General features: G+C 39.9%; 2 protein-coding genes across 2 annotated transcripts; both read left to right on the forward strand.

Annotated features, from left to right (window-relative positions):
* Positions 1-17,931: 17,931 nt before the first annotated feature.
* Positions 17,932-48,261, forward strand: MAP3K2 (mitogen-activated protein kinase kinase kinase 2). Its single transcript, XM_065880913.1, has 16 exons — positions 17,932-17,956; positions 18,200-18,318; positions 18,993-19,033; positions 20,534-20,633; positions 25,939-26,052; positions 26,225-26,312; positions 29,589-29,719; positions 30,654-30,733; positions 32,021-32,088; positions 32,265-32,357; positions 33,065-33,271; positions 34,701-34,849; positions 35,228-35,359; positions 39,936-40,065; positions 44,534-44,711; positions 48,036-48,261. The coding sequence occupies exons 1-16, from the start codon at positions 17,932-17,934 to the stop codon at positions 48,259-48,261; spliced, it is 1,881 nt and encodes a 626-aa protein (XP_065736985.1).
* An 18,488-nt stretch (positions 48,262-66,749) lies between these two features.
* ERCC3 (ERCC excision repair 3, TFIIH core complex helicase subunit) lies at positions 66,750-104,885 on the forward strand. The gene is made up of 15 exons (XM_065880436.1): positions 66,750-66,803; positions 67,171-67,376; positions 68,053-68,289; positions 69,997-70,046; positions 70,476-70,611; positions 70,788-70,952; positions 71,418-71,622; positions 72,882-73,196; positions 78,276-78,460; positions 81,487-81,689; positions 94,092-94,188; positions 95,524-95,641; positions 100,385-100,503; positions 102,681-102,833; positions 104,403-104,885. Exons 1-15 carry the CDS (start codon positions 66,776-66,778, stop codon positions 104,532-104,534), a joined length of 2,349 nt encoding a protein of 782 aa, XP_065736508.1. The 5' UTR covers positions 66,750-66,775; the 3' UTR covers positions 104,535-104,885.
* The last annotated feature ends 39,294 nt before the right edge of the window (positions 104,886-144,179 follow it).

Genomic DNA, 144,179 nt, shown 5'->3' on the forward strand with positions numbered 1-144,179 from the left:
AGTGTATTTTGATTAGATCCTGGAATGAGAATGATTCCAGGACAAAGGATGTATTTTGGAAAATAAAGCCACATACAAGCAAAATTTTAAAAAACTTTTTTACATGATACATAGAATATAGGTCATCTTTGCTTCGACTGAATCTTAATAGGCTGAAATGTCATGAGATGCTCTCAGTTTACTGTCAGCTTCTCGTACACCACTTTCGTAGATCTCATTTAACTTGTAAGTTATTCGTATCAGGACAGTCTTCTAATCATTAGTTTCCTATAAACGTGAAAATCATTAAAATCTTGTTAGAACAGTTTAACAAATCTAGATTGAGTACCAGTTTTGACTGTCGTTTGTTAGTGAGGATAAAGAGTTACATAACATTTGGTTTGATCTCAGTGAATTCATGATCTGCTTGTGGATGAGGGTGTGCTTAACTATAATGAAATGCACCTTAAATAATTAGTTGTAGTACAGTATGGCAAAATACTGTCACACAGTTGGGCTTTTCTTACCTATATTTTAGTGACATATCTCTGTTAACATGCATGACACTACAGCAGTGTCTTTTCCTCTTTATTGGTCCATGGGCTTTTTGAGTGGCGTGCAAAACTGTCTTACTAATGTCTTGCTCATTTTCTTATAGTGTGAGTATTTGTGTAGACCTTTTTCCCCCTGTTCTTTTATTATTTTTTTCCCTGTTCTTTTAGATTTAGTTTTTTATCTTTGCAAGCTAACTTCTCTCTTCTCTTATCCCCCACCTCCCACTTTTTTGCTTTCTGTCTTTCATTCTAAAATACTCAGCGCCTTCTATGAGCCAGGCACTGTCCTGTGCATAGGAGAATCAGTAATCAACCATATCAATAAAGTCTCTGTTCTTAAGGCTCTTGGGGGTGGAGATACAATAAATAAGTAAATTAAATTAAAAGTATTTTTGTATCATGATAAGTTGTATAAAGAAGCAAAAATAGGATGATGTAAAAAAAATAATTGAGTGAGTGGGAGAAATGTCTTATATTGGATGGTCAGTAGACATGAGCAGCCATTTAAGGACTTGGGGAAAGACTCTTAGATGTAGAAAAAGCAAGTGCAGAGGCCCTAAGTTGGGTGTTGTGAATTGAACAAAGCCAAATTGTTTATGCACAATTATTGTGTTCTTTTAGGTAAATAAAAGTAGCTACCAGTCAATGAAGTTAAGTGAAGATCAGCTGCTTCCTTGTAATCTGTTGGCTTATAATGAAAGTAAACCTTAAACTAAATTCTGCCAAATATAATAGACTTTTGTTTCGCCAACATTTATTAGCAAGCAACTTCAAAAATAGTAAGTGCCATTTGCTTTGTAAACATGTTAACTTCCCAACTTTCTATCCTTAAGGTACTTCAGCCATACCTTGCATGAAAGATTCACTTGATATATAGATGCAACAAAATTGTAGAGGCAGCAGTTGGTTAATCTTATTGGTGACATCAAATAATCAGAATCCTCTAAATGAATGACTGACCTTGGCACTATCTTTAAGAATATAGGCTTTTACAGAAATAAACCAACACACCTACGGTCAGTTAATCTTCGACAAAGGAGGCAAGAATATACAGTGGGAAAAAGACAGTCTGTTCAGCAAGTGGTGTTGGGAAAACTGGACAGCCATATGTAAATCAATGAAGTTAGAACACACCCTCACACCACACACAAAAATAAACTCAAGATGGCTTAAAGACTTAAGTATAAGACATAACACAATGAAACTCCTGTAAGAGAACACAGGCAAAACATTGTCTGACATAAATCATACCAATGTTTAGGTCAGTCTCCCAAGGCAATAGAAATAAAAGCAAAAATAAACAAATGTGACCTAATCAAACTTATAAGCTTTTGCACAGCAAAGGAAACCATAAACAGAATGAAAAGACAACCTATGGACTGGGAGAAAATATTTGCAAATGATGTGACCTACCAGTGCTTAATTTCCAAACTATACAAACAGCTCATACAGCTCAATAACAAAAAAAGAAACAGCCCAATCAGAAAGTGGGCAGAAGACCTAAATAGACATTTCTCCAAAGAAGATGTACAGATGGCCAACAGGCACATAAAAAGATGCTCAAATTGCTAATTATTAGAGAAATGCAAATCAAAACTACAATGAGGTACCACCTCACACTGGTCAGAATGGCCATCGTTAAAAAGTCTACAAATAACAAATGCTAGAGAGGGTGTGGAGAAAAGGGAACCCTCCTACACTGTTGGTGGGAATGTAAATTGGTGCAGCCACTATGGAAAACAGTATGGAGTTCCTTAAAAAACTAAAAATAGAATTGCCATATGATCCAGCAATCCCATTCCTGGACATATATTGGGACAAAAAGATGCATGCACCCTAGTGTTCATAGCAGCACTACTTACAATAGCCAAGACATGGAAACAACCTAAATGTCCATTGACAGATGAATGGATAAAGAAGATGTGGTATATATACGCACTGGACTACTACTCAGCCATAAAAAAGTGAAATAACGCCATTTGCAGCAACATGGATGGACCTAGAGATGATCATATTAAGTGAAGTAAGTTAGGCAGAGAAAGACAAATATCATGTGATATTACTTATATGTGGAATCTAAAATATGACACAAACGAATGTACTTACGAAACAGAAACAGGCTCACAGTCATAGAAAACAAACTTGTGGTTACTAAAGGGGAAAGGGGGTGGGGAGGGATAAATTAGGAGTTTGGGATTAGCAGATTCAAGCTAATCTATATAAAATAGATTTTAAGAAAGGTTCTGTATAGCACAGGGAACCATAATAAACTATATTCAGTATCCTGTAATAAACCAAAAGAATATGAAAAAGAATATGTATATATATATGTGTAACTGAATCCCTTTGCTGTACACCAGAAACTAGCGTTGTAAATCAACTATCATTCAATAAAAACATTCTAAAAATTTTAGAGAGCAAAGAATATGGGCTCTTATACGTTGTTTATGCAAGAGTAGAGGAGTGTTTCTTTGGTATTTTAGCCGGCCTACTTATTTGAACCCCACCAATTTCATGAATGAAAACTCATTTCTAATATCTTTCATGCCAGTTAATAACCACCAAAACACACATGAGCATTTTTATCATTTACTATGCAAATAATAAAGGCTCTGATGTTGGGAATAAAAGGAAAAAGGATAGCAGAGACAGTAGTAACTGGAATGTAGCCTTTCTGAATAAATAGTAACTGTGCGTATTCCAATTTTGTCAGTTGACCTAATAATGGTCTTTATAGCACTGTTTCCCTCTAGTACAGGATCCGGTCTAGGGTCAGGATGGATGAAGTTGCCATGTCTCTTTACTCTCCTTAAATCTGCAACATTTCCATAGCCGTTCTTTGACTTCTATCTCACTGGCATTTCTGAGGAATGCAATCTCCCTTTTTGTTTAAATACAATGTTTATTATTTTTTATTTGTCTGAAGTTTCTTTATGAATTGTATTTAGGTTATACATTCTCAGAAAACTGCTTAATTTACGTTGTGTCCTTCTCAGAGTATCACATCTAGAGACACAGGATGTTCATCCATCCTTTATATGTGATGTTAATTTTGATCACCTCATCAAGGACTTGCCCAAATTCTCCACTGTATACTTACTGACTCCATTAAATTTGTTAGAGTGAAGATATCATAAACAGAGTGTAAGGAGAAGACACCGTAATGAACATATCCAACAAAATTCTTGTATCTAAAGTTTTAAAAGGTGCAAAATACGTAAGCAGTCATTTTACAAAAGAGGATATCAAAGTGGCCAGTAAACCAATGAAAATGGTACTCAACATCATTAATCATCAGATAAATGTAAATTAAAACTATAGTGAGATATTACATAACCACCAGAATGACTAATAGTGTTGCTGAGGATGTGGAAGAACTGGAACTCTCTTACATTGCTGGTGAGAGTATGTATATTTAACACAATCACTTTGAAGAAATGTTCGGCCATAACTGCTAAAGCTAACTATATGCATGTCTTAGAGATCTAGCAGTTCCCTCCTTGGGTATATATCCAACAGAAATATGTGTTTATGTTTACCAAAAAGCATGTTCAAAGAGGTTCATAGAAGTTTTATTTGTAATAGCCAGTAACTGGAAACAGCCTTCATGTCCATCAGTAGTAGAATGGGTAAATTAGTTGAGGTATAGGCTTATAATGGAATATTACACAGCAATGAAAGTGAACAAAATACTCATACAGATAATGTGGAAGAATTTCAGAGACATAAGATACTAAGTGAAAATAAATACAGGGAATTCCCTGGTGGCCCATAGGTTAGGACTCCATGCTTTCACTGCCAGGGTCATGGGTTCAGTCGCTGGTCGGGGTACTAAGATCCTGCAAGCTGCACAGTGTGGCCAAAAAAAAAAAAAAAAATACAAAGTTTGTCTTGTATGATTCAACTCACATGAAATTTTAAAAGGCAAAACTAATCTATGGCAATAAATGTCAAGATGATGGTTACCCTTGTGGGGAAAGGGTGACTGGGAATGGGTACAAAGGAGCCTTTATGGGTCCCGGAAATGTCTATATTTTTATCTGTTTGGTGGTTATGTGGGTAAATGCATATGTAAAATGTATATTTAAAATTTGTTCACTTTAGGTAAGTTCTGCATTCAAAAACTAAGGGTGGTAGGTAGAAAATGATGTTTATACCTCTGTTCCCTTCTAAGAGTTTTATAAATTTAGCTTTTCCATTTAGTCTTTGATCCATTTTGAATTAATTTTTACATATCATTTGAGGTAGGGGTCCAACTTCATGCTTTGGCATGTGGATATCCAGTTGTCCAGCACCTGTTATTGAAGACTGTTTTTTCCCCCATTGTCTTGGCACCCTTGTCAAAAATCATTTGACTGTAGATGTTTGGGTTTATTTCTGGACTCTCAATTCTATTCCACCAGTTTCTCTCCTTATGTCAGTACCCCCACTGTTTTGATTGCTATAATTTTGTAGTAATTTTTAAAATCAGGAAGTGTGAGTCCTCCAATTTTATTTTTCTTTTTCAATATTGTTTTGGCTCTTCAGGGTCTCTTGTAGCTCCATATGAATTTAAAGATCAGCTTTTCCATTTCTGCAAAGAAAGGCCATTGGAATTTTGATAGAGGATTTTGATAGAGATTGCATTGAATCTGTAGATCACTTTTTTTTAGAGTGTAATTGCTTTACAGTGGTGTGTTAGTTTCAGTTTTATAATGAGTCTGTAGATCACTTTGAGAGTTTTGTCACCTTAAAAATACTTTGTTCCAATCCATGAACATGGGATGTCTTTCCGTATATTTAGATCTGTTTCAGTTTCTTTCAATAATGTTTTATAGTTTCCAGTGTACAAAACTTTGTTATTCTTTTGATGCTGTTATAAATGGAATTTATTTCTAAATTTTATTTCTGTATTGTTCAGTGCTAATGTATAGAAATACAACTGATTTTTCAGTGTTGATCTTGTATCCTGCAACTGTGCTGAACTCATTCATTAGCTCTAATATTGTTTTTGTGAACTTCTTAGATTTTCTGTATACAAGATTGTCAACTGCAAATAGGGATAGTTTTGCTTCTTATCCAGTCTGGATTCCTTTGATTTCATTTTCTTGCCTCATATTCTGACTAGGACCTCCAGTACAATATTAAATATGAGTGGCAAGACTGGACCTCCTTGCTTGTCCCTGGTCTTAGGGGGCACATGTGCAGTTTTTCATCATTAAGTATGATGTTAGCTGTGGGTTTTTCATGGATCCCCTTTATCAGCTGGAGGAAATTTCCTTTCCTTCCTAGTCTTTTGAGTAGGCAGTTGGATCTTGGCACTTGCGTTTTCTTTGACTGTTGAGATGATCATGTATCTTTCTTTTATTCTATCAGTGTGGTTTATTACATTGATTTTTGTATGCTGAACCTACCTTGCTTTTGTGGGATATATCCTACATGTTCATGGTATAGAGTCTCCTTTTTTTTTTTTTTTTTTTGCGGTACGCGGGCCTCTCACTGTTGTGGCCTCTCCCGTTGTGGAGCATAGGCTCCAGACGCGCAGGCTCAGCAGCCATGGCTCACAGGCCTAGCCGTTACGCGGCATGTGGGATCTTCCCGGACCCGGGCACGAACACATGTCCCCTGCATCGGCAGGCGGACTCTCAACCACTGCACCTCCAGGGAAGCCCTAGAGTCCCCTTTTTTAACGTTCTGGATTGGGTTTGCTAGCATTTTGTTGAGGATTTATCTATATTCACAAAGTTATCAATCTGTAGTTTTCTCTTGTAACGTGTTTGTCTGGTTTGGTTATCAGAGTAATATTAGGTTCAGTTTTTTTTTTTTTTTTTTTAATAATTGGTGGTAATTCTTTCTTAAATGTTTGAAGCCATCTATCTGGCTTAGGACTTCTTATTTGTGAAAAGTTTTTAAATTTCTAATTCAATCTCTTTATTTCATCCAGGTGATCTAATCCATTGATATACAGTTCTTCATAGTATTCCCTTATCCTTTTTATTTCTGTAAGGTTGGTAGTAATTCTCCTTTAACTCCTGAGTTTAGATATTTGTATCTTCCCTCTTTTTTTCCTTGGTTAATCTAGCTAAAATTTTGTCAATTTTATTGATCTTTTCAAAGAACCATTGTTTCATTGATTCAAAAAATTTCTATTGTGTTTTAATTTTTTTGGCTTGTTTCCACTTCTAATCCTTATTGTTTCTTTCCTTCTACTTGCTTTGGGTTTAACATGCTCGTCCTTTTTTGGTGTTTTAAGGTAGAAGTTTAGTTTATTGATTTGAGATCTTTTTTTTTTAAATATAAACACTAACTGTTACAAATTTCTCTCTCTCTCTCTCTCTCTCTCTCTCTCTCCTTTTTTTGGAGGGGGCCATGCTGCATGGCTTGCAAGATCTTAGTTCCCCCACCAGGGATTGAACCCAGTCTACGGCAGTGAAAGTGCTTAGTCCTAACCACTGGACTGCCAGGGAGTTCCCAACAGTTATAAATTTATCTTTAAGTTGTACTTTAGGTGTATCCAATAATTTTCAGTATGTTTTGTTTTTAGTTTCATTCTTCTCAAAGCATTTTCTAATTTTCCATGTGACTTCTTTTTTGTTCCATTGGTTCTTTAGGAATGTGTTACGTAATTTTCACATATTTGTAAATTCCCCAAATTTCTTTCTATTATCAGTTTCTCATTTCATTGCATTGTTGTCAGGGAACATACATCATATTTCTTAAATCTATTTATACTTGCTGAGATAAGTTTTATTGCCTAACAAGTGGTCTGTCCTGGAAAATGTTGCACATGTATTTGAGAAAAATGTGTATTTTTCTGTTTTGGGGTTCAGTGTTCTAGATATAGTGCTCTATATCTATATAGCATTATTTTATCTGTATAGCATATTATAGCATTATTTAAGTCTTCACTTTTTCATTGATTTTCTGTTTACTTGTTTTATCCAGTATTGAAAATGAGGCATTGAAATCTCTGTTATATTTGAATTGTTTATTTCAAGTCTATCTTTTTTTTTCCCATGCATTTTGAGAGTCTGTTGTTAGGTGCATACATGTTCATAATTACTATATCTTGTTGATAAGTTGGCAGTTTTTTCACTATAAGTGTTCTACTTTGCCACTAATAATGATTTTGTAATATATTCTTTTTTATATTTAATAATTATTTATTATTTACAGTTATAGGAAACAAATTTTAAACAAATTTGCATACATGTTTTGTTGCTCTGATATATGAGACTGATCAATAAAAGACTGTCGAGCATAAAAATATCAATGTATAACATCAGGATAAAATTCTGTGGGGGAAGTGAAATGGAAATATAATTTCAAGGAGTGAAAGGAATGATGTAAAATGTCTGATTGTTAAAGAGCTTGTCTTGTACTTTTAAAATGGATGATGGTGGCTCTCACATCATAATGATGCTTTCTTTTTTTTCCCAACATCTTTATTGGAATATAATTGCTCTACAATGGTGTATTAGCTTCTGCTGTATAACAAAGTGAATCAGCCATACATATACACATACCACATATCCCCTTCCTCTTGTGTCTCCCTCCCACCGTCCCTATCCCACCTCTCTAGGTGGTGACAAAGCACCAAGCTGATCTCACTGCAGCTGCTTGCCACCAGCCATCCATTCTACATTTGGTAGTGTATGTATGTCCATGCCACTCTCTCACCTTGTCCCAGCTCACCCCTCCCCATCCCTGTGTCCTCAAGTCTACTCTCCACATCTGCGTCTTTATTCCTGTTCTGCCTGTAGGTTCTTCAGAACCATTTTTTTTTTAAGATTCCATATATATGTGTTAGCATACAGTATTTGTTTTTCCCTTTCTGACTTACTCGGTATGACAGACGCTAGGTCCATCTAACTCACTACAAATAACTCAATTTCGTTTCTTTTTATGGCTGAGTAATATTCCACTGTATATATGTGCCATATCTTCTTTATCCATTCATCTGTCGATGGACCCTTAGGTTGCTTCCATGTCCTGGCTATTGTAAATAGTGCTGCAGTGAATACTGTGGTACATGACTCTTTTTGAACTATGGTTTTCTCAGGGTATATGCCCAGTAGTGGGATTACTGGGTCATATGGTAGTTCTATTTTTAGTTTTTTAAGGAACCTCCATACTATTCTCCATAGTGGCTGTATCAATTTACATTCCCACCAACAGTGCAAGAGGGTTCCCTTTTCTCCACACCCTCTCCAGTATTTATTGTCTGTAGACTTTTTTTTTTTAATTTATTTTTGGCTGTGTTGGGTGTTCGTTTCTGTGCGAGGGCTTTCTGTAGTCGCGGCAAGTGGGGGCCACTCTTCTTCACAATCTGTGGGCCTCTCACTATCGCGGCCTCTCTTGTTGCGGAGCACAGGCTCCAGACGTGCAGGCTCAGTAGTTGTTGCTCAGGGCCCAGTTGCTCCGTGGCATGTGGGATCTTCCCAGACCAGGGCTCTACCCCATGTCCCCTGCATTGGCAGGCAGATTCTCAACCACTGTGCCACCAGGGAAGCCCCGTTTGTAGACTTTTTTTTTTTTTTTTTTTTTTTTTTGTGGTACGCGGGCCTCTCACTTTTGTGGCCTCTCCCGTTGCGGAGCACAGGCTCCAGACGCGCAGGCTCAGCAGCCATGGCTCACAGGCCCAGCTGCTCCGCGGCATGTGGGATCTTCCCGGACCGGGGCACGAACCCGTGTCCCCTGCATCGGCAGGCGGACTCTCAACCACTGCGCCACCAGGGAAGCCCTGTAGACTTTTTGATGATGGCCATTCTGATTGGTGTGAGATGAAACCTCATTGTAGTTCTGATTTGCATTTCTCTAATGATTAGTGATGTTGAGCATTCTTTCATGTATTTGTTGGCAATCTGTATATCTTCTTTGGAGAAATGTCTATTTAGGTCTTCTGCCCATTTTTGGATTGTTGTTCTTTTTTTTGATATTGAGCTGCATGAGCTGCTTGTATATTTTGGAGATTGATCCTTTGTCAGTTGCTTCATTTGCAAATATTTTCTCCCATTCTGAGGGTTGTCTTTTCATCTTGTTTATGGTTTCCTTTGCTGTGCAAAAGCTTTCAAGTTTCATTAGGTCCCATTTGTTTATTTTTGTTTTTATTTCCCTTTCTCTAGGAGGTGGGTCAAAAAGAATCTCGCTGTGATTTATGTCATAGAGTGTTCTTCCTATGTTTTCCTCTAAGAGTTTTATAGTGTCTGGCCTTACATTTAGGTCTTTAATCCATTTTGAGTTTATTTTTGTGTATGGTGTTAGGGAGTGTTCTAATTTCATTCTTTTACATGTAGCTGTCCAGTTTTCCCAGCACCACTTATTGAAGAGGCTGTCTTTTCTCCATTGTATATTCTTGCCTCCTTTATCAAAGATAAGGTGACCATATGTGTGTGGGTTTATCTCTGGGCTTTCTATCCTGTTCCATTGATGTATATTTCTGTTTTTGTGCCAGTACCATACTGTCTTGATTACTGTAGCTTTGTAGTATAGTCTGAAGTCAGGGAACCTGATTCCTCCAGCTCTGTTTTTCTTTCTCAGGATTGCTTTTGCTATTCAGGGTCTTTTGTGTTTCCATACAAATTGTGCAATTTTTTGTTCTAGTTCTGTGAAAAATGCCATTGATAGTTTGATAGGGATTGCACTGAATGTATAGATTGTTTTGAGAGGTATAGTCATTTTCACAATGTTGATTCTTCCAATCCAAGAACATGGTATATCTCTCCACCTGTTTTTTATCATCTTTAATTTCTTTTATCATTGTCTTACAGTTTTCTGCATACAGGTCTTTTGTCTCCTTAGGTAGGTTTATTCCTAGGTATTTTATTCTTTTTGTTGCAATGGTAAGTGGGAGTGTTTCCTTAATTTCTCTTTCAGATTTTTCGTCATTAGTGTATAGGAATGCCAGAGATTTCTGTGCATTAATTTTGTATCCTGCTACTTTACCAAATTCATTGATTAGCTCTAGTAGTTTTCTGGTAGCATCTTTAGGATTCCTTATGTATAGTATCATGTCATCTGCAAACAGTGACAGTTTTACTTCTTTTTCGATTTGGATTCCTTTTATTTCTTTTTCTCTCTGATTGCTGTGGCTAAAATTTCCAAGACTATGTTGAATAATAGTGGTGAGAGTGGGCAACCTTGTCTTGTTCCTGATCTTAGAGGAAATGGTTTCAGATTTTCACCCTTGAGAACAATATCGGCTGTGGGTTTGTCATATATGGCCTTTTTTATGTTGAGGTAAGTTTTCTCTATGCCTACTTTCTGGAGGGTTTTTATCATAAATGGGTGTTGAATTTTGTCAAAAGCTTTTTCTGTATCTATTTTGATGATCATATGGTTTTTCTCCTTCAGTTTGCTAATATGGTGTATCACATTGATTGATTTGCGTATATTGAAGAATCCTTGCCTTCCTGGGATAAACCCTACTTAATCAGGGTGTGTGATCCTTTTACTGTGCTGTTGGATTGTGTTTGCTAGTATTCTGTTGAGGATTTTTGCATCTGTATTTATCAGTCATATTGGCCTGTAGTTTCCTTTCTTTGTGACATCTCTGTCTGGTTTTGGTATCAGGGTGATGGTGGCTCTGTAGAATGAGGTTGGGAGTGTTCCTTCCTCTGCCAAATTTTCGAAGAGTTTGAGAAAGACAGGTGTTAGCTCTTCTCTAAATGTTTGATAGAATTTGCCTGTGAAGCCATTTGGTCCTGGGCTTTAGTTTGTTGGAAGATTTTTAGTCACAGTTTCATATTCAGTGCTCGTGTATAATATATTCTGTTTTGTCTGCTATTAGTATAGCTAGGTCTCCTTTGGCTACTGTTTGCATGGTATATCTTTTTACAGTCTTTAACTTTCAGCCTGTTTTGTGCCTGAATCTGTAATGTGTCTGATGTAGACAGCATATAGTTAGATCTTGTTTTTTAACCTAGTCTGCTAATCTCTGCCTTTTAACTGGTTTGTTCATTCCTCTTATATTTAATATAATTACACATAAGGTAAGATTACATCTGCCATTTTATTTTTGTGTTCTATGTGTTTTGTATCTTATTTGTTGTTCCTCATTCCTCCATTACTGCCTTCTTTGTGTTAAATAGATATTTTGTTGTGTGCTATTTTAATTCTCTCATTTCTTTTGCCATTTAAAAAAATGTATTCTTCAGTCATTGACCTGGGGATTAAAATTAACATCTCAACTTAAAACAATGTAGTTTGAGTTAATGCCACTTAACTTGAGTGGCATACAAAACTTTCCTTTTAACTCCATCCCTCCTCTTTCCTTTGTACTATACAAAGGGAAATTTGTGTATATTGTTGTACAAATTATATCTATATATTGTACACCCAACAACACGCTTATAATTATGGCTTTATGCAGTTTCTTTAAACTTGTCTATTAATTTCCTTCTGCTGTTTGTAGAAGAGAGTTCACAGAGCCTCACTGCTTATCTTTGGAATGAATTGCTTGTCATTGGCTGGCATCTGAGAACTTGGATTGCAGGAGAGTTCCCAGCTGCCTAACTGATAAGAATGGCTTGTTGTGCCTAAGCTGCTTGTACAGACAGTATAGTTTATGCTGAACACTGGCTTTTCATCTAGGAATCTGGAATTTTTGTATGTGTCTAGTTAGTCTGACATTTAGGCTTTCTCAGGGTCAGTTTCTGTTGATTGCTTTTTCTCTGTGTATGGACTAATATCTTTGTATGTCTCATTTTTTTCTTGAAAACTGGACATTTAAAATATTATAATGGGCCACGTCTGGAAATCAGATTCTTCTCCCTCCCCAGTGGTTTTTTTGTTTGTTTGTTTTTTGGCTGTGCCACACAGCATGCCAGATCTTAGTTCCCTGACCAGGGATTAAACCTACGTCCCCTGCATTGGGAACATGGAGTCTTAACCACTGGACCACCAGGGATGTCCCCTCCCCATTGTTTTTTGTTTATTCTTCTTATTTGTTTGTTTAGTGACATTTCAGAACTCACTTTTTAAAGTCTGCATTCTTTGTCATATATGGTCACTGAAGACTGCTCTTAGTTGAGCTGTCATCTAATGATTAGACAGAGATTTCCTTAGATACTTGGAACAGATAAGTCTCGAAGTCTGTTTTGAGTGGTTTTCTGTGTGTGTTGGGGCTGGCCTTTAACCTTCTCCCAGGCATTTACAACTCCACCTTATCCTTTACTTACTGCTACACAGAGCCTCAGAGTTAGCCAGAGGTGAAAGCCTTTCTTGAGTAAAGCAACAGCCTTGGGCATTTGTGTACCTTCTAGAGTCCCAGGAGTCTGTTGGAGCTTTTCAGAGTTCCCTGTTGACATCTCATTTCTCAGCTTTTCTAAAAAACTTTTTTCTTAACCTATTGTTTGCCCAACTATTTTCCCCTTCCTCAGACAGTTGACATATGTTGTCCCTGATTGATTTCAGCAAACACTCCAAGTTCTTTGCAATGGAAAAGCTTTGAGTCAGGTTAAATAAAGGCAGCCTTTCAAATGGGGTCTATCAGCCAACCATTAGATAGGTCAAATAATGACAGTTTTTTTGGAATCAGACTTTGAAGGCATTCCAGTTCCATTCTGCCCTTTCCAGTTGCTGCCAGGCTGCTCATTTTCATGGTGACTGTGGGCTGTTGGTTTAGATTGCTACTTTGGAGCTGGGAATAAGGGGCAGGAAGATAGGAATAGGGAAGGTCAGAATGCCACAAGCTTCTCTCTTTCTACTGTGACTCCTAAATGCTGTCCAGATTGCTGCAAACTTTTGGAATTTTTGTTGATTGTGATAATATTTTCTTTTATGGAGATTTGTAGGCCTTTACTATTTTGTTGATGGCTCTAAATATGACATTTGCACTCAGTCTTTATATCTGCCATTGCCCTGTGGGAACTTCAGTTTTGTTTTTTTGATACTTATTTATTTAGTTTTGGCTGCATCGGGTCTTAGTTGCGGTGCGCGAGCTTCTCTGTAGTTGTGATGCGTGGGCTCCAGAGCACGTGGGCTCAGTAGTTGTGGCATGCCAGCTTAGTTGCCCCGCTGCATGTGGCATCCTAGTTCCCCTACCAGGGATTAAACCCGCGTCCCCTGCATTGGAAGGTGGATTCTTATCCACTGGATCAACAGGGAAGTCCCGGAACTTGAGCTTATTAGATTATCTCTTAAGTTTTTTGACTCTCAAAAATCATTTTGTTTTGTTTTGCTTTAGCTTAGATAGATAGGAACCTGAAAAGTACTTAGGTAAATTTAATTTAAAATAATAATAATTTTCATTTCCTTCTCAATAATTGAATATCTGGAAAAAAGAAGGCACTTCTCCCCAGCAAAATGTGTAAAGTATTAATATTGTACATTCACATTAGTGTTATTTATACTGACTTTTTTCTTTTTGTGGCTACCTCTTCTCTTTCTTCGTCTTATTAACGTGTTCATCTTTTTATGTTCTTAGGCAATAGAGAATGCTGATGAGAGAACCATTTCCCTAATTTTCAAATAGTCAAGCTGGTTGCCATGATGGGTGAGTTCCAACTAAAAGCATTTCTCATCTATAATTAAAGGATAAAATGGGAGGGACAACTTTTTCTCTGTGTGTATGATAAGTTTTTATGAAGAAATTTTATGATTAAGTAGATTTATGTAATATTTTACATTTATTTACTTAATAGATTTTCAATTAAAGCACTTTTTGTGTTGACTTCTACAGTTTTGGGATAACCAGTTTATGCAGGACATAGTATGGACATTCAAAATAAACTGTTAAGATGGATCGTGATTTTCTTAGAACCTGATGGCCAGAGAGAATACTTGGTAAAGAAACCTGACTTTTAAAGATTGAATAAATGCTGAAGAATGAATTGTTATAATTACTCAACAGTGTAATAATATAGATAGGCTAAAGAAAATAGCTGCATAAAAATAATAAATCATGAAACTTTATAAAATAATAGAGCAGTAAATCATTGGTGCTTGAAGAGGATATGTTTTACAACTCTTGTGAATTTCCTATGGTGTCATAATGTTAATGGAAAGAGAGGCTAAAGTATGGGAATGGATTGTGGGTGTTCAGTTTCTATATCATTTTGTTTTCTTCTTTACTCTCTTTTCTTTCTTTTCTTCTCTTTTCTCCTTGGGGTTGAGCATTCCAATGTGAGGCAGGGATTGGACAGTGAAACGCTAGAAAGAAATGGAGCAACTGGTCTGTCCTATCTTAAATGGGGAAAAATGGACTGGGTAGTTGGAAGCTAAGGTTTTAAACTTAGACCAGTATCTTATAACGGTATCTTAATGCTGACATGTATTTGCCAATGTTTGTGTTTGTCACACTTTTCCTACCACTTGCTTAACAAATGTATCAATATTGGTCACTCTGATTTCCCTGGTTGGTGCAGTGGTTAAGAATCTGTCTGCTGGGGCTTCCCTGGTGGCGCAGTGGTTAAGAATCCACCTGCCAATGCAGGGGACATGGGTTCAAGCCCTGGGCCGGGAAGATCCCACATGCTGCAGAGCAACTAAGCCAGTGTGCCACAACTACTGAGCCTGTGAGCCACAACTCCTGAAGACCATGTGTTCTAGGCCCAGTGCTCTGCAACAAGAGAAGCCACTGCAATGAGAAGTCTGTGCACCACAACGAAGAGTAGCCCCCGCTCGCTGCAACTAGAGAAAGCCTGTGTGCAGCAACAAAGATGCAACGCAGCCAAAAATAAATAAATTAATTTAAAAAAATACATTAGTCACTTGTATATGTATATACATGGCATTTAGGCCAAGGAACTTTAATTTGTCTGTGTTCTTTAGTGGGAGGGCTAGCACACTTTCAGTGTGTCTACTCGTGGTAAGTGTGTAAAATAAACCTCCACCTTCCTACTTTCTAAATTTCTCTTCTACAGTCTCTTTTATTTATTTATTTATTTTTTTAAATTTTTGGCTGCGTTGGGTCTTCATTGCTGCACGCAGGCTTTCTCTAGTTGCAGCAAGTGGGGGCTACTCTTCGTTGTGGTGCGCAGGCTTCTCATTGTGGTGGCTTCTCTTGTGGAGCATGGGCTCTAGGCACGTGGGCTCAGTAGTTGTGACTCGCTGGCTCTAGAGCGCAGGCTCAGTAGTTGTGGCACGTGGGCTTAGTTGCTCCACAGCATGTGGGATCTTCCCAGACCAGGGCTCGAACCCGTGTCCCCTGCATTGGCAGGCAGATTCTTAACCACTGTGCCACCAGGGAAGCCCTACTTTCTCCTTTTTTAACCATGAGTGCAGTGCCATCATGTAGTCCAAATTCTCCACTTTTGTCACCTTTGCCTCCAATTCCAAATTGGATATCCTTTTACTGAATTCATACCAACTTTTCATTTTTGTTGCTCTCACTTGCAGTCTGAACTTTATATTAAATTTGAATTACACCATACTTCTCAAATGATACTTACAGTATGCAAAGAACAGTCATTGCTTAAAAACATGTACAAAGCTAGTCACAAGAAACTGTGAATATTTAAAAGTGTGTCACAGATATTTGAATTTTTGATTGAAGATTTTCTCCTGTAGTTTTAAAGTAAAATAAGAATATAAGCTATCAAATTAAACATTGCTGATAAATTTTTTATTTGAAATTATTTCCCAAGTATTTTCCGGTTTTCTGCTCAACTCACTGTCCTTTTAACGTTTGTCAGAAATACACTGCTTCTCCTGTGTGACTGTTGGTCAGGCTCTGGGATCCTTCAAGCATCCTCTCTGCCATTTGGATCAACTCGTGATCCTATGACGTTTATAACCTGTCTAATTTTCCTAGTACCTGTAACCACCATAGAGATTCTTAATAGAGTAAAACAGTCTAGGAATAGTTAGAACAGTGCTTGTAGTGTATGTTCACCACTTTGTTCGATCCTTTGGGAATTTGTTAGCTTACATCTTATCAAAAGTAAGTTACCTACTGGGTACTAATTTACCATCTGATTCTCCTTCATTCCAGAAAAAGAAGGAATTCAATTAAGTAACCCTTCAGTTGTATGGTATCTCCCTGAGAAGTTACTTTTATTCAAATGGCTCTCTTTACTTTTTTACATGTACTGTAGAAAACGGTATTCATTTTTTTAAACAAGGAAGTTAGTATATGTAAATGTGATAAGAGATTTAAGCCAAAGCCTTCCCAGGCATTTATTTATTTTGGTGTTATAATATTAAACATGTAATGTTAAACATTAAATATTGTGAAAATGCCTAAATTCAAGTGTTTAATGAAGAAAATAAAACATAGATATGTGTAAGAGTTTTCCTTTCCCCAGAATAGAATTAAGGGTCTTACTTTTCTTAAGAAGGTTACATCAGATAATTTTATTCCAGTTCAGATCATTTTCAACTTATTCTTTTTCTAAGGGAGGATTTATTTTTATCAATAAATGACATAATCTGGCTTGGACCCATATACAATACACCTGTTGTTATTACATTATACCCATCTGGCTCAGTTACTGTTTGGCTAAGCTAATATTATGTAGAAATTTTATTTTACAAAGAATACTTTGTGAAGGATTAAAATTTTCTCCAGACCTGGAATTTATTAACAAAACCTTTGGAGCCATTATTTTAATTTTAATATGCAAGTTTTTTTTACTGTAGAACAGAATACATTGAGTGTTATAAAAAATTAACATGTTAGAGAAGTCAGCTATTTGTGTGTTTGAAAGACTGATGAAGCCATTGACTTGCCACATTCTTTTTAATGATCTCCCTTTACAGGATAAAGCATGTTTTAACTACTGCTCTGGAACTTAAATTACTCTTCACGAAAATGGTTACATTTTAAAATGTAAGCTGTAAAGTCCCTCAGTTCCTTTATTTACCAATTGGTGATTATCATTAGTAGAGTTGATTTACTAGTGAAAATCAATTAAATTGTCTCTGAAGTTTTCCAGAGATCATATAGTTGACATTAGTAGGAGGCTCATGCTTATAGTCTTAGAAATCTCTGATGTGTTTGGAAGAGAGTAAAAGTTCATGGTTCATGATCCTTTCATTCAGTTTTATGGATCCATTACTTTTTTCTTGCATTGATACCTTTTAAGTTGTTAGTGGCTGAGACCATTAAATAGTTTGTCTGTTAAATGTAGTCTTGTTGAACCTTATGGTGAAGAAGTTAAAAAAAAAAACACTTCCAAGTATCAGTATAGGTCTTCATCCACTGATAAAGCATTTCTTTGTTTCTGACATGAAGTATTGATGAAAGAGAAAAACTCTAAAAGGCATTCCATACTTTGAACATAAATGTTAAATAATGATGGTATTTATAGAAAGTTGTTTATTTTTTCCCCACTTGTTTTAATTAAGATTTTGGATGTCTTGTTGATGTTTTGTTTAGGTGTCGTAGAAAAGAATTTGTCATAACAGGGCTGTTTTGACTCATGTGCTAGGATGTTACATCATTAGAAGCATCAGAATGACTTTACTTGCCTTATAAATGTCTCGTGTGAACACCTATGCGAGTAAGATGCAAGTGCTTGAGTCTAGTGCAGTTTTAATGTTACTTGTCTTCAGTTTTTAAATAACTAAATTTTTATTTCACCAAAATAGCAGGAATGTAGGCATTGAAAATGTTCTAGATGCATTTTTTGCATTAAATTAATGTATTTTTGCATTAAATTTTACTATAGATTTTTGTATTGGTGTCTATGATAAATACATATTGAAATTACAATTCTGTGTATATGTTATTTTAAAAATACCAGATGATCAGCAAGCTTTGAACTCAATCATGCAAGATTTGGCTGTTCTTCATAAGGCCAGTCGACCAGCATTATCTTTACAGGAAACCAGAAAAGCAAAATCCTTATCACCAAAAAAGCAGGTATTTGTCTCAATAATATTTTAATAAATATATATTGTTATGCTATGAATTACTTTCTTTGAATATCCTAATTGTATACAGGGTTTGTTTAAAGTGATTAGCTTTCACACTTTCGAATCAAGTATTTTGTTATTTGCATACATTTTTCCGTAGGGTGTCTGTTTTGTTTTGTTTTTTTAAATGGTAGTTTCATTTAATGTGGTAACTTCTCTCTAGAGTTGATATTTCATCCAATTCTTAAGGCATGTAACACGAGCAATAGTTTTTATTTAAAATAGTCTATTATTCTGTATATTTACAGATGAAGATCATTTTGATTCTTTTTTAATTAATTTTTATTGGAGTATCATATTAAATTTGTTTGGGATGTCTAACATAAAAAAGTGGAAATATAGTATTCTATATTGCCCTCTAACAGAATTAACAAATGTCGCAGACCCATGATGCCATCACTAATAGATCTTGGTGCTCTTTCCCTTTGAGCCCAGATTCAGCAACCTAATTCTCAGCTCAGCTCTTTGGTAGACACTATCGATTGATTGGAGTTGACACTGAAAATGAAACCTCCTTCCCCCTCTGCTCTATTTTAAATGAGTGACTAAGAAAAAAAAAAGTGATTTAGAAATTCTGGAAATTTTATCTGATCTCTGAAATGATTTATTATTTCGTTACAGAATGATGTCCGAGTCAAATTTGAACACAGAGGAGAAAAAAGGTGAGGAAGGAAACATTATATGTCGGTTTATTGATATAATCAAATGCATGTCCTAGTTAAGACCATTAGAGGTTGTTTTTAGATTTTAATGAAGGTTCATGGCTTACAAATTGAGAATGGAATAGTCCTTGGTAACTGTAATGTGTACTTGGACTTAAGATAGAACCTGTCAAAATTCAGGCTAAACATCAGAAATGATTAATGTTTTTACTTTGCAGTACTAGGAAATAAATAAGGTCATTGCATAATGCAGTTTTAAATATTACTATTTTTTAAAATTTTTACTCAGTGGAAATTAAATGTATTTCTCCTTATTATAATTGTATCGTCCCTTCAGATACTTTAGGTGTGTGGTCTTAAATTCACAATTTTGATTATTCTCAAGAGACTTTAATCATATGACCTGTATTTAATTAATAACATTGAGGAAAGTGAGTTGGAATGGTGACTACAAATTACTTAGCGGAGGTGGAAGCCTAGCCTTCAACTGGGTATCTGTATCTCAGTGGAATGGTGGAAGTCATAGTAGTGGTGGTTGACAACAGAATTGCTAAACAAGACCTAATAGGAGTTAGAGAAGATGGGATTTTATTTCTATTATTAGTGTCTCATTAAATTAATTTAATGAAAGATCTATCCATTTTAAGAAATTTTAGAAGGCTCATAAATCATACAAACTGAAGATGTAAAAATGATTTACACGGAGATGTTTAAAAAAAAGAGGGGGGGGACGTACTAGATATACCATACATATATTGTCCAATCTACTTTTTTCCTATTTACAATTCTTTATGGATATTTTCTCAGTTTTTTTTTTATTCATTGAGCACTATGTATTGAGTACTTACCATATGCTAGGCTATGAAGGGAATAAAGTAAGTGAAATAGACATGATCCCTCCTGTTACAAAACCTACGGTCTAGTAGAGTAGTCTCCAAGCTTAGGTTCATGGTCCCCAGGGGCAACACAAGTCAATCCTTTGTGAAATACGAAGAAAATTCTAAAATTAAAAAATTTTAACTCTTTAAAGATATTTATCTGGGGGAGATGTGCTTACACGATATATATATGTGCTCAGAAATGTTGAGTGGATAAGGGTATAGGAATCAAAATTTGGATCCCTGGAGAACAGCTTTATTCTTTTTAACAGTTTTGATGCATTTCATCGTATGGATGTCACATAATTAATCACTTTCCTCAATGAACATTTTACATTGCTCTTTTATGTTCGTATAACACTTGCAGCACAAATTATAAAGTGCAGAACATTTAGAGAATTTCCTTTTTATAATTTTTATTAAGATAGAACAAACTTCAGAGTTCTTGAACTTTGTGTTGAAATATTGGTGCACTTGATCAAAAATGCGCCATTGTAGTGTTTAAGTGAATGTTTACATTTTAACTTAATTTTATATTTCTCTGTCCAAGCGATAACTGTTGCAAGTAAGTTATTTAACTATGCCTAAGAAAATAAAATATATAAAAATTCTGTCTATATAGAATCCTTCAGTTTCCCAGACCAGTTAAACTGGAAGATCTGAGGTCTAAAGCTAAAATTGCCTTTGGACAGTCTATGGACCTACATTATACCAATAATGAGGTAAACATGTACAGTTTAACTTTCAATAGTTCTTGTTTTGGAAAGCAGTGTGTTTATTTAAGAGATTGTTTTAGGATGGTTGTGCTTTTATTTGGGGCTTGATTAAGGATATGGTATTTTAGAGAGGAATAAGATAACAGAAGTAAATTTTAACTTATTAAAATGAGTTTTTTCATTGTGGAGGATACTGAAAGGTGCTGCTGTGCAAATAATTGAGAATCTGTTAAAGGAGGAACTGTATGTATTACTTAGAGGTTTGCTGCTTATTTGTGTTTTATTTTTACTCTTTGTTCTTTATTGATGAACTCTTTTCTTTTCATACTGTATACTTGTCTACAGAGTCAACAGAGCTTTGGTAGTTGGACAGTTTAGTTAAAGCTTAAAGGACTACTTTCATGTTTGTAAGGACGTGATTAGATCATCATGTTTATGTTGGGGGTCAGTACGTGTAATCTTAAGGGCTCACTGTGGCATTCAGGAGCTCTGTGTTCTGGGGAACCCCTTTTGAACCTTCTGTAAAATGTGGATTGCAAATCTCTGAGATTTCTTTCAAGTCCTGTGATCTCAGATCAAGATCTTGAGATTTAAAAAATTTTAGGGACAGTTTAGTTAATTGGTTAATTTGTTATTGTTCCCTGTCGAAAAATACTGTTGAATTTGCCAGGCATGATGGCTGTGATTTATGAATTACAGCCCCTCATGGAGTTTATAGACTTGTGGTAGAAGCAGACAGTTAATAATTGATTTGTTTAAATATGTGAAGTTCTTCGAAGGAAATGCATAAAGTGTTATGATAAAGGATAAAGGCAAGGGCAGTAGGTGTCCTATTTAGGTAGTACTAAGGAAGAGCTGAATGAGGTCGTAATATTTAATTGTTGAGATTTGAAGTATGAAAAGCCAACCCTGCAAAGAGTTTGAGGGGAACAACATTCCTGACAGAGAGAGCAGCTTGAGAGCAGAGCACACAGAGATCCTAAGATGGAAAAGACTTGTGTGTCAGGAGTAGAAAAAGTGTCAGTGGGAATGGAGTGACAGTGGAAAGTTCAGTAAAAATTAATTTGAGAAAATGTGAAAGTACTTTGCAAATGTTAAAGCATTGTGCTAATAAAAATATTTGAAATATTAGGTTTTCAAATGAATTATTGTTATTTTAAAGCAAAAGAACATGCTAATGTAGCTTGTCTAAAGAAACCACTTATGCTGAAAGTGGAAAATATTTTGATAAAGTAAAAATCCATATCCAAATAATATTTCTGAACAAAGTGATGAGTATTATACTGTGGTAATACCTTAAAATGTTATTTTTCAAATACTTTTTTGGGTTTTCAGTTAGCCATGAACACCTCTTGTTGCCTGGCCCTATCATGATACTTATTTCTGTTTGTGTTGGCCTGATTTCCATCTGCCAGCCCCTGAGACTCTGAGGGCTTTTCAGAGGTATGGCTGTAGGGTGTAAGCTGAAGTACATATGGCGGTGGGGAATTGGGATTGGCGATATGAGGCTGAAGGATGTGGTGGGAGGTGGGGATGGATGGGCCTCACTTACCCACGGTGGTAACTAGCTGGATAGGATACCCTTTATGGGGCTCCTTCTCTTCCCTGTCTTCCCCATTCCCCGATCAGTGTGTCCTAGTATCTTTTATAAACATACTTGAATCTTTATCTCATGTTATGATTCTAAGGAACCCAGTTATATCTTTGTTTTGGTTTTGTTTGGTCTAAAATTGTATCATGGAAAACTTTCAAATGCCAAGATACATTGACTACAATATTGTCTTGATCTGTGAGCTTAGTAGTTCTGTCAAAAAAAATGAAGTTAGTTTGACATGATTTGTTCATAGTGTACCTGTCTGAGCTCCTAAAATTGCTGTTTCCTTTCTGAGTTCTCCCAATTTGTTTATAGGCATACCTTGGAGATACTGCAGGTTCAGTTCCAGACCACTACAATAAAGTGACTATTGCAATACAACTAGTCACATGAATTGTTTGGTTTCCCAGTGCATATAAAAGTTATGCTTACATTATAATATAGTCTCGTAAATGTGCAATAGCATTATGTCTAAAAAAAAATCTAACCTAATGATACTTTTATTGCTAAAAAATTCTAACCATCATCTTAGCCTTCAGCAAACTGTAATCTTTTTGTAATAGTAACATCAAAGATCACTGATCATAGATCACCATAACAATTATAATAATAATGAAAAAGTTTGAAATATTTGGAAGAATTACCAAAATGTGACACAGAGACATAAGGGGAGTAAATGCTGTTGGAGAAATGGTGCCAGTAGACTTGCGGCAGGGGTGCCACAGACCTTCAATTTGTAAAAAACACGGTATCTGAAGTGCAGTAAGGTGAAGCACACTAAAACAAGGGGTGCCTGCATATAATTTTTTCTAGGGTTTTCTTGAGGATTGACATCAAGCTAATTGATCTGTAGTTTTAGGAACCCTCTCCCATTGTCTAAAAATTGGAAAATGTCTCCATTTCAGTTTCTTTTTCTCATGCTTTCTAAAGGATTTCTGAGAGTGGTTTTGCCATTATGCTGGGTGGTCTCTTGGTAGAAATGTGGTGGAGGAGGCATTGGGGTAACATTACATTGTTTAAAATTGTCTTGCAACTCTTGAGTTTCTGTGAGAATCTGTGATTCTGTAAGTTAACCATGTCCTGATTCACATCATGACAAGCCCAGGGCATGTCCTTGGACATTGGGGGCACTAGGGAAAGACTTAACAAGGTGTATTAGTTTCGTGGACTTGTAGACAAGCTAAAAACTCATTTAGACTTCTTGTTTTTCCAGTTCCATAAATATTTTTTTCTCGTGTGATATAAAATCCTCTGTTCTAAAAGACTATAAACTTCTGGTTTGCCAGAATTGAAACAAGCAAATTTAAGCTGGGATTGGTTGGATCTGTGAGTTAGGCTACTCTTTATCTAATAAAGTGTCGGGTTTGTGTGTATTGTCACAGGAGATAAATGCAGGCAAAAGTAAGTGGGTTTTCTAAGACCTTTTCCATTTTAGATAGGTAGAGGAGGACAAGCCTTTTTATGGGCAGTTTTCATGTTTCACTATGTAAAGTTAGGAAGATAATTAACTTATTTCAAACTTAGGTTCTATTTAACGGGGTTTTGGACTTAATTTTTAGTTTCCTTTCCAGAAATGATTTTTATTAACATACAACTGGATTTATCAGTAATAAGCCAGAGGCAAATAGATTTCATGAATGAGGCCAAAATGAATTCACCAAGCAGGGAAATATTGGGTGACTTATTTAGTATAATTTAGGTAGGGTGGGACTTGTTCGTGACTTTTAGTCCTTGTTTTAAAATTTGTAATAAGTGATCTCAGCACATATGAGGGATTACATCAGCGATATAGACAGTAGTCCAGGCTGCCACTCCAGGTACTCCAGAATGTCCAGATTTCACTTTCATAAGCTAAAGAAGAGCGGAATCATTTATGTTCATACTATGTTACTGTGATTTAAATTAGTGTCTTTTCCTTCCAAAGCAGCAGTATCTTGGAGAAGTAAACAATCCAATTATAAATAATGTGTAGTTAAAGTAAACATTCAGGTTTTCCCCTAAATGAAAGGTTGGCAGAACAATCCTCTTCATTGCTTTAAAATGTTCTCTAGTGCTTAAAATATAATTTACAAACTATTAAAGATGGGAACAAGGTGTACCAATATGGTTCATGATTGATAGGAAAATGAAAGGAATTTAATTAAGTAGATCAGACTTGTTCTATGATACCAAACAGTTAATATTCTTTTTTTTATTAGAAAAAAATTCTCACAGAGAAAAAAAGGCCTGATAGTAGCTAAATTGTGACAGTATAAAACTAGCTATATGAACAGAAATTGGGAATATAATTTCAAGTACAGAGTAAGTAAATGTAAGCAGATTGTATGATGTAATTCACATTAGTTCTGCTTTGTATTTGTGTCTGGCAGCCTTTCTTAAAACAAGGAATAGTTTTCATAAAGAAATCTATAGAGAATGAATGCACACCATGTCAGCTAGTGGGTTTGGGTGCAGATGAAGCTTTTACCCTATGATATTTATTAAACAATATTTACCAAGTATTTGGTTTTTGATGTGCTCTGTGTTCATTGCTGGCTTAGGTGGGGAGTCCTTACCCGCAAGGTATTTGTACTGTAGAGGACCCTTAACTAACTAGGCCTTTACGTTTGATTGGCTTATATACTGTGTTAGTTGGTGCTGGCTCACAAGTATGGAATATGTTCACTTGTTTTTATTCTGTCCTTTCAATGAAACGGAATGTACTTTGAAGATTATTGACAAAGTCATCTTAAGCTACTAAGTTTACTTTTTTTTTTTTTTTTTTTTTTGTGGTATGCGGGCCTCTCACCGCTGCGGCCTCTTCCGTTGCGGGGCACAGGCTCCGGACGCGCAGGCCCAGCGGCCATGGCTCACGGGCCCAGCCGCTCCGCGGCACGTGGGATCCTCCCGGACTGGGGCACGAACCTGCGTCCCCTGCATCGGCAGGCGGACGCTCAACCACTACGCCACCAGGGAAGCCCCTAAGTTTACATGTTTAAAAAAAGAAGTATTTTGTTTAGTAGTATGAATCATGCTTTTTCCTCACAGGCTGTTCAGGTGCTTTTGTCCCTTATAACATCTGATCCATGAGAGGACTAATGAAAGCAAATTTCAACGTTCAGGGGTTACTGTAGGATGGCTCACCCATTTAGCTTACTTGTTTTAGACTGTAGTGGTCAAGTCAGAGATAAGCGTGCCAGGTAGGCTGTAGATTGCAGGTACATTACTGGTGGCACCCCTCCACGGCATCCGTCACTGATGCTCATTGTATTTTGTATGTTGGTAAGCATACCAGGTGAGGACGAGAATCTGTGGTTGCTATAAAAAAAGTAAAACTTTCATCAATGCAGATAAAAGAGAGTAATTTTATTTTACATAGTTTTTGTGTATGTTCCTTAATGCTGTTTTGAGGTGAAGATATTATAACTTAAGTTTAATAATAGTATGGAAATATCCTATAAAACTGATCTTTAATCTTTAAATGTGTTTTCTAGAAGAATTTAATGTTCAGTAAAGGAAAAAAATTTATTAATCCATATTCATTTTATGATTTTAGTGATGGTAGGATGGGAAGAGCAAAACAATCTAAATAACATGTATTCATTCAGAATTTCATTATACTGACAAATCGAAGAGCAAGGTATTTTGAGATTTATAATTCCATAGTAATGGAGATGCTCCTGGGAGGACTTGACCTGGTGAGATGGCTACAGAATTCCTATGTTCCCTTTTGTTTAGTTGGTGATTCCATTAACCACCCAAGATGACTTGGACAAAGCTGTGGAACTGCTGGATCGTAGTATTCATATGAAGAGCCTCAAAATATTACTTGTAATAAATGGAAGTACACAGGTATGAATTGGGATTTTGTTTTTTCAGTGAGGATTATAGGATTTATGCTTGTAAAAGTCAATAAATGAAACGTAGTTACCTAGAATTCCTGGGTTATATTTGGTAGGGGAAAGGATTCTGATTAAAGCCCTAAAGGGGAAGAATAGTATGAATCTGCTTTTTTTCTTCGTAGGCTACTAATTTAGAGCCATTGCCATCACTAGAAGATTTGGATAACACAGTATTTGGAGCAGAGAGGAAAAAAAGACTTTCTATAGTAGGTAAGAAAGCTAGCGTCGAAATCATGAAATGGGTGATTTCTTGGTTTCATCTCCATCCTTTAAGGTAGGGCAACACCTAAACATAATCCTGATAAATAGCAGCCTATCTCTGTACTCTTTGTAATTTAGTTCAGTTAACTATGTTCTGGTATCTGATGTCCCTTGAAAAGTTAATGTCAAGTATTACACGATTAGCAGTCTCCAGTTTAAATATTTCCTTTCTTAAGATACCCAGGGTATTTTGATGTTTAACAAGTTAAAAGGAAACCTCAAGAGCGTTTTAATTGTACAAATAAGCTGAAGGGAAAAAAATTAAAAGAAGTAATTCTAACACATTAAAATTAATGGATGGACTAAGTTCATAAACCTTTCTCTAAGTTTTAGTTATTGCCAAGAATGCTACCAAAATAAAGATTGCTAAGAATTTCCAGATTATGTTTTATAATTACTTTATTAGTCATTAAAAATACACTTATATTTACATTTATGGTAAAAAGAAAAATGGATCCTGTGTGCTTTTTTTTTTTTTTTTTTTAAGGAGGCCTATTAGAGAGGCATAGGCTGGGCAGAGGTGCTCTGAACTCCCTAGTTCTGTGCATCTTCTTCAATTTGTATAAAACATTGATAATCTACATTTTTATATGATAAAAACATTTCATTGCTTGAAAATGGGTATTAAAGATAGCATGAAAACATATGTGAGGGATGGATTTAAAGGGGGAAGTAGGAGACATAAAACAGATGAATAGGGAGGAAGCAGGAAGGGAATCTAAGACTGGTGATAGAAGAGGATTGTTAGTAATGAAAGAAAAGATTAAATTAGCATGTGAACCAACCAGAAAATCTGTTATTCGTCTTCTGTTTTGGTACCCAAAAGCTTTTTTATGACTACTTCCTTCTAAGTGTCTGTCTTTTGTCTTACTTTGGGTTTCAGAAGTGTTGGAAGTATGAACAGCAGAGATAATATACAAGTAAAATAAAAATTGCTTGTCTTCATTTGGATGTATTTTGATATAATTTAAATTTTTGATGAAAGAACATTAGGGGTACCTGAATTCAAATTCCAGCTCTATAATTAACCTGAGACCAATAACATTGTCCTCATCTTTAAATCATGGGATTGTTGTAACAGTCAATTGAGAGAACACTTTTTTTTCTTTTTAATAAATTTATTTATTTTTGGCTGCATTGGGTCTTCATTGCTGCGCATGGGCTTTCTCTAGGTGCGGTGAGCGGGGGCTGCTCTTCCTGGTGGTGCCTGGGCTTCTCATCGTGGTGGCTTCTCTTGTTGCAGAGCACGGGGCTCTAGGTGCACGGGCTTCAGTAGTTGTGGCGCAAGGGCTCAGTAGTTGTGGCGCACGGGCTCTAGAGCACAGGCCCAGTAGTTGTGGTGCATGGGCTTAGTTGCTCCGCGGCATGTGGGATCTTCCCAGACCCAGGCTCAAACCTGTGTCCCCTGCATTGGCAAGCGGATTCTTAACCACTGCACCACCAGGGAAGTCCCTGAGAGAACACTTTTAAGCTACATTTTGCTTTTCAAACTAGAAAGCATGACTATTATTAATCATACATTTCTTTATCCTTTTTCTTATCATTATAGTACCTATCATTTTAAAGTAAAAAATTGCTAATTCATCTTAGTTGCATTAGACAGAACAAGCTAAATACATTAGTTAAATTGACATTTTAAATTCATTTTGATTTAAAACTGTACTGAATGTCTCACTCTTATTCTACTAATAAATATTCTTGTTTGACTTCAGTGCCAGCATAAGAAGAAACTGGAAATTGTAAAGTATAAAATTTACTAGTCTTTTCTTGGCACCTCTTTAAACTTGAAATGACTTTGATAGATATGACCGTTATCTTTTTTCCTTATTTATTGATCATTATCTCCTTCAATTATTTTTACAAAAGATAGAGGAAGAACTTCCTTTGGGATGGGAGTATATGCTGGTGTGGAGGTTTTGACCAAGAGTGCATTGGCATACCTATTAATAACAAAGGTTCAAAAAAATGGGTTATCAAGTAAGAAGATGAAGAAATTTTCTAAGCTTTTTTTCTTCCCTGTCTGCTTCAAATAATGAGTATATTTATCTTCGTTTATAAATAGGGGCGTATGGAAGAAATAAAAATATTAGGGACATTGTGATCATAGTTGTTACAAAGCCCACATCAACCACTGACTCAATAGTTCCTAATAATTTTGGAGTCCCGTGTAGAAAAATTATCTTTCATGCATATCTCTTGATAATCATTTTGTTCTCTTTCTCCCTATCTCTTCACTAACAAATGCCAACACGTATTTACAGTGACCCCTTACATGAGGCAAAAGCCTTTTTTGCTTTAAATCTGACCAGAACTCAAATGCTCACATGATTTCATCATATCGTTTTTATAGTTTAATTTCAAAAAATAAGGAGGAAAGCTGAGAAAACTATGTTAATAAACATAGCATAATTAGACGAACTGTATTAGATTCTCTAATTTTCTAAAGTATGAATAAATTTAAATTCCAGGAATATGGCTTGCCACCAAAAGCCTGATTTTAAGCACCCAAGAATAAAGTCCAGGATTCCAAATTGGAAACATTCTAATGTTGACTAAATGACTAAGAAGTAACCTCACTTTAGGTTTCTAAAGATTAAAGAGCGGCAATGGAAAGAACATCATGTAGACAGATGTGCACAGCATATGTTCATTATGAATAATTTTGCCATCACAACACCCTTGCAAAGGAGAGATTTAGTCCCATGTTTACAGATGAGGAAACAGGTTCATGGCGATTGGATAACTTTCCCAAAGACGCAGAGCTGGTAAATAACTGGAACTGAGATTTAAATTGAGGTTAGACTGTAAAGCCCATATTCTTTCCACTACATCATGATGCCTTCCATAAATTACATTAAAGGGTAACATATACCAGGGTACAAGTGACCTTTGGAAGTGCAGAAGCAGTGGCATTTATCTAAAAATCTTTATTATCGATACAATACTCATAATGCAGTTGTCAGCAGTCAGAAGAACATACCACCTAATAAATATAAGTGAATATTACAATAAGGTTAATAATTACAGTAGGTGGGAGTTTAGAAAGGAATAAAAACATTTGAAGTTTTACAGACGTGAGTGCTCTGATAAGCTTTAATAAAAACTAGATTTCAGTTGCTAAAAGCATTTGTATTATAGTCCAGAAATTTTGAGTGTATATTTAACTAAAACAAGAATTGGTTCCCTGCTGGAATTTATAAAATCATACAATTTTTTTCCTTTGAGGTCCCACTAGTAGAGACAGAAGCTCCCCTCCCCCTGGATACATTCCAGATGAATTACACCAGGTTGCCCGGAATGGGTCATTTACCAGTATCAACAGTGAAGGAGAGTTCATTCCAGAGAGCATGGACCAAGTAAGCAAAATTTGGATGTGGTTTTTAATTTCATTTAAAGGGATGTTGTCAGGGAATAGTGTGGTTTGGCAGGTATATGGAGGAGGGGGTATTTGTTTTACCTCTTCTCCAATCCCATATCTTCCTTTATAAGCGAACAAAATAGTAGAAATATAGGAAAAAACCCACTAATTTACATGTGTCTGTGTGCATTCATGTATAAAGAAAGGTGGAATAAGGCTGATTTTCTTATGTTGCTCATCCATAAGTGAATGAATGCATTTGTTTATAATCCTGGGATTAACATTCGGATTTTTTTAAATTAACATTTGAAAGACACAGTAAAACTATAAATATTTAACTTTGTGAAGCTGAGGTTTGTCTACTTTCTAAAACATTTAAAAATGTTTTTTAAAGTTTTGTGGTATTGAAGTATTTTCATGGATTTACTATTGTTTTCTTAACATTAAATTGGCTGCTTATATTATTACAGGAGTTTACATTTTCTAATAATGTAGCAGTCGTGGTGTCATTTGTTTCAATTTGGGTGGTGCCTTTGTTCAGTTTTCAGTACACAAAATTATGTGAAGTGTTTTAGCTTTTAATTATTTAGATAATAATCCAGAGAGAAAGAAATAGAAAATTCCTGTTTTTCTGTTAGGAAATTTTGAAGTTGTAGCCTACCTACAAGGACAACTACTTTTAAAACATTTAAAAATGAATAACTCTGGGGATGACTGCTGTTGGATATGGATTTTCTTTTTTGGGTACTGAAAGTGTTCTGAGATTATGGTGAGGGTTATACATTCTCAGTGTTAACCACTGAACTGCACTGTATGCTTTAAGTGGGTGAATTTTATGATACATGAATTATATCTCAATAAAGCTGTTTTTAAAAAACAGTAACTTCTGGTTATATCATGCAGACTCAAGGTGGACCCATTTATTTTTCTAGATGCTGGACCCATTATCCTTAAGCAGCCCTGAAAATTCTGGCTCAGGAAGTTGTCCATCACTTGATAGCCCTCTGGATGGGTAATGTTGATTGTAGTTTTTGTTTTTTAATATATGTGGGTAAATATGCATATATATAACATGTCAAAGTATCAACTCTTCTGAGTTACATTCAGAGGAATGTAGTTGATACTCATCTATACTTACGGCAAATTGATTTTTTCAGTTTGGACAAATTTCTTAACTTCATGGGCTCAGTATCTTTTTTAGTTAAAATGATATCTGATTATAATATTCTGAGTTTCTTGCTAAATGGTGTTTGAAACTAAAGGCAAACTTAGAATTTATGTACGTTTACTTTTAAACCTGTGTCGGTGAAACTGCTGTCAAATTTTTCATAATAGGTTTTGTTTTGGAGATTCTTGAGTTGTTGCACCTGTTCAGGATTACGTTCATTCTGGCACCAAATTATAAATAACATATATTCTTGGTAGTTATGTCCCAGTATTTTGGTCAATTAAAGCTTAAGTACTTTTGTGAGACAGCTGTTCAGGAATATAAGCTGGGACAAGTTGCATCTGTGAATTTTTGGTTACAAGTGCTCCCTCTCTCTTGGTCTCAGTCGGACAGTGTTCGCCTGTAGCATGCAAAGTCAATATCTTTATTAAGATCATGACCTATTTAATCTCTGGAATTGCTCTATGAAAGCAAATTTGGAAAATATAACTAATATTGTGTGGAACTTTACGTTTAATTTTTTGTTACCCATATACATGAAACCTTTGTCTGTGCCCATGTCTATCTCAAGATAGATATTTAAAACATTTAAGAAATTCAGGGAAATTGTGTTGTGAAAGCTATATATTGAGTACTTAATATTTGAAAGACAGTGTCCTGAGGTAGATAAGTATAAAAATGATGAGTTAGACATTATTATCTCCTTGTTATAAATGCAGAAATAGTCTCAGAAAGGTGATTTGCCAAGGTTGCAATAGCTAGTTTAAGTGGCAGAGCTAGGATTGAAACACAGGTGTTTCCATGCATCTGTAATTCCAAAATATATCATTCTTACCACTGTACTCTGTGGGTTAATTTTAAAAGCCAGGCTTTTTGCGGTGCATGTACCAAATAGGTGTTTGAAAAGAAGTTCCCCCTTTCTCAGTTAATGTTTCAGAGAGAGCATGTATATGTGTATATATATGTATGTGTGTGTGTATATATGTATGTATATATAAAATATATGTTGTTTTCTATATGTATGTATGTATATATACACGTACATACAGATAGATATTGGTATTGCATAAAGATTTTTTTTAATGCCTTAAATATTTTGTCTTAAAATAACAAGACTTTTTCTACTTTTAGAGAGAGCTATCCAAAATCACGAATGCCTAGGGCCCAGAGCTACCCAGATAATCATCAGGAATTTTCAGGTTAGACTGTTCACATTCTAACTGTTTAAATGTTATGTCATTGAATAATCTTTTGGCTGGGAGGGCGAGGGAACTTTTTAAAATAATCAAATAAAAATGAGTAAATGTGTTTTTCATCATTGGAAATATTTGACTTTTGTATAACTTGTATACAACTTTCTTGTGTGTCTTAATAGACTATGATAACCCTATCTTTGAGAAATTTGGAAAAGGAGGAACATATCCAAGAAGGTATCATGTTTCATATCATCATCAAGACTATAATGATGGTAAGTTTATTAGATCAAAGAACACAACAGTTTGTTAAAAATCTCAGAAACAATAAAAAAAACTTGTTCCTATATCACTTAGTTTTCTGCTTAAAACTTTTTTTAAAGATATTGGATCATAATTAAAACTACAATAACAGCTTTATGCCAACTTACCTCATAATACTTATCTTTCCCTTAGAAAAAAGAAAGGAGTAGTTAAAAATGGTATTAACTAGAAAATTATTCCTTGATGTTGAAATGCATACTTGCATTGTCCTTTTAAGGAAAAAAAATTGCTGCCTATAAACTTTGCAATTTTTATTTTGTATTTTAAATCATTATTGGAAATAAGAATAAATATATTTTTTCTCCTTTTTATACAAAACTGAGGGAGTTCTATGCTTTTATGAATGTATGTGTGTTAACATAAAGGTTATTTGAATTTGTATTCAGATTCTGTTTCTTTTCTCCCCCCTTTTCTTTTCTGCTTTCACTTTTCTTTGTATTTTTATTTTTTACTTCATGATGCAGTGTTAACAAAGATATTTCTTTGCACTCTTAAAAAATACTATTCTTTTTAAGTTTAAAACATATAATCATATAATTGCTGTTTTAGTTTCTTAGCCTAGTCACAGAGCAAATTTCTCTTATGTTACAAATTTTAAATACTTTTAATTATAATATATTAATAAAAGTTGCAAGGTAATTCTATTTTCACTTTGTAGGTCGTAAAACTTTTCCAAGAGCTAGAAGGACCCAGGGGACCAGCTTCCGGTCTCCTGTGAGTTTCAGTCCTACAGACCACTCCTTAAGCACTAGTAGTGGAAGCAGTATCTTTACCCCAGAGTATGATGAGAGTCGAATAAGAAGAAGGGGAAGTGACATAGACAATCCTACTTTGACTGTAATGGACATCAGCCCACCCAGCCGCTGTGAGTAATAGAAATTGGCATAGTGAAATGTGTAGCAGAGCCTTTGCAGAATTTTATAGTATTAAAAAAAGAATAAATACCAAGCCAGTCTTCACAGGGAGACCAGAATCTCAAAAGAGGTAAAAATGGTATTTCTAAAGGTGGTTGTAATGTCAGGTATAAGCATGGTATTACTGCTATTACTTTAAATGATTCTGTCTTTTGCTTTTATTGGGAAAATTGTTACCAATTAGTCATTCATTCATTCATTCCACATATCCTTATTGAGTACTTAGCTCTGAGATTTCAAATATGGCCTCTAAGATGTAATCTAATGGGGATAATGATGTGCATAGGAATTCACCAGTTAAGGAGGTGACATGTGCAAGAGGCCATGATATTTTCTGAAAATGGGGAATAGTTCATCTTTGGCTGAAGTAGAGGGTGTCTTACTTGAAACAGTGGAAGTAGAATTAGAATGGTAACTAAGGCCGGATTGTAAAGTATTTGAACTTTATCATGTAAGCAATGTATAAAAGATTCATGCTCAAAGATATTTATTGCAACAATATTTTTATACTCTGAATTCCTCTCTTTTGTGCTAGTGTTGTCATATTTTACTTTCACATCTGTGACTCGCACTACATTGCTGCTATTTTTGCCTTAGGCAACTATATTTTAAAGTGATTAAAAATAGGAGAAGAATGTCTTTTAAATATACCTCCAGTTTATTTCGGTAGATCTTTATGTAGATCCAAGATTCTGTCAGGTATCAAATTCCTTTTGCCCGAAGAATTGTTTTTAACATTTTCTTGTAGTACGAGTCTACTGGTAATAAATTCTTTCAGCTTTTGTTTGTTTGAAAAACTCATATTTCTCCTTTATTTTTGAAAGATATATTTTTCTGAGTATAGAGTTCTGGGCAATTTTTTTTTTTCTTCCAGCACTTTAAAGTTATTTCTCCATTGTCTTCTGGCTTGTATACTTTCTGAGGAGAAGTCTGCTGTATTTCTTATCTTTGTTCCTCTGTATATAGTGTGCTTTTTCCCCCACTGGCTGCTTTCAAGATTTCCTCTTGTTAGAATGAGAACGATGGTCTTTCCAGCTTTCTACATTGTAGGCAGTTGAAAAACTAATTACAGATATTACTGCAATAAAGATTAGAAGTAGTGCATCTTACATAATCAGTGGCATCTTAAATTGAGTGAAAGATGCTATTACGTTTATAATCAGGTGAAAAAAAATCTCATTGGAAAAAATTAGTCATAGGGATCTGAACCTTGTTTGGGTTTAGAATTCTTACAGTTTTCAAAGATGATGATCATTATGAATTTGGGTGAACATGATTTTCCCTTAATATCCAAGCATATTCAATTAAGGATATCAATAATGCAGTAGTCCTTAACCATTGTGTGCCATTGGGCTATTTTAAGAAAATGTTCTTTTTTAGCACCTCGTGCTCCAACCAACTGGAGATTGGGCAAACTGCTTGGCCAGGGAGCCTTTGGCAGGGTCTACCTCTGTTATGATGTTGATACAGGAAGAGAATTGGCTGTTAAGCAAGTTCAGTTTGACCCAGATAGCCCTGAGACCAGCAAGGTAAGAATCACTGCATAAGCTACTTTGTCACATTATAAGAAGCATTTTTACTAAAATAAATATAACACATAATAGAATTTTTTGTTTTTCCGCAATGCAAATTATTTGCAAAAAATAGATAACTAGATATGTTTGTTTACTTTGTACTATGGATTTTTCTCTTTTAGTACTCAGTTATATTCCTAATGTGATTTAGTGTTGCTTTGCATACCATCAAGGACTGTTACAAAAGTGATTATTGTTTAGAGACTTTAAAATGTTTATTCCTTGGGAAGTGAAAATTTCAGATTGAAATCACCTTGAGGGTCCATGACGTTAGAATTTTTTTGCTTTTACTAGCGATGCTGTAAAGACTTAACAGTGAGTTCTGTCTTTCAGGAAGTAAATGCACTTGAGTGTGAAATTCAGTTGTTGAAAAACTTGCTGCATGAGCGAATTGTTCAGTATTATGGCTGTCTGAGGGATCCCCAAGAAAAGACGCTTTCCATATTTATGGAATATATGCCAGGGGTAAGTTAGTGCATCCTTTGAAAATAGAGATATTCTATTTAAAGTCTTAGTTGAGAATAAAGAAAAACAACAAAACTTTGATTATAAAATGTTAGGGACATTTTGGAAGAGTTTTAAATGAGAAATGGGTAATATACTTTTATTTTCTGTCTTCTTCATCTATCTTTGTATTTTTTAACTCGTTTTTTAAAAATACTAAAGTATACTAAAATAGGTTACAGACATCATAGCAGTCTATACTCAGATTTCCCTAAATGCCCTAAAAATAACCTGTAATAACTGGTTTATCCAAACCAGGACTCAGTCCAGGACCACACATTACATTTTGCTGCTATGTCTCTTATTCCTCTTTTAATCTAGAACAGTTTTAGGTGACAGATTCGACAAAGAGACCAAGCTATTGGTGCTTTGTGACCACCTCGAGGGGTGGGATAGAGAGGGTGGGAGGAAGACGCAAGAGGGAGGAGATATGGGGATATACACATAGGTATAGCTGATTCACTTTGTTATAAAGCAGAAACTAACACGCCATCGTAAAGCAATTATACTCCAATAAAGACGTTAAGAAAAAAAAAAGAAAGAGACCAAACTAGTTGTTCTGTTGACAGTCTCATCTCATAGATTTCTCCCCTTGCATCCTCATGGTGGTGTTTAGTTTGTTCGTTTATCCCTATATTTCCTGTAAACTCCAAGTTAGATCTAAAATCTAAATTATATTCAAATTCAGCATTTATTCGCATGCATCCTAAATGATGCTGTGCATCCCATTAGGAGACATACAATTTCTGGTTGTTCTACTGGTAGTGTTGCTAAGATGGACTGCTTGACTAGGGTGATTGACGTCCTGATTCTTCCATTGTAAAGTTTTGTTTTTTCCTGAAGACGAGAAAGTAATCTAGGCTTACAGCAGTGGCACATAGGAATGTCCAGTTCCTTTTCAACCATCCACCTAATGCTTTTAACACAGATTGATAGTCATTGCCTGAGTCAGTAATTTCATTGGGAGGTGAAAAATGGGATTTGCAAAAAACTCTGTCATTCCTTCTTCATTATTTTTAGTATTTGTAGAGTATATTCTAATACTAATGATTTTCAAGATGGTGGTATATTTACTCACTTAAAAATACATTCATTCTTATAATAGGCAGTATATGTTAGAAAAAGGCTTGATTTTTGGGTCTTTAAGGAAATAGCTTATTAGAATTGTGTGTAGAATGTACAGGTTGCAGTTTAATCTTATGGATCAATAAAACTGTGGATCAGTATCTCATAGTACAGTTGTCCCTTGGTATCCCCAGGGAATTGGTTCCAGGACCTCCCAAGGCTATCAAAATCCAAAGATGCTCGAGTCCTTTATATAATGGTGTAGTATTTTTTGCATATAAGCTACGCATATCCTCCCATATACTTTGTCATCTCTTAATTACTTATAATAACTAATACACTGTAAATGCTATGTAAATAGTTACAACTACAGTGTAAATGCTATGTAAATAGTGCCAGTGCAGCAAATTCAAGTTTCGCTTTTTGGAACTTTCTGGAATTTTTTTTTCCAGATATTTTCAATCAGCAGTTGGTTGAATCCCCAGATGAGAGGCCTGCAAATACAGGTCGATTGTAATGGTCTTAACACATCCTCGGTCTTACAACAGCAACAGTAAATTTTACTTTGATTTTTATCTTCATGAATAATTGTTTATAGGGACACCACTGGTATTCATCATTGCTATTTTTTATTTTCAAAGATTATGTTGGCAGTGTAAATTGTTTTTTAAAATTTAGTCTACAGCAGTAATCCAAAAGAAGGAGAAAGCTGTGAACCTTTATTTTAGTACTATCTGTGATGGAAAAAGTGGAAATATCAGTTCCCCCAGTGGAAGTAAATTATGATGGCATTGTCCAAGACAGTATATATTAAAAATTAAAATTGTGAAGCCCATGTAGCAAAGTTGGAGGAAGTACTTAGAGGAAAAGAATATAAAATGCTTTTTAATATTAATGATATTTTAAAAGTATCTGTATTTGGACAAGAACAGAAGAAACTTAGAAGAATGAAAATGTATTATGTTGGGATTGTGATTGACTTTTCTCTTACTCAGATTCCCATTACTGTTTGTGCAACAAATATTTAAATTAAAAATAAGGAAATAACTATGAATAAATGTGAATAGAGACCCAGATTGTTGAAGATAAAATTAATTAAAATGACTCATTGGTTAGAACCAGTTTACATCGCAAATGGAGATATGGGTAATCTTTATATATTTAGCAATCTTAAGACTAAACTAGGACTATTCAGGAAGAGGTGTTAGATCATGTTTCTCATTAGCTTTTGTAAAGGCAGCTGTCTTTTCAAAGTCTAGGTTATCACTCCTTGAATTTGAAAAGCATGTTACTAAATTAATGATAGTTCACTGGCAATCTAAATGAATTATGTGTATGGCAAGCCCATGGCATACATGGGATGGACATAGATGTTCCTAGACTTTCCTGAATCTCCAAGTCTGTAAATGATGCTATATAATTTCTTTCATTAAATTTGGTATAATGGACCCCTTTATGCCCTAGATTCAAGCTTTGCCAAAATTGTCATTCCATTCTTCAGTTTTTCCCAACATAACATTCCATTCCTTAGTCTATCTAGAACTACTTTTACACCGGAACCATAACTTTCTTTTATTTCCAATACCTGGCCTAGCAGTTGACTTCTCTCTGTTACTCTTACACACACACACACACACACACACACACACACACACACACACACACACACTGTTTTTATCTGACACAGTGCTTTCCAGCCCATTCCAGTTGTTCACACTGAAGAAGGTAATATTTTCATGTTACACAGCAGTAAACAGACTACACTGATGGAGCTGTTAGCACCATGGGCCACTGGCGCAGCTGCCAGAGGGCCCAGAGGATCTGTAAGTCTGACACTCATTTGCAGCCTACAAGTATCTGGGGGCTTATGGTTTGGAAAGCTCAGTTCTAGCTCTGTTATTTTGTGCATTACTGCAAGTAGAGACATAATAAGTTGACTGAAGAACGAGCCACATTGAGTTATAGGTATGACTGGTTGTCTGGGTTCACTCACTGCCTAAGGCTTTCCACACATGTTTGCAAGTTGGGGTCAGCAGAATTGCATCTTGCTGTCCCTTCAGGGATTGCTCATGAATAGTGGAAACAGCAAGTGGCTAAACCTGTAAAATCCAAGGATCTATTTTTATATGACAAAGTACACAGTTTACCAAAATTCAAGGAAAGACAGGAACATTTGGTTATGTTATCTCTAAAAGATTTTGTCCCTCAGGAAGCAATTTATTTCCATCTTTTAAAGTCGTGATTATTTATCAAATTTGCACATTGGAATCAGCAGGGAAGCTTTTTCAAAATTCAAGTGCCTATGTCTCACCAGATTGATTCCCTATTCTCAGAGATGGCACCTCATCCTGCCTAAAACATGTAAGAAAATTAGAAATTCCTTTTAAATTTTCTCATGTTTTGAACTAAAACAGTGAATATATAAAAGAAAAACTTTAAAATCTCACGTGTGTTCTGATCTTCTAATCATACCCATTCTTCCTCCTGAGAAGTAAATTTGCAGGTATCAATAAAACTGTGTTTTAAAAACAGAGTAAGAACAAAATAAATAAAATTAAAGTAGGACGTATATAGAAGAGCAAGTAGGAAAATCAAAACTGTATTCAGGGCAAAAACAATGCAAGATAAAAGTACTGGAGAATTTTAAAAAATACAGTTGCAAGGAACAGGAGATAGAACCAGCATAGTCATAGAAACAAGGGTATCAGTCAAAGAATAGTTTTAAAGGCTTCCTTCCACAATTCTAGTCAGGGAATATAGTAGAGTTTTATGTTAAATTAATGGCATATAATGTCCTTCCTGAGAATTCCTGTGCTGTCCAATTAAAGCCTCCCAGTCATGAACTAGGATTCTCCAAATTAAAATGTCTAGTTTTAAGATAAATAAGTCATGTAATATACAGCATAAGGAATATAGTCAATAATACTGTAATAACTTTGTACAGAGATAGATGGTTACCAGACTCATCGTGGTGATCATTTTGTAATGCATTTAAATGTCGAATCACTGTGTTATACACCTGAAACCAACATGACATTGTATGTCAACTAAACTTCAATTAAAAATAAGTAAAATAGGACTTCCCTGGTGGCACAGTGGTTGAGAGTCCGCCTGCCGATGCAGGGGACCCGGGTTCGTGCCCCGGTCTGGGAAGATCCCACATGCCGCGGAGCAGCTGAGCCCGTGAGCCATGGCCGCTGAGCCTGCGCGTCCAGAGCCTGTGCTCCTCAACAGGAAAGGCCACAACAGTGAGAGGCCCACATACCGCAAAAAAAAAATAATAATAATAAAATAAATAAAATATTGTAAAGCAGTTATACTCCAATAAAGATGTTAAAAATAAAATAAAGATCACTGTATTCAGTCGATAAGAATAATAAATACCCATGTACACATCTTTAAAAATAAAGATTTACTAGTAGTTTTCATTTCAAACCATACTATAGTTTTCTTTCGTTTTCTTTTATCCTAGGGTTCAATTAAGGACCAACTAAAAGCATATGGAGCTCTTACTGAGAATGTGACTAGGAAATACACCCGTCAGATTCTGGAGGGAGTTCATTATTTGCACAGTAATATGATTGTTCATAGAGATATAAAAGGTAAGTAATGAGGTATATTTTAAGTACACAGTTCTTTTAACGAAACATGTGCTGTGGTTAAGAAATTCAGCATTTAATGCATGTACCTTTAAAGTACCATGGGAAAACAGTTCCAGCTAGTTGTGTTGTTCAGGTCGCCACAAGAGGAAAGCTCCCCTGTTGGGGCCCACAGAATCAGTAAAGTTCAAATGAGCATGAAAATGAGACATGTTTTCACATATAGCGCACAGGCATTCGGACATAGCGGTTAAGAATAGGGGCTCTGAATTTGACCTGATTCAGATTAAGGCTTTATCCATCACCAGATGTGTGACCTTAGATGAGACAATCTCTCTATGCCTCAGTTCCTCATTTTTAAGGAGGGTGATAATAGTGAACAGCTCACAGGATTCTTACAAGGATTAAATGAGTTAATGCATATAACATGCTTAAAACCGTTCTTGGTACCTAGAAAGCACTCAAAAGTTAGTTACGGTGATGATGTACTTTATGCTGAGATCATATTTAAAGCTGAGGGATGGACCTCATTACCTAAGGGAGAGAATGAGAAGAGAGACCAAGACTGAGCTTTGATAAACTGCAACTCAGTTAAGCTCACTTTTTAAAACTCAAAAACTCAACTGTTTTCATGGATCAGTTACATAAGGTAACTGCATGAAGTGAGACAAAATAGTGGTGGAGGTATGTAAGTTTGAGAGTCATAAACTCTGTACTGCAAAGCACGCTGAGAGGCTTCATTCTGTAAAAACCAGGTTGTGACCCGAATATAAAGATCACTTTATTCAATCATTTGATGAGAATAATGAACAAATACACAACACACATTTATAAATAATAAATTGAATTTTTTTTCATTGGTCTTTCTAGGGGCTCTTATGAGCTACCAGGGATTTACTTCCTTTCTGTGGTATATCACACCCTGAATATGGCCATATTCAGGCTAAAGAGAACATTCCTAACCAGTGTCTGGCCACAGAGCAGGATCTGCTGCACAGTGCCTGAGCCAGATCACATGTAAAGAAGAGCCCTTACTAGTGAGTCTTAGAGGATGACAGCATGGCTCATGATCTGAAAGAAAGAAGAGCCTGTCTTTCACCTCAGGGTGTACCCAGCTTAGGCAGACCTCAGCTATCAAGTTCAAAACCCTAAAGCTTAAAGAACCACATAAGGTGGTGACCATTTTGTAATGTATGGAAATATTGAATTACAATGTTGTACACCCTGCAACTAACATAGTGTTGTAGGCCAAGTATACTTCAATTAAAAAAAAAACACATAGGAAAATGATTTGATTGTGAATTATTCGATTAGGAATAATCTCTATTCAAGCCAGTTTCTCTTTACCCCTGATAATAAGATAAGGTAAAGGAACTGAGGGGAGCTACCCCCCAAGCGGATCCTCCTCTAACCTTGCCAGTAAAATGAGGAGTTTGGAAACAAGCTGATTTAAAAACATTATAGGGGAAATACATTGATAAGAAAAATGTAAGGTATAAAATTGGATAAAGCAGTATGATCTCAAGTTCGTTCTTCTAGGTCATACTTTAATTTTACAATCTCTGCATGATTAACAGTGGTTATTTCCAAGTGGCAGAATGAGTGATAGTTGTTTTTCTCCTGCATACTTTTTACTTTTTATGTAATTCCTAAATTTTTATAATGAGCAGTTTTTAAATGGCGAGGGCAAAGGAAAGCTAGTTGATTACTTTTAAGTTTAGACTCATGAGTTCATAATGAAACCTAGGGTAAAAGTTAATTGATCATTGTTGCTAGGGAACCAACTCATTATTTAATAATAGGGTTTCTTTATTGGACCTTTCTTTTATGAACTGTACTGAGGACTAAATAGTGGATGAAAGGAAACTTACCTTTATAAAAATATTTTGGCTAATAAATGAAGCAGGAATGATAGAATAGTACCATTTTACAATGACTAACAGATTAGTAGACATAAGCACTAAACATTAATAGCTGTTAACATCACTTCACACACAGTCTATCATTACATACTTCCTATTCATAGACTATATCATTATCTACAAAGCAGTTTTGCCAAAAAAAATTTTTTTTGAACCTGAATCTGATCAAGCCTCTAGATTCAGCTACCAAATTGGAGAATTATAGAATATATAGAACAGATGAACATGTTAAATGACTCCTTGGGATGGACTCAGCAAAATCTAGACAATAAGAAAGCTATAGGCAGACAGCTTAGACTCTTCATAAACTGCAAAGGAAAAATAAAAAAGGAGGGGACTTTAGGAAAAGACTTAAAAGATGTATTAATGATTCTCAATGTAAGAACCTTATTTGGATTCTGATTTTTTAAAGAAAAACAAAAAGACACTGAATGTACATTTAATAATATTAAAGGCGTTACTGTCCATTCTCTTAGGTGTGATAAGAGTCTTTATCTTTTAAAGATATGGACTGAATTATTGATGGATTGCAATGTCTTTCATTTGATTCAGGTAGTGTGAGGGGTTCATATGCGGTTCGGTCTGCTTTATGTGTATATTTGAAAACTCTCCTTCATAGCTTACTTTTAACATATCCAAAGTAAGTTTTTAAAAAATTAGATAACTGTATTGGGAACCTGGCTATACATTTTCTCCTCAGCCCTTTGTATGGATGGCCGTTGGTTCAGCATTGGTGATTACTCCCTGGAGATAGCTCTGTCTGTCTGTGACCTGCCTGGGACTGTTCCTTCCCAGCTGGTAACCAGTAAAAACTGGCTTGTTTCTTGTCCTTCCCCAGGTTAAATATTTTAGACACGGTGGCTTTTTTTGACAGAGTCCTTCTTTAAGAATTGGACAGCGGGAGATGTTAAAAAGGCAATGGTGTCTTAGAGAATTACTGGTACCATGGCGTACTTAGGCTTATGGCATGCAGAGAATGGATCCTTAACCCTCCCCAGAGAGAGGCTTTGCAAAGCCTTAATTGACTAGACTGGGAAATTTGCTGGGAGAACAGAAAGACAGGTACAGAAATTCATGGTGGGGATGGACAGTCTGCATTCTCTCCAGTCTATAATACATTTTCTCCACTATTCACTCTCCTTCTTAGAGGCCATTAAAAAAAAAAAAAAACACAAATAGGGAATTTTTTTAAAAATATATAAAATATGATTAAGGTTAGGAAGACTTAAAAATAATTGAGGTAAAATTTAGAAACTAAAATTAGATAAGCTAATAAAATAAGTTGCTCATTTAAAAACAGGTAGTTTATAGAAAAAGCTAAAAATGAGAATAGAAATAATTTACATAAGAAGAAACTAGACTTACAATCCCAGAAAAAAGATTGAGTTTAAAGAATGATAAAGGGGGGAAAATAGAGAATAAAAATAAATGAACCTAGCTCCTAGATCTTGGTTTCTGATACCATTCTTCAGTAAACAGAGAAATGGCTAATTCTAGAAGTGGTTACAGGGGATACACAAGGTGAGCCTGGAGCGTCTTCTAGTACCAGAACGTAAGACGATACTAAGAAACAAACAAACAATCCAGAAATCAAATCAAGCAAGAACACAATGATTGAGGTATGGCAGAGGGACACAGGAGCCAACAGAGAGAGCTCCCCATGGCCAAAGCTGGAACAGCTTGAGTGAAAAGTCATTGGATTATAACCCAAAGTATAAAATTAATATCCATGTGTTCAGACTGATAGAAATGGATGGTTGAATAAATAAGTGGGAGAGAAGAGACAAATCTCCCATGCAGAATAATTCCCTTATATGTAACTACTAAGCCTGTAGCATAACTTCTCACTCCTTTACACATAGTGAACTTCTTCCAAAGAGCTAAGTATGGAAAAGGGGAAAGAGTAACTTTACAGGGGAGGACTCTGCAAACACCACCTCAGCCAGGCTATCAAGGTCAGTTTATAATAAATAAAATTAAAAGTTTATTATAGAAGTAAATGAAATTTTAAAACAGAAACCTCAAAGCTTGCTTAGATTAGATTTAAAATACACTGTACAGAAACTGAGAATGAAGAATGAAAAGATTTTGATTATGAAGGTCCCTTAAGAGGTTCCTGAGGAGATGCTAGGTCCTCAGGGAAATAATCTATAGACATGGGCTTCTTACTTTATGACAGAGAAATTGGGGCCAAGAGCCTGCTACTGCTTTTCTTCATCCTTCTCTGAACTTCACATTCTTAGCCCTTTCCCCCTTTCTCTTCTTTTTCATCCTCGCCTCCCACTTGCACCAGTCCTTTTCAGTGGGAGAAACTCCTTAGGTCTTGAATCACACAGGTGACTCTAAATATTCAGTGTTCATGTAATAAGTTTTTAATGCACACTGACTGTATGACTGGCATTATGCCAGGTACTGCGCGGAAGGTGAAGAGCAGCCTGATTTTGGAGACAGATTGAAGAGTCTGCTAAGTAATTTTCTGCCGTTGTTCTTTTATGTTGTATTCCAAATTGCCAATACAAATAATGAAATGAGGATATTTCTTATTTTAGGCGCAAATATTCTGCGAGATTCAACAGGCAACGTCAAACTAGGAGATTTTGGGGCCAGCAAACGGCTTCAAACCATCTGTCTTTCGGGGACAGGAATGAAGTCTGTCACAGGCACACCATACTGGATGAGCCCTGAAGTGATTAGTGGAGAAGGCTATGGCAGGAAAGCAGATATCTGGTAGGTTTTGATGGGGGATTTGACCGAAAGCACATGCCTTCTTAACATATTTCCACCCAGGATGGAATTTACTGAGGTAAATTTATTTTTTTGTACTTTTGAAATAGGATGTCAGGATTACAAGGATTAATATCATTTTAACTGTGTGTGTTTGAGGCTTAATAAATGACTAAATAAACAGAGCTTTTGAACCTGTCTTCCATTCTTTAGGAAAGATCTCTTTTTTTTTTTTAAACAGAGGACAACTTATTTTTATTATTTATTTTAATTAATTAATGTATTTATTTTTGGCTGTGTTGGATCTTCGTTGCTGTGCGTGGGCTTTCTCTAGCTGTGGCGAGCGGGGGCTACTCTTCATTGTGGTGCACGGGCTTCTCACTCCGGTGGCTTCTCTTGTTGCGAAACACGGGCTCTAGGCACATGGGCTTCAGTAGTTGTGGCGCACGGGCTCAGTAGTTGTGGTGCACGGGCTTAGTTGGTCCACGGCATGTGGGATCTTCCCGGACCAGGGATCGAGCCCATGTTCCCTGCATTGGCAGGCGGATTCTTAACCACTGCACCACCAGGGAAGTCCCAGGAAGGATTTCATCTTGAGCAAATTTCAGCATTAGAAAGCTATCTTCATTTTATTTCCCTGAAGAACTTTAAAAGTAATTAATCTTTATTATTAGTCTTATAATTCAGTTAACCTTTAATTGCTTAATAATTTTAAGTTAGAACATAAAATGGCCATTTCCTACTTCCCACTGAGAAATTTTTTTAAAAATTTATTTAATTTATTTATTTTTGGCTGCGTTGGGTCTTCGCTGCTGCGCACAGGCTCTCTAGTTGCAGTGAGTGGGGGCCACTCTTCGCTGAGGTGTGCAGGCTTCTCATTGTGGTGGCCTCTCCCGCTGAAGAGCATGGGCTCTAGGTGCACAGGCCACAGCAGTTGCAGCATTCCGGCTCAGTAGTTGTGGCTCATGGGCTCCAGAGCACAGGCTCAGCAGCTCTGGCACACGGGCCCAGTTGCTCCGAGGCATGTGGGATCTTCCCAGACCAGGGCTTGAACCCATGTCAGGTAGATTCCCAACCACTGCACCACCAGGGAAGCCCCGAGAAATTTTTTTGATAGATATGCATTTTAGGCACCTAAAGACAAAGAATTTCTAGCGTTTGTATTCTTTGTAAGATAAAGACAGAAAACAATTATATTGAATGTCAGGTTAGAGAATTATATAAAGCAAAAATTATAAAATGAATAACATTCTTTGCCTAACAAATTTGAGAGCTTAAATTTTAGTTTATTTTCATTGATATTTATGTTTAAACTACAGGTTTTTGTTTTTTCTTTTAGCTCAAACACAGGCTGTAGTACTTTATTATTTTTTTTAATTTAAGTTTGGCTGTGTTGGGTCTTCATTGCTGCGTGCAGGCTCTCTCTAGTTGCGGTGAGTGGGGGCTATTCTTTGTTGTGGTACTCTGGCTTCTGATTGCGGTGGCTTCTCGTTGCGGAGCATGGGCTTTCCGCGCATGGGCTTCAGTAGTTGTGATGTGCAGGCTCAGAAGTTGTGGCACACGGGCTTAGTTGCTCTGCGGCACGTGGGATCTTCCCGGACCGGGTCTTGAACCCGTGTCCCTTGCATCGGCAGGCAGATTCTTAACCACTGCGCCACCAGGGAAGCCCTGCTTACTTTATTTAACAATGAAATAGTAATAACAGTAATTTAGCTGTAACAAAGCCATCAACAGAGCAATATAAAAACAAAGCCCAAATTGATTATCTCCTTTAAACAGGAAAAACCACCGTTAGTCTAGTGGTTCTCAAACCTGTCCACACATTTGAGGAATGGAGGGAAGGAGGAGGATTGGTGCTTAAAAACTAGCTATACCCCAAGCCCAAATCTGAACAGTTATATGAGAATCTCTCAAGAGTGGGGCCCAGGCAAAGATTTTTGAAGTATTGTCAGGATTGAGAACTACAAGCCTAAAGTAATAAGCAATAAAAACCATGCTTTCAAAGCAATTCAAAAGAAGAAGCTAAAAAAAAAAGAAATATGATAAATTTCTTTCCCTTTATCCTGGGAAAAGGAGGGTAGCCCCTATTCATTTCCTCAGTATTTTTTATTCATTTTTGATTGCCCAGAGTTGAGTTTAACAAACATCAAATATTGGAAGTTATACAAACATTTTACCCAAATTGAAATTTTCAATACTTTACATTTAGAAAGCTCTTTCAAAACAGTACCAGCTTTCAGAAAGAAAAGCACATTTTAAGTTTGCATAGGTGTTTAAACTGTTAAACTAAGAAGAGTCAATAAAATGCACTAGAAAGTATTTCACTAATAACAGTTGTTATAAAACAATATTCATTTCATGTACCGCAAATTAACTTTTTGGTGCAACGAGGAATATTTGAGTGTTTCCCATCTGTTTCTACAACTGTCAGAATTCATTGAAGTCTAGAATCCAAATATAAATTTTTCTTCAAGACTGCATACATAAAATGCTTCCCCTCTAACTGCCCTCTGCCCCTGACAAATCCCTGTTGGGAGGTCCAGTAGTGTGTGCAGGCATATTTATCTTTAAAACAGACTTTCCTCATTTTTCGGGTTTGGGAATGATACCACATCAAGTATGGATATATTTTTCCTTATTTCTTAAGAATACATAAATTCACTTAAAGATGTCTCCTCAAATTCAGAAAACCCCGTTTCTTCAGCCCTTTCTGTCAGGTCTCCGTGTCAGTCGATCTTAATCGCCTCATTCCTGCCCCGAAGCCTTCTTCTCTCAGGTTGTCTACATTCGCGCCCTCAGTGTCCGCCAGACGACAGGAGCCGAGGGATTCTCCTCCAGTACCCGTAGGGGGCGCGGGACCGGGGGCTGGTGTCCCCGCTGTCGGGTGCTGGCCGCGCTTCAGGCCGGGCCCGCCGAAGCCACGCGCACCCCTGCGTCTTTTTGGCGCTTTGCGGCGGCCCGGGGACCCCGCGGGGCTGCCCAGGTTGTGGCGGCGGGTTGCGGCGGCGGGTTGCGGCGGCGGCAGCGCCTCGGCAACTCGGAAGTGAGGAGAGGGAGCCGCTGCCGAGGCATGTGGAACCGCCCGCCCGGCCCCGGCCCCGACCCCGACCCCGGCCCCGGCCCCGGCCCCGACCCCGGCCCCAGAGGCTCCGTGCGGGAGGCCGAGCGCCGACCTCAGTTTTTACAGCCTTTTAATGAAACTTTACGTTTGAAACCAAGTCGTATTTAAATGTATATGGACTTCACTCCTGTTTCTCATTTTGTAGTTAGTTAGCTGACTTCATGATGATGTTGTTTGTGTAAGGTCTGTCTTTTATTTCTTCTTAGGAGCGTGGGCTGTACTGTGGTGGAAATGCTAACGGAAAAGCCTCCTTGGGCAGAATTTGAAGCAATGGCTGCCATCTTTAAAATCGCCACTCAGCCGACGAACCCTAAGCTGCCACCCCATGTCTCAGACCATACTCGAGATTTCCTCAAACGGATCTTTGTAGAGGCCAAACTGAGACCTCCCGCTGATGAACTTCTAAGGCACATGTTTGTGCACTATCACTAGCAGCCAGTAACCTCTCCTGTGCCTCTACCCAGCTCCCATCTATTCATTCACCTTCTCTCTGACTGCACTTTTCTTTTTTATAAAAAAGAGAGATGGGGGAGAAAACAAAGACAAGAGGGAAAGTGTTTCTCTTGATTCTTGGTTAAATTTGATTAATAATAATAGTATCCTGAAGTTTTTATATTTAATCTTTTTTTCCCTTACAAGAACTTGAAACTTTTTTTTTTTAATTTTTATAATGTACTGATGTGGTTCAGAGACATAAAGCACTTTAGTACATAGTCACTCTTTTTAGTACAAAAAGATCATTTGGAATACCTAAAGATTGTAGAGTCTTTCCCTGTGTCACTGACAGATTGGCAGTGATGGGGAGACATGGAAAACAAGGAGAAGAAAATGATGTATAATTTGTAGTTTTTAGTGATAGTATTTAAAATAGATTCTTGTTTGTGGGGTTGAGCCCTAAACTTGAGTTTAGGATAGGTACTCAGCTTAAAGAATATAGGTTCCTTCTTGTATCTGTATTCTTTAGATCCTAACCTCTGTCTACCAAGCTTTTTGCTCAGTAGGACTCTTGATAGCAAATATGAATCTCTAGGAGGTATGTTTGTTTGTTAATCCTAACCAGTATAATAAGCAAATACACTATAATAGATCCATGTTACTGGAATCTATAAACCTTGAGGGATAGCTTTCTGCTTAAAAAAAGAAAAGATATTGTTTTATTTTAAAACAGATATAGGAAGTCAATAAGCAAATCCAAATTAAAAGACAAAAGGAGATTGCTCTAATTAAATGTGTAAGCAGTAGAAGAGACCACATTTGCCGGTCAACAGAAATAATGAAAAGAAGAACTAAGTGTTGTTTAGTGTATTTTAAACTGTGTTCTTTACCCGAGGGGGAAAGTCCCAGAAGTCAAGGGGAAGGAGAAATAATCAAAATCATGTATACTATATCTTCCTTTCTAGCTCCTGATTCCCCATTGTTTAGGAACTAAGAGTTTAACCTGCAGTATCCATGTGTTAAAAGCTAGTGTCATGATATGAAACCCTTGTTCTTGTTCTTTGGATCACGGACTACTAAAGCACCTCAAAAAACAGTTAGCATGTGAAACAGTGGTTTTCACAGCTGGGGTGAGGATAGTTTTGCTTGGCATTTGGCAATGACTGGAAACATTTTTGGTTGTCACAACCAGGAGGATGCTAGAGGCATCTAGTGGTTAGAGGCCAGGGATGCTGCTAAACTAAAGTATACAAGAACAGCACGTCCAGCCCCCCAACAAAGAATTATCCTGCCCCAAATGTTAAAAGTGCCGAAGTTGAGAAACCCTGATGTACGTACCAGCCCCAGTTATAAATGAAAATGGCCATTTACAAAGCAGGTTCCTTGCAAAAAGTAAGTTTCAGAGAGTGATGTAATGCACAATGAGGGTTTTACAAGAGAAGATACCACTACTTCAAGTCGAGGGTGAAAGGTCTCAACAAACAGCCAGTAACAATCCTTTCCCTTCCAGCTGCATATTGCACCCAAATCAGTAACTTCCATTTTAGACACAAAATGAACTTAAACACGGAGCCTGTTGAACTCAGTCATCTGTGTGTATTCTTTCCTCAATAGTCAATTCATAATTGTGGGAAAACAAAGGCATATTAAAACAAAGTATTAGCTACTTTATAGGAAGGTTAAAAACCGCCAGGTATTTCTAATATAAGAGCAACGACATTAAGCGGAATGAGACAGCTGGGAAACTCCCACTATCTCTAATGGACTTGTGCTACTGAAAGACATGAATGATATCGGTAATTTGGCCACTTGCGATTTTTTTCAACGTATTAAAGCAAATGCTAAGTACTTTATTTTTAAAGGTCAGAAAATAGTATTCTTGGAGGCCCTAACTGTGATGCTTCTCATGGGATTCATAAGGGACTCAGGTATTTTGTTTTCTGCTAAAAGGTATGCTCGTTTAGGAACTCTTTTAAAATACTTTGTTTCTGAACTTAAGTAGATCTTGTTTTACTGTATCAAGGTCCTATCTGGCATTCCCTGTAGGAATATTTGAAACTCCATTAGCTAGTCTGAGAAGAAGTCAAAGCACAAATATAGTTGTTAAAGCTTCTCACATACCCTTATAATGAAAGGAAGCAGCTTGCAAGGAAGAACATGAATTACTGGCCTCCTCCCCCTGGGAACTCAACTGCCGAATCTTGTGCTATAAACATAGTCCCCAAGGATGTGGATCTATTATAATTTCTTTATCTTTTATGAGTGAAGGCATCTCTTCTACTTGAGCAGGATCATGGTATCTGGACCAGTGGGCTTTTCCTTTGTTTCTTTGTATTGTGTGGTTGTGATTTCCTTTTGGCTCATTTTTGGTCTATCAGGGTAATCAGCAGTGCAGAATATGAGACAGGTGCTCTTTAAAGAGAAATCTTGGGAGACTGTGAAACCCAAAGCAAAATTGTTTGCTTTATTTTCAGTCTCTTTTTCTTTTTGAAATGCTATAGAAAATAAAATCACCTGAAAAGAAACTACTACTTTAACACTGCTGCACAAGACCTTTGTTTTATAAGAAAAATATTACTAGCTATGGAAAAGTATTGTTCTTTATGAAAGACTTAAGAGTAGACTAATAGTTTACAGAGTTATATAAAAATGTGATGTGAATTTATTTCAGACAAGTTGTAAAGGTACCAAAAACCACAGTAAAAGTTAATATATATAAAAACTACTAGAACAAAAAAGCTTAAAGTGGGGTGAGGTATGAAAGACCAAAATTAAATTTAAAAAAGAAAATTTTCAAAGGAACCACCTCTATCAGGGGCAGTTAAAATAACACTCCAATTTTTTCTTTCTAATAATTGTATGGATCAACAAATGAAATTTGGACTTTTTAAGATGACTCTAAATGTATTTTGTTTTTTAAATGCACAACTGATTCTTCTATACTGTAATGTTTCTTTGCTGAGGCTGGAAAATGACCTGACTGCTAACTTTGTGCCTTTAAAATGCATTCTGCTTTGATAGTGGCAGACTTTTTGGTGCTGGAGAAGATTCACTAGCAGTCTTATATGTGCTTTTCAGGAAATATCTTTCTACTTAGGCCTTGAGAGATTCAAAATGGCATGATTTAGGCTTGGACCAAATATAAGATCTTTTACATTGCAAACAAAGTGTATTGAATAAAAGGGTTGAGAAATATCATAATGACTAATGGAAGTTTTGATGATAATTCTTTAAAATGTATTTAAAAATATACAGACTTTGAAATTTTCAGTATGACTATCTTTAATTTTCCTCATTTACAAAACATGTTTCTAACCTGAAGAATGGTTAAAGACTACTGCCTTAGAAAGTTTTCAAAGGCACAGTCAACCTTACATAATTTATATAAGAGATGGAAATGTTAATGCACAGGCTGAACTATAAAAGAAAAATTAAAACTTATTTCATAGTAAATTGAATTGGCTTTCACTTGAAGGAGTCTTTATCTTATTCCCAGTAGAAGCTACATTAAAAAGAGGAAACTATTTCTTTAGAGTAGCTTTCTTTGCTACTTCAGCTCTTATATACGTCAGGTCTGGTGTGTCGTATTTCTGAGACAGAGTTGTTATAAGATACATGAAATCATTTGAGAAAATCAAATCTGAATAGTTTATAGGACAACTAAGCTTGGGTGCAAAAGCCAAGATGTTCGCCAGATGCAAACTCCTTGGCCCACAGCAGAATTCTTTGTCACTGATTTCATTTGGGACCAATAGCATGATATAAAATCACCTGGTGTCAACCAAGTATAGGAATCTATTGATTTTTTTTAAAAATATGGTGAATCCTTTTCATTTGCTTTTTCAGTATTGTGGCTTATTATGGTACTAAATTAACTTAAGGAGGTCACAGTCTAGGAGGAAAAATGGGCAAACAGTTTCTTTTTTTTTTGCGGTACGCGGGCCTCTCACTGCTGTGGCCTCTCCTGTTGCGGAGCACAGGCTCCAGACGTGCAGGCCCAGTGGCCATGGCTCACGGGCCCAGCCGCTCCGTGGCATGCAGGATCCTCCCGGACCGGGGCACGAACCTGTGTCCCCTGCATCGGCAGGCGGACTCCCAACCACTGCGCCACCAGGGGAGCCCCCAGTTACTTATTTTTATGGCATATCCTGAATCTGAAAGTTAAGCAATGATGTTTTAAAATGTTATTTCTTATGAAGTGAGGGAAAGCAATTTTGGGTAACCATTGGCTATTATAAACTAAAATGTCATTAACAACAGCAATTAAAAGTATCCCCAAATTGGAGGGATCTGCGTAGGTCAAGCAGCCTCTCTCTCAGGACTCCCTCTTACAAAACCCAGCCTCTGCTCAAACAGTTCCAGTGATGGGGGCATTTATTCCATTACAGAGTATTTTTTCCTGCTTTTTCCTTTAAAGAAAAAAATATTTTCTTTTGGTCTAAATTGTTAAAATACCCAAAAACATTTGATAGAAATTGAATTCTGTCAACAGTGTTATTTATACTAAGATCAGGAAAATTTCTTGAGATCTTATTGTTTTATATGAAGTTTGGCCTTAGTTACAAATGCACTGTTCATATTTATTTGAATTTTAACATTGGTTAAAATGTCAACGGAAAGCAATTTGTTAATTTTTCGTAGTGCCTTTTTCTCTGTATGCCTTAATTTTGTTTTATATCAATAATAATTCAAGTTACCCACCGAAATGAAGGTTTTTCCAAAATCAGTAGGCTTCAATGTGTATTGGCCCTTAAACATTTCTTAATGCCTGCTTCTTCCTCCTACCCTTTTCTACCTCTTTTTTTTTTTAATATGTTAGAAGAGAAACATTAGCATTGTTCTGTGATAGACACATTGCAGTTTTACTAGACACAAATTCCTAAGATAAGGATAGAAAGAGGTATTCTAATTCTAAAGAGACATAGTGAATTGTTTTCCAGGTTGATTACTTGATTTTCAATCACACTGGCACTGTCCAAATTCTTTGTATGTCGTGGTTCAGTTATGATTTTCAAAGCAGAACTAGAAAGGTGGTTTTTGTCCTAAAGAGGTCAGTTAAATGGTTTACAGATGTTAAGGCAATGAGACTTAGGGCAATGAGCAAGAAATCCAGGGATAGCAAATTCTAATCCTTACTTTATGACTAACATTTTGACTAAAACTCCACCTTACTTTTCTGTGAAGTGTGTATGTGTGTGTACGTGTGTGTGTGTGTGTGTGTGTGTTTGGAGTTGGTGCAGGGGTGGGAAGGAAGGAAAGGTGTGAATGTCCAGTTAGATTAGTCTCTGTTCTCGGAAGAACAGCTCAAATGTGTGTGACCTACTGATGATGGAATGCCAGCACATTTTCCACAAGTAGCTAGTACAAACGGTTGTTTAATAAAGGTATTTATTGTAAATTGCCAAGCTCTTGGTTGCTAAAAGTAGATTAAAATTGAATTTGTATGTGTGTATAATAGCTTATATGTAATTCTTAAGTAGAAAGTAATTGGTTTTGCATAGTTCTTCATGAGCTCTTTGGAATAGAAATTCTGCCAGACATTATCAAAACAAGCTTCCTTAGCTTACCAAGTGTTCAAAAGGAAATTTTACCTCTGTTTTGGTTGGCTAGGGAAGGCGTGCTGTGAAGCCACTGTTCCTACTTCATAGTCGTCTTTAGCTTTGCTTTAACTTCTGCCACAGTCTGGACAGGATGCCATAATAGGTGTGAAAGTATCAGGGCCAACCATCTCTCTGTAGTCACCTTTCAGAGCTGTAGATGGTAGTGAGCTCTCAGGGGAGTCTAGAGAACCTTCTCTAGGTTATAGTGAGAGCAGACATGGTTTCGTTTCAGAAGGTCAAGGGAGGAGTCGCAGCTATCGTAAAGAAAAGAATAAATTTTACCTGTTGCCTGTATACAGTCTCTTATGTAATTCTTCATATTTTTCATAATTGGGCATTTTAATTGACAGTAATGATATTTTTGTTAATAACAGCAAAGGCATTAAATCAGTGAGTACTATTATTCCCTATGCCTGATGACTTATTGTTTGTATTTACAATCTGTATTATCAGAATCACATTAAACCAAAGCTTTTGTATTCTCTGCACATACAGCCAAAATGATTATCACTGTTACTTCTGCCCACCTGTAAGCTAATAGTGTAAAAATGATAAAACAGGTACTAGTAGAATTTGTATCTCAATCTATCCTTCAAGTTAAAGACAGGTGCTCAGTGTTTGCATTTAGACATGCAGGAATTTACTTCAACTATTATGGAACTATATAGACATTATGAGCTTGAGTTTGTACACGTGCCAATCTTAATTAATGTCACTTGACCATAAACGCATATACATATACCTTGACATATGATGCCTCAGGTTGGTGGCGTACTTTCTTCCTAATGTCTTAACATTTATGAACTTGTGTTTGACTCGAGGGGCATTTCAGGAAAGCTGTGAAGAAAAGTAGGTTATGGACTTTTTGTGCCATAGACACTTTGGAACGTAAGGACGAGTCTGCTCTCCAGCATACATGCAGAATTTGTCCCCAGGTAGGATTTCTGAGTCCCTTAATGCCAGTTGAGAACAGTAAAGTTTGTGACTATACTGGAAAGCACTTTTGTGTTCACTTATTCATGTAACTAACAATTGGTGACTTTAGCATTAGCATTGCTTGGAGGGGAGAGATAAGTAACAAAATTACATCCTAACTCTATTAGATACTTAGGCTCCAAAATGGATTTGTCATGTTCTCATTTTTTCCAAAGACTTTTTTCCACCTGGAACAAGAAGAGAGAACTAGTGGAAACAGTTGAGCTGGAAAGGTTTATGGGCCAAAAAAAAAAAAAAGTGGGCCAAACCCTTGCAATATACCCTGTTCAAGTGAAACTACAGTGTCTAACGATAAGAATACTTCTTTAAAAACAAACAGTTGTTTTTAATACAATCTTAATTAGTAAGTAAAAGGTTTACATTTTTTCTATTGCTGTTGGTTTTAAAATTTGCTACCCTGCATTCTGAAATATTGTAAAAGAGTTAATACCAAAAATACTTTTAATGTCTGACATCTCTTACATTTCACATGGTTCTTTTTATTCAAATATCATTGTAAATAAAAGTAAACTTGGATAAATCTGAGAATAAACTTTTAATTGTTGCAAACTATGATTATCAATTTGTAAATTTACCCTTTGACCTAATGTACATTTTTAAATGTAGCCATTAAATTCTCTATATTTAATCCATTAGTTTCTCTCTGTAAACGTTTTTAATCTCAGTTGAATGCTGGGCAGTTTATAATTATGTACAAAGGTGTTCTTTTCCTATCAAGGTTGACTTTTTTGCACATTTTTGGAAATGTTTAATTTGTACACTGATTTACTACTCTGACCAATAATTGTTGATGGGTGTATGAGCATCATGAATGCGTGCATTGAACTACTGTCTGTGTCTCTACGTTTAAACTTCTTTCAAGATGTAGCCGTCAGTAACTGCACTGCTATTACTGACTTAAATGGACTTTCTTGCTTTTACAAAGTATACATATCTATGGTTCTATCTTTGTTGAAGAACTCAGGAGTTCGACATCACTTTCTGATTTTATATGTATTCTGAAATCCATGACTAAGTGGAAAGTATGCTTGTAACTCTGTGTATCAGGGGATGTGTGTGTGGAGATGTCTTTTTCTGTCTGTAGGTACATGTATATATCCCAGTAATTTCTTATTTTCATTTCTACATTTTTATGAACTTGTTTTATAAGGGTACTGTTTAGTTAGAATAATTAAATATATATAAAGCTTTCTGAGAGATTATTTACTATATGAATATATTTTCAGCTGGCTGATCAAAAATATTTTTTTAGTTTTGTTTTTAACCATTCAAAATGTATTTGTATTTCCACAATTGGATGCAGATTTACTTAGATATCTATCAATTAAAATACTCTTGCAAAGAACAACATTGAATTCTCTCTGGGAATTCTATGAAATGCAAATTAAGAGAAAAAAATAGGTTTTAAGCAGTAGCAAAAACACTGTCCACTAAAACAGTCTTTGAATTCTCAGAACTATGAAAAAATGTGAGAAACTAAATTAATTTGAAGAGATGTCAAAGGTTTTTATATCTCCAGTTGCTGTTGGCCTGGCCTACTGTTGTTTTTGAATATTTCCTTTATTCTTCCCCAAAGATTTCAACTTTCAGTTTTTTTCTTACTGGGCAAGGTCAGACCTCATTCATAAAACAATATATTGACAAATTCTGATTCTCTGTAATTGACTATAAATTGGTTTAGAAATGTCCAAACATACATTGTGTCTTTATACCGTACTGTGTATTTTAAGTAACTGGCAGAAAAAGAATTGGGAATTAAAGTTCCAATCTGACAATGTTGTTGTGCTTAAGGAAAACCTTGTTTTTAATATGCGGTACCATGTAAAATTACTTATGTTAGGAATAAAGTCCACTGTTGAATGTCACTAAGCTTATTATGTTACAAGGAGCCGACATGATTAGAAAAACCTACCAGAAGCCAGATACAGCGTGGTGTGTGCCACATTTCATGCACATTTTGACTTTGTGTTCATTCAAAATTGTGCTTGTAAAAATGTATAAAATTTCTGAGTTTTACAGATTTTATGTACTTGTTTTTTCTTGCTGGTAAATAGCCTTTTTTTTTTAATCTAATGTGAAAGAAACCATGTTTATATTTTGTTAGTGATCAATGACTTTGTTTATATGGAAATTTGTATATTGTTGGCACCCATCTTTGTTTAGATTTATCGTGCATGAAGGCCTGCAATAATTAGCACAATGAAAATTGCTTTTTCTTACATGTTAGTTCATTTTTTGAAAGATTGTGGTGCAAAGGCTTACTCTAAGTAACCTTCGGGACTATGGAATGAATATAAATGAATGGCACTTTGAGTGTTAATAAAGCTGATATTTATTTCCACTGTGACTGTTCTGTCCAGATCTGTTCTTGGACACATTGCGCTCACGGTTGTCTTTCCTTTGCCTGAGCTGATCACTTCCTAGGAGACCAGTAATAGACCAACCTAGAAACACTGCAACTAAATCTTCCCAGGATACAAGTTTATAATGTTCTACCCAACATGCTCTGGCATATTTCTCTGGACACTTTGATTACCCAAATCAGAAATCAATGGTGATTAAAAACAAAGTCTGTTGTCAGAGGGTAAGGAATGGATGCTCCCACAGTATTGGAGATCATTTAAGTTAATGCCACATATAGAGCAGGGGTCCCCAACCCCTGGGCCACAGACCGGTACCGGTCTATGGCCTGTTAGAAACTGGGTCGCACAGCAGGAGGTGAGCAGCGGGTGAGCGAGTGAAGCTTCATCACCCCGTCGCTCGCATTACCGCCTGAACCATTCCCCCCGCCCCACTCCCCTGTCCGTGGAAAAATTGTCATCCATGAAACCGATCCCTGGTGCCAAAAAGGTTGGGGAACGCTGCAGAGGGCAACTTAGCAATGCAAATCAACAGTCTCAATCTTGTATATCCTCTGACACAGCAGTTTTGTATATAGGAATATGATTGCAGATGCGCTAAAATATATCCATAAAAGCTCAAAACTGAGGTTCTACATGTCCAACAAAGTACTACAACGGGGTGGCTTGTAACAGAAATTTACTGCCTCAGCTCTAGAAGCTGTAAGACCAAAATTAAGGTGCCAGCAGGGCCGTCCGTGCTCCCTCTGAAACCTGTAGGGGAGTCCTTCCTTACCTCTTCCTAGCTTCTGGTAGCCCCAGGCATTCCTTGCATGTGGCTGTAACTCCCGTCTCTACCTCCTGTGTTCGTGTGGTGGTCTCCCTCTGTGTGTTTCCCTTTTTGTAAATAAGGACACCAGTCATATTGGATCAGGGCCCACCCTACTGACCTCATTGTAACTTGATTACCTCTGTAAAGACTATATTTCCCAATAAGGCCACATTCTGAGCTACTGGAGATTAGGACTTCAAAATACCTTTTTGTGGGGAACACAAACCGATTACAGTCTGCCCTGTGGCCTCTGAAAATTCATATTTTTCCCAGGTACCGAATACTTCCACCCCAGCCCAACTTCCCCCAAAGTCTTAATCGTTCCAGTGTCAACTCTAAGTCCAGTATTTCATCTAAACCACATCAACTCAGATGTCATCATCTAAATTATCCAAATCAATTATGGGTAAGAGGTATGATTCATGCTGGAGCAAAATTCCTTTCCATCTGTGAACCTGTGAAACCAGACTGGTTATCTGCTTCCAAAGCACAGTGGTGGGGCAGGCAGAGAGGATAGACACGTTCATTCCAGAAGGGAGATGTCAGAAGGAAAAAAGGGACACAAGTCCCAAGCAGGTCTGAAATCTAGCAGGGCACATTTGATTAGATTTTAAGACTTGAGAAGAATCCTCACTGGCACCATGCCCTGTCTTAAGGAACCTACTGGGGTAGTTGCACTGCCCCCTCAGAACCAAGAAGGTGGCCCAGAGTCAGTGGACCTGCACCCTGGCCTGTCTCTTCTGGGCCTGTGGTGGCAACAGCAGCCCTGCTGGCATCTGAACTGCCCTCAAATCGTTCTTCCCTCTTCTTTAAGGATAACACATTTGCAGCTGAAAAGCTCTATCCTTTTCCTGCCTGTAGAATACCTGATGTCTACCAGCCTTTCTTCATTTTGTCCCATCTCTGTCCCCTTCCAAGTGGTCAGGGTTTTAGTTGATTGAATCCACAAGTCACAAGCCTAATCTCTTTAGCAAATGGTTGTCCAGCCACACCCTTGGTGTTTTCTTCAGAGCATCCTTTCTAGTTATTTGCCAAATGGATAGGCTGAGAACTTTCCAAATCTTCAAATTCTGGCTCCTTTTTGCTTAACAATTCCTTCTTCAATGTATCGTTTTCGTCTCACATTTAAACTTAGCAGCAAGGAGAAGCCAGGCCACACCTTCAACCTTTGCTTACAAATCTTCTCAGCTTATCCAAATCTTATCCAAGTTCATCACTTACAAGTTCTTCTTTCCACCCAACAGAAGCAGTTCAGCCAAATTCTCTGCCACTTTATAACAAGAATCATCTTTCCTTTAGTTTCCAATAACGTAATGCTCATTTCCATCTGAGCACTCAGCACAATCACCTTTAATGTCCATGTTTCTGCCACCCATCTCTTCAAGGCACTATAGGTTTCCTCTATCGTGCATTGCAAAATTCTAGCCTCTACCCATTACCTGATTTCAAAGACACGTCCACATTTTGGGGTATTTATTGCAGCACTTCCCTTTACCAAAATCTGTACTAGCCTAGGTTCTCAGAGAGGCAGAACTTCTGGGTCACAGTCTGGGGGCACAATTCCTTTTTCCTTCGGAAACTTCTCTTTGCTCTTAAGGCCTTCGACTGGTTGGATGGGACCTGCCCACATTATTGAGCAAATTCTGCTTTAGTTAAGTCTACTAATTGCAAATGCTCATTGCATCTAAAAAAAAAAAAAAGACCTTAGTAGCAACATCTAGACTGTGTTTGACCAAACAACTGGATACCATAGCCTAGACAATTGACGCATAAAATGAACCATAGCAGGGATTGAGCAAATAAATTGTAGTATATCTGTACAATGGAACTCTTCATCATGTATCATCGACTGAAAGAAAGCAAGTTACACAAGATGTATAGTTTGATCCCACTTTTTGTTTAAAAATAGCTAGAAAAAATATTGAGAGAATATATATGTCACTCAAGTGATGGTTATTACTTTACTTATCTGTAATTTAAAAACTTTTATGATAAATGTGGGTGTTTTTGTTTTGTACAAAATACTTTCCACCCTCCCAGCTTTACTGAGATGTAATTGACATAAAACATTGCATGTAAGTTTCAGATGTACAAAGTGTTGACTTGATACACTTACATATTGCAATATGATAACCACTGTAGCATTATCCATCACATAATTAGCATTTCCTTTTTTTGTGATGAGAAGGTAAAGATCTAGTCTCAGCAACTTCCAAGTATTTATTTATTACAGGTTGTTGTTTTTTTGATGTGGACCATTTTTAAAGTCTTTATTGAATTTGTTACAATAGTGCTTCTGTTTTATGTTTTTGGTTTTTTGGCCCTGAGGCATGTGGGATCTTAGCTCCCTGACCAGGGATCCAACACACCTCATCCCCTGCATTGGAAAGCGAAGTCTTAACCACTGGACCACCAGGGAAGTCCCCGTCTTACAAATATTTAATACAGTGTTATTAAGTATAATCACCATCCTGTACACTAGATCCCCAGAACTTATTCATCTTCTAACTGGAAGTTTTACTCTTTGATCAACATCTCCCCACTTCTTCCCACCCCCAACCCCTGGTAACCATCACTCTACTCTCTGTTTCTATGAGTTCAGAGTTTTTTAGATTCTGCATGTAAGTAATATCATACAGTATTTGTCACAAATGGCAGGATTTCCTTCTTTCTCACTGCCGCATAATATTCCATTGTATATTTAAACTGAATATTCTTTATCCATTCATCCATTGACAGACACTGAGGTTGTTTCCATACCTTGGCTATAGTGAATAATGCTGCAATAAACATGGGAGTGCAGACATCTCCTTGAGACCCTGTTTTTATTTCCTTTGGATATATATACCCAGAAGTGGGATTGCTGGATCATATGGTTGTTCTACTTTTAATTTTTTGAGGAACCTCCATACTGTTCTCCATAGTGACTGTATCAATTTACATTCCCACCAACAGTGTAGGAGGGTTCCCTTTTCTCCACACCCTCTCCAGCATTTGTTATTTGTAGACTTCTAAAAAAAAATTATTGGATTATAGTTGATTTATGACGTTGTGTTTGTTCCTACTGTACAACAAAATGAATCAGTTATACATATACCCACTTTTTTAGATTCTTTTCCCATATAGGTCATTACAGAGTACTCAGTAGAGTTCCCTGTGCTAGACAGTAGGTCCTTGTTAGTTATCTGTTTTACATATAGTAGTGTGTATGTGTCAATCCCAATATCCCAGTTATCCCTCCCCCTTGCCCCTTTCACCTCTGGTAACCATAAGTTTGTTTTTTTAAATTTGCACCTCTATATCTTTTTTGTAAATAAGTTCATTTGTACCCTTTTTTATTTTGTTTTTTTTTTTTTTTTTTTTTTGGCGGTACACGGGCCTCTCACTGTTGTGGCCTCTCCCGTTGCGGAGCACAGGCTCCGGACGCGCAGGCTCAGCGGCCATGGCTCACGGGCCCAGCCGCCTCGCGGCATGTGGGATCCTCCCGGACCGGGGCACGAACCCGCGTCCCCCGCATCGGCAGGCGGACTCTCAACCACTGCGCCACCAGGGAAGCCCTGTACCCTTTTTTAGATTCCAAATATAAGCAATATCTTATGACATTTATTTTTCTCTGTCTGACATTTCGCTCCGTATGACAATCTCTGGGTCCATCCATGTTGTTGCAAATGGCATTATTTCATTCTTTTTATGGCTGAGTAATATTCCACTGTATATATGTACCACATCTTCTTTATCCATTCCTCTCTTGATGGACATTTAGGTTGCTTTCATGTCTTGGTTATTGTAAATAGTGCTGCAATGAACGTTGGGGTGCATGTATCTTTTTGAATTATGGTTTTCTCTGAATATATACTCAGGAGTGGGATTGCTGGATGATATGGTACCTCTTTTTTCAGTTTTTAAGGAACCTCCATACTATCCTCCATAGTGGCTGTACAAATATACATTCCCACCAACAGTGCAAGAGGGTTCCCTTTTCTCCACACCCTCTCCAGCATTTATTGTTTGTAGAGTTTTTGATGATGGCCATTCTGACTGGTGTGAGGTGATATCCCATTGTAGTTTTGATTTGCATTTCTCTAGTAATTAGTGGTGTTGAGCATCTTTTCATGTGCCTCTCGGCCATCTGTAGATCTTCTTTGAAGAAATGTCTGTTTAGATCTTTTGCCCAGTTTTTGATTGGGTTATTTGGTTTTTTTTGATATTGAGCTACATGAGCTGTTTGTATATTTTGGAGATTGATCCCTTGTTGGCTGATTTCATTTGCAAATATTTTCTCCCATTCTATGGGTTGTCTTTTCATTTTGCTTATGGTTTCCTTTGCTGTGCAAAGGCTTTTAAGTTTAATTAGGTCCCATTTGTTTATTTTTGTTTTTATTTCCATTACTCTAGGAGGTGGACGAAAAAAGATCTTGCTGTGATTTATGTCATAGAGTGTTCTGCCTATGTTTTCCTCTAAGAGTTTTATAGTATCTGGTCTTACATTTAGATCTTTAATCCATTTTGAGTTTATTTTTGTGTATGTTGTTAGGTATTGTTCTAATTTCATTCCTTTACATGTAGCTGTCCAGTTTGCCCAGCACCACTTATTGAAGAGACTGTCTTTTCTCCATTGTATTTTCTTGCCTCCTTTGTCATACATTGGGTGACCGTAGGTGCGTGGGTTTATCTCTGGACTTTCTATCCTGTTCCATTGATCTAGATTTCTGGTTTTGTGCCAGTAAATTACTGTTGGAGAGGAGCGAGTGACCAAAGGAACCATAACTGATTTAATGAGCCATTCACAGTTTCACTGTAGCAGCCGTGCATACTTAGACAGGCATGGTTTAATCTTTGAGACAAGCATGTGCTACTGGCATGAGCAACCGGGTATGTTACTTGTAGACTTTTTAATGATGGCCATTCTGTGGTGTGAGGTGGTACCTCACTGTAGTTTTGATTTATATTTCTCTAATAATTAGTGATGTTGAGCGTTATTCATGTGCCTATTGGCCATCTGTATGTCTTCTTTAGAGAAGTGTCTATTTAGGTCTTCTGCCCATTTTCTGATTGGGTTGTTTGTTTTTTTGTTATTGACGGACACAGGAATCCCTTTCCTCCACATCCTTGCCAGCATTTTTTACACTTTGTCTTCTTGATAAGCCATTCTGACCTGTGTGAGGTGATATCTCACTGTGGTTTTTGATTTGCATTTCCTTGATGATTAGTGATGTTGAACATCTTTTCATGCATCCTTTGGCCATTTTTAGGTCTTCTTTGAAAAAAAGGCCTTTACAGTTCCTCTGCCCATTTTTAAATTGACATTCTTTTTGTATTGGGTTGTATGAGTTATTTATATTTTTTGGATATTAACCCCTTATCAGATATATGGTTTACAAATATTTTCTCCCATTCTGTAGGTTGCCTTTTCATTTTGTTGTTGTCCTTTTGCTGCACAGATTTTTACTTTGTTGTAGTCCCACTTATTTATTTTTGCCTTTGTTTCTTGTGCTTTTGGTGTCGTATCCAAAATGTTGCCAAGACCAATGTCAAGGAGCTGTTCCTTGTTTTTTTTTCTAAGAGTTATATGGTTTCATGTCTTTTATTTAAGTCTTTAATCCATTTTGAGTTAATTTTTGGGAGTGGTATAAGATAGGGGTTCAATTTCATTCTTCAGCATGTGGTTATCCAGTTTTCCCAACAAAATTTATTAACGAGACTAACCTTTCCCCATTGAGTATTCTTGTCAAGTATCAGTTCACAAAATATCTTCTTAATTATGAAAAGGTCAGATTAGTCATTCTTCCTCATCAAATCCTTCAGTAACATTAACCAGGTTTGGCAATTAGAGCTTAATCAAAAGCCATATGTTTAAGGCCATTATTTCTTTTCTCTCTCTCCTTTTTTTTGGCTGTGCCATGCGGCTTGCAGAATCTTAATTCCCCAACCAGGGATCGACCCTGTGCTCTGTGGAAGCGTGGAGTCCTAACCACCAGAAAGCCAGGGAATACCCAAGGCCATTATTTTTATTTCTTAGAATTTTCCTTAAAAAAATTCAAGATGTAGTTAGAGATTAATTGCCAATGATACTCATTGCAGAGCTATTTACAATGGGATAACCTGGAACTATTCCAATGCCACCAAATTAGGGTTTGACTAAATAATGATACTACCATACAACAGAAAATTAAGTAGTCCTTAAACATTCATTTTAGTGAGAGGTGAACAAAGCTTATGTTAGAAGGATATAAAATTATATGTCCAGGTGACATCTTCTTGGTATTAAAAATACCTACTCACAGGAAAAAAGCCTGAAAGAAAATAAACCAAAATATAGATAGCTAGGGGTAGTGTTATGTATGGTTTAAATAAGCTTCACCATGCTTTTCTCTGTTTTCCGAGATTTTCACACAGCATGCATTACTTTAATCAGAGGGAAAATATAAAAATGCAAAAGTCAGTTTTAACGGTGTGGTTCCTCCATTACCTGAGGAAGTGAAATTCATTTAGAGCAGGGAACAAAGCTTCAATTTACTGAAGGCCATTTAGCTGAGAGCTGATCTCTACATTGCAAATTTTGTGGCTGAGTCTTGGTCTCCAGTTTGCTCAGCTGATCAGCGGCATCTAACACAGTACATCACTCCCTCCACCTTGAAATGAAATGAATGAAAGGACTTCCAGGATTCCCAATTTTCCTATCTCACTTACTGTTCTTCAACTGGTTGCCCAATTCTCCATCTTCCAGCCTCTTCACTGTGAAATGTTCCCAGACGTTCTCTTTACCTACATTCATTCCCTAGGTAACTTCAATCAGTTCTGTAGATTCAATACCATAGATATAATGGCAATTCCCAAGCTTATATTTCTAGGTCCCTTGTTGGATGGAACTTCAGACTTCCATCCAACTGCCTGCTTGACACTTCCTTTGATCGTGTAATAGGCTACTTCTGTGAATTGCATCCTTCCCCAAATTCATACATTGAAGTCTTAACCCTCAATGTGACTGTATTTGAAGACAGAGCTTGTGAGGGGGTAATAAAAGTTAAATGAGGTCATAAGGGTGGGGCCCTAATCTGACAAAGCTGGTGCCCTTATGTGAAGAAAAGACACCAGAGAGCTTGCCCTTCCCTCAGTCCCCATGTGAGGACATAGCAAGAAGGTGGCTGGCTGTGAGCCAGGAAGAGAGCAGGACCTTCAACTTGGACTTCCAGCCTCCAGAATTGTGAGAAAATAAGTTTCACTGTTCAAGTCACATAGTCTGTGGTGTTTTGTTATGGCACTCGGACAGGCTAATGTAGCCACTCGTATTAAATACATCCAAAACCAGTGTTCAAATCCGTACTTTCCGAGGAGAGGACGCTGCCGAGTTCTGGGAGCCGCCCACACAGATTGTTTCCTTCAGGTGTTTCGAGGTCTGGGGAAAGGTGCAGTGCAGCAGGGACCCATACTTCCTGGAAGGACAGTGCAGATCTTGGCCAACGGTGAAATCGTGCAGGATGACGAACTCCGCGTGAGGACCGCTACGCAACCTTGCAGTAGCACCCCTTAACAGAGACTTTGAGTGGGGGTCCTGGCCCTCACCAGCAGCAGGCTGGGTGCTGCTCGGTCCCCCTTATTAAAAAAAAACCAAAAACCTGTACCTTCCCTGAGGTACATCATTTTTGCAATTGCTCAGATCAAAAACATTGCAGCTTTCCTTTATTCCTCTCTCTCACCTTCCATATCTAGTCAGCAAATCCTGTGCTATCTTCAAAATATATTCAGAATGGAACCACTGTTCATCACCTTTACCCCAACACCCTAATAAAGCCAGTTATTTCTCGACTGGAGCACTGCAATAGCTGCCCTTGACCTTGCAAAGTCCATCTTCAACACAGCAGCCAGTGCAGAGTGATCCTTTAATACGAAATCAGATTGTCATTTCTCTGCTCAAACCTCTCCAGTAGCTTCTCATTTCATAATAAAATCCAAAGTTTTTGCAATGACCTACACAGCTCTACATTAGTTGTTCTCAGATTTGAGCATCACAGTCTTCTGGAGGGCAGGATGGTTGCGCCTGCCTGCAAAATTTTATGACTTAGATATTTTGCGTTTGTGCCTTTCCCATCAGTTTTAACTAGTTTGCATATAATGTCGATGCAGCCAGGGGACCCCATTTTGAGAATCACTGCTCTCTATGTCCTGGACCGTCTCCCACCTCTTATAGCCATACTGCTCCCCCTCTCAGCTCCCCTTAAACGCCAAACCTGTGTCGGCCGGCCCCTAGACCCACACTGCTCCTTCCTTGTATTTACATAGGACATCATCTCACTTTCATGACCTTTTTCTCAAATAACACCCCTTCAGCGAGATATTCTGGGACAGCACTGCCTGCCATTCTGGGCTCTGTTTTATTTCTTCCTTAGAGCGCTTAACACATTTGTTTACGACCCACGTCTCTCTGTTCCAAGAGGCCAACGCCTTCGCTCTGTTCACTATCCTGCCCCAGGGGCAGGATAGTGAACAGTGCCTGAACGATCGTTAACAGGTACTGAAAAAATACTTCACTGACTAGGAGAAAAAATGGGGAGAAAGGGCCTGCAACCGGGTACAGTCAGCGGACCGCTCAGCTGCGGGTTCAACCACCAACGCCTCACCCGAGCGCCCAGAGGCGGGACTTCCTGTGAGGTGGCCTGAAGAACTTCCGGTGTGAACCGGAAGTTCCACAGAGAGCCGTCTCCGGGGTTCCTCGGCGGTACGGGTTGTTTGCTGCGGACGGCGACATGGGCAAAAGGGACCGGGCGGACCGCGGTGAGACGTGGCGTAGGCGCGTTTCGGGGCTGCCTGCACCTGCCGTCCCTATCATCCTGTGTGGTAGCTGCTCAGGGTTTCTCGGCGGCGGTCGACCCCAGAGTCGCTCGCCGTCGTCACATACTGTCCCGACAGGCCGCTGGGAGGGGGTGTGACCCCTGACCTCCGGGCAGCCCTGCCCCCTGGGCTGGGTGGGCAGCGTTTGAGGGAGAGGACGCCTGCAGGCGCGCAGTGGCTCTGGGCTAGGGGTGCTTGGCGCTGGGGAAGTGCGGCTGCAGCCAGGTTCCTCCGACCTGCGGCTAGTCGGTGCTGGGGGAACGCAAGGCTCCTGCGGGGCTCACTTCTGTGTCCGTGTTCGTATCTGCAGAGAAGAAGAAGTCCAAGAAGCGGCACTACGAGGATGAGGAAGACGATGAAGACGACGCCCCTGGGAACGACTCTCAGGAAGCGGTTCCCTCGGCGGCCGGGAAGCAGGTGGATGAGTCCAGCACCAAAGTGGATGAGTATGGAGCCAAGGACTACAGGCTGCAGATGCCACTGAAGGACGACCACACCTCCAGGCCCCTCTGGGTGGTAAGCACGCCTCAGCCGGGGCCGGGCCCAAGAGTGGGTGCGGCCCAAATCGGAACGCGGGATCGTGAGCTTTGCTTCAGAGCCCACTGGCAGCGAGCTTTCATTTTCATAGACAGTTTGAAACAGCCGAGATAGCAATGAGCATATGCTCGCACACATGTGCTGGCTAGACTTGGGCTTCCTTCCTCTCTAACCCCTCCTTTTGCTCCCCTTTCCCTCTCCAGTTCTGCCACATGTTTGGAAACAACTTTTATCTAAAGAATAAATGGCATTTATTATGTAACATTTTAATTCCCCGTTAAAAAAAAAACCTAATGAGACATATATTTGCTAGGCAGCTTTTTTGCTCAACTTGAAGTAATTAATGTTCTCCATTCATTTGAAATCTAGCCAGAAGGATAGCCAGGAAGGTGGGCTTTTCCTGTGAAGAATCGTGAGAGGCAGCTACTGACTTTGGAAACCTTTTCTTCTATTCTCTCTACTCCTTGTATCCGATTAAAGTAGCAGGACCCACAGTTGGCTGAAGATGTGCTTACAAAAATATTCCTGGTGTTGGCTAGCTTTAGATCACTTTCTGGGCAGCTTATCCTTTCTAGATCGTGATGTGGGAAAGAGTCTAATCGTCTCTGCAACTCATTAGTTTCCTTGTCTGCTGTGTCCATTTGGTGTTTCTCAGGCTCCTGATGGCCACATCTTCTTAGAAGCCTTCTCTCCAGTTTACAAATATGCTCAAGACTTCCTGGTGGCTATTGCAGAGCCGGTGTGCCGACCGACCCACGTGCATGAGTACAGACTAACTGCCTACTCCCTGTACGCGGCTGTCAGCGTTGGGCTGCAAACTAGTGACATCACTGAGTACCTCAGGAAGCTCAGCAAGACGGGAGTCCCTGATGGAATTATTCAGTTTATTAAGGCAAGTGGGGGCTAAGGCTGGCTCTTTTGCCCTCCTTCGTAACGTAGTGATAGTGGGGACAGGTGCTGTACATTGTTAACTTGTAGCAGTCATGAAAATGCCATTCAGATCCAGTGTGGGGAGCATAGTAACCGATTACCCCAGCTGCTACTCCTCTGGATCCAGCATTGTGTTTTGCTGAGGGCAGACTTCCCATGAGCTGCTCTTAGCCAGTGGGTGCTAACACAGCAGGGTTACTAATTCAGGCCCATTCTGGCCTGGGTTATTTGGGAGTATAGCCCGAAGTGAATGGTGTTACGGACTGAATTGTGCCCCCTCCAGAATTCGTGTGTTGAGGACCTAACCCGTAATGTGACTGTATTTGGGGTAAGGATATAATTAGAGTTAAACGTGGTTATAAGAGTGGGGTCCTTATAAGAAAAGACACCAGAAGGCGTGTGTGCTCCCTTTCTCTCTTCATTTGTACAAGGAAGACGTAATGTGAGCATAGAGCAAGAAGGTAGCCCCCTAGAAGCCAGGAAGAGAACATTCACTGGAAACGAAATGGCTGGCATCATGATCCTGGACTTCTAGAAATAAGTTTCTGTTGTTAAACAGCTCAGTCTGTGGTGTTCTATATGGTAACCTGAGCAAGTTAGTACAGATGATAAACTCCACCTAAGTTTGCATACCTGCACGAGACCGCTAGTCAACAACTTCCGTGAGGAAAAGTCAAAAAGGACTTCAAAGTTTGAAGTGGATAGGGTTCTATGTGACGAGCACTTGAACCTGCTTGGGTTTGTTCTGAGAGAGAGTAAATACCATTAAAAAGAGCTGGACAGTGGCTTTCGTTGTCCTCGGCTGATCTACAGGGAATTAGATTCAGACCCCCAGATCTGAAGTGGCAGAAGATGAGTGCCACAGGCATCCAGTACAGTAATGAAGCCAATCTCAGAGAAGCTGGCAGGAGCCCTGGAGAGAGTTCTCCTTTCTTCTGATGTGAAAGGGTGCCCTGGGAAAAGGGCTTGCACCTTGTAGAATGAGCCTATTTCAGTACCCTGGCTGTTCTCAGTCTTGGTTGGGAGCTGCCAGTGGGAATGTGGGTGTTGGTTAGTTGGCAGTGGTGGATGCAGAAGGGCAGCAGTGGAGGCGGCAGCAGCCTGAGATCTGGATTGTGAATTTTCGTGGCTACTGTATAATCTCTGCTGCATTCCATCCTAAAGATTTTTGGGAACCTGGAAGGATTTTCTGCCATCAAGAGGCGTACATCTAGTTGGGGAGATAGGAACATTGGTGAGGAGGCCAGAGGCTTCACAGTTAATTTACACAGCTCACAATTAGTGCACACATAACTACCAGCTTTGTGCTGGGATCTGTGGTAGTACTGGTACAATGAGATGAACTCCTGGATTAGGATGGGGCTCTGGGAATGGAGAAGAAAGGGAAAGAGAAAATAAAAGAAAGATTCTAAGCAGCATTTTTTAGATTAAGGGATGTGCATCAGAATTAGCCAGGCAAGAGGAAGGTTTTGCCCTCAAAAAGTAGGAGCTAATAGAAAAGCTCAATTTAGGCAGATCTGCCCCCTTTCGGGTTGCACGTTGGATTTTCCTAAAGTAAAATGAACTCTTCACTGGTTTGATAGGTAGTAAGATGTGCCCAGTAATGAACGAGTTCTCAGTGAGGTGCGTATTGCTAATTTTGCCTGTATGGTGTTGTCACTTGTTGCAGTTATGTACTGTCAGCTATGGGAAAGTCAAGCTGGTCCTGAAGCACAACAGGTAAGGGGTTCTGTGACAGGCCCATCCAAGGCACGTTCACCCTCTGCATGTCAGGTGGCAAGGAGCTAACACTTGTGGACTGTCTGCTCTGCACTAACACCTACTCCCCCGAGTAAGGGGCTAAAAGGAAAAAGTGAAGTGATGTGGCCAAAACCGGAAATTCATTCACTGATCACTGTATTCCCCTGAACAGTGGAGCTGGGGTTCAGATCCCTGCTAGTTTGTCTTCACAGTGGGGCTTTGCCTGCAACCCTCGTGTGCTATGTCATGGCAAGTAGCTCATATCTCAGATTTGGCAAAGGGTTGGGGGAGGGTGAGCGTGGAGAGAGGCCTTAGGCCGCTATCTCCAGATCATCTTATGAGTGAGCAGTGGAACCTTCTGAAAATGGTGTACTGGTCAGTATGCACCTCCTTCCTCCCTTCTTACAGGTACTTCGTTGAAAGTTCTCACCCTGATGTCATCCAGCATCTTCTCCAGGATCCCATGATCCGGGAATGCCGCCTGAGGAACTCTGAGGGGGAGGCAACCGAGCTCATCACAGAGACTTTCACAAGCAAATCTGCTGTATGTGGCCTCCTGGGTCACCCTTGGGGGTGGACGCATTTAGGATTTTAATTCTCTCAGGTGCTTTTAGGCCAGCATTTGCAGTCTAGTAGTCCTTGTTTTCTTGCAGCTTTGTTGCTCGGTAACAGTAGGGTTAAATGTTTTGTGCAAGTCCAGATCCTGCCTTTCTCTTTCAGATCGCTAAGAGTGCTGAAGGCAGCGGTGGGCCATCCACTTCCCGGGTGACAGATCCACAGGGTAAATCTGACATCCCCACGGACCTCTTTGACTTTTATGAGCAAATGGACAAGGACGAGGAGGAAGAAGAAGAGACACAGACAGTATCTTTTGAAGTCAAGCAGGTTAGTGAACGTACCCCTCCTGGTTGCTTCTCTAAGCCTGTGTCAGAAGCTGGTTCAGCCCTTCATGGACTGTTTGTAGCCTGTGTGAGAGGAAGGAATCCCCATCTGTCCCCAAATTTTGGTGTCTGTGCACTACAGCACCATTCTTCCTGATGGAGTTAGATCTGAGTGTCCTGTTCTTCAGGCTGGGGGGGTCAGTGTTCACAAGTTCCTGGGGAGATGTGAGAAGCAGTGCCTGGGGGGCATTTTTGGTGGCTGATTGGATTTAATTTTGTCCATGTCCTTAGTTTGGGGCCCTTAGTCTGTGCTTTAAGCTGGCTCTCATCAAGCAAGATCTGAAATTTGAAAGTCTAGCTGACCTTTTTTTTTTTTTTCTTTAAATCATTAGGCTCCTTAGAATGTGTGCTGTTCGTGAGCACACTTTGGAGTTAACAGGATTATAAAACCTTCATGCTCACTTTGCAGGAAATGATTGAGGAACTCCAGAAACGTTGCATCCACCTGGAGTACCCTCTGTTAGCAGAATACGACTTCCGGAATGATTCTGTCAACCCTGACATCAACATTGACCTGAAACCCACAGCTGTCCTTAGACCTTATCAGGAGAAGAGCTTGCGGAAGATGTTCGGGAATGGGCGCGCACGTTCCGGGGTCATCGTCCTTCCTTGCGGTGAGTGATGCCTGAGTGAAGAAGAGGGCTAGGCTGCTGTGTCCGGATCTGCCTTACGCTCTCGCTGAGGGCCTTCCTCTAAATGCCACCTGGTCAGGGAACAGCCAGTGTCACATGGCTCCCTGATTCGTGACTTGACGAATACTTGCGTGCCTGCTCTGTGCAGGGCCCTGGCCTCCACGCTGGGCGTGTGGTGGTGGATAGAACAGCTCTCCTGACCTCATGGAGCTCATTGTGGAGGGGCAGCTCAGGCAGTGAGCCAATCAGCTCAGCAGTGTATGCAGTCTTGGGCAGTGAGGAAGGGCGGTGCTGTGGGAAGGGCGAGTTTACATCCTGGGCTTAGAGCTCCTCACACTCAGTCTTGGAAGTTGTATGTGTTTGGAGGCTCCCTAGCACAGAGACTGCTTATTACAGTGTGCACATCCAAGAAGGGGCTGTGGCAGCCCCCTTGGCGCCCATCTAACATCATTTGTCCTAAGTCGTGTCAGGTCTGGCCTAGGTTCTTGGCCAGAGGTCACAGTAGGCTCAGCTGGTGGCCTACCCCATACTCAAGAAGGCAGACTCTCTAGGGGAGGGGCAGGCACCTTCAGTTTTTGGTTTTTTTTTAAAGCCTCGTGGGTTATTTTGATGCACACCCCTGGTAAAGGAAGAATTGCTGTTTCAAGGAATAGCTTGATTTTTAATCTTGATCTTCATACAGTAGGTGGTCGTAAACTCAGAAGCCCCTGGAGTTTCACCTTCCTCTGTCTTTGCCAGTAGCAGCGTACGTACCGCATTCCCAAGTGCTCAGCCCAGTTTGTTGTGTCATCATAGTAGCCGTCTTTTACTGAGTCCCTCCGGAGGTAGTCTGGGTGTTGGGCACGCTGTACCCCAGCAGCACTGCTGTCCCAGGGCCTTGGGTGACTTACCCCTCAGCTTTAGTTTTCCCATGTTTAAAATGGCAATAATAGGAGTGTCTCTCACCTATGGTTTATTTTGACAAATGTTGTTTTTCAACATTTAAATGAGATGCCTGTACAGTGCTTTAATAGGGCCTGGTGCTTGTGTCTTTTAATTCTCACGTTTGTGTGTGAAGTGTGTGTGCCTCCTTTTTCTAAAGAAGGAAACAGGTTTGGAGCAGTAAGCACCTCAACAGTGTCAGCTGTGAGGATTATTACAAATAATTTTGGCCAGATTGGTGGGCCGACAAGTCTTTCTGTCTGTCCCTGTCCCTCATTTCAACCCGGCCTTGGGTAGGATTGCCCGTTGATTTCTCATAGGTGCTGGGAAGTCCTTGGTTGGCGTGACAGCTGCGTGCACAGTCAGAAAACGCTGCCTGGTGCTGGGCAACTCAGCTGTGTCTGTGGAGCAGTGGAAAGCCCAGTTTAAGATGTGGTCCACCATCGACGACAGCCAGATCTGCCGCTTTACCTCCGACGCCAAGGACAAGCCCATAGGCTGCTCCATTGCCATCAGCACCTACTCCATGCTGGGCCACACCACCAAAAGGTCCTGGGAGGCCGAGCGGGTGATGGAGTGGCTCAAAACTCAGGAGTGGGGCCTCATGATCCTGGACGAAGTACACACCATACCAGGTAAGCAGGCTGAGAGCTGGGATGCCTACTCATCGTAGAGACAGATTGATTTCCATGAGCATGGGTGGGTGGGGTGGGGTGGGGCTTAGTGGTGGGTGGGTGTACACACTGGCAGCTTCCTTAATCACTGGCCCAGAGTAGTCATCTAGAAAGTGCTATTTTCTTCCATCCTCCCTCTCAACTGTTGCACCTCAGCTTACCCTTAACCCATTTTTTCTCTTTTCGGTCATGCAAAAACTAGACTGGGAGCACAAAAAAGTCCTTGCAATATTTGTTTTATTTGAGGACTAAAGTATTGTTCCTTAATATGTTACAGAAGTCCAAGTATTGCCGGCAGTCCTTTTAAACAGCCATATTGACATAATTTATAAACCGTAAAATCTACCCATCATAAGTATACGATTCAGGATTTTTAGTAAAATGGAGTTGGTGCGACCATCACCATGACCCAGTTTTAGAACATCGTCCTCATACTCACTTACCATCGGTGTTTTCATCCTTAGCCGCAGGCAGTCACTGAATTGCTTTCTGTTTCTAGAGACATGCCTTTTCTGGAAATATATTCACAGAATCACATAATATGTATTTTCTTTTATCTGACTTCTTTCACTTCACACAGTGGTTTACCCACGTTGTAATACGTACCAATGCTGTGTTCCTTTCATCACTGAATAGCATTCCAGGCAAACCTTTCTTTTTTTTTTTTAAAGAAGATGTTGGGGGTAGGAGTTTATTAATTAATTAATATTTTTGCTGTGTTGGGTCTTCGTTTCTGTGCGAGGGCTTCTCTAGTTGTGGCAAGCGGGGGCCACTCTTCATCGCGGTGCGCGGGCCTCTCACTATCACGCCCTCTCTTGTTGCGGAGCACAGGCTCCAGACGCGCAGGCTCAGTAGTTGTGGCTCACGGGCCTTGTTGCTCCGCGGCATGTGGGATCCTCCCAGACCAGGACTCGAACCCGTGTCCCCTGCATTAGCAGGCAGATTCTCAACCACTGCGCCACCAGGGAAACCCAGGCAAACCTTTCTTGATAAAACAAGTTAATGGGTAGCCCTGATCAATTACGAAGTGTAAATTAGAGATTACTCTGAAGTAAATGAAATCAGAGGCATTTTCACATAGAGTATTCAAAACATTGTCAAAATGGCCTCTCTATCTGTTTTTTTCTGTGTAATGAGGGCTCCTCCAACACCTCTGGATGTCTGAAAACACCGAGAGATGTTCACAGCAAGCCAGGTAGGGATGAGAGGGGTCTCTCGGGTAGAAGGAAGCAGTCCTGAAGTGGGGAAGTAGTACTTGCATGGCCTGACAATACTGTAGCCCTGCAGCTGGAGGGGAACGTGGAGGAGAGCGGTCAAGGCTGAGGTCGGAGAGGCTTTGGAGCCAATCCTGTAGGACCTGAAGGAGGTCTTTGGCTTGCACTCTGGGTGAGAAGCCATTTGAGGGATTTGAGCTGGGGGTGACATTATCTGACTTAAAGTTATAAAAATATCACCCTGGCTGCTGTGCTGAGAAGAGACTGCAGGAAGCAAGGGTGGAGAGCAGCTAGGTAGGTTAGTTGGTGGAATCCCAACATGAGGCTTGGACCAGTAAGAATAAAGGTAAACTGATTCTGGTTATGTTGTGAAAGTTAAGTGGGCTGGTTAGATGTGGTTCTGAAAGAAAGAGGAATCAAGGATGACTGTCAGCTTTTGGCCTGAGCCGTCAGAAGGGTGGAGTGGGTGTTGGGATGGGGAAGACTCTAGAAGGTGCAGGTTTGGAGAGAGAAGATCAGGAGTTAGGCCGTAGACATGTTAATTTGATTGCTGTTACAGTCAGGCAAAGGCAGAAATGTTAGAGAACGGGCAAAAGACACGAACAGATTTTCACTCAAGAGACTATACAGACGCCAGTAAGCACTTGAAAGATGTTCTGCAGCATTAGTCCCCAGGGAAATGCAGGTTAAAGCCACGATGAGATGCCACTACAGACCTATTAGAGTGGCTAAAATAAAAAATATTGACAGTACCAAGTACTGACAAGAGTGCAGATCAGCTGGAACTGTCATACGTGGCCAGAGGAAGTGCAAAATGTACAGTCACTCTGGGGAGGTTTGGCAGTTTATTAGAAAATTACCATATAGACCCAGCAGTCCCACTCTGGGCATCTATTCTAGAGAAATGAAAACTTAGGTTCACACAAAGACCTGTGCATGAATGTTTATAGAAGCAGCTCTGGTCGTAATCTCCGAAACCTAGAAAACAACGGAAATGACTGTCAGTGAGTGGCTGGATGGACAAGCTGGCCCCTCAACCGCTGGGACGCTCCGTGGAAAGGAGTCTCAGAGGCTTCGTGCTGAGTGAAATCAGCCAGTCCCAAGAGGTTACAGAGTGTGTGATGCCTTTGGTAGGACATTCTTGAAAAGACAAAACTGTAGTGACGGAGAACAGATGGGTGGGTGCCGGGGTGGGGCGGGGAGGGTATGACTGGACAGGGAGAGCGCGAGGCAGCTTTTGGGGTCATGGATTGGTTCGTCTCCCGAGTATGATGGTGGTGGCTACGCGAGTCCGCACACGTGTGAACGTGTGTAGACACTCTCACCCACCCAGCCTCAGAATTGCAGTTTACTGTGTGATATTTAAAAACTAAACCAAGAGAAAGAAGAAACCTTTAAGGAGGGGGTTGGTATTGGGTCTGACTGGATTGGGAATTGGTGATCTAGAGAAACATGTTTTATAAACGACTTTGGAATTGCTTTATAGCAGTTTAGTTGAAGGCTGTGTTTGAAGCGTGGGGATGTTTGAGGCCTTCTGCCGGAGGATATATTTAGCATACGTTGGTGTTCCTCTTTAACTTGGGCCCCAGGTCTTAGAGGGTGGCAGCCAGGCTTGGGATTGGTTATCTGGTGATGAGGATATAGAGGTGTACCCCACACAGTTCACTAAGTGTGTCTGTCTCTCCTCTGGTTCATTGGAGCAGTTTGCCTCTGTTTAGGTAGAAGAGTGAAACCAAACTGCTCTAAAGGATTTTGCGTTCAGGCCTTGTAAGCCCTATGGCCATGCTCACTGGGCCAGAGAGCAGATGTTAAATAGGGAATTCTAGCCAATCAGAGTAAGATTCTGCCATAAACATTTACCACTTGGACTAGGTAGAATGGTAAATCTTTGAGATTTATCCCAGAAGATAAAGATTGTTGTGTTCTTTTATAGATCTTCCAAAAGGAGGCCTATTAAGTCATTATATTAATAAGAAATTCTTATTACAGTACTTGCATATATTAGGTGTTTCCTGCATGCAAGGCACTGTGCCACTTTTATTATTTTAACAAGTATTTATTGAGAACCCATGAAGTACCAGGCACTCTGCTTGGCACCGGAGACAAAGTGGGAGAGACAGAGAATCACACAAATAAATGTCAAATGACAACCGCGACATAATGTCTGGTGAAACAAGCCGCACGTGCAAAGTGCGTACTGTGATTCCATTTACGTGAACTTCAGACCGGAGGCCGACCTCCTCTCTGATGACTAAAGTTGGATCGGGGTTCCCTTGAGGGAGAGTGCTGGTATTGACCAGAGGGGTCAGAGGCGAGACTTCTGGGCGCTGAGGACACTCCCATCATCTGGGTGGTTCCACAGGTATGTACCTGTGTAAAAATTCATGGAGCCATGCACATCGTTGTATGTGAGTTCTTCCCCCGTGACAGCTGTTACGGCTGTGAGAGAACGTAGCAGTGGGACGTGACTCGTTTGCAGGGCCGATGCCTCGGGGAAGGCTTGTTTCTGGCTGCAGAGTGTCCAGGCAGGGTCCCCGCGTTGTGCTCCCCTCGGGTTGATGCAGTCCCCGGGCCGCCCCAATGCTGCCTCCCTGGAGCCCACAGTAGCTTGGGGTTTCCACTGCCTTGGCTGCCATGTCCTTCTGACGTGGGGAACCTGGTCTGGGGTCCTTGGCTGCCCTTTTTTGGAGCCAGCACAGCCATTGGACATAAGCCTGACCCTGGTTTTTTGTTTGTTTGTTTTCCAGGGGTGTGTGCAAGCTGTGTTAGGCTTCAGTGTGTGAAACCGTGAGACCTGGGCACTTACTGGGGTTAGACAGCCCTTTGTTATTTTACTGTTCTTATGTTTTTGGTTTGTATTTTGGTGACGTCTGCCCTTCTTTCCCTCGGATTGTTAGGTCTATTTCTTTTTTTTTTTTAATCCGGCCGTGCCACGGTGGCTTGTGGATCTCAGTTCCCCGACCAGGGATTGAACCCCGGCCCCTGGCCGTGAAAGCATGGAGTCCTTACCACTGGACAGCCAGGGAATTCCCAGGTCTATTTCTGAAGTGTCACTAACCTTGCCTTTAATTGGATATAAGTAAGCATGACTTCAACATTTTTACCTTTCTTCATAGTGTTAAGAGTTTTTAAAAGGTGAGCCTGTGGAAACCTATAAATTGAGTTTTTAAAAATGAATATCTTGTACCCTTTTAGTGTTTATTTAATTTAATTTGATACCTCAGAAAGAATGATAACATTCAAGCGAAAGGAAGGCAAAGGACGTTGCTGGTTGACAAGAGTGAATGTAATTGGAAGAGTGTAGAGAGGGATGTTTCCTAAGGTGGGAGAGGTGCCTGGGGTTTCATCTCTCCCTTGTTTCTTCCTGGTTTCTGGGAGGGTGGTGGGAAGCGGAGCTCCTTTCATTCTTCTGGTCCTCCAGATACCCCACCGTCTTCCCGGTAACTGAGGTACAGGCCTCAGGGTGAACCAATTCCTTGCATGATTCAGAGCTCAGTGGCATTTTAAGTGTAGGTCATGTTTCAGATTGCCGTTTGTGCTCTTGATAGCCGAGCTGTTGTGAGGGGAGTGCTGGGGTTCCCTAGCTTAGGGCTTCCTCCAGGTCATCTCCCTCTCTTGTTCTCCTTTTCACCCTTCTTTTGGACAGGTCTAAAAGTGGAGATTAAGCATTCGCACCTAATCATTCTTGTCTAGAGCCAGGTTCCTGTGATCCAGAAGCCCGGGGGTCAGCCGTACAGTGTCCCGGGCCAGTATTAGGTCGAGGCTGTCTTTGGTACTTTGAGCGTTTAAAAAAGTGACAGCGTGAATGCGCCGATTGTTTCCCCAGCCAAGATGTTCCGACGGGTGCTCACCATTGTGCAGGCCCACTGCAAACTGGGCTTGACCGCAACACTCGTCCGGGAAGATGACAAAATTGTCGACTTAAATTTTCTGATTGGGCCCAAGCTCTATGAAGCCAACTGGATGGAGCTGCAGAACAACGGCTACATCGCCAAAGTCCAGTGCGCTGAGGTAGCTGTCCCCTTCCTGGCACGGTCCCTGGGGGAGGGAAATGGATCAGGTCGATTCCTCGTGGGCAGGTACCCAGGTCAGGACCTGAGCAAAAGTGCTGCTGCCTCGTGCAGTACCCTCAGCCCCCCGTGGGGTGGGCAGTCTGCCGCGATTTCACAGATGTGTGAAGCAGAATCACTCGTCCACGGGCACACAGGAAGTGGTCAGGTCAGGAGGCTGATCCAGGCTGGCTTGGCGTTTCGTCCTCTTTGGGAATGAGCACCTCAGGCTACTCCTGCCCACCCTCACCCCGGAGGGATTCTTGCTGGTCCTGCGTGGGCAAACCCACAGGCCACCCCCAGTACCAAAGCCTGTTGGTTTTGATGCCCCCAGAAGGCACATGTGACCTTGATTATTTTATTTCTAAGAACCCATTTTCCCTATATTCTGTGATGAATACCTGCACAGGTATGTGTTTAAAATACATGTTCAAAGAAAGGTAAGTCTTCTCAGAAGGAACAGCAACAGAAATCCTTTCTGGCACCTTAAAATGACTGTCACTCAGTGGCTAGAGTAGGGTGGGCTGTGTCCTCAGAGGGCAGACATGGGCCTTTCGGGTGAAGGTGAGTGTGAGGAAGCTGTGCAGGTGGACTTGCTCTGTCGAGAAGCTTCCTTACCCTTTGGTTACATCTTCGTAATCAGCACCCACCTTACACAGCATTGTCAGAACTTTTGAGGCGCCTGTTCCTCTCTAGTTGCATCTCCCCTCCCCCTGCCAGGGTAACCGCTGTCTTGGAGCTTAGGTTTGTCATCTTGCTTTTCTTTATTATTTTACTTCCTATGTATAATTCCCAAAACATTCATTGTTTAGCTTTGCCTTTTAAAAAATCTTTATGTATATGCAAATAGAATCAGGTTATATGTGTTCTTGTATGACTTCTGTCTTTTGCTTAGTATTTTTTTCTTTGCATAATGCATTATTTTTTTAATGAGACATGTAGCTGTAGTTTATTAGTTTTAATTCTTCTGTAGTATTCCATTGGACAAATATACCACAATTTGATAGCTAATGGAATATTACACAGAAGTAAAAATAAAATCGTTTCTAACGTCGACAGATGTTTGGGTTGCTAAGTTGTTTTTTTTCACAGCCTTGTCGAGGTCTAGTTTATGTTCCATAACATTCATCTGTTGTTAGAAAATAGTGTGATTTATAACTTCTGTGGTTTTAGTAAATGTAAAGAGTTGTGCAGCTACGCCCCCAATCCAGTTTCAGAGCATCTCCCCCATCCCCAAAAGTTCCCTTGTGCCCATTAGCAAGGCCCTGCTTCTAGTCCCAACCCTAGGCGGACACTGTCTCTGAATTTGGAGCTGTTTTTTTGTTGTTATGACAGTATTGCTGCATGTATTTTTTGTACCTGTTTCCTGTGTCAGACGTTTCCTAAAGCAGTGTTCACACTGTGGACTGTGACCACGTAGTAGATGGTGACATCACTTCGGTGCGTCATGATCAGGATAGAGTAGAATCTACCAGAATGCATTATATGTATTAAAGGTATATATTGTTTCCTAAGACTGTGTTTGTGTGTGGGAGTGTTTAGTTTATGACATAAACTGGTCCAAGTTTGAAGGCCACTGCTGTGGCAGGTGCACCTAGAAGTAGCATTGCCTGGGTCAAGGGCTTTCCGGATGCTCACTTCACTAGTCATGTGGAAAACTCTGTTTCCCAAAGTGGTTGCACCAGTTAGCACTCTCGTCCAGGGTGAGTGAGCTAGCTCCACATCTCCAGCACCTAATATGGAAATGTCTTCTTTTAATTTTTACAGACCTGATTAAGTGTGAAATGGTATCTTTTTATGGTCTTAACTTGTGTTTTCCTGTTTACTGATGACGTTGAGTATCTTTTCGTACGTTCATTGGCCACTTGTGTTTCATATTCTGGGAAATGCATGATTTTAAAGATTTTACTGTGAAAAAAGAATTGCTTTGGTTATGAAGAACTAGAAATTCTAAAGGGGTCATAATAGGATATGTCCCAGAGAGAATCAGAAAAGGTAACGACAGCAAAACTTAGATTTGAGCTCAGCACAGAGTTTGACACATAACCGTGTCAGCTAATTCTGCAGTGGTGGCAGCATGAAGAAGTGGTCTGTGGCAATCACACAGAAGTGGCGCTGGTCGCAACCAAAACCTCAGTCTGCCAGTGTAGGCTATGGCTTGTTCCAGTGCAAAGCTCCTGGAGGGTCTGTACACAGCCTTGAGACCTTTAGTCATGGCACTTCAGTGTACTTGCCCGAGCTTCCTTTAGTTTGTCAACAGCCAAGCACAGGGCTTAGCAGAGAGGAGGCCCTCAGGAATGTTACTGTCATTCTTATTTAGATGCTCAAATTGTCTCAGATGTGACCAGTGGGACTACATTCAAGCTAGTTTCTATGACCATTTGACATGTTCCCATCAGACTTTGAGCACTTCCTTGCTTTCTGGCACAGTAAGATATTTCCGGCTCATCTGGTACTTTCCCTGTCCTGGCCCTGGAATCAGCCATTTCACCATGGAGCCCTTTTAGCAGAGAATGTAATTTAAAAGCCAAGATCTGGGTGCTGGTGTGTTCATTACTCCTGGGATGTCATTGCTAGGCTAACCCAACAGGCAGAGCTGGCAAGTGTGTGTGCAGTTCTCTGTAGCAGTGCTGTGTGTGGAGGTGTGATCTAAACGGGAGGGATTGTTTACACCACTGGCTGGGAATCTGATTTTCTTCACTTGGAGCTGGTGTGAGAATAATTCCCTGGATATTGATGCCTTTTAAAATCTCTGTTATTAACATGTGAGAGTATCCTGGTTCAACACTGGGTATTAGGTTTTGTTTTGTGGTGTGTGTGTGTGTGTGTGTGTGTGTGTGTGTGTGTGTGTGTGTTTACAATATTATTGAGATATAATTCACATACCATTGGTTGTGTCTTGATTTGTTTTAAAGCTAATTTGCTGAAGTTCCCGGTTGTATGATGCTTAAACTTGCATACTGACCCCTGATTCTTATTGTATCACAGGTTTGGTGCCCGATGTCTCCTGAGTTTTACCGGGAGTATGTGGCAATCAAAACCAAGAAACGAATCTTGCTGTACACCATGAACCCCAACAAATTCAGAGCTTGCCAGTTTCTGATCAAGTTTCATGAAAGGAGGAATGACAAGATTATTGTTTTTGCTGACAACGTGTTTGCTCTGAAGGAATATGCCATTCGACTGAACAAGTAAGAATTGGAAAGTTAGAGTAGCCTCCAAAGCCAGTTCAACTTCCCCATGTGACAGTATAGAAAGTGCCTGTTTTCTTCTCGAAGATCTCAGGAACTTCTTAGTATCTAAAGGTCTAGTTCTGTGGTCCCAGGGACCAGGTGAGACAAAAGGGCAAGTGGTCAGTCATTGGTTAGAGTGCGTGGGAGTGGGGGCCTGGTCACTCTGAGCTGAGGGAGCGGGGGCTAGAGTTGTGATGATGTGGAGCTGGGCTCCAAAGGGGGCACGGCTTGGCATCTGCAGTTTCAGGTTCAATGGGTGCTCTGGCCAGAGATGAGATCACACTGTATTTGGTCAGGGGCCAGGAAGGCAAGGTTTGGCCCAGCATCTAGAAAGAACTTCTTAGGAAACACCGACCAGGGTCCTCCTTAGCCTACAGCCCCACCCAGATATTGTGTTTAAAACCTGGCTGTTGAAAATTTCCTGCCAAGATAGGAGGAAGAGGCCTGTGCTTCTGTGCACAGTGATGCAGGGCTTCAGGTGCTGTGAGTGGAGCAGAAGGCAAGGTCCCCTGAGAAGATAAGCCTTCATTCGTTATGTGATGGGTAGGGATGCAGAGGGAAGGGTGGGTACAGAACAGTTTCTCTTCACAAACTGTGATTTAATCACCACATGAGGTCATTGTACTATTCTCATTTTACAGATGAGAAAACTGAGACATAGAAGGATTAAATTGCTGAATTTTCTAAAATCATACCTTTTTTTTAAGCATTTTTATTGGAGTATAATTGCTTTACAATGGTGTGTTAGTTTCTGCTGTATAAAAAAGTGAATCAGATATACATATACATATTACCCCATATCCCCTCCCTCTTGTGTCTCCCTCCCACCCTCCCTATCCCACCCCTCTAGGTGGTCACAAAGCACTGAGCTGATCTCCCTGTGCTATGCTGCTGCTTCCCACTAGCTATCTATTTTACATTTGGTAGTGTATATATGTCCATGACAAGCTCTCACTTCGTCCCAGCTTACCCTTCCCCTCTTCGTGTCCTCAATCCATTCTCTATTTCTGCGTCTTTATTCCTGTCCTCCCCCTAGGTTGTTCAGAACCATTTTTTTTAGATAACATATATATGTGTTAGCATATGGTATTTGTTTTTCTCTTTCTGACTTACTTCACTCTGTATGACAGATTCTAGGTCCATTCACCTCACTACAAATAACTCAATTTCGTTTCTTTTTATGGCTGAGTAATATTCCATTGTATATATGTGCCACATCTTCTTTATCCATTCATCTGTCGATGGACACTTAGGTTGCTTCCATGTCCTGGCTATTGTAAGTAGAGCTGCAATGAACATCGTGGTGCGTGACTCTTTTTGACTTATGTTTTTCTTAGGGTATATGCCCAGTAGTGGGATTGCTGGGTGGTATGGTAGTTCTATTTTTAGTTTTTTAAGGAACCTCCATAATGTTCTCCATAGTGGCTGTATCAATTTACATTCCCATCAATAGTGCAAGAGGGTTCCCTTTTCTCCACACCCTCTCCAGCATTTATTGTTTGTAGAGTTTTTGATGATGGCCATTCTGACTGGTGTGAGATGATACCTCATTGTACTTTTGATTTGCATTTCTCTAATGATTAGTGATGTTGAGCATCCTTTCATGTGTTTGTTGGCAATCTGTATATCTTCTTTGGAGAAATGTCTATTTAGGTCTTCTGCCCATTTTTGGATTGGGTTGTTTGATTTTCTGATATTGAGCTGTATGAGCTGCTTGTAAATTTTGGAGCTTAATCCTTTGTCAGTTGCTTCATTTGCAAATATTTTCTCCCATTCTGAGGGTTGTCTTTTCGTCTTGTTTATATTTTCCTCTGCTGTGCAAAAGCTTTAAGTTTCATTGGGTCCCATTTGTTTATTTTTGTTTTTATTTCCATTTCTCTAGGAGTTGGGTCAAAAAGGATCTTGTTGTGATTTAGGTCATAGAGTGTTATGCCTATGTTTTCCTCTAAGAGTTTTATAGTGTCTAGCCTTACATTTAGGTCTTTAATCCTAGATGTGAATTTATTTTTGTATATGGTGTTAAGGAGTGTTCTAATTTCATTCTTTTACATGTAGCTTTCCAGTTTTCCCAGCACCACTTATTGAAGAGATTGTACTTTCTCCATTATATATTCTTGCCTTCTTTATCAAAGGTAAGGTGACCATATGTGCCTGGGTTTATCTCTGGGCTTTCTGTCCTGTTCCATTGATCTAAATTTCTGTTTTTGTGCCAGTACCATACTGCCTTGATTACTGTAGCTTTGTAGTATAGTCTGAAGTGAGGGAGTCTTATTCCTCCAGGTCTGTTTTTCTTTCTCAAGATTGCTTTGGCTATTTGGGGTCTTTTGTGTTTCCATACAAATTGTGCAATTTTTTGTTCTAGTTCTGTAAAAAATGCCATTGGTAGTTTGATAAGCATTGTATTGGGTAGTATAGTCATTATCACAATGTTGATTCCTCCAAACCAAGAACATGGTATATCTCTCTCTCTGTTTGTATCATCTTTAATTTCTTTCATCAGTGTCTTATAGTTTTCTGCATACAAGTCTTTTGTCTCCTTAGGTAGGTTTATTCCTAGGTATTTTATTCTTTTTGTTGCCGTGGTAAATGGGAGTGTTTCCTTAATTTCTCTTACAGATTTTTCATCATTAGTGTATATGAATGCTAGAGATTTCTGTGCATTAATTTTGTACCCTGCTACTTTACCAAATTCACTGATTAGCTCTAGTAGCTTCCTGGTAGCATCTTTAGGATTCTCTATGTATACTATCATGTCATCTGCAAACAGTGACAGCTTTTTTTTTTTCTGCGGTATGCGGGCCTCTCACTGTCACGGCCTCTCCTGTCGCGGAGCACAGGCTCCGGACGTGCAGGCTCAGCGGCCATGGCTCATGGACCCAGCCGCTCCGCGGCATGTGGGATCCTCCTTGACCGGGGCACGAACCCGTGTCTCCTGCATCGGCAGGCAGACTCTCAACCCCTGCGCCACCAGGGAAGCCCTGACAGCTTTACTTCTTCTTTTCCGCCTTGGGTTCCTTTTATTTCTTTTTCTTTTCTGACTTCTGTGGCTAAAACTTCCAGAATCATGTTGAATAATAGAGGTGAGAGTGGACAACCTTGTCTTCCTCCTGATCTTAGAGGAAATGGTTTCAGTTTTTCACCATTGAGAATGATGTTGGCTGTGGGTTTGTCATATATGGCCTTTATTATGTTGAGGTAAGTTCCCTATATGCCTGCTTTCTGGAGGGTTTTTATCATAAATGGGTGTTGAATTTTGTCAGAATTTTTTTCTGCATCTATTGAGATAATCAAATGGTTTTTATCCTTCAGTTTGTTGATATGGTGTATCACATTGATTGATTTGCAGATATTGAAGAATCCTTGCATTCCTGGGATAAACCCTACTTGATCATGGTGTATGATCCTTTTAGTGTGTTGTTGGATTCTGTTTGCTAGTATTTTGTTGAGGATTTTTGCATGTATGTTCATCAGTGATATTGGCCTGTAGTTTTCTTTCTTTGTGGCATCTTTGTCTGGTTTTGGTATCAGGGTGATGGTGGCCCTGTAGAATGAATTTGGGAGTGTTCCTCCCTCTGCTATATTTTGGTAGAGTTTGAGAAGGATAGGTGTTAGCTCTTCTCTAAATGTTTGATAGAATTTGCCTGTGAAGCCATTTGGTCCTGGGCTTTTGTATGTTGGAAGATTTTTAATCACAGTTTCAATTTCAGTACTTGTGATTCATCTGTTCATATTTTCTGTTTCTTCCTGATTCAGTCTTGGCAGATTGTGCATTTCTAAGAATTTGTCCATTTCTTCCACGTTGTCCAATTTATTGGCATAGAGTTGCTTATAGTAATCTCTCATGATCGTTTGTATTTCTGCAGTGTCAGTTGTTACTTCTCCTTTTTCATTTCTAAGTCTATTGATTTGAGTCTTCTCCCTTGTTTTCTTGATGAGTCTGGCTAATGGTTTATCAATTTTGTTTATCTTCTCGAAGAACCAGCTTTTAGTTTTTTGATCTTTGCTATTGTTTCCTTCATTTCTTTTTCATTTATTTATGGTCTGATCTTTATGATTTTTTTTTCCTTCTGCTAACTTTGGGGTTTTATTGTTCTTCTTTCTCTAATTGCTTTAGCTGCAAGGTTAGGTTGGTTTTTAGAGATGTTTCCGGTTTCTTAAAGTAGGATTGTATTGCTATAAACTTCCCTCTTAGAACTGCTTTTGCTGCATCCCATTCGTTTTGGGTCGTCGTGGCTCCATTGTCATTTGTTTGTAGGTACTTTCTGATTTCCTCTTTGATTTCTTCAGTGATCACTTTGTTATTAAGTAATGTATTGTTTAGCCTCCATGTGTTTGTATTTTTTCAGATCTTTTCCTGTAATTGATATCTAGTCTCATAGCGTTGTGGTCAGAAAAGATACTTGATACAATTTCAATTTTCTTAAATTTACCAAGGCTTGATTTTTGACCCAAGATATGATCTATCCTGGAGAATGTTCCATGAGCACTTGAGAAAAATGTGTATTCTGTTGTTTTTGGGTGGAATGTCCTATAAATATCAATTAAGTCCATCTTGTTTAATGTATCATTTAAAGCTTGTGTTTCCTTATTTATTTTCATTTTGGATGATCTGTCCATTGGTGAAAGTGGGGTGTTAAAGTCCCCTAGTATGAATGTGTTACTGACAGTTTCCCCTGTTAGTATTTGCCTTATGTATTGAGGTGCTCCTATGTTGGGTGCATAAATATTTACAATTGTTATATCTTCTTCTTGGATCGATCCCTTGATCATTATGTAGTGTCCTTCTTTGTCTCTTGTAATAGTCTTTATTTTAAAGTCTATTTTGTCTGATATGAGAATTGCTATTCCAGCTTTCTTTTGATTTCCATTTGCAGGGAATATCTTTTTCCATCCCCTCACTTTCAGTCTGTATGTGTCCCTTGGTCTGAAGTGGGTCTCTTGTAGACAGCATATATGGATCTTGTTTTTGTATCCATTCAGCCAGTCTGTGTCTTTTGGTGGGAGTATTTAATCCATTTACATTTATTGATAATGTATGTTCCTATTACCATTTTCTTAATTGTTTTGGGTTTGTTATAGTGGGTCTATTCCTTCTCTTGTGTTTCCTGCCTAGCGACGTTCCTTTAGCATTTGTTGTAAAGCTGGTTTGGTGGTGCTGAATTCTTTTAGCTTTTGCTTGTCTGTAAAGTTTTTAATTTCTCCATCAAATCTGCACGAGATCCTTGCTGTGTAGAGTATACTTGGTTGTAGGCTTTTCCCTTTCATCACTTTACGTATGTCCTGCCACTCCCTTCTGGATTGCAGCGTTTCTGCTGAAATATCAGCTGTTAACCTTATGGGGATTCCCTTGTATGTTATTTTTTGTTTTTCCCTTACTGCTTTTAATATTTTTTCTTTGTATTTTGATAGTTTGATTAATATGTGTCTTGGCATATTTCTCCTTGGATTTATCCTTTATGGGACTCTCTGTGCTTCCTGGACTTGAATGACTGTTTGCTTTCCCATATTAGGGAAGTTTTCAACTATAATCTCTTCAGATATTTTCTCAGTCCCTTTCTTTTTGTCTTCCTCTTCTGGGACGCCCTATAATTTGAATGTTGGTGCGTGTAATGTTGTCCCAGAGGTCTCTGAGACTGTCCGCATTTCTTTCCATTCTTTATTCTCCTCTGTGGTAGTTATTTCCACTATTTTATCTTCCAGGTCACTTCTCCGTTCTTCTGCCTCAGTTATTCTGCTATTGATTCCTTCTAGAGAGTTTTTAATTTCATTTATTGTGTTTTTCATCATTGTTTGTTTGCTCTTTAGTTCTTCTGAGTCCTTAAACGTTTCTTGTATTTTCTCCATTCTATTTCCAAGATTTTGGATCATCTTTACTATCATTACTCTGAATTCTTTTTCAAGTAGACTGCCTGTTTCCTCTTTATTTGTTTGGTCTGGTGGGTTTTTTACCTTGCTCCTTCATCTGCTGTTTGTTTCTTTGTCTTCTCATTTTGCTTGCCTTACTGTGTTTGGGGTCTCCTTTTCAAAGGCTGCAGGTTTGTAGTTCTTGTTGCTTTTGGTGTCTGCCCCCAGTGGCTAACGTAGATTCCGTGGGTTGTGTACGCTTCCTGGTGGAGGGGACTGTTGCCTGTGTTCTGGTGGATGAGGCTGGATCTCGTATTTCTGGTGGGCAGGATTGCGTCTGGTGGTATGTTTTGGGGTGTCTGTGGCCTTATGATTTTAGGCAGCCTCTCTGCTAATGGGTGGGGTTGTGTTCCTGTCTTGCTAGTTGTTTGGCATAGGGTGTCCAGCGCTGTAGCTTGCTGGTTGTTTAGTGGAGCTGGGTCTTAGTGTTGAGATGGAGATCTCTGGTAGAGCTTTCGCTGTTTGATATTATGTGGAGTCGGGAGGTTTCTGGTGGTCCAATGTCCTGAACTTGGCTCTCCCATCTCAGAGGCACAGGCCTGATACCTGGCCGAGCTCCAACACCCTGTCAGCCACACAGCTCTTAAGGAAAGGGAGTAAAAAAGAAAGAAAGCAAAAAAGAAAAGGAAGTTATTAAAAAATAAAAAATATTGTTAAAAATAAAAAAGAGTTAAAAAGTAATAAAAAAGGAAGAAAGAAAGAAGAGAGCAACCAAACCAAACAACAAATCCACCAATGGTTACAAATGCTAAAAACTATTAAAAAAAAAAATGACAGAGCCCCAGGAAATGTGGTAAAAGCAAAGCTATACAGAAAATCACACAAAGTCCACTGCCTCAATTTTGGGATGATTCGTTGTCTATTCAGGTACTCCGGAGATGCAGGGTACATCGAGTTGATTGTGGAGATTTAATCTGAGGCTGCTGGGAGAGATTTCCCTTTCTCTTCTTTGTTGGCACAGGTCCCGGGGTTCAGCTTTCGATTTGGCCCCGCCTCTGCATGTAGGTCGACTGAGGGCGTCTGTTCTTCGCTCAGACAGGACGGGGTTAAAGGAGCAGCTGATTAGGAGTCTCTGGCTCACTCAGGCCGGGGGGAGGGAGGGGTACGGATGTGGGGCGAGCCTGCGGTGGCAGAGGCTCACATGACGTTGCACCAGCCTGAGGCATGCCATGCGTTCTCCCTGGGAACCTGGCAGTGGTGGGCTGTACAGGCTCCTGGGAGGGGAGGTGTGGACAGTGACCTGTGCTTGCACACAGACTTCTTGGTGGCTGCAGCAGCCTTAGCGTTTCATGCCCATCTCTGGTGTCCACGCTGATAGCTGCGGCTCACACCCATCTCTGGAGCTTGTTTAGGCGGTTCTCTGAATCCCCTCTCCTTGTGCACCCCGAGACAGTGATCTCTTGCTTCTTAGGCAGTTCCAGAATTTTTCCTGGACTCCCTTCCGGCTAGCTGTGGTGCACTAACCCCCTTCAGGCTGTGTTCACGCAGCCAACCCCAGTCCTCTCCCTGGGGTCTGACTTCTGAAGCCCGAGCCTCAGCTCCCAGCCCCGCCTGCCCCAGCGGGTGAGCAGACAAACCTCTCAGGCTGGTGAGTGCTGGTCGGCACTGATCCTCTGTGTGGGAATCTCTGCTTTGGCCTCTGCACCCCTGTTGCTACGCTCTCCTCTGTGGCTCTGAAACTTCCACCCCGCCCACCCCCGTCTCCATCATTGAAGGGGCTTCCTAGTGAGTGGAAATTTTTCCTCCTTCACAGCTCCCTCCCACTGGTGCAGGTCCTGTCCTTATCCTTTTGTCTCTTTTTTCTTTTTTCTTTTGCCCTACCCAGGTACATGAGGAGTTTCTTGCCTTTGGGGAAGTCTGAGGTCTTCTGCCAGTGTTCAGTAGGTGTTCTGTAGGAGTTGTTCCACATGTAGATGTATTTCTCATGTATCTGTAGGGAGGAAGGTGATCTCCATGTCTTAGTCCTCCGCCGCTCTTGAAGGTTTTGGTCCATACCTTTTTTTAATGTAGGAAAGGTTTTACATTTTTTTTTTTTTTTTTTTATGTGGTACGCGGGCCTCTCACTGTTGTGGTCTCTCCCGTTGCGGAGCACAGGCTCCGGACGCGCAAGCTCAGCGGCCATGGCTCACCAGCCCAGCTGCTCTGCGGCATGTGGGATCTTCCCGGACCGGGGCACGAACCCGTGTCCCCTGCATCGGCAGGCAGACTCTCAACCCCTGCGCCACTAGGGAAGCCCAGATTTTACTTTTTATCAAAGTAACAGACTTACAAAAACCAGCAGTTCCTTGTACCTGTCTTCCTACTCACAATTTCTCTTCCCCAAAGATAGCCACTTTCAACTCTCTTCTCTATTTACCTTCATATTTCTAAGTAATAATTTATATAGTAATTTCTTGATTATTAATTGTAGAAATTGCTTACTAATTTCCTACCATGGGAGTTGTGGATTTAGCTCTCTTACATATGCTACTCCATCTCCTTCCCCCACTCTATCCTCCCAGTGTATTTGGGGTTACGTTAGTGTTCGATGTTACATTATTTTGGCTGTGTAAGTATTGTTCAAGCCAAGGCAGATAGTGTACCATGCTTACATTTTCCTTTGTGTTAACATTTGTTTTTCCTGAAGTTAATAATTGCCTTGTTATTACTTTCGCTTGGTTTTCTATATAATTACTAATTAGTCCTTTTCAGACTCTTCATGCATCATAAACTCCTTCTCAAAAGGGTCAGATCCATCAGGTAATCTCTCGATTTCTTTTCACTTTCTTTCCCTGGTGGATCCCTTCCAGTTCTTCATCCTCCACCAGCCTCAACCAGCACTTTATCCTCCCACTCTGCATTGGTCTGCTTGCTCTCTAGGATTAGAGATGCTGCCTAACTGTCCCTCTGACATGATCCTGTGAGTTCCTTGTGCCTCTTCCCTGTGTTGGAGCCCCTGTTGCCGAATCTCAAGTGTCCTCTTTCTTGGTCACTCGTTTTGATGGAGTGTATCGTTTAGTAGATTTCTGAGAGAAGGTACGTAGAGGAAAAGTTTTTAAGAATTCGCTTGGAGATGTCATTATTCAGTCTCACACTTGATCAGTAGTTTGGCTGAGCCTCAGCATGTCAAAAGGCAGGGTCCTTTTCTTGGGGCTTCCAATGCAGCTGCTTACAAGTCTGATGATCTGTTCTGGTGGTCCTGTGTTCCATCTCTCAGGAATTTAGAATCTGTTTTTTCATTTTTGGAAATTTCAAAACAATATGACTAGTGTGATCTTTTTTTCTTTCATTGTGATGGACACTCAGTAGACCCTCTCAGTCTGGAAATTCGTGGCCTTCAATTCCAAAATTTCTTTCTGTTTTTTCTTTGTTACTCATCTTCTCCGTTTTTTCTTTTCTCTCTTTTTTGAATTCCTGCTGGTCAGATGTTAGATCTCTTGGACAGCTTCTCCAATTTTCTTTTCTTTTTTCTTCTTCTTTTCTTTGGCTATGCTGCACGGCTTGTGGGATTGGGATCGAACCCGGGCCATGGCAGTGAAAGTGCCCAGTCCCAACCACTGGACTTCCAGTGAACTCCCAATTTCTCTCATTTTTTTATCCCTTTTTCTTCCAACCCTATTGAAGCTTTTGTTAATTTCCAAGAGTTCTATATCGCCAGCTGTTTTGTTTTTTAAGTACAGTGTCTTATCTGAGGCTGTTAAAGCTTTTGAAGCTTTCTTCTATTGCCTACACTGTCTCTCTTTTCTTCAGGTGTTTTGATTGTTTCAGCTCTATCTTTAGAGACCTTCTTCTGATTTTTGGTAGTCTTTGGCTCTAGTTTCTTAGTTAACGGTCAGTCGCTAAAAAGCGGATCGGCCTTTGTGTATAGCTTAGTGGGTTTGCCGACCTATGGCCCTCTCCACAGCATGATCATGCAGGGACCTGGCTAGTTTGTCAAGAGATTGCCAGATTCCAGTATCTCTGGGTCTTTTCTCTTGTGCTGGAAAGTTTCTCCAGAGAAGAATCTTCTGGTCTCCTAGATACCAGCCTGTGGTGGGGGAGGGAAAAGGGAATCCCCGTCGTTTTTCACTTTCAATCTTGCTTTGCCCTCAGCTCTGCCTGAGGTCCCTAAGTGTAGACCTTCCTGTTCAGAATCTAGAAAGTAAACTTCCAGTTCTCTGCCAGGTGGGAGGACGCATGCCTGGCTGTCAGAGTTGGGGTCTGACACTTTTCCTTATGCATGTACTCTGTCGATCCTTCTATCTGCAATCCTACCCTACCACCCACCTTCTGAGGCAACTGGTGATTAGATCCTGAACCCTTCTGTGTTCTGTGTAGAAAATTGTCTTGTTTTGTATTGGTTTTTCCCTCCTGCTGGCTTGGGCTTCTGCTTTCTCTGGTCTACTGCTTTAGTTTCCGTGCCTGTATCCATCTGCTTTTCAGTTTCCACAGTTCTGCTTCCATTATTCTGCTATTACTTCTGTTCTCTTTGCCCTTGCGGGTTTGTGTTTTTTTAATCCTTTACTACTGTCACATTAGCGTCTATTTGAGAGGGGCATCAAGACAGTGCATATATTTACTGTGTCTGATTTAAGAGCCATCCTCCCTCCTATCCCCACCCTCATTCCAGTACTCCATCCTGACTCTTCCTGGAGCCTCCCTCATTTGCCTGGCACTGTCAAATCTGAACCAATCTGGCATGGTGAAGGGCAGCAGGTTGTGGCTCTCTCATGGGTACTAGAATCGTAATTACAACTTTTACTTATTCTTTTTTCCTTTTATTTGGTATTTCTGGCCTTTAAGTGTATGAAGTGTTGTTGTCTGTCTCATTTTCTTGCTATACAATGGTCCTTTGGATCCTGAGCTATGCTCCATTCTGTAACTTGGGACTGGTGTATGGCAGGGAGTCTCTGAGTTTCTGGTTTGTTTCGACCTTACTGAGAAAGAAATAGGTGTCACTAAAGTACTTTGCAGGAGAGACTCTTTGGGTTGTTTGATAGTGTGAGGTAGTGGGTAGAACATGAACTTTGGAGTCAGACACACTGGATTTGATTCCCAGCTCCTCCTCTTATTAGCTGTGTGACCTAGGAAAAGTTCTTGACCTCTCTGAACCTCCTTTTGTTCCACTGTCACATGGAGTTACCATCACCTACCTCTGAGGATTCCTGCATCTGGTAGGTGTTCAACAAATGTTAGGTCCTCTTTCCGAAGGATGGTTACCCTTCTGTTTCATTTCCTATATGAGAGAACCTTCAGAAACTTAGGGCTCACCACTATTTGAGTTGTTTTTCCTGATGACGAGCGAGGAGAAAAAGAACCACCTGAAATCCTGGGTATCAAGAGACAGGCTGTTCTGAAGAGTGCAGTTTCCCGACCTTTTTCACAGCATGACACATACAGGAAATTAGAAGATTTGCGTGGTGCCCCGAACACTCTCACAGGCCAGGCTTGCCGTGGTTAGGGAAGCATCCAGCTGTCCCAGGCCCTGCCCAGCTTCCCCACCGGCAAGGGGGCTGCTCTCTTGGGTACACCTGTACCCAGTTTGTAGCACAGTGTTGGGAAGCACGTGTGGAGTATCAGAAGTCGTGCTTCCTGAGCCTTCCATGGGCACTGCCCGGGGATAGCTCGTGGCCTCAGTGGTGGAACAGCCACTTGGGTCAGCCTCCTTAGGCTCCTGACCCTCAGTTCCTCGTGTGTAAATTGGGAACGTGAAACCTACCTTTCACAGTTTCGAGAAATATCGACAGGCATGGATGTTTTTTTCCCAGGGTAGAACCCAGCTGCATGTTTGGTGTGGGTGGGCCCTGTATGCCTGCTAGCTGTCCTCATCGTCCTTGTCGTTGTCATCGTCACCATCACTGTTATTGCTGACCCTTCAGAAACTACAAAACCACATCATTACAAGAAAAGCAGAGGAATGGCTTTGCCAGGTGCCATTGAGGTTCTCAGACAGGGTTGTACCCTTTGGCACAGAGCTGGAAACTCAAGAGAAATGTTTGAGCTTAGTGTTATAGAGGGTCCATGGGGAAAAGTCTGGAAGGGGCTCTTTTCTCCTTTCTTGGAGAATGCTTGTTTGATTAGGAAACAGTTCCTTCCAAACTCTTGTTTGCAAATAGCAATGTTTTCTTTGCTGCTCCCATTGAGCTTCGTGAAATCTAGGGGATTCTCCTTGTATAGACGCTAAGCTTAGCGTGAGAGATAACTGAGGCAGGAAGGAGCACAGGCCAAAAACAAAAAGGTAAAGGAGGGAATCTTGAAGAGAGTAGTGATCTGCATCTTGGCTCAGAGTGGAAAGGGTGCGGTGTGTGTGGTTTGGAAAGGCGGTGGGGAGGGTCTGTAGGCTCTCACTTATGTGCCTCTCTTCCTGATGTTTTTGCATGACAGAGGGCTTCCTGGAAGAGAGAAACCTTGCAAGATCTCCCTTTCCCTCTGACATGCTTTCAGGATAATTGAGGAGTGATTCTGTAGTCTTCCTAACACAGCTTTGTTCTTCTCTAGACCCTATATCTATGGTCCTACATCCCAGGGAGAAAGGATGCAGATTCTCCAGAATTTCAAGCATAACCCCAAAATCAACACCATCTTCATATCCAAGGTCAGTGTGGCATGCAGCAGCCCCCGGGCCTGGGGGACACTGGATGATTTCTGGGCAGTGAATTGGTATTTGTTGAAGGAACGTCACATGTCAGTTTTCATTCCCACGTGTTCAGTGTCTGGGGGCAGAGGAACGTTGCCTGTCAGGTAGTGGAAGAAGCAGATGTACGGTTTTAATGTACATAATCTATATTCCTAACTCAAGGAGTATATAATCTAGCAAGTCCTTTTGCTTAAGTTTTTCCCACCTCTTTTTGGGATACAGGAATTTTGAGTTGTATTTTCTTTATACAAGGGGGAAAAGTTCATTACCTACTATGGCAAAGGTTGGCATTTGCATAAGGTTCTCTTTGTGGCATTGGAGATTCCTGTGGGTTGTGGGCAGCTTTTGTCCTGGCTCCTGGTATGCCTTGGGGGTGGGTGGTGAATATAAACACAATGCAGAATCATGTAGGCCCCGCTTGGTGATGGTTTTAATTTGCAGTTAGAAGTGGTGGCCCAACAGTTTAGAATAGTCATTCAGGTTAGAACAGACCCAAAGCCCAAAAGAAACGAGATTTACCTATAAAGTGATCATAGATGGGTCAAGCTTTTATTTCTGTGTCTGGGAACTTTGATGGTTGGATCCCCTCCCCACCACCCTCCCCAAGCTAAGGCAGCTACCCAGAGTCAGAATCCAGCCCACTGCAGGCAGTGGCCCCTCCCAGGTCACATGTCCGACCTTTGCTGTTGGCCTCAATAGCCTCCAGTTAAAATTGTGGATGGTTTTGTGCAGACCCATTTCTGTAGCAAAAAATAAGAAGAATCACTCACAGAGAGTCTGTTGATAGGGCCCTCTTGTCTCTGGGTCCCTAGCAGTCACACCAGGACTGTTGCTGAGACAGATGGTTAGGAGTCAGGTCTCGACAGCTTCTATAGGACAGCTCTTAGGAGAACATGCTAGGTCCTTAGAGGCCTGTGTGCATCTGAAGGACCCCGGTACAGATTGAAGAGGATAGTGATTGTTTTTCTGAATTACCTACAGGGCTTATTTAAATTTGAGGCCAGTTGACTTTTTTTTTCCCTTTTTGACTCATATATAAAAACCTTCCCAGGGCTTCCCTGGTGGCGCAGTGGTTGAGAGTCCGCCTGACGATACAGGGGACACGGGTTCGTGCCCCGGTCTGAGAAGATCCCATGTGCCGCGGAGCGGCTGGGCCCGTGAGCCATGGCCGCTTGAGCCTGCGCATCCAGAGCCTGTGCTCTGCAACGGGAGAGGCCACAACAGTGAGAGGCCCATGTACCGCAAAAAAAAAAAAAAAAACTTCCCAGACTCATAGCTGGTTCATTTCTATAGGTGGGTGACACATCGTTTGATCTGCCAGAAGCAAATGTTCTCATTCAGATCTCATCTCATGGTGGCTCCCGGCGGCAGGAGGCCCAGAGGCTGGGGCGAGTGCTCCGAGCAAAAAAAGGTACCTTCTGCTCCAGGCGGTCTGTCTTTTCAAACCACTTCCGTCAGGTGTCTGTGAGGGTGAGCCTGTGCTCCTGGGCTAGGTAGACCCTGAAGGGGATGGACGGGGGTTCCAAAGCAAGGACCAAGGTCTCCTTGGCCATTGTTATTTCTCATGTGCTGGGGTTGAGCATGTGGACGTTTTCCATGGCAGCTGTCTGGAGGTCACAGTCTGAGCTGAGTGTTTGTGTTGGTAGATAGAGGAGCCAGGTAAGACAAGGAGACAGTTGAATTCAGAGTGCGTGATGGTGTAGATGTAGAAGGCAGAAAGCAGAGCATAGACCACCAGTGCAAGTGTAGCAGCTGGCAGCTGTCCCCTGAACCTTGAGTTAAGAGTAAGGGGAGGGCTTGGTAGGAGCAGCTTGGGCAGCCACAAGGTGGATACCTTGCTCATAACCTGTGAAGAGTGGTCCCTTGAGTGGCAGTTTACAGCAGGGACATCACAAGCTCAGTGAATGAAGATGCAAGAGTCCTGCTTCCTCTGCTTGTTAACTGCAGTAAAGGAGCCCAGAACCCAATCATGGGCAGAGTAGAGATTGACGTTTCTGCTAAGAGATAGCATCTTCTTAGCAGACCAGGCAGGTCCTAAAACAAGGACACAGGCCCTGTCCTCAAGGAATTCACTAATCTTAGGAAGAACTTGGACTGCTAGGATGTTTGAAAATGACAGGATTAGTGGGCAGGTGTTGTAATTGTACTGCGTTTGAGTATGTTTAGGAAACAGCTAATTGATTGTGCTTGAAATGGAGACAGGGCAAATTAGTGGAAATAGCAAACATGGACTTGGGCACCAGACCAACTGTGTGACCTTGGGCAAGTAATTTGACCCTCTGAGCTTTGGTTTCTCATCCAAAGTTGGAGTGACAATCCTTACCTTGCAGGACTGTTAATAATGAGGAATAAGAGTACATAACAGAATATAATAGACTGCTGGATAAATCTGACTAGCATATATGAAAGTGTTTCATTACTTATTCCTTACTCATCACACACAAAGCTAATTTGAAAATCCCTTTGAATTTGATTGGAATTTTGTTTTTTAAATACTGTTTGACTCATTTTACAAGGCTATTACCCTGATACCAAAGCCAGAAAAGTTTACTACAGAAAAGAAAATGACAGGCCAATATCCAATGAATACAGTTGTAAAAATCCTCAATAAAATACTAGCAAACCAAATTCAGCATCATATTAGAAGGATCATTCACCATGATCAAGTGGGATTTATACCTGGGATGCAAAGGAGGTTCACCATATGCAAATCAATAAATGTGATATATCACATTAATAGAATTAAAGACAAGATCATATGATCATTTCAATGGATGCAGAAAAAGCATTTGACAAAATTCAACATCTGTTCATGATAAAAACTCTTAACAAATTAGGTATAGGAGGAAAGTACCTCAACATAATAAAGGCCGTATATGACAAGCCCACAGCTAACCTCATACTTAATAGTGAAAGATTTGAAAGCTTTTCCTCTAAGATCAGGAACAAGACAAGGGTGCCCAGTCTCACCAGTCCTATTCAACATTGTACTGGAAGTCCTAACCAAAGCAATTAGGTAAGAAAAAGATATAGAAAGCATCAGAATTGGAAAAGAAGAAGTAAAATTTTCTCTATTTGCAGGTGACATGATTTCATACATAGAAAATCCAGAAGACTTTACCAAAAAACTGTTAGATCTATTCAATGAATTTGGTAAAGTTTCAGGATTCAAACTTTACAAAAATCAGTAGTGTTTCTATACACTAACGACAAATTATCTAAAAAAGAAATAAAATGATTCCATTTACAATAGCATCCAAAACAAGAAAATATTGGGGACTTCCCTGGCAGTCTAGTGGTTAGGACTCCGAGCTGCAGGGGGCACGGGTTCAATCCCTGGTCGGGGAACTAAGGTCTCACATGCCACGCAGCCAAAAAACAAACAACAACAAAAAAAACCCACAATAAAATATTTAGGAATAAATTTAACCAAGGAGGTGAAAGAGCTCTACACCGAAAACTATAAGACATTGATGAGAGAAATGTAAGAAGATAAATGGAAAGTATCCTTTGTTTATGGAGTGGAAGAATTAAAATTGTTAAAATATCTATACTACCCAAAGCCATCTGTAGATTCAATGCAATCCCTATCAAGACTCCAGTGGCATTTTAAACAGAAGTAAAAATAACAATCCTAAAATTTCTGTGGAACCACAAAAGACCCCAAATAGCCAAAGCAAGTTCTGAGAAAGAAGAACAAAGCAGGAGGCATCGCACTTCTGTTTTTAAGTTATATAATAAAGCTGTGGTCATCAAAAGAATATGTTACTGGCACAAAAACAGACTTATAGGGCTCCCCTGGTGGCACAGTGGTTGAGAGTCCACCTGCCGATGCAGGGGATGCGGGTTCGTGCCCCGGTCTGGGAAGATCCCACATGCCGCGGAGCGGCTGGGCCCGTGAGCCATGGCCGCTGAGCCTGTGCGTCCGGAGCCTGTGCTCTGCAACGGGAGAGGCCACGGCAGTGAGAGGCCCGCGTACCGCAAAAAAAAAAAAAAAAAAAAAAAAAAACAGACTTATAGATCAGTGGAACACAATCCAGAGCCCAGAAATTAAACCTGTGCATATATGGTCAACTAATATTTGACAAGAGAACCAAGAATACCCAGTGGAGAAAAGATAGTCTCTTTAATAAACGGTGCTGGGAAAATTGGATATCCACATGTGAAAGGATGAAATTACCCCGTCTTACACCACTAGCAAAAATTGGCTCAAAATGGATTAAAGACTTAAATGTAAAGCTGGAAACCATACAACTTCTAAAGGAAAACAAAGGAAAAATGCTCCTTGACATGGGTCTTGGCAGTGTTTTTTAGGGATATTACACCTAAAGCTTAAGCAACAAAATAAAAAATAAGTGGACTACATCAAACTAAAAAGCTTCTTCGCAGCAAAAGGAATGTTCGACAAAATGAAAAGGCAATGTATGGAATGGGAGAAAATATTTGCAAATCGTATATCTGATAAGGGGTTAATAGCCAAAATAAATGAAGACCTTACACAACTCAATAGCAAAAAAACCAAATAATCCAATCAAAAACTGGACAAAAGACCTGAATAGACATTTTTTCCAAAGAAGATTTACAAATAGCCAACAGGTACATGAAAAGGTGCTAAACTCCACTAATTATTAGGGAAATGCAAATCAAAACTACAATGATGGATGTGAACTAAACTCACCGAGGTAATCATTTCACAATATATGTAAGTCAAATCATTATGCTGTGTACCTTAAACTTATATAGCACTATATGTCAATTTTATCTCAATAAAACAAAGGGAGAAAAAGGAAAATATTTGATATAATATACTTAGCCCTTTTCTTTGCATCTCTGAACTCTTGTAAGACAAGGAAACAGTTGAATTCAGAGGCAGTACACAGATACTTAACTTACTGACATTTGAACTGTGAAGCAAAAATATTCAGATTTTCCTGCAGGATCAGATTTTATAGGCTACGGTATTTTCTGTCCTAGTTACTATGATAATTCTGTTACTGGGTTTTCTCTCTCAACCTTTTTTATTAAAGTAGTTTTAGCATAATGTTTTCAAAAGGGTTATCCATATTGTAGCATGTATTAGTACTTCATTCTTTTTTATTGCTGAATAATAGTCCACTGTATAGACATACCACTTTTTTTGATTATTATTTTTTAAATTTGGGTCTTTGTTGGGTCTTTGTTGCTGCATGTAGGCTTTCTCTAGTTGCGTCGAGCAGGGGCTACTCTTCATTGCGGTGCACGGGCTTCTCATTGTGGTAGTTTCTGTTGTTGTGGAGCACGGTCTCTAGGGCGTGTGGGCTTCAGTAGTTGTGGCTCTCGGGCTCTAGAGTGCAGGCTCAGTAGTTGTGGTGCACGGGCTTAGTTGCTCCACGGCATGTGGGATCTTCCTGGACCAGGGCTCGAACCTGTGACCCCTGCATTGGCAGGCGGATTCTTAACCACTGCTCCACCAGGGAAGTCCCTGGGCATACCACTTTTTAAAATTCATTTATGGACATTTGGATTGTTTCCACTTTCTGGCTCTTAGAATAATGTTTGGGTCATGTAATAAGTTTATGTTTAACGTTTTAATAAACTGCCAGATTGTTTCCAAAGTGATTGTACCATTTTCCATTCTCACCAACAGTGTATGAGCATTTCAGTTTCTCCACATCCTTGACAACAACTGTAATCATCTTTTTTTATTCTAGTCATCCTAGTGTGTGCCAGGTAGTATTTTGTCACGGTTTTGACTTGCATTTCCCTGATGACTAATGATATTGAGCTTTTTTCATGTGCTCATTGACACGTGAATCTTCTTTTTATATCTTCTTCGGGGAACTGTCTGTTCAGATCCTTTGTCCTTTTTATAATTGGTTTATTTGTCTTTTCACTGTTGAGTTGTAATAGTTTTTTGTATTCCCTAGATTCAAATCTCTTATCAGATATGCTTTGTAAATGTTTTCCCCAGTTCTGTGGGTTGTCTTTTCACTTCCTTGATGGTGTCCTTTGAAGCACAAAAGTTTTTAATTTTGATGAAGTCCTCGTGCAGAATCAGGGCAATGGCCCCTCTGACTGCAGAGCTCTCCCACTGCAGTACTTGCTTTGGAACACTGGACCCTTAGTTCCTGCCGTTCTAATAGCTAATATTGTCCTTTTATGTGCCCTCCTCCAGGGATGGTTGCAGAGGAGTACAATGCCTTCTTCTACTCGCTGGTGTCCCAGGACACACAGGAAATGGCTTACTCAACCAAGCGACAGAGGTTCTTGGTAGATCAAGGTTATAGCTTTAAGGTATGTAAGCATTTGGTCTCTGGTTGGAGTAGGACCGAGGCTTTTTTGTACCCAGCCCTCCATGAGAAGTGGGGGGCTGCTGTCAGCATGACCATGGGACAGATTTCAGGCAGGCACAGGACACTGGGGGACATGAGGGTACCTTTGTCCTTGCATGAATTGTGGGGAGCTTTGAAGGAAAAATATTGTGCAGGATCCCTCCTGTTTCCAACTTCTCACAGTGAATGGTCAAAGAATGGGGCCTCTGAAGTAAGAGGCCTGTGGAGTCTCAGCTTGTTAACTTTTTACAGTTGTCTTGAAGAGAAAACATTAGATGTTGGTGGGAAAATGTGCTCGCCTAGTAGGACTCGAGATGAAGGAACTGTGGCTATCACTGTGTTAGTCTAAGCCCCTCGGGGTTACTTTCTCAGGGGGTGCCCCCTCCAGGTAGCTGGGAGAGTCTGCCCTTAGTCATCTGGTAAGCCTGGGCCTCAGTGGGCCTCACAGACATCAGAGCCATCCATGTACTGTAAATCTGGTATTTTAATAGTTTGGGAAATTCTAAAGCTTTGGCGAACTTTCATTGGCTAAGGCATTTGCTTTCTTTCCTATTGACACAAATACTAAGTTTTTGTTAGGATTTAGTGTCCCAAAGGGTTTTTACTTGTGGTAGTGGGTGGAGGGTGCTGGAAGCAAGGGATTAAAAGGATATCTTAGAACATATAAGTTCCCAGGTTCTTGTTTGTGAAAGACTGTAGGCTGCCTTTTCAGATACTTCAGATTGTATCTTTTTCAAATTGGTTTAGGGCAGAACTAATTAGGGAACTAATAGAGTTCCCTTTATTAGCCTTAGAAAAGAGGACAGGGTTGTCTGATCCCTCCCCTTTTAGTCAGAGGCAGTGACACTTTTCAGACTTCTCATGCTGAACTCTAGTTCAGGACACTTGGGACAGTTTTCCAAAGGATTTTCATTTCGACCTTTTTATCCCTCTGTGTAACGTTCGAGCTGATAATAGCATCCATACCTCCTGATTCCCAGGAGAGTCGTAAGGGTAAGAGAAGCAGCGAATCAGGTGCTCTGGGTTCTTTGATGGGTGAGCTTGACAACATGGTACCTGAGCACATGGTTGTCTGTGTAGGTTGGAGCTGCCTTTGCCTTCCTCACCTCCAGGGCTGCCTGCTGAGAGCAGCCAGGTTAGGGTTCCCAGAATCTGGACCCTGGTGATCAGGCCAGGGCAGAAGTGTCCTGTATCTGTACTCCAGATCTGTGGCCACCTGAAGGGTACAGCCAGATACTTCTAGGAATTTTCTTTTAATTAAAATGATGAGAAGAATGAGAGAGAGAGAGAGAGACGAAAAGAAGTTCCTTTTCTGACTCACCAGTCCCCAACCTTTTTGGTGCCAGGGACTGGTTTCATGGAAGACAATTTTTCCACAGACCGGTGGGGAGAGGGCGTAATGCAAGCGATGGGGGTGGGATGGTCCAGGCAGTAATGTGAGCCGTGGGGAGCGGCAGATGAAGCTTTGCTCACTCTCCCGCCGCTCGCCTCCTGCTGTGCGGCCCGGTTCCTGACAGGCCACGGACCGGTACTGGTCCTCAGCCCAGCGGTTGGGGACCCTGCTATACGTAATTAATCCAAGCTTTCTGCAGGGATAGGTAGGCCTTGTAGTAAGTTATCTCCAAAGAAATGAAAACCAAATCTCCACCATGCTTTTATCTTTCTCTTTTGGAAGAAAAATCTTATAAATCCATTCTTAATATCATATCATTTATAAGTGTCCCTCCTGCTGGAAGCCCTGGGTGCCAAGCCTGGAGGTTGAAGGCCTTTTTAAAGGTCAGCCGGCTGTGCCTTTCGGTTTTTGGTCCTTCGTTTACCTGGTGCAAGGTGGGAAAACTACCAGAATGGTTGTTTTAAGATTGCCAAGATTCCTGTTGATCTTCTGTAAGTGATCATTTAGCTGCCATGTGTTGGGAGCAGAGTTTTCTAGAATTTCCTGAACCTCTCCTGCCTTGCAGTCATTAGTTAAGCTCCTTGTTGACAGTGGCTCTGAGGCTGGTCTCTGCACTGCCTGAGAGGAGCTCTCCGTTATTAGCCACCTGCTCTGCTGGGCCTGAGGGGGCAAGTGACCAGACCAGGTGAGCCCAGGAGAAGGCGGGCGGGTCCAGGGAGAGAAAACAAGAGGGTTCTGCGCTGCAGGTGATCACAAAGCTTGCCAACATGGAGGAGGAGGAGTTGGCATTTTCAACAAAAGAGGAGCAACAGCAACTCTTACAGAAGGTCCTGGCAGCCTCTGACCTGGATGCTGAGGAGGAGGTGGTGGCGGGAGAACTTGGCTCCAAATCCAGCCAGGTGAGTTGAGTGGGTGAGGCCCCAGATGTCAGTTCTCCCGAAGGACAGCATCTTAGACACACAGACGCCTGCACAGTCCTTTGTGTGTATGTGCCTGTGTGATTTTCTTAAGAACTTGGAGACTAGAGAAGAGAATCGAAAACACCCCTGCTAACTGTGCCGTGCGTCTGTCTTGTTTTATGTGTCTGAGCACACGGCGGGTGTGGTTGGTCTCCTGCTCTGTTCACATAGCAGTCTGGCCTAAGTATTTGTTAGTATTTGGATGTGGGAGCCCAGGCTCTGCCTAGGGTGGCTACTGGAAGGAGCGTGATGGATCTGGGGCTGCCTTTTTGGCCTTGGGCGCGTCACCTTATCCCTGGCTTCCTCCTCAGTAATGAAACTGAGCCTTCCAGGCTGTAAAATGGGTCTGAGAATCAACTCGTATTGTAGTTTCCATACATTCTTCGAAAAATATTTAGAGTTCTCTGAAAATGCGCAACTTTTCAGTTATTCTGCACATACTTCTTGAATGCCTGCTATGTGCCAGGCAAATATAATACAGTATAACTAATGAAAGTGTCATTATGAGGAATTCTTACTATCAGGCCCTTCCAAGGAGAGAAGTACCGTTTCATCAGGAGCTTTTGAAACTAAGTTGGTGTTAGAGCTGGAAAGTGAGCAATGGCTGGAACAAGGGAAGAAGGGAGCAGTGTCACCAGGGAGGTGCTGCCCTCCCCGCAGCCTGAGACCTTTCTGTCCCCAGACCTGGGGGTTAGGGGCTGGGCCTCCTCCTGGGCACTCTCCACGGGAGCCCAGGGAAACTTCCTGTTTCTGTGTCTGAAGGTGGTGTCTAGTCAATTCCACCTCACAGTGGGTCACCCAGGGTGAGGCTGTGCAAGGCGTGGCTTCAGTGCCTGTCTGTGTACCTTGTTTGGAATCTGGTGCGAGTGGTGTCCCAGGCTCGGGGTCAGACCCTTGACTCGTGTGATTTCTGTTCATACCACACATGTCAAGCAGATGTGGTTATCCCCATTTTACAGATGAGTTCATTGAGGTGCAGACATTCAGTATTTGCCCAAGGCCACCCAGTGAGACACAGAGCCAAGATTCAGGCCCAGGGCTAGAAAGGATTTCCAGTTGATTCAAAGACTTATGATGGGGTCTCAGGAGATTTTGAGGGACTCCTGCCCTCACTGTTAAAATTCCGTTTAGAAAGTGTCATTAAGAGAGGCAGGGTGGTGTATGGCTAGGTACAGGGAATCTGAAGCTGACTGCCTGGGTTCAAGTCCCATCTGTTTAAGAGTTATGTGATCTTGGACAAATACTTCATTTCTCTGTGCCTGTTTCCTCTTCTGTAAGATGGGGATTATAATGGTTGTGAGGATTAGATGAGGTAAGACATGTAAATAAGTATAAGCTGCTTAGAACAATGCCTGAGACATACTAAGTGGTCAGTAAGTGTTATTTTAAAAATAATAAAATCTATGAAACTTTTATAAGTTTTATAAATTTATCTTATTATGATTATAAATATTATAGGAGGAGGGTGTTTTGCTTTGTAAACTAATGGTGGGCCGGGTCGCCCTGCAGGTGTCCCGGCGCTTCGGCACGATGAGCTCCATGTCTGGGGCCGATGACACAGTGTACATGGAGTACCACTCGTCACGGAGCAAGGCTTCCACTAAGCACGTGCACCCGCTTTTCAAGCGCTTCAGGAAATGATGCCCATAGGGTCACGTAGGTAAAACTTGGGTGCCTAGCGCCAGCATTGGAAAGGGATTTTAAACATAGCATTTTCTTTCCACATCTGCGTTCTTTCCAATAGCATCGGCCAAACCAATCCAGATTCAATATCTGTTGACTGTGTTGAAGAAAATGCATCAAGAGCTTGATTCTGTCTTCCTGGGCATTCCAGGGTTTGAAAGTGGGAGTGGGGGGGACTGTATTTTTTGTTTTTTTTCAGACTGCTTTTTAAACTTGTTGGGGAGTGGTCATTCCTGTACATAAAATTTTGTAATATTTAGGTGTATTTATCTTAATGTTCTCCTGAATAAACAGCACTGGGATGTTTAACCACTCTTCATCGTATGCCTTGTTCTTACACCTTGTCACAGGCATGGGCTATGTCTAGATGACAGACCTCCATCAGGGCTCCAGTTGGTGGCATGCCCAGAGGAATTAGACGGGGCCCATCCACAGGGAGCACCGGAGAGACGAGAAGACTTGCCCGTTAGTGCGCAGTGTTGACAGGGGACGGTGGTCCAGAGCGATGGAGGAGCTTGAGCAGTTTGCAGTGCTGCCTGGCCCCTCCCTGTTCAGCTCAGGTGGGTTCCATGGGAGGCACCACAGCTGTAGGTCCTCTAGGTCACCCGAAGGCCATCACCTTCGTAGGGAGCCACAGTGCACACAGCTTCTGATGGTTGATCTTCCCTGAGAGAATCAACTCTTATTTCTACCTCCCCCAGATACATTGTTGATGTGGCTGGGAGGCTGGATTCCTCTTCTAGTAGCAGTTTAGTACCCTTGGATCTTTAACGGCTGGTTCGTCTATTCTGAAAGATGTCTCTGGGCTTTTCTTCTCTGTTCCTGGTATGAAAGAAAAGGTGTTCAGGAAAAGACACACGAGGCAGGATTGGTCCATAGAAGACAGGCAGGCATGCACAGGCATAGGTCGTGAAGAAGAACGTGTTATTTTGAGGAGGCTCGTTCTAGGAGGCGGCAGCCCCGCACCTGGGGACTGTTGGAAGCCTGTGCTAACTAAGGCTGCTCGACATGGAGTCCTGCCCACCCCTGCCGCCCGGCAGCAGTGATCGCAGCCGTCATCGCCCACTTGGGGAGAAGACCACATTCATTCTGTCGAGTGCTTCGGAGCAAAAGCCACCTTCCCTGAATTGCACTTCACTGAGCTGACCTTTTGGGGACAAACGCACTCTCACAGTCTGCCCAGCAGTTGGTGCTGACCCATGGAGAGCCACTGTGTCCGTGCAAAGCCTGGAAATGGCCCCCAGCAGCCGGACCTGAGACCTGTGGTCAGGCACGTCCGTGCTAAGGCCCCTCACCCCAGTGGGTGGCACCCAGATGTCACAGACTGGATTATAACCAGTATTATTTCCAGATTCTCATATCCTGTCATGCTTGAGATACTCAAGCAATGCCAAGCACTTCGTGTATCTCCTTGTTGCTCACTGTTTTCTTGTTCTCTAACCTGTCTACAGATAACGTTGAATTTTACCCAAGCCCTGTGATCCTGGAAAACTGGGACTTTCAAAGAACCACACACCCGCCTGTGCCCCCACCCCCCGCCATCTTTTGTGTTCCGGAAAACAGCTTACCGCAAAGAACCACCTTTCCCCATGTCTGAGATAAGGCTCATGGGTGCCCTCCTTGTCTACCAGTGACAAGGCCAGACACAGACCTTCCAGATTCCCATTCTTTGCTTCGAATGATTAGCTGAAGCGCTTGTCCCCACTGATCAATTGGAACAAAATGCTTGTTAACCAAACCTTGGTTAAGATTCTCTCCTTTCTGCAGGCCCCTGACTTTTGGCCCACGCTCAGCCTACAGCCCCTCCTGCGTCCAGTGGGATTCAGGGTAAAACACTGTCTGATCTGCCATCTGCCATTGCCACTCCCATTCATCCCACTTCCTCAGCCCCTCCTGTGTTTCCTCCTCCCTATAAAAGAAAAACTTTTTTGCTTAACTCTTGAGATGCTTGCTGATCATATGGTCAGTGTGTTTTCTCTGTTGTAATAGCTGCCCTCCCCTTTTTTTTGCAGCAATCCTTTCAAATAAAGTCTCTCCTTGCCAAGTCGGGATTAGTTTTTTATTTGACACCATGTAACAAATTCCTATTTATTCTCTAAAAGTAAGTTGAGATGTATCATCTCCAGGAAACCTAACTCCTGCGCCTACCCCTAAAAGTGTTTCCTGTACTGTGCTATGTCCTTTATGCTGTACTTTTTTTTTTTTTTTTTTTTCATTTTTGGTGTTTACATTTTTGTATCCTGTTGGTTTGAGTTCTATCTGTACCCCAATATCTGGCATATAGGAGGTATCCAGTGACTATTGAATTGGACTCTTTTCAAAGTTTATGGACTTAAAAGGAACACAATAACCCTGCCTGCTTACATCTTGAGGGAAGTTGTGAGGGAACCTCTCACTGGTAACCATCTATCCTGTTATCCCTTCCTGCTGCCTTTTCCCTGAACCAGCCCTTATACCCATAGCAGATGGAATTTATAGGACAAAGTACCAAATAGGAGAGCTGCACAAAGAGATTTGCTGAGGGGCCCTGAGTCTTCCACTGAGCACTGTTCGGCACATGCATGTAAAGAAGCTACCCAAGGCTGGGGAAGGAACCACATGAAAGGATCAGGGGGAGCTTATCCAGGGCCTGGACTATTCCTGTTCCCACCAGCCAGACTGAAAATCCTCAACTCACAGGGCATCTGATAGAGTGTTCGGCAAGGTTTTGCTTCAGTATTGTGGAAAGTTAGACCTAAACTAATGCTGCATGAGTCCTAACAAAAGTTTGAAGGCAAGACCCAAAAGGATCCAATTATTTCCAAGTAACTTACTACAATCCAGGACAAAGCTAATTATTACAGCACAAAAATATCTAGCAACCAATAAGGTAAAACTTGCACTGTCTGACATCCAATCAGAAAATTACCAGGCAAGCAAAGAGCCAGGAAAATACAACTCATAATGAAAAGACTTGTTTCCATACTCTCTGTGACATTTCTTATTTGCTTGCTCTGACAAAGTAAGCTGCCCAGTGGCGAGGCCCACATGGCAAGGAATGGAGGGAGCCTCAGTCCAATGGCCCACGGTGGGCTGAATCCTGCCAATACTCACAGGAGTGAGCTTGGAAACTGTTCCTCTCTTGGTTGAGCCTACAACCAATGACTACATTGGTTAGATGACTACAGCCCTAACCTACCCCTTGATTGTATCCTGTGAGAGACGTGAACCAGAGGACACAGCTAAGGTCCTGGATTCCTGATGTGCAGAAACTGTGAGATAATAAATGTCATTTTAAGCCACAAAATTTTAAATTTAAAAAAATTTTAAATTAAAAAATGTCATTACTTCTCTTTTTTTTTTTTTTTTTTTTTGCGGTACACGGGCCTCGCACTGTTGTGGCCTCTCCCATTGTGGAGCACAGGCTCCAGACACGCAGGCTCAGCGGCCATGGCTCACAGGCCCAGCCGCTCCGCGGCATGTGGGATCTTCTCGGACCGGGGCACGAACCTGTGTCCCCTGCCTCGGCAGGCAGACTCTCAACCACTGCGCCACCAGGGAAGCCCCTACATCTCTTTTTTAAGAAAGAAAATTGACTGCTAAGTTCTGGAGATGGATAGTGGTCACAGTTGCCCATGATTACAAAGCAATAGATAACTAATAAAGATTTTGGTACCAAGCGTGGGATGCTGTTGTAACAAATACTCAAAAATGTGGCAGTGGCTTTGTAACTAAGAAGTGGGGAGAGGCTGGATTTTGAGGAACATGTTAGAGAATGCCTAAATTACCTTCAACAGACTATTAGTGGAAATCTGGACTTTGAGAACACTGCCAGTGAGTGCTTAAAAGGAAGTGAAGAAGCTGCTATTGGAAACTGGAGGAAGGGGGATCTCTATTACACAGTGGCCAAAAATTTAGTGACACTGTCATCTGCAGTTATATGGAAAACAATGTGTCCAATGAACTTTGTGGTCTAGATTTGCAAGATTTGCAAGCAAAATGTTCAAGTAGCCACCTGATTTCTTCTTGCTGCTTAAATAGTAAAATGTGAAAGGAGAGAGAAAAAATGAGGGCAGAACTGTTTTTAAAAAGGAGGCAGAGAGGACACTTTTTGTGCAGGGAAACACAGATAAAGACGGCAGACTATGCTCTGTGACCACAGTGGAATTAGATTTAAAATCAGTAAAAGAAAGATCTATTGGAAACCCCCAAATATTTGATGAGATATCTTATTAAAAACTATGCAATCAAGAAGACTATTGAGGGCTTTCCTGGTGGCACAGTGATTGAGAATCTGCCTGCCAATGCAGGGGACACAGGTTCAAGCTCTGGTCTGGGAAGATCCCACATGCCGTGGAGCAACTGGGCCCGTGAGCCATAGCTACTGAGCCTGCGTGTCTGGAGCCTGTGGTCTGCAACAAGAGAGGCCGCAACAGTGAGAGGCCTGCGCACCACGATGAAGAGTGGCCCCTGCTCGCCGCAACTAGAGAAAGCGCTTGCACAGAAATGAAGATCCAACACAACCAAATAAATAAATAAATAAATTTATTTTAAAAAAAACTATCGAGAAATATCTTTAAGTATTGAAAGAAAAAACCCAGCAACTTAGAATTCTATACCCAGCGAAAAGATCTTTCAAAAATAAAAGTGAAATTCTTCTTCAGATAGAGGATTGCTGAAAAGAATTCATTACTAGCAGACCAGCACTAAAGGTCATGTTAAAGGAAGTCCTTTGAGGAAAATATAATGCTAGTTAGAAATTTGTATCTACATAAAGGATTGAAGACCACTACAAACTACCTTGATAAATATAAAAGGTTTTCTATGTACATTTTTTTAAAGGAGAACTGATCTCTAACTTCTGGAGATGGATAGTGGTCATAGTTGCACAACAGTGTGAATGTACTTAATGCCACTAAATTGTGCACTTAAAAGTGGTTAAAATGGGGCATCCCTGGTGGCACAGTGGTTGAGAGCCCGCCTGCTGATGCAGGGGACACGGGTTTGTGCCCCGGTCTGGGAAGATCCCACATGCCGCGGAGCGGCTGGGCCCGTGAGCCATGGCCGCTGAGCCTGCGCGTCCGGAGCCTGTGCTCCGCAAAGCCGCAACAGTGAGAGGCCCGCGTACTGCAAAAAAAAAAAAAAAAAAAAAAAAAAGTGGTTAAAATGGTAAATTTTATGTTTATGTATATTTTACCACAATAAAAAACTAAAGATAACTGTTTAGAACAAAGGAAATGTATTGTGGAGTTTATAACATGTAAAAGTAAAATGTATAACAACAATAGTACAAAAGCCTAGAGAGTAGAAGTTGATGTGTACTGTTGTAAGGTTCTTGTGTTATACATAAAGTGGTATAACATTACTTGAAAGTCGCCTGTGGTACTGAAGCAACCACTAAAATAACATAAAGAATTATGGTTAATAAACCAATATAGAAGATAAAATGAAGTCATGAAAAATACTCAATTCTAAAGAAGTCAGAAAAAGAGGAAGAAGGAAATAAGGAGCAGATGGGACAAGTAGAGAATAAATAGGAAATGGTCTAAACGTGCTCATTTAAAAATCAGAAATTGTCAGATTTTTTAAAGAAGAACAAAATTATGCTGCCTACAAGATTTAATATTACGATGCAAATAGGTTTAAAGAATGGAACAATATATACTATGCTAACATGAAGCAAACGAAAGCTGGAGTAGCTATATTAATATTGGGCCAAGTGGATTTCAGAGCAAAGAATATTACCAGGGTCATTTTATAAAGAGGAGCTAATAATTCTAAACATTTATGTCCCTAATTACAGCTTAAAAATACTTGAAGCAAAAACTGATACACCTGAAAGAAGAAATAGAAAAATTCACATTTCAGAGATTTTAATACCTTTTTCTCAATAATAGAATAAGTAGATCAAAAATCAGTAAAGATACAGAAGACTTAAACAACACTGTTAACCAACTTCACCTGACTGACATTTATAAAACACCACCCAGTAACCGCAGAATACACATTCCTTTCAAGTTCATACAGATCATTTACTAAGATTCAATTCTGGGCCGTACAACCAGTCCCAATAAATTTAAAAGGATTCAAGTCACACAAGCTCTGTTCTTTGACCACAGTGGAAGTAAATTAAAAATCTGTAAAAGATCTGTGGGAAACCCCCAAATAAATTTAAATTAAAAAAAAAATCAAAGCGAAATTACTATTTTTGAATTGAGTGAAAATGAAAACTACATTACATATATATATATATATATATATATATATATATAAAAGTTATTTATTTCTGGCTGTTGGGTATTCGTTGCTGCACATGGGCCTTCTCTAGTTGCTGTGAGCAGGGGCTACTCTTCGTTGTGGTGTGTGTGCTTCTCATTGCGGTGGCTTCTCTTGTGGAGCACAGGCTCTAGGCACACGGGCTTCAGTAGTTGTAGCACACGGGCTCCATAGTTGTGGCTTGTGGGCTTTAGAGTGCAAGCTCAGTAGTTGTGGCACATGGGCTTAGTTGCTGTACGGCATGTGGGATCTTCCCGGACCAGGGATTGAACCCGTGACCCCTACATTGGCAGGTGGATTCTTAACCTCTGTGCCACTAGGGAAGTCTGAAAACTATTGATTTTGTTTATAATTTTCTGTATATTATGTTTTGACATCTTAAAAACTGTTCTGGTTGGGGAGAGATACCCCTTGCTGAGACTAGCATATTCTGTTTTTTGTTTTTTTTAAATTGAAGTATAGCTAACTTACAATGCTCTGTTAGTTTCTGGTATACGACAGAGTGATTCAGTTACATATACATTTTTCCATATTCTTTTCCATTATGGTTTATTACAGGATGTTGAATATAGTTCCCTGTGCTATATAATAGGACCTGTGTTTATCCATTCTATATATACTAGTTTGCATCTGCTAACCCCAAACTCCCAATCCATCCCTCCCCTTTCCCTGTTGGTAACCACAAGTCTGTTCTCTATGTCTATGAGTGTTTCTGTTTCATAGGTAAGTTCATTTGTGTCATAGTTTAGATTCCACATGTAACTGATGTCATATGGTATTTGTCTTTCTCTTTCTGACTTACTTCACTTAGTATGATAATCTCTAGGTCCATCCATATGGCATTATTTCATTCTTTTTTTGTGGCTGGGTAGTATTCCACTGTGTGTGTGTGTGTGTGTGTGTGTGTGTGTGTACCACATCTTCCTTATCCATTCATCTGTCGATGGACATTTAGGTTGCTTCCATGTCTTGGCTATTGTAAATAGTGAGCCTAGCCAATTCTTGAGACAGCAAAGGGCACAGCCAGGAGCATGTCTTTGATTTACAGACTAAACAGTCCAGAGCCATATCTCCTCTATCTGGCCCATACACCCCAGGAGGCGATATACTCTGTCTTAATCATCCCAGGGCCAGTTACCAGGCAACTAGGGACCACCCTTACAATGTAGAGCCAGCTGAAATTATTCAAACTAGAGAGTTCTAAACTGTTCATTCTGCCCTGCCTTGCCTGTCCCACAGAAACTCCAATAAAGATTCTAGCTTTGGCTTTCCCCTTGCTCCTGCTTTCTGTGTGCTGACCACTCTGAGGCTTTCCCATGTGGCCCTACATGGAACGGTATGCTGTGCATCCAATTTTAGGACCTGGGAGCATAACAAATTTGTTTTCCTGAGCCTCTTGTGTGTCGCCTCTTGTGGCTACACCTGTCAATCACATAAAAGAACACAGAACAAAAAACAACATACCGGAGGGGGACCTTCAAGATGGAGGAGGAATAAGACGTGGAGATCACCTTCCTCCTTACAAGTACATCAAAAATATATCTACAAGTGGAACAACTACAGAACAGCTACCGAATGCTGGCAGAAGACCTCAGACTTCCCAAAAGGCAAGAAATTCCCCACGTACCTGGGTAGGGCAAAAGAAACAAGAAAAAACAGACAAAAGAATAGGGACAGGACCTGCACCTCTGGGAGGGAGCTGTGGAGGAGGAAAGGTTTCCACACACTAGGAAGCCCCTTTGCGGGCAGAGACTGTGGGTGGCGGAGGGGGGAAGCTTTGGAGCCATGGAGTAGAGTGCAGCAATAGGGGTGCAGAGGGCAAAGCGGAGAGATTCCTGCACAGAGGAACGGTGCCGACCAGCACTCACCAGCCTGAGAGGCTTGTCTGCTCACCTGCTGGGGCAGGTGGGTGCTGGGAGCTTGAGGCTCTGGCTTCAGAGTTCAGAACCCAGGGAGAGGACGGGTTGGCTGTGTGAACACACCCTGAAGGGGCTAGTGCGGCACAGCTAGCCGGGAGGGAGTCTGGGGAAAAGTCTGGACCTGCCGAAGAGACAAGAGACCATCGTTTCACGGTGCACGAGGAGAGGGATTCAGAGCACCACCTAAATGAGCTCCAGAGATGAGCGCGAGCCACGGCTATCGGCTTGCACCCCAGAGACGGGCATGAAACGCTAAGGCTGCTGCTGCAGCCACCAAGAAGCCTGTGTACAAGCACAGGTCACATCCACACCTCCCCTCATGGGAGCCTGTGCAGCGCGCCACTGCCAGGGTCCCATGTTCCAGGGACAACTTCACCGGGAGAACACATGGCGCGCCTCAGACTGTTGCAATGTTGTGCTGGCTTCTGCCACTGCAAGCTTGCCCCTCTTTCTAATTATGACTACCGTACCCCTCCCTCCCCCCAGCCTGAGTGAGTGAGAGCCCCCTAATCAGCCGCTGCTTCCATTCCCTTCTATCTTGGTGGGAACAGATGCCTGAGGGTGACGTACACGCAGAGGTGGGTCCAAATCCAAAGCTGAACCCCGGGAGCTGTGCAAACAAAGAAGAGAAAGGGAAACTTCTCCATGCAGCCACAGGAGTAGCGGATTAAATCCCCACAGTCAACTTGATGTACCCTGCATCTGTGGAATACCTGAATAGACAAAAAATCATCCCAAAATTGGGGTGGTGGACTTTAGGAGCAACTGTAGACTTGGAGTTTGCTGTCTGTAACTGATTTGTTTCTGATATATATGTTTACCTTAGTTTAGTTTTTAGCGCTTGTTGTCATTGGTGGATTTGTTTATTGGTTTGGTTACTCTTAATTTTTTAAAAAAATTATTTTTTTATGTTAATAATTTATTATTATTTTTTTCCTCCCTTTTCTTCTGAGCCATGTGGCTGACAGGGTCTTGGTGTTCCCGCCTGGTGTCAGACCTGACTCTCTTAGGTGGGAGAGCCGAGTTCAGGACATTGGACCACCAGAGACCTCCCAGCCCCACATAATATCAATTGGTGAGAGCTCTCCCAGAGATCTCTGTCTCAGTGCTAAGACCCAGCTCCACCCAATGGCCAGCAAGCTCCAGTGCTGGATGCCCCGTGCCAAAAAACTAGTGAGACCGGAACACAACCCCACCCATTAGCAGAGGCTGCCTAAAATCATACTAAGTTCACAGACACCCCAAAACACACCACAGGAAGTGACCCTGCCCACCAGAAAGACCAGATCCTGCCCCATCCACCAGAACAGAGGCACCAGTCCTCTCCACTAGGAAGCCTACACAAGCCACTGAACCAACATCACCAACTGGGGGCAGACACCCAAAACAATGGGAACTAGAAACCTGCAGCCTGCAAAAAGGAGACCCCCCAAACAGTAAGTTAAAGAAAGTGAGAAGACAGAAAAGTATGCTGCAGATGAAGGAGCAAGGTAAAAACCTACCAGACCAAACAAAGAGAAAATAGGCAGTCCTTCTGAAAAAGAATTCAGAGTACTGATAGTAAAGATCCAAAATCTTGGAAATAATAGAATGGAGAAAATAATAAAACATTTAACAAGGACCTAGAAGAACTAAAGAGCAAACAAACAACGATGAACAGCAAAATAAATTAAATTAAAAATTCTCTAGATGGAATCAATATTAGAATAACTGAGGCAGGAGAATGGAGAAGTGACCTGGAAGATAAAAGAGTGGGAATAACCGTCACAGAGCAGAATAAAGAAAAAAGAATGAAAAGAATTTAGGCCAGTCTCACAGATCTCTGGGACAACATTAAATGCACCAACATTCGAATTATAGGGGTCCCAGAAGAAGAAGAGATAAAGAAAAGGACAGAGAAAATATTTGAAGAGATGATAGGTGAAATTTTCCCTAACAACAGGAAGGAAATAGTCAAGTCCAGGAAGTGCAGAGAGTCCCACTCAGGATAAATCCAAGGAGAAACATACCAAGACACATATTAATCAAACTATCAAAAATTAACTACAAAGAAAAAATATTAAAAGCAGCAAGGGAAAAACAAAAAATAACATAGAAAGGAATCCCGATAAGGTTAACAGCTGTTCTTTCAGCAGAAGCTCTGCAAGCCAGAAGGGAGTGGCAGGACATATTTAAAGTGATGAAAGGGAAAAACCTACAACTAAGATTTCTCTACCCAGCAAGGATCTCATTCAGATTTGAAGGAGAAATTAAAACCTTTACAGACAAGGAAAAGTTAAGAGAATTCAGCACCACCAAACCAGCTTTCCAAAAAAATGCTAAAGGAACTTCCCTAGGCAGGAAACACAATAGAAGGAAAAGACCTACATAAACAACCCCAAAACATTTAAGAAAAAGGTAATAGTAACATACATATCAATAATTACCTTAAATGTAAATGGATTAAATGCTCCCACCAAAAAGACATAGACTGGCTGAATGGATACAAAAACAAGACCCATATATATGCTGTCTACAGAGACCCACTTCAGACCTAGGGACAAATACAGATTGAAAGTGGGGGATGGAAAAAGATATTCCATTCAAATGGAAATCAAAAGAAAGCTGGAGTAGCAATTCTCATATCAGAAAACAGACTTTAAAATAAAGACTATTACAAGGGACAAAGGAGGACACTACATAATGACTAAAGGATCAATGCAAGAAGAAGATATAACAATTGTAAATATTTATGCACCCAACATAAAGCACCTCAATACATAAGGCAAATGCTAACAGCCATAAAACGGGAAATCAATAGTAACACAATCATAGTAGGGGACTTTAACACCCCACTTTCACCAATGGACAGATCATCCAAAATGAAAATAAATAAGGAAACACAAGCTTTAAATGACAATTAAACAAGACGAACTTAATTGATATTTATAGGACATTCAATCGAAAAACAACAGAATACACTTTCTTCTCAAGTGCTCATGAAACATTCTTCAGAGTAGATCATATCTTGGGTCACAAATCAAGCCTTGGTAAATTTAAGAAACTTGAAATCGTATCAGTTATCTTTTCTGACCACAATGTGATGAGACTAGATGTCAATTACAGGAAAAAAAAACTGTAAGAAATACAAACACATGGAGACTAAACGATATGCTACTAAATAACCAAGAGATCACTGAAGAAATCAAAGAGGAAAGCAAAAAATATCTAGAAACAAATGCCAATGAAAACACGACAACCCAAAATCCTATGGGATGCAGCAAAAGCATTTCTAAGAGGTAAGTTTATATCAATACCATCCTACCTCAAGAAACAAGAAAAATCTCAAATAAACAACCAAACCTTACACCTAAAGCAATTAGAGAAAGAAGAACAAAAAAACCCCCCAAAGTTAGCAGAAGGAAAGAAATCATAAAGACCAGATCAGAAATAAATGAAAAACAAATGAAGGAAACAATAGCAAAGATCAGTAAAACTAAAAGCTGGTTCTTTGAGAAGATAAACAAAATTGATAAACCATTAGCCAGACTCATCAAGAAAAAAAGGGAGAAGACTCAGATCAACAGAGTTAGAAATGAAAAAGGAGAAGTAACAACTGACACTGCAGAAATACAAAGGATCATGAGAGACTACAACAAGTAACTATATGCCAGTAAGATGGACGACCTGGAAGAAATGGACAAATTCTTAGAAAAGCACAACCGTCCGAGACTGAACCAGGAAAAAATAGAAAATATGAACAGACCAATCACAAGAAATGAAATTGAAACTGTGATTAAAAATCTTCCAACAGACAAAAGCCCAGGACCAGATGGCTTCACAGGCAAATTCTATCACACATTTAGAGAAGAGTTAACACCTATCCTTCTCAAACTCTTCCAAAATACAGCAGAGGGAGGAACACTCCAAGACTTATTTGACAAGGCTACCATCACCCTGATACCAAAACCAGAGAAAGACGTCACAAAAAAAGAAAACTACAAGGCAATATAACTGTGAACATAGATGCAAATATCCTCAACAAAATACTAGCAAACAGAATCCAACAGCACACTAAAAGGGTCATACACCATGATGAAGTGGGATTTATCCCAGGGATGCAAGGATTCTTCAATAAAATCAATCAGTGTGATACACTGTATTAACAAACTGAAGGATTAAAACTTTATGATAATCTCAATAGATGCAGAAAAATACACAAAATTCAACACCCATTTATGATAAAAACTCTCCAGAAAGTAAGCATAGAGGAAACCTCCCTCAACATAATAAAGGCCATATATGACAAACCCACAGCCAATATCGTTCTCAATGGTGAAAAACTGAAACCGTTTCCGCTAAGATAGGGAAGAAGACAAGGTTGCCCACTCTCACCACTATTATTCAACATAGTTTTGGAAGTTTCAGCCACAGCCATCAGAGAAGAAAAAGAAAAGAATCCAAATCAGAAAAGAAGAAGTAAAACTGTCACTGTTTGCGGATGACATGATACTATACATAGAGAATCCTAAAGATGCTACCTGAAAACTACTAGAGCTAATCAATGAATTTGGTAAAGTAGCAGGATACAAAATTAATGCATAGAAATCTTTCATTCCTATACACTAACAATGAAAAATTTGAAACAGAAATTAAGGAAACACTCCCATTTACCATTGCAACAAAGAGAATAAAGTACCTAGGAATAAACCTACCTATGGAGGCAAAAGACCTGTATTCAGAAAACTATAAGACAATGATGAAAGAAATTAAAGATGATACAAACAGATGGAGAGATATACCATGTTCTTGGATTGGAAGAATCAACATTATAAAAATGACTGTACTACCCAAAGCAATCTACAGATTCAATACAATCCCTATCAAACTACCAATGCCATTTTTCACAGAACTAGAAGAAAAAGTTGCACAATTTGTATGGAAACACAAAAGACCCCGAATAGCAAAAGCAATCCTGGAAAGAAAAACGGAGCTGGAGGAATCAGGCTCCCTGACTACAAAGCTACAGTAATCTAGACAGTATGGTACTGGCACAAAAACTGAAATATAGATAAATGGAACAGGATAGAAAGCCCAGAGATAAACCCAGGCACATATGGTCACCTTATCTTTGATAAAGGCAGCAAGAGTATACAATGGAGAGAAGACAGTCTCTTCAATAAATGTTGCTGGGAAAACTGGACAGCTACATGTAAAAGAATGAAATTAGAACACTTCCTAACACCATATACAAAAATAAACTCAAAATGGATTCGAGACTTCAATGTAAGGCCAGAGACTATCAAACTCTTATAGGAAAACATAGGCAGAACACTCTGTGACACGAATCACAGCAAGATCCTTATTGACCCACCTCCTAGAGAAATGGAAATAAAAACAAAAATAAACAAATAGGACCTAATGAAACTTAAAAGATTTTGCACAGCAAAGGAAGCCATAAACAAGACGAAATGACATCCCTCAGAATGGGAGAAAATATTCTCAAATGAAGCAACTGACAAAGGATTAATCTCCAAAATATATAAGCAGCTTATGCAGCTCAATATAAAAAAAACAACAACCCAATCCAAAAATGGGCAGAAGACCTAAACAAACATTTCTTCAAAGAAGATATACAGATTGGCAACAAACACATGAAAGGATGCTCAACATCACTAATCATTAGAGAAATGCAAATCACAACTACAATGAGGTATCACCTCACAGTAGTCAGAATGGCCATCATGAAAAAATCTACAAACAATAGATGCTGGAGAGAGTTTGGAGAAAGGGAACTCTCTTGCACTATTGGTGGGAATGTAAATTGATACAGACACTGTGGAGAACAGTATGGAGGTTCCTTAAAAAACTAAAAATAGAGCTACCATATGACCCAGAAATCCCACTACTGGGCATATACCCTGAGAATACCATAATTCAAAAAGAGTCATGTACCACAGTGTTCATTGCAGCACTATTTACAATAGCCAGGACATGGAAGCAACCTAAGTGTCCATCGACAGATGAATGGATAAAGAAGATGTGACACATATGTATGATGGAATATTACTCAGCCATAAAAAGAAACGAAATTGTTATTCGTAGTGAGGTGGATGGACCTAGAGTCTGTCATACAGAGTGAAGTAAGTCAGAAAGAGAAAAACAAATACCATATGCTAACACATATATATGGAATCTAAAAATAAAAAGGTTCTGATGAACCTAGGGGCAGGACAGGAATAAAGTGCAGATGTAGAGAATGGACTTGAGGACACGGTGGGGGGAGGGTAAGCTGGGACAAAGTGAAGGAGTGTCATTGACATGTATACTCTACCAAATGTAATATAGATAGCTAATGGGAAGCAGCTACATAGCACAGGGAGATCAGCTTGATGCTTTGTGACCACCTAGAGGTGTGGGATAGGGAGGGTGGAAGGGAGATGCAAGAGAGAGGAGATATGGGAATATATGTATACATATAGCTGATTCACTTTGTTATACAGCAGAAACTAACACAACACTGTAAAGCAGCTATACTCCAATAAAGATGTTAAAAAAGGAAAAACCAACATACCAAATTCGGGGAATGCAAGCAGTGGTACTTAGAGAGAAATATATAGCATTAAACTATATTAGTAAATAAGAAAGGTCTGGGACTTCCCTGGTGGTCAGAGTCCACTTTCCAATGTAGCGCACATGGGTTTGATCCCTGGTCAGGAAACTAAGATCCCACATGCCATGGGGCAACTAAGCCTACATGACACAACTAGAGAGCTGGTGTGCCACAAACTACAGAGCCCACACACTATGGAGCCCGTGCACCACAACTACAGAGCCCACGCATCCTGGAGCCTGCATGCCACAACTAGAGTGAGAAATCCCACACACCACAACTAGAGAGAAGTCCCTGTGCCACAACTAGAGAGAAGCCTGTGTGCCACAACTAGAAAGAAGCACACGTGCCACAGTGAAGAGCCTGGGCGCCACAACACAAGATGCCACCTGCTGCAATGAAGATCCTGTGTGCTGCAAGTAAGACCTGATTCAGCCAAAAAAAGAAAAAAAAAAAAGTAATAACAAATAAATATGAAAAAAATGGAAGATCTGAAATCATTGACCTCAGCTTCCAATTTAAGAAACTACAAAAAGAAGAGCAAATAAAATACAAAGCAAGCAAAAGGAGATAAAAATCAAAACAGAAAGTCAATGGATAGAAGCAAAACAATATAGAAAACCGACAGAAACTGAAAACTGGTTCTTTGAAAAGAAAAGTAAAATTGATAAACTTTTAGCCAGACTGATCAAAAAAAAAAGACACAAAATACCAATATTGGGAATGAAAGAGATGACATTACTACAAATCCTACAGATACTAAAAGGATAGCAAGTGAATATTATGAACAACTGTACATATTCCTTCCCCCTAAAAATACTTCTATGAAGAGAGCATTACTCTGATAATGAAAGCAGACATAGACAGTTCAGGAAAAGAAAACTACAGACGAATATCCCTCATAAATATAGATGTAAAATTTTCTTAAAATTTTAACAAATCGAATCTGTAATAAGAATAATACATGATGGCTAAGTGGATTTTACCCGAAGATTGCAGGTTGTTTTAACATTTGAAAATCAATCAATATCATTCCTCATGTTGAAAAACCATCTGATCATCTCAATAGATAAAAAGAAAACATTTGACAAAATCCAACCTCCTTTCATGATAAAACCCAGGAAACCAAGAATAGATGAAAACTTTCTCAAACTGATACAGGGCATCTACAAAAAACCTACAGTTAACAGCATACTTAACGTTGAAAGACAATGCTTTCCCACTAAGGTCAGGGACAAAGCAAGTATGTCCATTCTCACTACTTTTATTTGACACTGTACTGGAGACTAGCCAGTATAATAAGGTAAGAAAAAAAGATGTCATACAGGCTAGAAAGGAAGGGATAAACCTATCTTTATTTGCAGGTGACTTGATTATCTGTGTAAAAATCTCATGGAATCTATAAAAAATTTTTCTGTAGTACAAACGAGTGAGTTTAGCATGGTTGCAGTATATATCAACATATAAAACTCAATTACATTTTTATGAACTAGCAACAATCAGTTGGAAATTGAAGCAAAAGTACTGTTTATAATAGCATAGGAAATTAGAAATGCTTAGGGTTAGTCTTCTGAAAGATATCAATTCTGCCTATATTAATTTGTAAATTAAGTCTATTTTAAATCAAATTCTTTACCAGGTTTTTCAAGGGAATTTACAAACTAATTGTAAAATAACTATAAAAACATAACACAAAACAGCTCATACAGCTCAATATGGAAAAAAAGACCAAATCAAAAAATGGGCAGAAGACCTAAATAGACATTTCTCTAAAGAAGATATACAGATTGCCAACAAACGTATGAAAGGATGCTCGATATTGCTGATTATTAGAGAAATGCAAATCAAAACTACAATGAGGTCTCACCATACACCCCTCAGAATGGCTGTCATCAAAAGGTCTACAAATAATAAATGCTGGAGAGGGTGTGGAGAAAAGGGAACCCTCCTACACTGTTGGTGGGAATGTAGATTGATACAGCCACTATGGAAAACAGTATGGAGGTTCCTCAAAAAACTAAAAATAGAGTTGCCATATGACCCAGCAATTCCACTCCTAGGCATATACCTGAACAAACTAATTTGAAAAGATACGTGCACCCCTATGTTCATAGCAGCACTCTTTACAGTAGCCAAGACATGGAAACAACCTAAATGTCCATGGACAGATTAATGGATAAAGAACATGTGGTATATATACACACTGGAATACGGGAATCAGCCATAAAAAGGAATGAAATAATGCCATTTGCAGCAACATGGATGCAACTAGAGATTATCATACTAAGTGAAGTAAGTAAGAGAAGGATAAATATATACATTACTTATATGTGGGATCTTTAAAAAATGAACTTATTTACAAAACAGAAACATTCACAGACATTGAAAACAAATTTATGGTTACCAAAGGGGAAAGGCGGGGGAGGAATAAATTAGGAGCTTGGAATTAAAGATACACACTACTATGTATAAAATAGATAAACAGGGACTTCCCTGGTTGTCCAGTGGTTAAGACTACGCCTTCCAATGCAGGGGTTGTGGGTTTGATCCCTGGTTGGGGAGCTAAGATCCCACATGTCTCGTGGCCACAAAACCAAAACATAAAACAGAAGCAATATTGTAACAAATTCAATAAAGGCTTTAAAAATGGTCCACATCAAAAAAATCTAAGAAAAAGAAAAATAAACAACAAGGTTCCCTACTGTATAGCACAGGGAACTATATTCAATTATTCAATATCTTGTAATAACCTATAATGGAAAAGAAGTTGAAAAAAATATATACGTATATGTTTGTGTGTGTATATATATATATATAAAACTGAGTCACTTTGTACACCAGAAACTAACAACATTGTAAATCAAATATACTTCAATTAAAAAATAAACAAAAATATTAATGTGATAATTTATAAGAAGAGTGCTGTAGGCACAGGAACAGAAAAATACACCAGTTAGAATGAAATTGAGAGCCTGGAAAAGGACATTATTGAGAACTTGATCTGTGCTAGAAGTAACATTATGTGAGTATATATATACACCTTCATACATCTATATCCATTTTAATATTCATCTAATATCTCCCTTCCTTCCTCCATTCCTCCCTCCTTCCCTTCTCTCCTATCTATCTATCTACCTATCTAATCTATCTGTCATCTATCTCCCCATGAGTTCACATTGATAGCTGTAATTCCAGTTCAAGGCACAGGGTTTATTTTATCCTTACTTTCATATTTACAACTCCCTTCTCTGACAGTGAGAAAACTGGCTCCCATTTACACAATATATTTTTTATTTACTCAGTCCTAGAATGTACATAAAGTAGTTTTAGAGGTGTTAATTTTTGCCTCTGTGAAAAATAAGCCTACTAATTAGAGTTCAGTGCTTGTTTAGGGATGTTTTGGGGTTTTAGCCTGAGGACATGTAGTCTTAATACTGTGTTCAAATGTTACCTGGGTTCTTTTCCCAATCTCCCTTCAGTGTGGTTATGTTATTCATTTGATATGCAGTTTGGTTCATTTGGGGGGAGGGATTGGGTTAAATTTTAGTTTTATTAAATTTTCCCCTTACTTGATGATTTTACTTATTTTCCTTTTTTGAGTATGTGAAACACTAACATGGTTCCAAAAGTCTGGATTGTACCAAAAATTATATTCAGATAAGTGTCTTTCTCCCACCCATATTTCCTCTGTCTTTTCCATCCATTTCCTGACATGCCCCATAGGTATCCAGTCTTAGCTTATCTTGTCTGTTTCTTTATGGTCAAGTGAGTAGACACATGTATATTTTCTTATTTTTTCCTTCTTTATTTTTATTTCTTCTTTCTTACACAATAGGTAGTATACTGTAGATAACCTTTTTTAAAAAAAAGTTTATTTATTTATTGGCTTAGTTGTGGCATGCGGGATCTTTCGTTGTGGTGCGTGGGCTTCTCTGTAGTAGTGGTGCATGGGCTCCAGAGCACGTGGGCTCTGTAGTTGTGGTGTGTGGACTCCAGAGTGCATGGGCTCTGTAGTTGCAGCATGCGGGCTATCTGGTTGTAGTGTGCAGGCTTAGTTGCCCCATGGCATGTGGAATCTTAGTTCCCTGACCAGGGATCGAACCGGTGTCCCCTGCATTGCAAGACAGATTCTTAACCACTGGACCACCAGGGAAGTCCCTCTAGATAACTTTTTGCACTTTACTTTTTGTTAAACTTAACAGTAAATTCTGGAAATCATATCAATTCATAGAGATTTTCCTCTTTCAAAAAAATTTAAAAATTTTATTTTTTATTGAGGTAACATTAGTTTATAACACTATGTTTCAGGTACGCAACATATTTCTACTTCGCTGCTCACCACCAAAAATTTAGTTTCCATCTGTCACCACACAGTTGATCCCCTTTACCCATTTCACCTTCCCCCACACCCCTTTTCCTCAGGTAACCACCACCAGAAAGAAAAATACCAAATTATTTCACTCATATGTGGAATATAAAAAAGAAACAAACAGAAACAAAAGAATCAACCAAATCCTCTGTCCTTTTTTTTTAAAAAAACAACTTCCATTGTGGGAATGTACCATTGTTTATTTAGCTGCTGTTATTATGGACTGAATGTTTGTGTCCTCTCAAAATTCCTGTGTTGAAGTCCTAACCCCCATTATGATTGTATTAAGAGTTGGTGGGGTGTGCCTTGGGAGATGATTAGATTTGGATGAGGGTAGAACCCCTTTCATGGGATTAGTGCTCTTATAAGAAGAGGAAGAGACACAAGAGCTCTCTCTCCATGAGTTTGTACAGGGGAAAAGACAGGTGAGCCAGAGAGAAGGCAGCTATCTGCAAGCCAGGTAGTGGATCTTCACTAGACATCAAATCTGCTGGCACCATGATCACGGACCTCCCAACCTTCAGAACTGTGAGAAATAAATTTCTGTTGTTTAAGCCACCCAGTTTATGGTATTTTGTTATGGTAGCCAGAGCAGACTAAAACAAAGTGTGTCATTTGTATTGTTGAAAATATTCTGCAACTGCAAACAATGCTTTGACAATAAGCATTACGCAATGTATTTTCTTATTGTCTGGTATATCTTCAGGGTAAATTCCTAGAAATGGGATTGCTAATTCAAAAGGTAAGTGCATGGGTAGTTTTGTTAGATACTGCCAAATTCCCTTTACAGAGGTTGTACTAATTCACATTTCCTCCACCAATTTATGAGATGCTTGTTTATCCACTTCCTCACCATCAGAGTGGGTTGTCATTTTAAAAACTTGATAATGCAATAGATGAGAAATGGTATTTTTGTGTAGTTTTAATTTGCTTTTCTCTTATGAGTGAGGTTGAAAAAATTTTCATTTTCATATATAATTTTTTGAATTACCTTTTATCTTTAGCCAGGGTTTCTTGTTTTTATGTTTGCTTTTTCCCTCTTTCCCCCTCAATTTTTAAGTTACTTATATACTGGCATATTGGTCTTTTATCTATAATGTATGTTGCAAATATTTTCTTCCAGTCTGTCGATTGTCTTATGACTTTGTTTATGGTGATACTTGCCATGAAAAATCATTATTTTTTATTTTAATCAAATTTATTGGGAGACTTCCCTGGTGGTGCAGTGGGTAAGGCTCCGCACTTCCAATGCAGGGGGCCCAGGTTCGATCCCTGGTCAGGGAACTAGATCCCATATGCATGCCACAACTAAGAGTTCCCATACCACAACTAAAGAGCCAGCAAGCCACAACTAAGGAGCCTGCCTGCTGCAACTAAGACCCAGCACAACCAAATAAATAAATAAATATTTTTAAAAATTAGCAATCTTTTTTCTTTTAATGCACTTAGTGAATCTCGATTTGAGTCATAGTTAGCAAGCCTTCCTCTATATGCAGATTAAAGAGAAATTCACCTAGTTTTCTCCTAATGCTTATATGGATTCAGTTTAATTTTAGATCATTTGGAATTTATTCTTGAATATGGTGTGAGGTATAGCTCAATCTTATCCTTTCCCCAAATGGCTAACCAATTGTTCCAGCATCACTTATGAAAAAGTCCATTTTTTGCCCTAGTGATTTGAGTTGCTACCTTTATCATATACTAAAGCTCCATATGTACTTGACTTAATTTCTGATTTTTCTATGATAGACTTGACAAACTGTGATAATGGGCTTGTTTGTTCAAGTGCTAGCACCACACTGCTCTAATTATAGATGTTTTATAGTGTGTTTTGACGTCTTGTAGGGCTAGTCACCTTATATCTTTTCCTTTTAGAGTTTTCCTTGCTATTCTTGGATTGCATGTTTATTTTTCCATATGAAATCTAGCACCAACTTGTTCCATTAAAAAATCTTATTGTTAGCCAAGACATGGAAACAACCTAAATGTCCATCGACAAATGAATGGATAAAGAAGATGTGGTACATATATACAATGGAATACTACTCAGCCATGAAAAAGAATGAAATAATGCCATTTGTAGCAACATGGATACAACTAGAGATTATCATACTAAGTGAAGTAAGTCAGAAAGAGAAAGACAAATACCGTATGATATCACTTATATGTGGAATCTAAAGTATGACACAAATGAACCTATCTGTGAAGCAGAAACAGACTCACAGACATAGAGAATAGACTTGTGGTTACCTAGGGGAAGGGGGATGGGGGAGGGATTGATTGGGAGTTTGAGGTTAGTAGATGCAAATTATTACATGTAGGATAGATGGAAAAAAAAGGTCCTACTATATAGCTTAGGGAACTATGTTCAATGTCCTGGGATAAACCATAATGGAAAAGAATATAAAAAAGAATGTCTGTGTATGTATATATATATATATATAACTGAGTCACTTTGCTGTACAGCAGAAATTAACACAATGTTGTAAGTCAACTATACTTCAGTTTTTTAAAAAGTAAATAAAAAATCATTGTTATTTTTATTGGATTGCATTCAATTTATAAATTAACTTAGGGAGACCTGACATTTTTATAATATTGAGTTATTTTACACAAGAACAAGAAATGTCTTTCCATTTGTTCAAGGCTACTTTTGTTTTGCTTAAGTTTTCCTCATGTAGATGTTTTTAGATTTCTTATTATATTTATTCCTAAGTAATTTATCTTCTCTGTTGTCACATAGATGGGATTTTCTCTATTATAGACTCTTACCGGTCATTGTTTGTATAGTTGAAGGCTGTTGATTTCTATATAATTTTACATCCTGCTACTTTATTGAAATGTTAGGGGTTTTTTTGGGTTTTTTTTTTGCGGTATGCGGGCCTCTCACTGTTGTGGCCCCTCCCGTTGCGGAGCACAGGCTCCGGACGCGCAGGCCCAGCGACCATGGCTCATGGGCCCAGTCGCTCCGCGGCATGTGGGATCCTTCCGGACCGGGGCAAGAACCCATGTCCCCTGCATTGGCAGGTGGACTCTCAACCACTGCACCACCAGGGAAGCCCGAAATGTTAGTTTCATCATTGATTCCCTAGAGTTTTCTGTGTACATTAATATCATTTGCAAAATAGAGATAGTTTTACTTTTCTTTTCCAAATCTCATGCCTGTAATTGACTCTCTTGTGTAATTGGCTAATACCTCTAGTATAATGTTGAATAGTAGTGGAGACAGTGGGCAAACTTACCTTGTTCCTGATCTTACTGGAAAGTTCTATTTCCCCATTAAATGAAATGCTGGCTTTAAGTACAAAGGTGTGTGTGTGTGTGTGTGTGTGCGTGTGTGTGTGTGTGTGTACATGTGCACATGTGTGTATTCACATGTTAAAAAATATCCATCAATTTCTATTTTCTTGAGTGTTTTTAACAGGAATCAGTAATGATTTTTGCCAAAGGCTTTTCAGCATCTGTGGAAATAAAGAGATTTTTCTCCTTAAACCTATACATAGAGTGTGTTAGTTAATTTATTAATATTTAATCAACCTTGTATTCCTGAATAAATCCCACTTGGATATGTTGTATCATTTTTATAGTGTGGTGTTGGATTCTGTTCATTAGTATTTTATGTAGACTGTTTTCATGAATATTCATGAGTGATATTTGTAATTTTCTTTTTCTTTATCAGGTTTTTGTATTATTTCTCTTTTATAAGAAGGGTTAAGAAGTTTTCCTTCATTTTCAAAGCTCTGGAAAAAGTTGTGAAGAACTATGACTATCTGGTCTTTGAAATCTTCAAAGAAATTTTGGTGAAACCTTAGGCCTTTGTCCTTTTTTATATGGAAATTCCTTGATAAGCTTCTCTATTTCTTCTACAGAAATTAGTCTGTTTAAACTGGCTGTCTCTAATGGGGTCAATTTTGATGAACTGTATTTTATTTTTTTTTAATTTATTTTATTAAAGTATATTTGATTTACAATGTTGTGTTAATTTCTGCTGTACAGCAAAGTGGTTCAGTTACACACAAACACACATATATATGCATTCTTTTTCATATTCTTTTCCATCATGGTTTATCACAGGATATTGAATATAGTTCCCTGTACTATACAGTAGAACCTTGCTGTTTATCCATTCTGTACATAATAGTTTGCATCTGCTAATCCCAAACTCCCAGTCCATCCCTCCCTCACCCCCGGCCCTTGGCAACCACAAGTCTGTTTTCTATGTCTGAGAGTCTGTTTCTGTTTCATAGATAAGTTGCTTTGTGTCATATTTTAGATTTCACATATAAGAGATATCGTGTGATATTTGTCTTTCTCTTTCTGACTTACTTCACTTAGTATGATAATCTCTATGCATCCGTGTTGTTGCAAGTGGCATTATTTCATTCTTTTTTAAGGCTGAGTAATATTCTATTGTATATATGTACATCTTCTTTATTCATCTGTTGATAGACATTTAGGTTGCTTCTGTCTCTTGGCTATTGTGAATAGTGCTGCTATGAACATTGGGGTGCCTGTATCTTTTCAAATTATAGTCTTGTCCAGATATATGCCCGGGAGTGGGATTGCTGGATCGTATGAAAGTTCTACTTTTAGTTTTTTAGGGAACTTACATACTGTTTTCCATAGTGGCTGCACCAATTTACATTCTCACCAACAATGTAGGAGGGTTCCCTTTTCTCCACACCCTCCCCCACATGTGTTATTTCTAGATTTTTTAAATTAATTTTTATTGGAGTATAGTTGCTTTACAATGTTGTGTTAGTTTCTACTGTATGGCAAAGTGAATCAACTATACATATACATATGTCCCCTCTTTTTTGGATTTCCTTCCCATTTAGGTCACCGCAGAGCATGGAGTAGAGTTCCCTGAGCTATACAGTAGGTTCTCATTAGTTATCTGTTTTATACGTAGTATCAGTTTAATGATGGCCATTCTGACTGGTGTGAGGTGGTACCTCATTGTAGTTTTGATTTGCATTTCTCTAATAATTAGCAATGTTGTGCATCTTTTCATGTGCCTGTTGGCCGTCTGTATGTGATGAAATATATTTTCACAGGAAGTAATCCACTTTGTACAGGTTTTCAATATTTTCATAGAAGCCTGAGAAATGGTCCCTTAGGATTTTAAAAATATCTTCTGTTTCAGTGGGTATTTCCTCATTTAATATTTCTTATTTTTTATATTTGTGCTTTATTTCTTGAGTAAGTATAGGTAGCAGTCTATTTTGTTAATTCTTTTCCAAAGAAATTGGGTTTCCTTTTTTTTTTTTTTGGATGCACTGTGTGGTCTGTAGGATCTTGGTTCCCCAACCAAGGATTTTGTTTGTTTGTTTTGTTTTTTTTTGCAGTACACGGGCCTCTCACTGCCGTGGCCTCTCCCGTTGCGGAGCACAGGCTCCGGACGCGCAGGCCCAGCAGCCATGGCCCACGGGCCCAGCTGCTCCGCGGCACATGGGATCCTCCCGGACCGGGGCACAAACCCGCGTCCCGTGCATCGGCAGGCGGACCCCCAACCACTGCGCTACCAGGGAAGCCCCCCAACCAGAGATTGAACCCATGCCCTTGGCAGTGACAACATGGAGTCTTAACCACTGGACCGCTAGGAATTTCCCAAAGAAATAGGATTTTGATTTACTACTCAGAGCTATTGTTTTTTGATTCCTCAGCTCATTAATTTCTGCTTTCATTTTTATTATTTCCTTTCTCCTTTCTTAGCTTTTTGAGCTGAGAACTGAAATTCTTTCATTTTTATTGACAAAAATGTTTAAGCTACAAATTTGCCTCTGATCATGCTTTAGCTAAATTCTACAGATTATGATATGTAGTTTTCATTATAAATTTTTAAAATAAATATTGTTATTTTGGTTTGTATTTTTCCTTTTGCTCAAGGAGTTTTATAGGAGGTTATTTAATTTCCATGTGGAAGGGCCTTTTGAAAAATTATTGTTAATAATTTCTTGTTCTTTGTTCCAGTACCATTTGTTGAAAGACTTTCTCCATTGCATTGCCTTTGTTCCTCTGTCAAAGATCAATGACTGTATTTGTGTGGATCTATTTATAGGCTCTCTATTCTGTTCCATTAAAATATTTGTCTCTTCTCTCGCCAATACCACACTATCTTGATTATAGTAGCTTTATATAAGTCCTGAAGTTGGATAGTGTCACTCCTCCGACTTTGTCCTTCAATATTTCGTTGGCTATTCTGGGTCTATTGCCTTTCCATAAAACTTTAGAATCAGTTTGTCAATAGCTGCAAAATAACTTGTTGGGTTTTTGATTGAAATTGTGTTGAATCTATAGATCAACTTGGGAAGATCTGGAATATTGGCAATATTAGGTCTTCCTATCTATGTAATGGATTATCTCTCCATTTATGTAGATCTTCTTTGATTTCTTTTATCAGAATTTTGTAGTTTTCCTCATGTAGATCTTGTACATATTTTATTAGATGTATACCTCATATTTCATTTTGAGAAATGCTAAAGTAAATGTTGTTGTGTTTTAAATTTCAAATTCCAATTGTTCATTGCTAGTGTATAAGAAAACAATTGCCTTTTATATATTAACCTTGTATCCTTCAACCTTACTATAATCACTTATTCATTCCAGGACTTTTTTGTTGATCCTTTGGGATTTTCCACATGGGCAATCATGTCATCTGCAAACAAAGAAAGTTTTATTTCTTTTTTCCCAATCTGTGTATCTTTTATCCAGCCCCCTCCTGCATTTTTTACCTTATTGCATTAGCTAGGACTCCCAGTATGATGTTGAACAGGAGTGGTGAGAGTGGACATCCTTCCCTTAGTCTTGTTCTTAGCAGGAAAGCACCTATTTTCTCCTCATTATGTATGATGTTAGCTGTTTTTTGGTAGATGTTCTTTATCCAGTTGAGGAAGTTCCCCTCTATTCCAGTTTGTTGAGATTTTATCGTGACTGGGTACTGGAGTTTGTCAAATGCTTTTTATGCATCTATTGATGTGATCGTATGATTTTTCTTCTTTAGTCTGTTACCCTAATTGATTTTCAAATATTGAACTAGCCTTGCATACCTGGAATCATTCCCACTTGACTGTGGTAATTCTTTTTATACCTTGTTGGATTCAATTTGCTAATATTTTGTTAAGAGTTCTTGCATTCATGTTCATGAGAGATATTTAAAAATATCTTTAGTTTTCCTTTCTTGCAATGACTTTTTCCGATTTTGATAATAAGATAATGCTGGCCTCATAGAATGAATTAAGAAGTATTCCCTCTGGTTTTCTTTTTTGGAAGAGATTGTAAATAATTGGTATTATAATTTCTTCCTTAATGTTTGGTAGAACACACCAGTGAACCTATCATGGCCTGGTGCTTTCTGTTTTGGAAGGTTATTAATTATTGATTTTAATTATTTTTTAAAAATTAATTAATTACTTTTTGGCTGCATTGGGTCTTTGTTGCTGCACTTGGGCTTTTCCTAGTTGTGGCGAGCGGGGACTGCTCTTCGTTGAGGTGTGCGGGCTTCTCATTGCAGTGGCTTCTCTTGTTGCAGAGCACAGGCTCTAGGTTCGAGGGCTTCGGTAGCTGTGGCATGTGGACTCAGTAGTTGTGGCTCGCGGGCTCTAGAGCACAGACTCAGTAGTTGTGGCACATGGGCTTAGTTGCTGCGTGGCATGTGGGATCTTCCCGGACCAGGGCTCAAACCCCTGTCCCCTGAATTGGCAGGCAGGTTCTTAACCACTGTGCCACCAGGGAAGTCCCTGATTCTAATTCTTTGATATAGGCCTCTTTAAATTGTCTGTTTTTCCTTGTGTGAGTTTTGGTAGATTGTGTCTTTCAAGGAATTGGTCCATTTCATCCAGGTTATCAAACTTATGGGCATAGATTTATTCATAATACTCCTTTTTAATCTTTTTGATGTCCATGGCTCCTCTTTTATTTCTGATGTTAGTAAGATCTGTCTTCTTTCTGCTTATTAGTTAACATGGCTAGAGGTTTATCATTTTTATTGATCTTTTCAAAAAATCAGCTCTTGGTTTTATTCATTTTATCTTTTGATTTCCTGTTTTCAATTGCATTGATTTCTACTCTGGTTTGTATTATTTCTTTTCTTCTGCTTCCCTTGGATTTAATGTGCTCTTGTTTTCTAATTTCCTAAGGTGGAAACTAGATTATCTATTTTAAATCTTCTTTCTTTTCTAATATATGAATTCAATACTATACATTTCCCATTAAGCACCACTTTCATTACATCCCACAAATTTTGATAAGTTGTATTTTTATTTCATTTAGTTTGAAATGTTTTAAAATTTATCTTGAGACTTCTTTGATTCATGAATTATTTAGAAGTGTTTTGTTTAATCTCCAATTATCTTAGGGTTTTCTAGATATTTTTCTGTTAATGATTTCTAATTTAATTCTGTTGTGGTCTGATAGCATATTTCTATTCTTTTAAATTTGTTAAGGTGTATTTTACTGCCAAGAATGTGGTCTATCCATATATACACTAATATGTATAAAATAGATAACTAATAAGAACGTGCTATATAAAAAATTTTTTTAAATTCCACTTTGCTTGTTGTTATGGTTGAAAATAATACTGGAAATTTTACTGTGTGTAGTCAGGGGGAAAAAAAGAATATGATCTATCTTGGTGAACGTTCTGTGTGAGCTTGAGAAAAATGTGTATTCTGTTGTTGTTCAATGAAATCATAGATAGATGTCAATTAGATCCAGTTTGATGGTACTGTTCATTTTAACTATATAATACTGATTTTCTGGCTGCTGGATCTGTCAATTCCTGATAAAAGGGTGTTGAAAGCTCCAACTATGATAATCAATTCGTCTATTTCTCCTTGCATTTCTATCAGTTTTTTCCTCACGTGTTTTGACACTGTTGTTAGGCACAGACATAGTAAGTATCATTTTGTCTTCTTAGAGAACGATATCTTTATTATTACCTAATGCCCCTCTCTATTCCTAATAATTTTTCCTTATTCTGAAGTCCATTTTGTCTGAAATTAATATAACTACTCCAGCTTTTTGAAAAGTGTAAGCATAGTGTATCTTTCTCCATCTCTTTTTTCCAATATATCTATATTTAAAGTGAGTTTCTTGGAGAAAACATATAGTTGGGTCTTGTTTTTTTATCCACTTGGACAGTGTATTTAGACCATTGATGTATATATATTTTTATGTTGTAGTTATTCAATTGTTTTTTTTTCTTTCGTTTTTTTAACATCTTTATTGGAGTATAATTGCTTTACAATGGTGTGTATAACAAAGTGAATCAGCTATACATATACATATATCCCCATAACTCTTCCTTCTTGCGTCTGCCTCCCTCCCACCCTCCTTATCCCACCCCTCTAGGTGTAGACCATTGATATTTAAAGTGATTATTGATATGGTTGGATTGATATCTTACCATATTTGTTTACTGTTTTGTATTCCTTGCCCTTATTCTTTGTTTCTCTTGTTTTTCACTCTTTTTCTGCCTTTTCTAGTTTTAATTGAACATTTTATAGAATTTTATTTTCTCTCCTCTCAGCATATCAATAATACTTCTTTGTTTGCTTTTTTAAGTGATTGCAATATTCATTTACAACTAATTCAAATAACAGTATACCAATTCACAGGTCATGCAAGTACCTTATAACCAAGTATTCCTACATCTTCCCTTCTGTCCCTTATAACATTGCTGTCATTTGTTTCACTGATCCATAATCTATCATCACTGGATACTTTGTTGCTATTTAAAAAAAAAAACAAAACTGTTATCTGTTAGGTCAATTAATAATAATAAAAATAAAAGACTTTACTTTATCTTCATTTATTCTTTCTCTAAGCTTTTCCTTTCTTTATATAGATCCAAATTTTTGACCTACATTATTTTCTTTCTTTCTGAAGAATTTTGTGTAACATTTCTTATAAAATAGGTCAAATGGTGACAAATTTCCTCATTTTTATTTGTTTAGAAAGTTTTTATTTCTCCTTCACTTTTTTTTTTTTTTTGGCCACATTGTGTAGCATGCAGGATCTTAATTTCCTGACTAGGGATCGAAACTGTGCCCCTGCAGTGGAAGCACAGAGTCTTAACCACTGGGCCACCACGGAAATCCCTCTCTCACTTTTTAAGGATAATTTTTCTGGGTACAGAATTTTAGATTGGTGGGGTTTTCCCCAACACCTTAAAATATTTTACACCACCCCTTTTTGCTTGTATGTTTTCTGAAGAGAAGTCTGATGTAATTATTATACTTGATCCTCAATAGGTAAGGTATGTTTTTCCTTTGGCTTCTTTCAAGCTTTTCTGTTTGTCTTTGATTTCCTGCAGTTCAAATATGATATGTCTAGGTATTGGATTTTTTTTTCTTTTTTTTTTTTGGTGTTTATACTGCTTGGTATTTTCTGAGCTTTTGGATGAGTAGTTTGGTGTCTGTCATTACTTTTGGAAAGTTCTGTCATTATTACTTCAAATATTTATTTTGTTCCTTTCTTCTTTTTTTGGTATCACTATTATACATATGTAATACCCATTGTTCTTGGGTATTCTGTTGTCATTTTCATTCTTATTTCTCTTTGTAGTTCAATCTTAGAAATTTCTGTTGTCGTTTCCTCAAGTTCACTGATTCTTTCCTGGGTTGCGTCCAGTCTATTGATAAGCCTGTCAAAGGCATTCTTCATTTCTTTATAGTGTGTTTTGTATTTCTAGCATTTCCTTTCAGTTCTTTCTTAGTGTTTCCACCTCTCTGCTTACATTGTCCACCTATTCTTTCATGTTGTCTACTTTTTTCACTTATCATATTAATCATAGTTATTTTAAATTCATAGTCTGATAATACCCACATCTCTGCCATGTCTGCGTCTGGTTCTGATGCTTGCTCTGTCTCTTCAAAGTGCTGCTTTTTAGGATGCCTTGTAATTTTTTGTTGAAAACCTAACATGATATACTGGGTAAGAGGAACTGAGGTAAATAGGCCATCAGTGTGAGGCTTTATTTTTATCTGGCCAAGATTTAGGCTGTGTTTACTATTTTTTTTTTTTTTAGTGGTACGCGGGCCTCTCACTGTTGCGGCCTCTACCATTGCGGAGCACAGGCTCCGGATGCGCAGGCTCAGCGGCCATGGCTCACGGGCCCAGCCGCTCTGTGGCATGTGGGATCCTCCCGGACCAGGGCACGAACCCGTGTCCCCTGCATTGGCAGGCGGACTCTCAACCACTGCGCCACCAGGGAAGCCCTGTGTTTACTATTTTTGTAGCTGTAAGTGTCAGAGGCTAAATTTCCCCTGGTTTTGTTGGGTTTGTCTCCTTTATCATACAGGAAACATATCCATGTGCTGGTAAGATTTGGGGAAGGGGATTCTCTAATCTTATGATTAGGTCTAGTCTTTTAGTGAGACCACGCCCCTGTTCTGTGACCTTCTGAAGTGCTTCTCAGCTTTCCCCCCACTTATATAGGACAGGAAGCCCAGAGTGGGGCTGCAGTGGGGTATTTCCCTTCCTTGAGCTTGGCTAGGCTCTAGTAAAACCTCAGTCAGGCTCTGGTAAAATAGTTTCTCTTGAAAGCCTTGTTAAGAACAGAGTCATTTGGTGTATTTTCTCTCCCCCTTCTGGCAGTATGGGGGGATTTTTCTCTGATCTTCATTGAAAGAACCTGGTAGAGCTCCTGGAGGTGAAACTCACTAAGTGTGGGTCCTCCCTAAGGCTGAAACCCCTGGTATTTTTACAAGCTCTTCCAGATCGAGCCTCCAACAATTCATCAATTACGGTTCAAGTTTCCCTGGTACTGGTTCCCACAGAGGTTGTGCTCTTGGGCTTCATCTTTGGTAAGCTGTGATTCACTGTGTCCATCTGTTGGTTTCACCAGTTTATGGGACAGCAGTTTGCCTGTGACCTCAGTCTTCTGCTGGATCTAAGAAAAAAATTTTTTTCAGTTTGTTAAGCTTTTTTATTGTTGTTAGTATGGGAGCAATGACTTCTGAGCTCCTTACCTGCCAGATTGGAAACTGGAAATCTGGGTTTCATTTCACATTCTTTTTTTTTTTTAATTTAATTAATTAAATTTATTTACTTTTAAAAATTAATTTTTATTGGAGTATGGTTGCTTTTCATTTCACATTCTTGATAGTGTCCTTTGAAACATGAAAGTTTTTAATTCTGATGAACTACAACTTACTTTTTCTTTTGTTGTTTGTGCTTTGGTGTCCTGTCTAAGAAACCATTGCCCAATCCAAGACCATGAACATTTACCCCTTATGTTTCCTTCTAAGCATTTTATAGTTTGGCTTTACATTTTAGATGTTTGGCCTATTTTGAGTTGTTTTTTGAAGTAGGAATGTAACATTCTTTTGCACGTGGATATCCAGTTGTCTGAGCGCTACTTGTTGAAAAGACTGTTTGTTCCCCATTTAACTGTATTGGCACTCTTATAAAAAAAAGCAAATTTACTCTAGATGTATGGGTTTATTTCTGGACTCTAAATTCCATTCCATTAATGTAGATGTCTATTATTATTCCAGTAACACATCATCTTGATTACATAGTAATCCTGATTATGTAAGTTTTGAAATGAGGAAGTATGAGTCCTCCAACTTTGTTCTTCTTTTTCAAGATTGTTTTGGCTATTCTTGCATTTCCACACAAAGTTTAGCTTTAGCTTATCAATATCTGCAAAAAATGGCAGCTGAGATTTTGATAGGGACTACATTGAATCAGTAGATTAATTTGGGGATTCTTGTTATCTTAATAATATTGTCTTTCCAAATCACATATATGGATGTTTTTCCATTTATTTAAGTCTTCTAAAATATCGTTTAACAACGTTTTACAGTTTTCAGTGTCCAAGTCTTGTACTTCTTTTGTTGAATTTATTCTTAAGTATTTTATTCTTTATGATGCTATAAGGAGAATTGTTTTCTTAATTTCATTTTTGGATATTTCATTGCTTTTATATAGAAATACAGCCATTTTGTATACTGACCTTGTGCCCTACAATTTTGCTGAACTCATTTATTAGCTCAAATAGTTGTTTGTGTATGTGTGAATTTCTTAACTTTTCTATTATATATAAGATCATGTCATTTGCAAGCAGAGATAGTGTTACTTCTTTCTTTCCAGTGTGGATGCCTTTTTATTTCTTTTTCTTGTCTAATTGCCCTGGCTAGAACCTCCAGTGCAGTGTTGAATAGAGGTGGCAAGAGCAGACATCCTTGTCTTATTTTTGATGAGGGAGAAAGCTTTAGTCTTTCTTCATTAAATATGAAATCATTTTTTAATGGATGCCTTTTCCCAGGCACCTGATTATTATCATCTCCATTTTTCAGATGAGGAAACTGGGGCTTAGAGAGGTTGACTAAGTTGTCAGATCACATAGCTGGTAACTAGAAGACTCAGGATTTGAACCTGTTGGGTTGTCTCCAAAGGCTTTTTCTTGGTAGTTCCCCCCTCTGCCTGGGAGTAGCCAGCAAGGGGAGAGAGCCCTGGAAAAGAAGGGGAGCAGTGAGGGCTCGGTGGGTAGAAGATTGAACTTTCTCCACACTACCACTGACCATTCCAATACCATGTCCACCTCCCACCCTGAGACAGTGGCACATTCACTGTGTGGCCTGTCTCTCTGCTTTTTCATCAGCAGCCATTGCTGAACATGGACAACATTCTCTGCCATCTGAGGTAGGTCCTGCCACTGTCTCTGCCTCTTCTCCAGCGGGCTGGGGAGTCCAAGGTAAAGCGTTTGCTAGGAAATTAGTATGTTGGGTGCAAAGAAATGCAGTACTGTTTCTTCTCCAGCCACACAATTGCTTCACAAAATGCTAGGGCATTTTTCAGAGACCATTTACTCCCCAGGCTTTGCCCTCAGGTTATGGAACCTCTGGGGCAGTTTCTTCACTTATAAAATAGGGATTTTTATGAGAATTAATTGAGACACTGTGTAAAGAGTTCTGTATAACGCCTGACATGTAGTATAGGCTCAATAAATGGTAATTATTATTATTTTAACACTTTTCCTTCCACAGTTCAAAGGAGAACAGTTTAATTTTCAGTAAGCTGTTGCATGCTGAATACTGGTCAGCGTGCATTTCAGTGCCTACATTCCTCTTACTTTGGGCCCTACTCTGAATGCTGAGAAGATTTTCATGGACAGTGGGAACCTAAACAGTCCTTCCCATTGGCCTAACAAGGCCTCCATGGAGCTAGGGTGACTTTATGGAGAAATACCAATTCTTATTCTAGGTGGAGGACTGTGGATCTTTAAGAAGGATGGTAAGTAAAATGCCAACAAAGCAATGGTGGGAACCGCAGGCCTGAGCCCCAGAGGATAACTGAGTTGAGAGTCAGCCGGAATGTCTGCTTCTCCTCCTGTTTCCATCAGGCACTCCTGTCCCGGGAGCTCCAACACATGGAAGACCCTGAGGTCTCCTGGTCACTGCTTGGCTCCTCTGGAAGCCCTGTCCATGGGCACGTGGGGAGGGAAGGGCAGGGATGGCGGGATGCTGCCTCCTACACCAGACACCGGGCACTCCTACGCCCTTGCCCGGATGTCGGTCAGCCTTTGTACGGCCTCTGCAGGTCAGGAGGAAGCTCAGAGATGAGCTGTGCTGCCTGGAGTCCCAGGGCCATGCCACCTCCATTCTAAGACCTAGTGCAGTGTTGCATCGTGCTGTGTGGTGCTGAGCCCAGATTCACACCCAACAGATCGGAGTTTGAAGCCAGATAAAACTCGGTTCTAGTCCCAGTTGTGTGACCTGGACACGTAATATCTCCTCTCTGAGGCTCAGTTTTCTCATGTGACGAGGAGGGGGCAATAGAGTGTTGTTGGAGACCTTATGGAATACGGTGGTGGGTGATTGGGAAATGTTACCTCGTTCTTAATTACTTACCCTCACCGGGCCTCAGTTTCCACGTCTGTAAAGTGGGGATCGCAACTGTGCAGCTGTAGACCCCACAGTAAAAGACAGAGCCCAATCTAATTATGTCACAGGCAGGATATGATGGTAGAAGACAAATGGAGAGTGGGATGGAAAAAGAGGAAATGTTCTGTGGGGTGAGGTGGCCAGATGGAACTTTGCTGAGGAATGAAACTTGCCATGGGGAGTGATTCTGAGACAAGCTGGGCCTTGGGACCCAGGACCCTTTGCTGCAGTGCTAGCGCCTGGACAGACATCTTGAGCAACAAAATACAAAGAATCCATAAGGAACTAAAAATAACTGTATGCATGTGCAGTTAGGGCAAATTATGGACAACAAGGTACAAAAAGACCAAAAATCCCAACTGCAACTTCTGAGGATCCGGTCGCAAAAGCAGGGGGTCTGGAGCAAAAGTAGGGTACTGCACATGCCCGCTGCATACAACATCACCGAAGGGGTGGACAAACCACCTAAGCTACCCCTCCCGCTGACCCCTGGACCCACCCCTACCCTCAGCCCATATAAGGAACCAGTTCACTCCCCACACCCCACACCCCCGGTCGGGGAGGGAGCGAGCAAGGGAACCTGTTGGGTTGTTCTCTCTTCCACCCCCTGCAGCAGGGGCCCCGGTAAAGCCTGGCCTGAATTTCTTGCCTGGCCTCTTATCAATTTCTATTTATTAAGGAGGCCAAGAACCCTGGTCGGTAACAATTTAACAGGCAGAGAAGAAGCCAGACACTGCCTGTGGGGTGAGGGATGGTGCAGAGAGGCCCAGAAGGAGGACTAGTACTAGCAGAAGGAGAAGCCCTATTCTGGGATCTTCCAGCTGTACCTCGCTTCACTGGGAGTCCATGTAGCCCACCGTGGGCTCTATGCTGACAAACCATTGACTAAGATGAGACAAGTGCATGGTAAAATCAGTCCTAAAAAGGGCAAAAAAGTGTTGAGGGCATAAAAATGGACTGCAAAGCCAGTCTTCTCACTCCTATGTGCTCATTCACACAAAACCATGTTCATGAATGTTTAGAGGGACTTTCTTCATAATCGCCCAAAACTGGAAACAACTTAAGCATCCTTCATTGATTAGAGGATGAACAAGCTATCCCTATAATGGAATACTACTCAGAAATAAAAAGGAACAAACCACTGGTAAGGAAACAGCGTGTAAATCCTAAATGCATTATGCTAAGGGGAAGAAACCTGACTCCGAAGGCTGCCTTCTGTATGGTTCCACAGATAGGATATTTTGGAAAAGGGAGTAGCTGGAGTTGACTCTAAAGGAGCATAAGGGAATTTTGGGGGGTGATGAAGTCATTTGATGTCCCCACTGTGGCGACAGTTACACAACTGCATGTGTTTGTCTAGACTCATAAAACTGTGCATCAAAAAGAGTCAATTTGAGGGCTTCCCTGGTGGCGCAGTGGTCGAGAGTCCGCCTGCCGATGCAGGGGACACGGGTTCGTGCCCCGGTCCGGGATGATCCCACATGCCGCGGAGCGGCTGGGCCCGTGAGCCATGGATGCTGAGCCTGTGCGTCCGGAGCCTGTGCTCCACAGCGGAAGAGGCCACAACTGTGAGAGGCCCGCGTACCACAAAAAAAAAAAAAAAAAAAAAAAAGAGTCAATTTGAAATGATAGCTCAATGGATAAAGCACGTGGGAACTGGTGTCCAGGTGGATGAGTGCACATTTTACTCAACTTTTCCTGGTATTTCCCACAGCGTCTATCCTAGTGATCTTCACACAGGAGGAGCTCAACAATCACAGATCACAACAAATTCATTGTAGCCTCATCAAATTCTGTGGTGGACGGAATACATCAAATGATATTTCCAGACCTAACTATGATTGCTATCAGTGCATGTAAGGAAAGAGGCAGGGCAAGAAGGTGGAGAGAACATGCGGCTGGGAGTCGAAACTAGAAATGTCCTGGGCCCCTGCCTGCCAGATGACTTCGGGCAAATCACTCCAGTAATCTCTAGGAATCAATCACTGATCTGTCTAGCCAAAGGGTTGTTGAACGGGTCAACTGGAAATAACATATGTTGCAAATTATAAAGTATTGTACACAAATCAGATATTCGTGTTGTTATTGCTATTGTACTTTCAAACAGGGAATGTGAGTGTCAGGATTTAAGTGACCCGTCCAAGAAAAGAATCCTAAAGTGAAACCCCATCCTTGGCCACATCTTCGGCACTTCTCAAGTTAAGGGAAGAGTTGGTGCTCTTAAAACACAGTAGAAAGCAAGCCTTGAACGAGCTATTCTAGGCAATTTAGAAGCCAATAATATGAAGCTTGCAAGCTACTTAACTTATGTGAGCCTCTGTTTCCTATTTGTTGTAGGGAATCCATTTGTTGGACAACAAAATGTTAATATACAAAGTACCTGCGTCCTGTGTGCCATGGCTCGTGTGAGGCATCAGGACCCATGCAGAGCAGAGAGGAACAAGCGTGCAGAGCCTTCAGGACTGAGGCAATGGCTAGGCCATCCTAGAGGATGACAGAAGGAAGCCCCGAGGCCTTGGTGGTCTCTACCACAGTCTTGTTCAGTGGACAGCGGGGTCACAGATTCATCTAACTGCTGGGAAGTAGTCTGGCTAATGTCAAAGTCATGTTTTACCATTGCAGGAAATGTTTCCATTTGATAAGCAGGTGATGTAGAAGTGGTGATGGGACTTCTTTATTTTGCTGACTGAAACAGAAATTTGTTTGGACATTTTTGAGTGTCACCATATGTATTAGCTCTGTCTTCGGCTTGGGGGAATCCAACCACGAGTGAGACACAATCCCAGCCCTCAAGAGGTTTATAGTCCTAGACTCAGGCTAGGGAGCTGTTATGTAAACAAGCAAGCCCTGTCGAGGGGTAGAGGGTTACAGGTCCATGAGGGACCCCAGGCAACCTGCTGATAATTTCATTTCCGATGTCTACAGGGAGAAAACAGGCTGGTAAGGTCAATTTAAATGTTTGATACATTGAGAGTTCGCTCTCTTATTGTAAATTCATCATTTAAGTTACTCAGAATTTAATCATATTGAAAGTTCCCATTCCTGTCAATCAGGTATTCTCCTTCATGAGGCTCTGACAGAACGGAACCTCTGAATCTGTGAGACTGAGGACCTCACCCTGAGCCATGATTAATTCACCAGGTAAGTGCCACTTTGTAAAGGGGAAAAAAGTGCCAACTCACCTAGCTGAGAAGTTAGGGAGGGGATGATAGGTCCCTTCTGGGAAGCTGGGCTCCAGTGTCTCAAATGAGGGTGTCAGGTCTCTCCCGCCTTTGTCTGCAAAGCCCCAGTTGGGTGCCTCTGTGTGTGACAGCTGGCTCACAGGGGGTGACAGATTGCAGTCCCCAAAGAAGGCAGTGTCTGCACCGATTGCTGTAGCAAACTCCCTGGAGGGCTCTGACCACCCTGGAGTCAGGGACTCCTCCTGCAGCCAGCCCCATCCAAACTGAGGTAGGAGATAGATGGGCCCCTGGGCTGAGCAGCTGGGGAGCTTGTCAGAGTAAATGGGAGCTCTATTTTCACTAACCACGCCAAGGACAAAGTTAATAGCAGGAGCTGAGCTCTGCTGGAGTAAAGAGCTAGGGGGACCACATCTATGACTCCTGAGGTCAAGGAGACCACCCCGACTGCACATGTGCAGGGAGGCTCCTCTGGGGTCAAAAGGGGAGGGAGCGCCATCCCACAGTAGGTGTTGTCAACCTCCCTGTAAGCCTCCACGCTGGAATCCATCTTGGCAAAAAGATGTGCACGCATATTGTGGGGAGGGCCCTAAGACAGCACAGATGTGGGAAAAGAAGCGGGCTAATTGTCCAGAAGAGAACAAAGACCAGGAAGAACTGCCCCATATTAGTGATTTAAATCACCTCTCCGGCAGGCTTCTCATTCGGGACACACACACTCTTCTCTGGGTGTGTATTTCTGCCTTGCTGTTGTCTTAAATAAACAAACCGTTTCTCTGTGTGCTCTGCCACATGTTGTGCTGTGTCTCTAATAATAAACTTTGTGCCCATTTTTACAGTTTTTGCTTCCTTGAAACAGGATTCCTGCTTTTCATCCAGGCTACTCAGGTTCAGTCTCTGGGTAGGGAGATAAGATCCTGCTTCAAGACTGCTCACTGCTGTCTCTCCGAGAACAAAACCACTTGGACCAAGCACTTTCAAGCAGGGCAGCTTTGACATGGGGAGGGGTGGCTCTACAAAGGAAAGGAGAGTGAGTGAACACCACTCGCCTCCTCCTGAGACCTTCTGGAGACAAACAAGGAGCCTCCTGCCTTCCTTTCAGGAGGTACTACAAAGTCTCATTCTGTGTTATCTATCTACAACAGTAGTATGTGAGAAATGGTGAAAGCCACGAAGCATGTGTCCTACTAACGCAACCAGCACTGGCCTACTCCCAATTCTCTTCACTTACACACAAGGCAGGTGCAGTGAAAGGAAACTCCAAAGCCGATTTGGATTCCAGTGTTAACTCTGGTCCTACTAAGTCAACGCTTTTGAGCAAGTCTCTGAAGCCTGTTTCCTCATATGAAATGAGGCTAATGTGCCCATGTCACAGGGTAGTTGTGAGAATGAGGTGGATTAAGGGGTGCAGAAGTGCCTAGAATAGTGCCTGATGCTCGATACATGTCTACTAAATATGTATTTGGCCTGTATTAAGCACTTGTATTTAACGCGTGTATTTACATGTAAGCACATGTATTCAATAATACAGCTACACACATTACCCACGTGTTTGGCACGTGTTACCCACGTGTAAGGCTTTGCTGGTTGATGAACCCCACTGGAGAATTCCCACATAGCTTTCTCTCTTTTTATTTTATTTTTTTTTTGGCCGAAGCGCACGGCTTGCGGGATCTCAGTTCCCTGACCAGGGACTGAACCCGGGCCGTGGCAGTGGAAGCCCCAAGTCCTAACCACTGGACCACCAGGGAAGCCCCCCCACATACCTTTGTAGGAAGTTTTTCCTCTTTGCCTGAACTAACAGGGATTGTTGTGGCCGGGTGTCAGCAGTGGCTTAAATAGCACCTTCTTATTCACAGGAAGGAGGATTTGAGAACTTTCAGTTCTGGAATAACTTTGTCTTATTTTCTTGCTGTTCTGTCTTTTTACTGATGGGTCTGGGGAAGAAACAAGATCACACCATTAATTCGTTTTTAAAAGACATCATTGATTCTTCAAATGAAACCGGACAGTGGGCAAGGAATCCGAGCACAGGAAATGAGCATGGGTGAGAGATATTTCACCCAGACGGGAGCAAGCTTGGTAAATTATTCCTACCCCACCATGACCAGCAAGTTTGGGTTTTGGAATTCAGAACCTTGCTTTCTAGAATGTCTTGTACGGTAGTTATCTTTTCAGAGATCCAGTTTGATCATCCCTGTTCTATTCCAAGAATACTTCATTGAACTTTGCTTACCTAACAGCGCCCATATTCCAGTTCTGCATCCTGAGATGTGTCTGAGGTCGCCTTGATTAGAGTTTTGAGAGATGTTAAATACTATCTCTTGGTTTTACTTCCACAGATGACTAATAATTTGTGTGTTTATTTGTCTAACTTTCAGAGGGCAATCTTATTTTC

Source organism: Phocoena phocoena, chromosome 7, assembly GCF_963924675.1.
Source record: "Phocoena phocoena chromosome 7, mPhoPho1.1, whole genome shotgun sequence".
Classification (NCBI taxonomy): Eukaryota; Metazoa; Chordata; class Mammalia; order Artiodactyla; family Phocoenidae; genus Phocoena; species Phocoena phocoena.

Bases quoted from the DNA above. Each gene is read 5' to 3' on its own strand.
- MAP3K2 (XM_065880913.1), top strand. From the start codon at position 17,932: ATGTCTCGTGTGAACACCTATGCGA. The intron at 17,957-18,199 runs GTAAGATGCAAG...TAAAAATACCAG, and splicing joins TCGTGTGAACACCTATGCGA to ATGATCAGCAAGCTTTGAAC. The intron at 29,720-30,653 runs GTAAGCAAAATT...TTATTTTTCTAG, and splicing joins TTCCAGAGAGCATGGACCAA to ATGCTGGACCCATTATCCTT.
- ERCC3 (XM_065880436.1), top strand. From the start codon at position 66,776: ATGGGCAAAAGGGACCGGGCGGACCGCG. The intron at 70,953-71,417 runs GTTAGTGAACGT...CTCACTTTGCAG, and splicing joins TATCTTTTGAAGTCAAGCAG to GAAATGATTGAGGAACTCCA. The intron at 102,834-104,402 runs GTGAGTTGAGTG...GTCGCCCTGCAG, and splicing joins TTGGCTCCAAATCCAGCCAG to GTGTCCCGGCGCTTCGGCAC.